Genomic DNA, 134619 nt, shown 5'->3' with positions numbered 1-134619 from the left:
GAGTTCCTAAGTATCTATGAGTCGTTCTCCAAAAGGCATGAAGTAGAGTATTATCTTCCTGCTGACATTTTGAACAAATTGATGTGCCAGCTCAACCTGCCCTAGAAGCCTGAAGCTGTGAAAAATATGCTCAATGTATATTGACATTCTTGAAGCTCAGCATTGAACACCTGCTTCGGAATGGCTTTAAGTTTAGAAAAGTCTACCCCCTCCAGCTGATATCCAAGATCTTGACTCCAAGCCTCCTTAAGAGAGCCATAATCCCATGGTGGGGTGACAGCTAGCAGTGCTTTGTGTAACCAAGAGACTGTCACCCGTACGTACCAGGGCATCTCCTTTCAAAATGTCTGTTAATCTTCCCCCAACCCAGCCTGTAGCACTTGCCTACCTAGTCCTGCATAATAGTGACATACAGTGGGGGAAATAAGTATTTGATCCCTTGCTGATTTTGTAAGTTTGCCCACTGACAAAGACATGAGCAGCCCATAATTGAAGGGTAGGTTATTGGTAACAGTGAGAGATAGCACATCACAAATTAAATCCGGAAAATCACATTGTGGAAAGTATATGAATTTATTTGCATTCTGCAGAGGGAAATAAGTATTTAATCCCTCTGGCAAACAAGACCTAATACTTGGTGGCAAAACCCTTGTTGGCAAGCACAGCGGTCAGACGTCTTCTGTAGTTGATGATGAGGTTTGCACACATGTCAGGAGGAATTTTGGTCCACTCCTCTTTGCAGATCATCTCTAAATCATTAAGAGTTCTGGGCTGTCGCTTGGCAACTCGCAGCTTCAGCTCCCTCCATAAGTTTTCAATGGGATTAAGGTCTGGTGACTGGCTAGGCCACTCCATGACCCTAATGTGCTTCTTCCTGAGCCACTCCTTTGTTGCCTTGGCTGTATGTTTTGGGTCATTGTCGTGCTGGAAGACCCAGCCACGACCCATTTTTAAGGCCCTGGCGGAGGGAAGGAGGTTGTCACTCAGAATTGTACGGTACATGGCCCCATCCATTCTCCCATTGATGCGGTGAAGTAGTCCTGTGCCCTTAGCAGAGAAACACCCCCAAAACATAACATTTCCACCTCCATGCTTGACAGTGGGGACGGTGTTCTTTGGGTCATAGGCAGCATTTCTCTTCCTCCAAACACGGCGAGTTGAGTTCATGCCAAAGAGCTCAATTTTTGTCTCATCTGACCACAGCACCTTCTCCCAATCACTCTCGGCATCATCCAGGTGTTCACTGGCAAACTTCAGACGGGCCGTCACATGTGCCTTCCGGAGCAGGGGGACCTTGCGGGCACTGCAGGATTGCAATCCGTTATGTTGTAATGTGTTACCAATGGTTTTCGTGGTGACAGTGGTCCCAGCTGCCTTGAGATCATTGACAAGTTCCCCCCTTGTAGTTGTAGGCTGATTTCTAACCTTCCTCATGATCAAGGATACCCCACGAGGTGAGATTTTGCGTGGAGCCCCTGATCTTTGTCGATTGACAGTCATTTTGTACTTCTTCCATTTTCTTACTATGGCACCAACAGTTGTCTCCTTCTCGCCCAGCGTCTTACTGATGGTTTTGTAGCCCATTCCAGCCTTGTGCAGGTGTATGATCTTGTCCCTGACATCCTTAGACAGCTCCTTGCTCTTGGCCATTTTGTAGAGGTTAGAGTCTGACTGATTCACTGAGTCTGTGGACAGGTGTCTTTCATACAGGTGACCATTGCCGACAGCTGTCTGTCATGCAGGTAACGAGTTGATTTGGAGCATCTACCTGGTCTGTAGGGGCCAGATCTCTTACTGGTTGGTGGGGGATCAAATACTTATTTCCCTCTGCAGAATGCAAATAAATTCATATACTTTCCACAATGTGATTTTCCGGATTTAATTTGTGATGTGCTATCTCTCACTGTTACCAATAACCTACCCTTCAATTATGGGCTGCTCATGTCTTTGTCAGTGGGCAAACTTACAAAATCAGCAAGGGATCAAATACTTATTTCCCCCACTGTAATTGCATGTACACAAAATAGTCTCTCTGGCCTAATGACATCCAGTGTTGCATCTTTTCAAAAGAGTACAGCTGCCTCTCTTCATTAAGTAGATGTTCAATTAAAACAATGCCCAAAGCTTGCCATCTACTAAATATTCCAATGTTCTAATCCTGGTACAAAATCAGCATTCCCCTGCAGCAGCAACAAATCACTAATGATTGGGTTTTGATGCCAATAATGCATCAGCTCTTTCCATATAGCTCTCAGGGGTTGCAATAGTACACTAGTTCGACAAGCAATAGGTAAGTTCCCAAACTGAGCCTGCAAGAGAAAATTCAGATGCAATGACGCAAACAAATCTTGCTCCCATTTGGTTGGTGTAAATTGATCAGAGCCTACTACCCAATCCCTAAGTTGTCTCAACAAGCATGCATGATTATACCATTTAAGGGAAGGCAGCCCAAACCTCCCCAGGACCAATAACCATACAATAACCCACATCTTGAATTCCTTCTTCCCCCCCCCCCCCCCCCCCGGTAAAATCATCTGCATAGCCTATCCAAGAGTTGCAAATCTTTTCTTAAAAGACAAAGTGGTAGTGTCTGCAAAACATAGAGCCAACGAGGGAACACCACCATTTTAAAGAGATTAATTCTGCCCATCAGAGATAACAGAAAGTAACTCCACTTTTCCAGTTGAAGTTTAGTATCTTTTAAAAGCTTGTCAACATTCAACCAGTATAAATAGCATACATTAATGGATAACAGCAACCCCAGATACCTGAAAGAATTTCCCACGCATTTCAGTGTGAATGGTCCCCTCTAACTCAGTCTCTGCTCCTCTGCCCCCACCATAGCTTCTGATTTTTCCAGGTTCAATTTAAACGCTGAGAAATCTCCATATTCATTCATACTTTCCAATAGCGCTGGAACCAGTGAAGGTGGGTATGCTAACCAGCTTATTTTCGAAAGAGAAAAACAGAGTGCGACCTAAATCGGGAGATAGACGTTTGTCTCGCAAAGGCGCCCAAATCGGTATAATCGAAAGCCGATTTTGGGCGTTTCCAACTGCACTCCGTCGCGGAAACGAATAAAGTTGACAGGGGCGTGTCGGAGGCGTGGTGGAGGTGGAACTGGGGCGTGGTTATCAGCCGAGGAGAGATGGGCGTCTTTAGCTGATAATCGAAAAAAAAAGCGTTTTGACCACGATTTTGGGTCACATTTTTGGACCCTTTTTTTTCACGAACAAGTCCCAAAAAAGTGCTCCAACTGCCCAGATGACCACTGGAGGGAATCGGGGATGACCTCCCCGGACTCCCCCAGTGGTCACTAACCCCCTCCCACCAAAAAAACCCACTTTAAAAACTTTTTTTCCAGCCTGTGTGCCAGCCTCAAATGCCGTACCCACCTCCATGACAGCAGAATGTGTTCGATCCTGTCACAGCCTTTCCCTGGGTCAGATGTGGCTCTCGGGTGCAGTACAGGGTCACATCAGCATTGCATTGTGGTGGGTGTAGGGTATTGGGCTCCGTGATTTCATTAGCTTCTGTTACAGTCTCACGATGTTGGTAGTTGGTAGGCTCTTCTCCCATGGTGCTTTTCCCCCTGCCTACTGGGTCAGAGTGTGCCCTGTTGTATTTCCTGTTGTAGTCCATGCAGTAGTGGCCATTTTTGTAAGCCAGTTTTAGTTCCCTTTCCTGTGTTAGCCACGTTAGACAACTTAGTTCTTACCTTGAATGTGGCTGAAAGAGGGCATTGTACAGCATTCTGCCAGCTCTGACCTACTGCTCATCTCAGTACCAGGGAGACTCGTTGCCAGTGGGGCACAACCTCTGATCTGCAGTTAACTGTGAGTAAAGGCGGTTATTCCAATAAAGGACGTTTTCGGAGAGATTAGTCTTCAGGTGTCAACTGGTGTGCCAATGTTATATAGCAGCAACTAGTCCTAGAGGCCTGCGTGTATGCAGGTCCCTGGAGCACTTTTAGTGGGTACCGCAGTGCACTTCAGCCAGGTGGCCCCAGGCCCATCCCCCCCACACCTGTAACACTTGTGCTGGTAAATGGGAGGCCTCCAAAACCCACTGTACCCACATGTAGGTGCCCCCTTCACCCCTAAGAGCTAAGGTAGTGTTGTACATTTGTGGGTAGTGGGTTTTGGGGGAGGGGAGGTTGGGTGTTCAGCACCCTTGGTAAGGGAGCTATGCATGTGGGAGCTTTTTCTGAAGTCCACCGCACTGACCTAGGGTGCCCAGTTGGTGTCCTGGCATATCAGGGGGACCATTGTACTACGAATCCTGGCCCCTCCCACGACCAAATGGCTCGGATTAGGATGTTTTTGAGCTGGGCGTTTTTAGTTTCCATTATCGCTAAAAAAAACAAACGCCCAGCTCAAAAACGTCCATTTTTTCGAAAATACGGTTTGGCCCGCCCCTTCATGGACCCGTTCTCGGAGATAAACGCCCATGGAGATAGGCGTTTCCGTTCGATTATGCCCCTCCACGTGAACCAATAAGACATCAGCAAACGCCGCTATTTTGAAAGTATCCCTCTCTGACATAAATCCTTGTATTTCGGGATTGCTTTGAATATCCCAGATTAACAGGTACAAAGTTACAGCAAATAACAGGGGTGAGAGTGGGCATCCCTGTCATGTACCACCTGGTATGGGGAAAGGAGGGGAGAGCAGACCTTTTGACCAGAAGCAAGCCTGGGGGTAAGCATATAGGGCACATATGGCATCATGAAAAAGTCAATTCAAAAGGATGTGAATCACATCCAAAAATCAAAATAATGACCCACTCAAATTTCAGAAATATGTATAAACAACAGGACTGCATTAAAGGAAGGAAAAAGCCTCAAAGAGCTCCAGATCTACAGTGCTAAAGACACATGTGTTTGAAATGAAGTCTATGAAGTTGGTCTGGCCTTCGTTCCAATTACCTGGAGGTCTGTAAAACGAGACACAATACAAATGATCGCGTAGGGTTTTGTTGTGGATTCTGATTGAGGCAATTTCAAGTTGAGGTATTATGGACTCGGCAGTGGTTTCGGTGGTAAAGTGGGACCGATAGATTAATGCTATGCCTCCGCCTCTCTTTTCTTTTCTGGTCCATTGTGTGATTTTGTATCCTGGAGGGCACAGGCCTAGGATTATAGGGTCCTTTTGGTCATGGATCCAAGTTTCAGTGAGGAAGAGTAGGTCGAGGTTTTCTGACATGATCCAGTCTGTTTAGTAGTGCTGTTTTATTTACAGCAGATCTGGTGTTGATGTAGCCCACTTGGATTGTTTGGAATGGGTCTTCTGTATTTGGTGTTAAGTGGACTTTTGTTAGTTGTCGTTTCTTTGTTGAGGTGAGTTTGTTTGGGCCCTTCTTTCCCTTCTGTTGTGGTTGTTTGCATTTAAGTGCTCTTTATTTGTTTAGGTTGTTATCAGTTTGGTGAGGTGTGGTGTATTTGATCAATCTATGATGATTGTGTAGTATGGGTATGATGTTGTTTTCTGCAAGTGGGGTGGTTAATGTTAAGTGGATCAGTATTAAGGAGTAGATTATTAGGAGTAGTTTGAGAGTATTCATTATGGTATACTGGTAAAACAGGCCCATTTCTGACACAAATGAAACGGGCGCTAGCAAGGTTTTCCTCGGAGTGTGTATGTTTGAGAGACTATGTGTGAGATTGACTGTGTGTGAGAGAGAAAGAGTGAATGTGCGAGTGTGACAGAGAGAGAGTGAGACTGCTGGGAGCAAGTGTGTCTCCTCTGTCCCCCCCTCCAGGCTCCCAGTGATTCTCCTCTCTCCCCTGCTCCCTCTCCAGCCACCCAGCAATTCTACTTTTTCCCTTGCCCCCCTCCAGCCACCCACCGATGCTCTTCTCTCCCCTGCCCCCTCTCCAGCCACCCAGCGAGTCTCCTCTGTTCCTTGCCCCCCCCTCCAGCCACCCAGCGATTCTCCTCTCTCCCCTGCCCCCCTTCCAGCTACCCAGCGATTCTCTTTTTTCCCTTGCCCCCCCTCCAGCCACCCAGCGAATCTCCTCTCTCCCCTGCCTCCCCTCCAGCCACCCAGCGATTGTCCTATCTCCCCTGCCCCCCCCCCTCCAGCCACTCCTCCATGTTTTTTTTAATGTTTAAACAATTTTTATTGAACATACAACAAAATAATACAACCATTAACTTGTGTCAGTTGTTCAATTTTTTTCTATTTACATAATCACCCTCTTCCTCTTTTGCGAAGCCATAGCCTTACAATCGACATACAATACTGGACAAGACCAATATCCAGCACGAGAACAACAACTCGGCTAGGACAACGATTCGTCGAAGACATAGACAAGGAAGTCTAGCCTCCAGATCGTCCTCAGATAATATTATGAGTCCTAACATTGGGACAATACTTGGGATCCTTCCAATAACGATATTAATATTGGTAAACCTTAGAGTCCCATACTAAGTTCTTGTCCCGATGGATTCCATCTCCCCAATAGCTCCATTGTGCTTTCCTTAACATCTCTTCCTTCCCCCCCATCCCCCCCCCTGTTTCTCCGCTCATGTCTGATTACAAGTCAACCAATACCCAGCCACTACAGTGCATTAAGGACCAAGCTTCTCCCCCTGTGGGACAGAGAGTCTATATATGTGCCCCAAAGTTTTAAAAAAGCAAGTTTCCGTTTGGGCCCACGTTTAGCTTCTTTTGCTTCCCATATCATCAACTGATGAACTAAGTTTCGCCAGTGCCAAAATTCTGGCCCCATATCAGACATCCAATATTGCAAGATACATTTTTTTGCCAGCAAGGTAAGTTTACGAAATAGGAGTGTCCTGTGAGGTGTCCCTGCCCCAACTGACACTAGCAAATTCAACAACAACTGCTTGGGTGTGCCCATTATCCTGTACCCTAATAATGTTGACAAGTAGTTAGTTATTTTCCCCCAGAACACTTTAATTTTCCTACAGCCCCAGAAACCATGATAGAAGGTATTTTCCGCATTTCCACAGCGCCTACACAACGACGTCTGTGCTCCTCCAAACTTCGCTAATTGTACTTGAGACATATAGGCTCGATGTATGAAACAAAAGGCACATTCCCTATATTGTGCACCACTAATCACTTTTGGTATTCCTTTCAACTGCTTATTAATATCCCATGTCATTAGACTGATTCCCAAATCTTTTTCACAGTGCTCTTTTAATTGCGTTAGATTCTTGGGGTCTGTATTCTCCCACAGTGCCCTATGTGGCCCAGAAATAGATGGGTTTGAAACTGAAATTTTTTCAAAAAAGTGTTTCACCTTAACTCCCAAGTTCTGCGCAAGTCTCTCCTTATTCAGTGATTGAATAAAATGTTGCAATTGGCAAAATACAAATATGTCTCCCCACTGTGTATTATCAGTACCTAGAAATTGTTCCCGGGTTTTAATCTCTCCATTTTCGTTCAAGACATCTCCTAAGGAGGCCAATCCCTGTTTCCCCCAGCATCGAAATACCGGGTTTGTTATACCTGCTTCAAACAACGGGTTCCCCCCAATACTTAAGAGCTCGGTTATGCCATTGCCTAACCTCAATCTATTCTCCAAGAACCTCCACGCCCTCCTCAATGGGTGCAACAAGAAATTTTGCCTGTATCTATCGGGTATCTGAGATCTCTCTAATTGTAGCAAGGTTTGCGGCCTAAAAGGTTCAAAGAGTGCCTCTTCTATTTCAAGTGGTGTACAGTAGCTTGTACCAAAAATCCAGTCTCTAATATGCCGTACCAAACAAGGCAGATTATACAGCTGCAAATCCGGCAGTCCTAACCCTCCCTGTTCCCAACCACCTAGCAACAACTGATATTTCATCTTTGCCTTTTTATTTGCCTAGCAGAATTTCACCACCAACTTATAAAAGGCGTTAAGATCTTTACGCAGTAAACATATTGGAATAGTCTGTAGCACATAGAGCCACCAAGGAAGTATAACCATACGAATTAAACATATGCACCCTATTAAGGGCAGCTGCAGAATGTTCCAACTGTCTAATTGTTGTCTAGTCTGGGCTAACAGTAACTTAATATTAGCAGAATAAAGATCCGCCGTCTTGGGGGTTAACTGACTTCCTAAATATCGAAATGTACCCGTCGCCCATGTCTCTCTGCCCCGCCCTCGCATGACTGACAACACCCTCAACATTCTGAAACACAAAGGACCATCACAACACCGTTCCCAGGCAACACTAGGCAACGTAAGACGGACCAATCAGAGGAAACTGCGTGACAATAAGGGAGGAGCATTCCCCAGCAGAATGGCTCATTATCTGTGCAGCACGGAGAGCACAGAACCACCGCTGGAACGAGAGAAGAATATTCCTGCTGTGGGTATGTGCAAAAATAGACCGGGGGGGGGGGGGGGAATTTTTAAATGCCTAATGCCAGTACTGAAGAGCGCCAGAGGGCCCATAGCAAAGACTATATTTGGGATCGCTTGACATGGAGTCAGAGGAGCCGGAAAACAACGTGCCCGTCACCATCTGGGACGTGGGAGAACAGGACAAGCTGCGGCCCAGCTGGAAGGATTACCCGCGAACCAGCCAGCAGCAAACAGCGACCAAGGAAGGGGGAGGAGTACTACTCCTTCCCTGCCTAGGAATCGCTGGAGACTGGCTGCCAAACTAACGAAACAACCACACACCGACGCACCACCTCCATCATTCAAAAGGCATCCACTCTTTCTTCAACAGAAATGCAAACTAATAATACAAAACAAAGAATACCCGTTTTTTCACGCAGCTACAGGTAACTCCCCACCCCCTTCCTCTTCCCCTTTTGCCAAAGCGGCCGTGCCCAACCATCCCCAGCCTCAGGCAAGCCGTCTCCCACCTCGGGGATTCCCCGAGCACCCGGAAAAAGACGGCGCAGCTTCCCGCAGCGCATGTTCCAGCATTCCCCTGCAGCCGGCCTGAAATGGACCGAACATACCGGATCACCACCCGATGGCCCGAGACCGTGCTCCTCTCCCTTCCACCAACTTAAAACAACCATCTCCGTCCTCAGGCAAGCCGTCTCCCACCTCCAGGATGCCCAGAACCCCAGTCCAACGGAAAAAGACGGCGCTGCTTCCCACAGCACATTTCTCTTCCAGTGTTCCCCTACAGCAGCCCTGAAACGGCCAAAAAATACCGACAGACCAAGAACGTGCTCCTCTACCTTCCGCCCATCTAAAACAACACTGCTGCCTCAGCACAACACAAAAAAAAAAAAAAAAACGGAAAAAACAATCCACCACTCAGCAAAGGCTGACCCCCCTACAACCACATTTACATTTCACCAACAGAAAAACTCCCCTCCACAAACCTCATTGACAGACAAAATCTCACACACACAATACAACAGACACACACTCTCAAAGCCACACACCAATCCATCCCACTTTGCCAGCATAGCACAGCACATCCCCCAACCCCCCCAAGCAAAAAAACAAAAAAGACACACATCAACAACCTGCAAACACACCCCACACTCACACACTCACACACAAAAAAACCCCACATGCTAGCGCCCGTTTCATTGATTTCGGAAACGGGCCTTTTTTACTAGTATGTGTATAATCTCTCTCCTGTGGGTGAAGGACCCTCCAAACATCCAATAGATCCAAAAGAAAGCAAAGGTTTGGAAGGCCTTTCGACATCCAACGAGGTGGCATGGTAGTAGCACTTGATTTATCTATCTGTGGGTCCCACACCATATTAAAATCCCCCCCCTAGGATCAGCGGGACAGAGTCCTCTTTTGACAGATGGCCTAGTAGTTGCTGGTAGAAATTATTATCTAGTTGGTTCGGTGCATAAATACTGCCTAATAAAATTTGTCTCCTAGCCAACTCTACCTTGCAAAAAATGTATTAACCCTCTGAATCTTTAATAATATTACTAATCTTCCTAGCCACTCCCTTCCGGAACAAAATAACCACTCCACCCTTCCTCCCCTTTGCCGGCGACTCAATACAATCCCCCACCCACCATTTTTGAAGCTTAGCATGCTCTATCATATTCAAATGTGTCTCTGTAAGAGAGCCACATCCGCCCAAATTGTCTGCAGATATCATAAAATTTTAGATCTCTTCACCGGAGAGCCTATTCCTCCCACATTCCATGTTATTATTTTAGTCATGGCTGTCAAAATTCTGATTCCCACTCCATTGTACTATTATTTTATCCGTAGGGAAGTGCCACCCCAGCCCATGGCCTCCCCATTGTCCCCTATAGCACTGTATTAATTTCCCAGCATCAGCATGAGCGGAAAAATCCCCTCTTCCTCCCTCCTCTGCACCCCCCTACCCCCGTTTTACCCGTTCTTGCGAACCGAGTCACACTTTAACGCCCCCTCCATCATTCCCCTATATTCAATATTTATATAGCCATAACCCCTTAAGATTATCCTACAGTCTACCCATCCTATCTCCCCCTGGGGTCACTGCCACAACATCTTACATTCCCACATTCAACTGTCAAATATAATAAACACATACTTATATAAGTCAACTTTATAACAACATTTAAATGTAATGCTCAAGGCTCTCCTGCAGCATGCACCACAATCAGTTAACATGATATATTATATCTGTGAACCAGGGTCTGCTTACCCCTGCAGATTGAAGTACACACCACCAGCAGAGCTCCCCTAAGTAGCATAATAGATACTCTCAACCCACCAACTTTTATTCACTTATGGTCCCTATCCCACATTTGCCACAATGGGGTTCAGCAGAGCCACTTTAGCCCTTAACCCATATATCAAAGTCCAGATCCCTCGATATCTTCATGTGATAATCTACAGGGAGGTCTCTCTTTTCTGATGATGATGCCTGGGCAATCGGAGCACTCTGCCCATGTTGAAATATCCCTGGTAACACCTTTTATATTCTGTCGCCCAATGTATGAAGATCACAGGGATCAGCCATATTTCAATACAAAGCTGCCCTATTGAGTTAAGTTTGATCAGGCAGCTCCAAAAAGACTACTATCCACGCCCAATTCCCCGTGTCTTAATGGTTATCAGGCTGCCTGTGCCACTCCTCCACTTTAATCAGCATATATTAAATTCCCCCATGTGCTACTGAAAAGCACCGAGCACATCCTATATAATAAAACACACCTCCAACGTTCTCCTGGGGGGAGCGTGGTATTGCGGTGAGGGCGGCAGGGGCGGGGCCTCGTGCTGCTGTCGTGCAGTTGGTCAGTGCTGCGGGTGACGTACCCGGAACTACGTGTCGTCAATTGAGGAGATAGAGCCTTAAAGAGCACACAAATGCTTCAAGGCTTCACTTTCTCGGCTTCAGAACGTTGGAGGTGCGTTTTATTATATAGGATATTTCCTGTGGTTACTATTAAGACCGTGTTGCCCCAATCTGCTCTCCTCACAAGCCTGCCTTCTCCGGTTGATCAAATGCACTGCAAAAGGCTCCTTCTCAGGCACGCCCGTCCTGCTGAAGGTGTCTTCAGTTCACTAGCAATTATTCAGTTTTTACTTTGGTTTTTACTGTCAGGCCTCTCAAGCCTTGTCAGTTGTAAAGTCTCAATATCTTGAAATATAATAGGCACTTTACTCACGGTCTGGTGATCGGATGCGTTGCCCAGGGCACAGAGAGTCCGCAACCCTGGGAGCTGTGTCTATGTTGGAGGTAGACACCAGAGGGGGGGGCAGCAGCCTCAGGCTGCCGCTACTGCTTTGCTCTGAGCCCCTTGGAGCCTGTCTCCGGGGCCTCCGCCGCATTGCCCCTTCTCCTCTTGTTGCTGCTGCTGTGGTCTGGTCTTAGTGCTGTCGACTGAGCCCTCGGCGGCCTTGGCGGTTCCCTCCGAGAGCGTCCTCACACCTCAATAACTCCCATGCTCCTGGGGCAGCTCCACCGGACAATGCTCCCCTTTCCTGCTGCCATCTGAGGAACCGGCAGGTGGGCAAAGAGGCAGAGCCGGGCGCATGACCACTTTCACACAGCCCTGCAGTCCCCCGTGGGAGAGGCTTGATGGTCTCTTCCTGCTCTGGGTAGGCGGGTGGGTGAGGCAGAGTCAGGCGCGCGGTCACTGTGCTGCGAGCCTCATGCAGTCCCCTGTGGGGAGAGGTTTGGATGACTCTCCCTGCTGTGAGGGCGACAGCGGTGCCATTCGCCGGACCCACACGGGCTCCCCGAGCGCCGTCTGCTGCCTCGTGCGGTCCCCCGTGGGGGGCAATTCAGACTGGTGCCCGATTAACTCAGCACAAGTTAGGGCAGCTGTTTTGCTTAACTTTATGCAACTGCTTAGATGGTAAGTGCAGGCTTGGAATTACTGCAGGCAGTGGAGAGGGGAAGAGGAGATTATCTGAGAGGTTCAGGAATTGTAAGACAAAGAGGCATCACTGACCATAACCATACCTTGGAATGTAGCCAGGGGAAATGCTTCATAATTTGGTTTTTAAAGTCCAGTATCTAATATTTAACAGGCACTTCTGTTTATCAAAGACATGCAGCAGATGGATGTGTTTCACTCCTGTGAAATTATTTGGAAGTTTTAATGCTGAGGAAGCTTCAGCAAGATAACAGAGCTTTAAAGGTAGTATAAGTTATAGATATGAACATTAACTCAAAAGTTGTAGTGGTGGTTTTAGTTAGCAGTTTCTGATCCTGGTGTCCTTTGTTCCAATTGATGTGGATATCAGGAGGTTTTTCAGTTGTAAATCCAGCTTATTTCACAAGCAAAGAGAGTCAAAGATCAAAGGCTTCCAGCAATAGAGAAACAAATGGCTGTACTTAGCACTTCTATGTGAATTTCTTTGGAAATTTAATGCAGGGGCTGATGGTTGACTTTAGTTTTAAGAAATCTAACAGATTCAGAGTTTTAGAAATATTTACTTATTTGCAGCATTTGTATCCCACATTTTCCCACACACAATCAATCACTCCAACCTACGTGATCACCTAAACCTAATCTTATTTTACAGACCCCCGGGCAATTGGCAAGATGCACAAACGCACTTTCTGGATTTCATATCGAATACTTGTGTTTCCATCCAGAACCTTCTCTTAGCAGGAGACATCAACCTTCAACTTGAAGATACTAATTCAAACAATGTACGCGAATGCAAAGACTTCCTCCAACTATGGAAGCTTCAATGGCCAAACATACAACCCACCAATAACAAAGGATATACACTAGACATCATCACCCACAAATTCTCATCAGAACCAAATCTCACATTAATAGACACAAACTGGACAGCCAGGCCATGGTCCGATCACTACAGTGCAAACCTTTCCCTCTACTGGAGAACAAAAAAGACACAACAAAAACAAAAACAACAAACCTATACCACGAGAAGTAAAATAGACCCACTAATATTCTGGCAACAATTCTACACTGAAGAATGGACAACACCTACAGACTCACCCCAATTTCTCCAAGAATGGGATAACAGATGCAGAACAATACTAGACTATATAGCGCCACTACAAACCAGAACCTCACATAGGAAAAACTCAATACCATGGTTCAATGAAGAATTGAAAGAACTAAAAACACAGGGCAGAAGATTAGAAAGAGCATGGAGCAAGAAAAAAGATGAACACACACTCAAAGACTGGAAACAACTACAAAGAAAATACAAATACACCATCAGACAAACTAAAAGAACATATTACAAAACCAAAATAGAATCAAACTACAAGGGTACACACAAACTCTTTTCACTCGTAAACAATCTCCTAAATACTACTACGGTCACCTCCAACAACACAGATACCCCATAAGCAACCAACTTTGCAAATTACTTCAATGAAAAAATCATAAAGCTCCGACTCATGATACCCACCAATATAACGGATTTCACAAATATCCTTGAATGCTTAGACCCAAAACCCGGGGAATGCCCAGCAGATCGATCATGGACCAACTTTGACACGCTCTCATCAAATGAAATCTCACATTGGCTCAGAAAATACGCCAAATCGCAATGCAAATTAGACATTTGCCCTACTAGTCTAATAAGATCCGCACCCAGACAATTCAAAACAGACCTCACAAACCATGTAAATCACAGGCTTCAAAGTGGGCTCTTTCCCATGGATAAAGGAAACATCCTACTTACTCCACTGCCGAAAGATGCCAAGAAAAGCACAATGGACCTAACCAACTATTGCCCAATAGCATCTATTCCACTTATAACCAAACTCATGGAGGGCATAGTGACGAAACAACTTACTGAATACTTAAATAAACACTCAATTCTGCACGAGTCTCAATCAAGATTTCGGTCAAATCACAGCACCGAAACTGTTCTAGTGTCCGCAATGAACTCATTCAAACAAGCAATTGCAACTGGTAACAACAAACTCCTCCTACAATTCGACATGTCCAGTGCCTTTGACATGGTTGATCATGGAATACTATTACATATACTAGAATACTTCGGAGTAGGAGGCACAGTTCTCAAATGGTTCAAAGGATTCCTGACCACAAGATCATACCAAGTCACAACGAACGCGGACAGATCACTCCCATGGATACCTGAATGTGGAGTCCCCCAAGGATCCCCCTTTCATCAACCTTATTCAACCTAATGATGACACCGTTAGCCAATCAAAACCTCAACCCCTACATATACGCAGATGACGTCACAATTTACATCCCGTTCAAACATGACCTAAATGAAATCACCAACGACATCAACCACATAATGCACACCTGGGCAGATGCATTCCAATTAAAACTTAAGGCAGAAAAGACTCAATGTCTTGTACTCACCTCACAACATAACACAAAAAACATCTCCACCATAATCACACCATACTGTTCTCTTCCTGTCTCACAAAACTTGAAAATTCTTGGAGTTACCATTGACCGAAACCTCACTCTTGATACCCACGTGAAGAACACGACGAAAAAGATGTTTTACTCCATGTGGAAACTCAAAGGAGTAAAACCTTTCTTCCCGAGATACATCTTCCGTACCCTGGTACAGTCAATGGTAATAAGTCATCTGGACTACTGCAACGCACTGTACGCTGGCTGCAAAGAACAGACTATCAAAAAACTCCAAACAGCCCAGAATACTGCCACCAGACTCATATTTGGAAAAACAAAATATGAAAGTGCAAAACCCCTAACCTGCTTATAATCGAACGAGAAAAACGCCCAAGTTCCGACCTAAATCGGGAGATGGACGTTTATCTCACAAAAATGAATAACGCGGTATAATCGAAAGCCAAACTTGGATGTTTTCAACTGCACTCCATCGCGGAAGCGTACAAAGTTGATGGGGGCGTGTCAGAGGCGTGGTGAAGGCGGGACTGGGGCATGGTTATCACCCAAACAGAGATGGGCGCCTTTCACCGATAATGGAAAAAAAGTATGCGTTTGTAGCTAGAATTTAGGGCACTTTTCCTGGACCCTGTTTTTTCACGAATAAGGCCCCAAAAATTGCCCTAAATGACCAGATTACCACCAGAGGGAATCGGGGATGACCTCCCCTGACTCCCCCAGTGGTCACTAACCCCCTCCCACCACAAAAAATGTTTCACAACTTTTTATTTTCACCCTCACATGTCATACCCACCTCCCTGGCAGCAGTATGCAGGTCCCTAGAGCAGTTGTTAGGGGGTGCAGTGGACTTCAGGCAGGTGGACCCAGGCCCATCCCCCCCTACCTGTTACAATTGTGCTGCTTAATGCTTAGTCGTCCAATCCCCCCAAACCCACTGTACCCATATGTAGGTGCCCCCCTTCAACCCTTAGGGCTATAGTAATGGTGTAGACTTGTGGGCAGTGGGTTTTGAGGGGGATTTGGGGGGCTCAACACACAAGGGAAGGGTGCTATGCACCTGGTAGCTCTTTTACCTTTTTTTTTGTTTTTGTAAAAGCGCCCCCTAGGGTGCCCGGTTGGTGTCCTGGCATGTGAGGGGGACCAGTGCACTACGAATCCTGGCCCCTCCCACGAACAAATGCCTTGGATTTATTCGTTTTTGAGCTGGGCGCTTTCATTTTCCATTATCGCTGAAAAACAAAAACGCCCAGCTCACAAATTGTCGAATAAAACATGGACGTCTATTTTTTTTGAAAATACGGTTCGGTCCGCCCCTTCACGGACCCGTTCTCGGAGATAAACGCCCATGGAGATAGACGTTTTCGTTCGATTATGCCCCTCCACGAGAAAAACTACACTGGATCCCACATAAAGAACGCATCGCGTTCAAGATCTGCACGATTGTACACAAAATCATTCACGCAGAGGCCCCAAGCTACATGCTAAACCTTGTGGACCTACCCCCCAGAAACGCCACAAGATCATCCTGCAAATTTCTCAACCTGCACTTCCCCAGCTGTAAAGGACTAAAATACAAGTTGATGCATGCCACTACCTTCTCTTACATGAGCACGCAGTTATGGAATACATTACCTACAGACCTGAAAACAATCGACGAAACAACTATCTTTCGCAAATCTCTGAAGACATACTTCTTCAATAAGGCCTACAATGAGAACCTACAACCTCATTAATCCACCTCACTAATCCACCTCAGCCAAACCTCTCCGTTATGAAAGCCCACCTGCTATACCTACCCTAATTACTCCCTTCTTTCTTTCTTCCTTTACTTAATCTCTGCACATTACTAAATGTATCTGATATCCTGGAATGACAATGTTAATAAAACTATGTAAGCCACATTGAGCCTGCAAACAGGTGGGAAAATGTGGGATACAAATGCAATAAATAAATAAATACATAAATAAATGTGGCTTACAAGTCAATAAGAAATAGGGTCAGGTAAGGGAGGGGGTACATGTGTAAAATAAGGTGCAAAATAATAAGGAATATAATGGTCCTTTGAGGCAATATAATGTAGAGTCTATTGAGTAGCATCAGTAGGGTAGGCCTTACAAAACAGATAGGTCTTTAAAGAGCGCCTAAAGTCTTTGATGATCATGCAGCGTTTTCACACAGTTTGGTAATGCATTCCACATCTGTGTTCATAAGTAGGAGAAATTAGACGCATAGGTGGTTTTGTATTTAAGACCAATGCAACTGGGATAATGAAGATTCATATAAGTACAAGATGATCTGTTTCTGTTCCTCACCGGAAGATCAAGTAAATCAATCATATAATCCTGGGCTTCATCATAAATTATTTTGTGGACCAGAGTACAAAGCTTGAAGTTAATACAGTCCATAATTGGGAGCCAGTGTAGTATCCGACGAAGAGATGTAACACTATCATATCTCGTTTTATTGAATATAGTAACATAGTAGATGACGGCAGAAAAAGACCTACACGGTCCATCCAGTCTGCCCAAGATAAACTCATATGTGTATACATTACCTTGATTTGTACCTGTCTTTTTCAGGGCACAGACCGTATAAGTCTGCCCAGCAGTATTCCCCGCATCCTAACCACCAGTCCCGTCTCCCATCACCGGCTCTGGCACAGACCGTATAAGTCTGCCCTCCACTATCCACACCTCCCAACCACCAACCCCTCTTCCCCCCACCTGCTCCGCCACCCAATTTTAGCTAAGGTTCTGAGGATCCATTCCTTCTGCACAGGATTCCTTTATGCATATCCCACGCATGTTTGAATTCCGTTACCGTTTTCATCTCCACCACCTCCCGCGGGAGGGCATTCCAAGCATCCACCACCCTCTCCGTGAAAAAATACTTCCTGACATCTTTCCTGAGTCTGCCCCCCTTCAATCTCATTTCATGTCCTCTCGTTCTACTGCCTTCCCATCTCTGGAAAAGATTCGTTTGCGGATTAATACCTTTCAAATATTTAAACGTCTGTATCATATCACCCCTGTTCCTCCTTTCCTCCAGGGTGTACATGTTCAGGTCAGCAAGTCTCTCTTCATACGTCTTGGAACGCAAATCCCATACCATTCTCGTAGCTTTTCTTTGCACCGCTTCCATTTTTTTAACATCCTTCGCAAGGTACGGCCTCCAAAACTGAACACAATACTCCAGGTGGGGCCTCACCAACGTCTTATACAGGGGCATTAAAACCTCCTTTTTTCTGCTTGTCACACCTCTCTCTATACAGCCTAGCAATCTTCTAGCTACGGCCACCGCCTTGTCGCACTGTTTCGTCGCCTTCAGGTCCTCAGATACTATCACCCCAAGATCCCTCTCCTCGTCCGTGCCTATCAGACTCTCCCCGCCTAACACATACGTCTCCCTTGGATTTCTACTCCCTAAGTGCATCACTTTGCATTTCTTCGCATTGAATTTTAATTGCCAAACGTTAGACCATTCTTCCAGCTTCTTCAGATCTTTTTTCATGTTTTCCACTCCCTCCGGGGTGTCCACTCTGTTGCAAATCTTGGTGTCATCCGCAAAAAGGCAAATTTTACCTTGTAACCCTTCGGTAATGTCACTCACAAATATATTGAACAGAATCGGCCCCAGCACTGATCCCTGAGGCACTCCACTACTCACCTTTCCCTCCTCCGAGCGAACTCCATTCACCACCACCCTCTGGCGTCTGCCTGTCAACCAGTTCCTAATCCAGTTTACCACTTCGGGTCCTATCTTCAGCCCATCTAGTTTATTCAAGAGCCTCCTGTGGGGAACCGTGTCAAAAGCCTTGCTGAAATCTAAGTAGATTACGTCCATAGCACGTCCTTGATTTAATTCTCCTGTCACCCAGTCAATCTGGCAGCAGTGTTCTGGGCTGTCTGAAGTTTTTTCAGAAGATGAACTTTACAACCCGCATATAATCCATTGCAATAGTCTAAATGGCTTAATGCCAATGATTGCGTCAAGTTGCGGAATATATCCCTTGGAAAATAGGGTCTTATATGTGGTTAAAATAAAACTTTAACTCACAGATTGTAGGTATGAACTTTATAGTTTCTGGTTCTGATATCCTTGGATGGTCCAATTGAAGCAGGTTGCTGTAGGCTTTTTCTTTGTTGTCCAGGAGGAGGGTTAGATGTAAATATAGATCCAGTACCGGTCACAGGGCATGAGGAGAGTTATTTGCAATATGAAGGGAAGATAAAATCCTTCTGTAGCACCAGTGGCGTAGCTAGGGTAGTTGACACCCGGGGCCAGTCATTTTTTAACACCCCCCCCCCCCGAAATCCAGTACTAGGCATACCGAGAATACAAAACACTCAGGACCTTGTTGAGAATTGGGGGGTCCCGAGCCCCCCAAGAAGGCTAGAGTGATCTCAATCTGACTCCATCTCTAAATAACACTAGTACTGGGGTAATCCAGGAGTTATGAGGTTTTAAAAGGAATTGCCACTGAGAGAGACGTTAGGTCTCAAATACCCGCATTAGTCCGCCTCTCAGCACTGGCAAGGAATAGATACCAGCCTTATGACAAACTGGATTTAGGCTACAGGTTATATAATGCAGCGAATGATAGCCTGATGTAGCAAAAGCATTTATACTTACAGCCTTTCATCATTAAGTGAAGCCCACAAATCATCATTTGGAATGAAGAGTTTATTTGCAAATCAGACTTTAATCAGATACATTCATCAGACAAATTCTGGATTCAGCTGACCGGAGCTCTGCGTCCTAGATGCGTTGGGGAGAACCTCCAACGATCTATCTGATGCCCTTCCTTATATAGTATCTGGTCCTAATACAAGTCTATGGGAATTGCGCAATTTCCTTTTTTGTCAACAATTTGTTCTTATGAAGTTCCGTTTTAGCTATTGCAAGTTATTGCGCAATTTCCCTTTTTGTCAACATCTCCCTAGATACGGACATCCAAACATCCAAACATGGACATCTCCCTAGATACGGACATCCAAACATCAAAACATGGACATCTCTGTCTTATATCATCTTGTGATCTGGGTGCCAACTTATTAAAAACATTCTCCATCTTACAAACCAAACTTTCCATTTTCGTCCATAATTTCTACATCGTATGTGTTACATTCAATTTGAAAGTTGTACCAGATTTCATTAAGACTCTTGCAGGCTCTCTGCTATAAGGCCATCAGCTGGTTTCAGGCCTAGTCAGTGCTCTTCAGCTGTTTAAAGCTATGTAGCTTGGCCCACCACTATTCCAGTGGATAGGTCTCAAGCTAGAACACATATTAACTTGCAGGAAAAGCAAGTCCTTGCTCAGCCAGTCATAGATTTTTAAACCTAGCTGGTATTTTTACAGCCTGAGTCCTAAAATCTGGCCTTCCACCCTTTCGGTGGGCATCCAGTGAGGGCCTCTTGCTGTAGTATAATTATACATTCCCCACTTGTCACCCCCTCTGGAGAGGGGTGACACAAAGCTCGTCAAGCTTGTCATCATCCATTCCAGAAGGTGGCAAGCTATCAAACGAGAGGGCGAGTTTTGGTCTTAAAAATTGCTAGAAGGTATGGTGCAAGACAGGAAACTTCATTCTCAGGTTATATATTATTTGGGCATATGGAATTCCCTTTATATTACCCCACCCCTTGGGCTTAATCCTGATGTCATCTCTCTTGAGGTTTACTCAAACCTGTAGTGAGAGAGGTTTTATGAATGGGACAAATCCATGAGTTCATCTACAAAATCCCATGAAATATAGGTATGCGGGTAATAGCAATTTCAGGTGGATCATACTAATAAACACTTTCAGGTCTTTCTATGGCTTCTATTGTATCTGCTTCATAGTGCATGGGGAGATAATCTAATGTATCTATCTCAGTGGTCTTGGGAAGGAACAGTGGTTTCGATTGAGCATTGTTATGGGCTCAACAAATATATGGTTAGTACTCTGATTGCAGGCTGTTTTAGGTTGTAGGTAGTCAGAATCCTTAAACAGGTCGGAATTCCTGGACCTTACTATTACTCATCATTGGCATCCAATCATGAGCACTAAAAAGTGGATAGGAAGTATGAGGTTGCCTTATACAGCAAAAAGGGTCAATCCTAGGAAAATGTATATTAACAAAGGTCATGCATGGATCTTGACATATGCATAATGATCTGGAAGTATGGGAAGCATTTTATATATCCGTTACCCCACTTGGAGCTTAGTCAAACCTACAGAAAGACATGCAGCTTAAGTAAGCCTACACCAAAGTTAAACAAATGCATAACTGGTTGATTCTAACAGGGTTTACACCTACATTATGATATCTTAGCCAGTATTAGGGTTTGATGTTACCCCTGTGTCTGAGCAATATCAACTTCAATTTAAGTTACATAAACAGAAATAACGGGGAAACTCTTAGAAAAACAATTAGAACAACAAAGGAAATAATAGGAAAATAAAAATTAAACCTTTTCATTATATAGACAGGATTACTGCTAAACTGAAAATAGAACAAAATATGAATCTATAATGTCCATAAACAGCAACAGTAATTCTCAAATTAAGTATCAGTTCTGAATTCTCTTTCATCGATCATGGTTGAGGCGGTGGAAGCGTTGAAGAATCTGGACGGAGATCTGGGTTTTCAGGCTGGCCTGCTGAAGGAAGTGGCTGGTCTTGAGATGGTTAGGCTGGTAACCTCAGGTCCTGTGGCTGAGTAAACCCGTATATCTTTCACATGGACCCAAAACTTGTGATCCAGTAGTTTGCAAGGTGTAAAGATTACTGCCACAATCTTGGGGGATCTAACATCATTTGGGCCTGGATAGATCTTGAAGACGTACTTGTGGTGTACAAACTTGGATCTTTCCATGTCTTTATTCTAGGCATGCACAATCATAATTAGTCCATCAAGAGTCAGAGTTTGGCAAAGGAATAAGCAAAATGACTGTATGCCTGTATGATACATTGCTATATGTTGGTGGGCATAATCAGCGTAAACTGAATAAGCAAAAATAATATATAGATGTCAAGAGACATGAAAGACAATGTAAACATGGAGAAAACAGTGCTAATTAAGTGCAAAAGCAAAAGCGAAACCATAAGGGTTCAATAATGAAAAGCCAATTTACATAAATAGCAATAGTATATATGAAATTATATCTCCTGATTGGTAGGGGTCAACTGTAGTATAATTATACAACCTATAGAGCAATTCTACCATACCATAAGCAGTAATTTGTACGAGTCACACAAGGAAAAGAAAAGCATCTTAAACACTACAGTGAGCACTAGAACATCAATTCACCTATTGTAAAACGAAAACAGACAGATTAGTACAGATCGTCGATCCTGCACAGTCAATGCCAACCGAAAGCCATGTCTTTTTCACAAATAGATACACCCTAATCCACTATAGAATAAGTAATCATAAACTTTCTATTTAGACAAAAATTAAACTGAACACCCGATGCCAGACTCTGCATACAATGCAACACCACAGAAACAGAAAATGTCCTCTAGTACTGTGCAAAATATAAAGACAGCAGATGTAAATTTGAAAAAACTAACAAATACCAATCACCACGTTACAAATTAACAAATAGAAATAAAACAAATAATATAATTTTATTGGACTAATACATTTAGCTTTCAGAGGCCAAAACCTCCTTCCTCAGGTCAATTCAGTATAGTACTGTTACAGTGTCCTATCCTGACCTGAGGAAGGGGGTTTTGTTCTCCGAAAGTAAAATGTATTAAAATTAGTCCAATAAAAAGATTACCTTATTTACATGTTCTATTATAAACATTTATTAACACAGCTACAATACTACTTTATCCTAAAGCAAAAAAAAATAAAAATATATATTTACAGTTCGTTGTCTCTGGTTTCTGCTTTCCTCATCTTTTCACTGTCTTCCTTCTATCCAGCATCTGTCTTCGCTCTCTCTCTGCCATCCAGTGTCTGCCCTCTCTCTCTGCCCCTTCCATCCACTGTCTGCCCTCTCTCCCTTCCATCCACTTCTGCCCCTTCCATGCACCATCTGCCCCTGTCTGCCATCTCTCTCTCCCCCTTCCATCAACATCTGCCCTCTATCTCTGCCCCTTCCATCCACCATTTGCCCCAGACTGCCCTCTTTCTCTCTCCCCTTCCACCCACCATCTGCCCTTTCTCTCTGCCCCTTCAATCCTTCTGCCCTCCCTCTCCCATCCGTCCAGGCCTCCCTCTCCCATCCGTCCAGGGTCTGCCCTCCCTCACGTGCCCCCCTTCCATCCAGGATCTGTCCCCTCTCTCTCTGCCCCCTCTTTTCAGCCCCCAGTTCCAGTCCCCTTCATCCACCACATGCCTTGCATCCCCCCCTTTCAGCCCCAGACCCATTCTCCCACCTGCCTCAGGCATGGACCCATTTTCCCTCCTGCCCCCTTGTCAGACCCCAGTTACAGCTTCAGACCCCTTCTCCCATCTGAGCACTCCCCTCCCCCCTCTGAGCACCCCCCCTCCTCAATCCCCTTCTCCCCTCTCTGAGCACCCATCTGAGCTCCCCCACCTTCCCTAATCCCCTTTAAGCACCCCTCTGAGGTCCCCCACCCCTCCCCAATCCTTCTCCCCTCCTTGATGCTCTCCCACCCTCCCTAATCCCCTTTAAGCACCCCTCTGAGCTCCCCCACCCTTCCCCAATCCCCTTCTCCCCTCTGAGCTCCCCACCCTCCCTAATCTCCTTTAAGCGCCCCTCTGAGCGCCCCCACCCCTCCCCAATCCCCTTCTCCCCTCCTTGATGCTCCCACCCTCCCTAATCCCCTTTAAGCACCCCTCTGAGCGCCTCCACCCCTCCCCAATCCCCTTCTCCCCTCTGAGTCCCCCCCCCCGACCCCAACCCCGACAGCTGAGATCGTTCTCCTGCTGCTCCTACCCTGTCCTGCCTTTAAAAAGTTTTTCCAAGCACCGGAGAGTGGCAGGCAGCACGCCTCGTGTCTGCCTTGCTAGTAAAGAAGATCTCGCTGACATCGTCGCCCTTCCCACATTGAGTCCCGCCCCCCTCTGAGGCAACTTCCTATTACCGCGAGGGCGGGCGGGAGTCAGAGTGGGAAGGGCGACGACGTCAGCGAGATCTTCTTTACTAGCAGGGCAGACGCGAGGCGCGCTGCCTGCCACTCTCCGGTGCTTGGAAAAAATTTTTTAAAGGCGGAGCAGCGGGAGCGGAGCACCCCTGCACCCGATGACACCCGGGGCGGACCGCCCCCACCGCTCCGCCCTTGCTACACCACAGTGTAGCACCAAATGTTTATTCTCTTATTTCCACTATCCATGATGTATTGTAAGCCACATTGAGCCTGCAAAAAGGTGGGAAAATGTGGGATACAAATGCAATAAATAAATAAATAAAATAAAAGTTCTTTTCTCCAGCCAAAATAAAAGAAAGAAGTTCAAAATAAAATTGAGGACTGGTGCCTCAATACAAACTGCACAGAAGTCACTAAAAATTTGGGTTGTAAATAAGCAAAAAGTGTATTATTTGCAGAGCCTCATGTGAACCCAGCCACCCAGTCAGGCAGCTTCCCTATTATAATGAAAGCAAAGTTACAAGTTTTTTCTTTCATTGTTGCCAAATGAAAAATTTCCCAGAGATTTGCATCTGCTTTCTTTGTGGGTTAGTTTTCATCCTTATACAACATGCACAGTTTTATGTAATGAACACTATGGGCATTGCTGCTTGTTACATTCAATCTCTGCCCCAGGAACCCTGTCTCCATCTGCAGCAGTGTTTCCCAAGTCGGTCCTGGAGTACCTCCTTGCCAGTCAGGTTTTTAGGATATCCACATTGATATTGCCCCAAAGGACCATTATATTCCTTATTATTTTGTACCTTATTTTACACATGTACCCCCTCCCTTACCTGATCCTATTTCTTATTGACTTGTAAGCCACATCGAGCCTGCTTGTGTGTAGGAAAATGTGGGATACAAATGCTGCAAATAAATAAATAAATATTTCTAAAACTCTGAATCTGTTAGACAGGAGTGGCCTAGTGGTTAGAGTGGTGGACTTTGGTTCTGGGGAACTGGGTTCAATCCCCACTGCAGCCACAGGCAGCTCCTTGCGACTCTGGGCAAGTCACTTAACCCTCTATTGCCCCAGGTACAAATAAGTACCTGCAAATCTTAAGCCTGCTCCTAGCTTAAGAAAAGCAAAATAGCTATATTAAACTAGAAATATGTGTGGTTTGCACCTTTTCATGGCCTCTATGATATACACAGGGTGCTCCAGGGGTGGAGTCTGGGCAGATCCAGGAGATTCCCAGTTAGTTGAGCTGGCTGGCCACTGATATTTAGTGACACTTAAAGGGAAAGGGGATGGGACTTGATATACTTCCTTTCTGTGGTTACAATCAAAGCAGTTTACATATTATATTCAGGTACTTATCTTGTACCTGGGGCAATGGAAGGTTAAGTGACTTGCCCAGAGTAACAAGGAGCTGCAGTGAGAATTGAACCCAGTTCACCAAGATCAAAGCCCGCTGCACTAACCACTAGGCTACTCCTCCACTCTGAGCAGTGCTGCTGAATATCCAATCTGACTACCCAGGCACATTCTAAGCAGTGCTGGGGTAGTCCAGGGCATCGCTACAGGTAGGCTCGGTTGGACAGGAGCCCACTTACTTTGCGCTCAAGTCCACCCAACAGTGGCACACATCATCTGTGTAGCAGGTGGGGATCCTCATGCCCTTCCAGCTGAAGACATTCTCTGAGGAACCCCCAAGCTTCTGGAACACTGTCAGTCAGCAGCTGTGCACACCAGCAACCCCACCCCTTCACACATGCTTAATTTGTATACAGGCACAAGAACTGAGCAGATATATGTGTGGTGAGGAGGGGTGTTAATGCTGGTGGTTGAGATTGCAGCCGCCAACTGCCACAGTGTTCAGAAGGCTTGGGGGATCTGCGGAAAATATCTTCAGCTTTCAGGGCATGGGGATCCCTGCCAGCCAAGGGTTTAATTTTTAACAATTGGTGAGTCAGCAGGCGGGGAAAGGGGGGCAGGAGCAAAGAGAAAATGTGCAGGCCCACCCACTCCACACAGAAATTGTCTTCTGGCTACCCCACCGGTACAAGAAAGAGCTGGGAGTTATGTAGGCACCGGCGATATTCAGCACCACTGCCCACATACCTAACCTGGCAAGTGCAATTGCTGAAAAGGCAGTTCTAAATTTTACCCTTAGGTACAGTATGCAGATACAGCACTGAATATCAGCCATACACAAATAACTTCTCAGTGCCGCCACAGGCCCAAATATTCAATGTCAGTGCCTGGACATGGCCAGCATTGAATATCTGGGTCTATTTTAGCTGGCTATCATCAAAATCTAGATATTAGTGATACAGAGGAAGAGACATGGAGAAAAAATATGATAAGGAAAGATCAATGCCAGAGACAGATATAGAGAAGCAATGGAAGAAAGGAGAGAGAAGAAATAGAAAGAAAATCCCTGAAATGATCCTAGTAGACCAACATGAAGAAGCAGAAAACAGAGACTGGGCCCAACCTAAGTAGAGTAATATAATGTCCAGACAACAAATGCAGTAAACAAAAATTATTTCCAGTTTCTTGGGGGAATTTTAATCACTTTTATTTTGTAGTTTACAATATACAGAAGGAAACACATTTTTGTTCTCTTTTTCCAGATTTCATTTCTCAATCAGGATTTTTGAGGTTTCTATTTCAGCTTTTTATCTGCACAAGTCTGTTTCTAACTTATGATTCCCAATGAGAATCTATCTGTGTTGTGCCGGCCGGTGTGACCAAGGTAAAGGTTTTTGTTAGCACTTAGTTCCTGTGTAGAGATCTCTAGCAGTCTAGTTTGTTCTATAGCCACATAGTAGGAGTACTGGTGTTCTAGGGCCCAATTTAATATTTACAGTGTTGCTGTCATATTTAGGTTTGCTGCAGTTTGAGTCCTGAGCCTTAGTGCTGATTTGCTGTATGGGATTTGAGTGTCTTTTTTGCAGGGTTTTATGTTACTTCACAAAGTTTCTGGTGGTGGTACATGAGTGTGGTGTTGTTCTTGAGATGACACCGTAGTTGCTTTATTTATATATTTTTGTATGGCCAATTGTAATGAGAAACACCCTAGCTCCACTGTTGAGAAATATGGAATTTGTATTATAAAACTGGAGATTCTGTCCTGTTCTTTATAGAATCCATTTCACTCTCATGTAGAAGGTGTTGAATGATGCTCTTACCTTTAAATCCTTACTGCTGAGTGGAGGAGTGGTTAGTGTGGTGAACTTTGGTCCTGGGGAACTAGGTTCAATTCCCACTGGAGGCACAGGCAGCTCCTTGTGACTCTGGGCAAGTTACTTAACCCTCCATTACCCCAGGTACAAATAAGTACCTGTATATGATATATAAGCTGCATTGAACCTGCTATGAGTGGGAAAGCACAGGATAAAAAATGTAACAAAAAAATACAGCAGAGGTATGGTTCTGAGACCTTTTCCCTTCTCATTAGATGTGCCTATGCTGTGCAAAATTGGTATGTTTCACTTTGGTGGAACAAATGATTGAATTTTATCTGTATACTTTTTCTAGGGACAGTATCAATTAGTAGATGTTGTAGTTTTCTTTCTTTCTCTTTGTTGTTTTTAGCATGTGTAAGCCATACATGCCTGTTTCATTCCTACAGCATGAGCTCTACAGAATAGGAATTAACAAGCAGCATGTAGGGCATGGATAGCTAGACCCTGCTTTGTGTAGCACACACATCTCCCCCTCTTCCTCCCCTTCTCCAGTGAAAGCTTCTGATGCTCCCCTAGGTTTTCTTTTGCCTATAGGAGACTTCCATACTGTGTGTTCTATAGAAGCTGCTGAACCTCACATTTTTGAAAATGTGCATATGCCTTGGGCTTATAAGATTGGAAAACACAGCCCTATCCACAGAAGGCCCTTGGGACTTTTATAATATGCGTAAATGTCACTTTGGCTTACCTCCTTTAACAGTAGGTTTTCACCCTCCCCCAAAATACTTAGAGCTAGTAACATCACTGCTGTGGGTAGGATCCACCCAATGGGAAGGCTATGGGGACAGAGCACTGGAATACAAGCATAGTCACAGGAAAGGAGGTAGTGAGCTGGGGGAAGTTCTTGTGCAACAGAAGTGAAATTTATGCAAGTTATATTAGGGGGCAAAGAGAAATGATGCTCCACAAAAATATTCCCCAATAAACATCAATGTGAGAAGCAGTTCCAACAGCTGCAGCATACATACACTGATTCACTGTAACATCTAATATAACTAGGAGAAAAGGCCCGTTTCTGAAACAAATGAAACGGGTGCTAGGAAGGTGTTTCCTCAGAGTGTGTATGTGTGAAAGAGTGTGTGTGAGAGTGAGTGTATGAGAGAGAGAGTGAATATGCGAGTGTGTGTGTGTGAGACAGAGAGAGAGTGAGACTGGGTGCATGTGTGTCTGTGATAATGAGTGTGTGTGTGTGGGGTTGCCCCCTCCCCTCACTCCCTCCCAGTTCCAGTGTGGTCCATGCGTCCGAGTTCCAGGGTTGTCGTCACTCCCACTTCCCCCCCTCTTCCATGGTCATCCCTACCTCCCAGTTCCCGGTTTGGTCCCTCCCTACCTCCCAGTTCCAGGTCCCCCACTCCCTCTCTCCCGGTTCCAGCTCCCTCCCTCTGAGTTTGATGATCCCCCCTCCCTCCCTGTTTCTGTGTCCCTCCCTCTATCGCAGTTGGAGTGTCCTCTCTCCCTCCCAGTTCCAGAGTGCTCCCTGACTGCTCTTCCTTTTCTCCTACATTGCCCTCCCATGCAGCATCTGTCCCCACCAACCCTATGTCCACCATCCCTCCCTTTCTCTTCCCATCCCTGCCCCAGCCCCCTGAGTTCTCCAGTCGCCCCTGCCCCTGCCATCGCCGGTCAACGCCCCCCCCCCCCCCCCCGCGTCTTACCTTCGTTTGAAAGTGGTGCACACAGCAGGCCAGGCCATCCATGCGCCTCCCTCTGAGCTCTCCATTCACCCCTGCCCCCGAGATCGGCGGTCACCGTTTCCCCCCGTTGTACCTGTGTTTCAAAGTGCTGCACGCAGCAGCTCGCTTCCTTTCGGGTCTTCTTCCCTCCTTGTGTCCCGCCCTCGTGACGTAACTTCCGCAAGGGCGGGACACAGGGAGGGAAGACCCGAAGAGAAACGACGTGCTGGACTGCTGCGTGGTATTTGAGAGTCTGTGTTCGTTCAATGGAGGGGGCGTGGGCCGTTGCTACAAAGGGGGGAGGGGCAGATGAAGCGGCAAAGTTGTGGGCGGAATGGTGACCTGGGTGGTGTAGCAAGCGAGCGACCTGGGGGGGGTAGCGGCCAGAGGCCTCGGGGGAGGTTTTCAGAAGGAGAGGGTGTTGTCCAGAGTGTCGCACCACGGGGGGGGGGGGTCCGTGGGGGGCAGTAACGTGAAGGGAGGGGTGGTGTTGAAATCAGAGGGAGGGGAGTGTTGAAGTCGGTGGGAGTGGCGGGAGGGGCGTTGAAGTGGGAGGGATGAACGGTGTGACGTATGTGTGTGGGTGCTGCTTCGGGTGTTTGGAGCGTTCCCTTCTCTGTCCTTGTTCCGCCCTCGACGTCATCACGTTTGACGCAAGGGCGGGGCAGAGAGACATAGTGAGTGGGATGGCTTCACCATGAATTGTCGAACCCTTTAGGGAGTGACGTCAGGTGGCTTCAGAACGTTGAGGGTGCGTTTTATTATAGTGCATAATTTGCTCCTCCAACGTTCCAATGTGTCTCACTGGGATCGTAACCATCTTCTGACGTCACTTGGAACGTTGGAGGAGCAACTGTGCAGAAGCAGGCTTTTCAAGTCAATTAATAAGAACCAAACTCATCTTACTCTTTCTTTGATCTGTGTGGTGGTGGTGGCTCTGAAAAGAGCCTTTGGGTTTATAAGAGAATCAAGCAAGACACACAGCTTCATGGTCCCCCCTCCCTCCCAGTTCCACGGTCGTCGTCCCTCCCTCCCTTACTTCAAGTTCCAGGCACCCTCCCTCCGATTTTTAAAACTCATCTTCACTTACCACGTCGGGGTTACGGCGGCCAGCAACAGCGGAACACAGCGTGCAGCCTCGGCCCTTCTCTCTCTGTCAGCTCTGAACTGAGAGAGAAGGGCCGAGGCTGCACACTGTGTACCGCTGCTGGTGCCCGCCGTAACCCCGACGTGGTAAGTGAAGATGAGTTTTAAAAATCAGAGGGAGGGAGCCTGGAACTGGGAGGGCGGGAGGAAGGGATGACGACCCTGGAACTGGGAGGGAGGGAGGAGGGACCCTGGAAATGGGAGGGAGGGGGGACCCCCTGGAAATGGGAGGGAGGGAGGATACTGGAACTCGGAGTGGGAGCCCTGAAACTGGGAGGGAGGGGGGCCTGGAACTCGGAGGGGGGAGGTGTGATGATGGAGGGGGCAGGGGAGAGATGCTGCACATGGATGGATGGAGGGGGCAGGGCACAGAGGACGTTGCCTGCATATGGATGAATGCAGGGGAGAGAGCATAATTGGTGCACACGGGACACACACTACACTCACACAGACAGACACACACATTCAGTCTCTCAATCACACACTCTCTCTCTCTGACACACACTCTTTGTCTCTCACATACTCTCTCTCTCTCTCTGACACACACTCTTTCCTAACAGTTCCTTTTAAAACATAATTGCCATTATAGGACAACCTTGCTAACACCCGTTTCATTTCGTTCAGAAACGGGCCTGTTTTACTAGTAGTAATTAAGGAATTGTACCTTCCAAACTGTCCTTTCCCTCCTCCAGGGCCAGCCCAAAGGTATCTGATGCCCTAGGTGAACCTTCAGCTGTGTCCACCTCTCCCAGAGATGGCTCAAAGCTGTCCCACCTCACTCTCCACTGTAGTTTAGCATCTCCCCTCCCTTCCTGTAGTCCACTACCTCCCCTTCCTCTCCCCACCACCCTTTCTCCTCTCAAGCTTCTCCCAGGTGGCCAGCATCCCATAATCCACTTTGCTACCCTACATCTCTCACCCTCTTTCTGGGCCAATGCCTATACAGCCCTATTCCTCCCAATCTGGCATGAGGATAAAAGATGGCCTAATGCTGGCTGTGCAGATCCCATAAGTAGAGGCCCCTGCTCAAGCTGCCCCCTCGACAGGAAATGTGCCTCAGAGGGAACTGGACATGGCAGCAGCTGAGCATGGATCTTTGCTTAAAGGGCCTGCAAAGCGCTTTGTTGTTTCAGCTTCAAGCTGGTCTGGGGATTCTCACATACCAGAGCCACACCATGCCCCTAAATGCTGCCACCCTAGACAGACACATTGCGGCATATTTTCAAAGCACTTTGGGAGGCTAAGTTCCATAGGTTTCTATGGAACTTTGGGAGGCTAAGTGCTTTGAAAATATGCCTCAGATTCTGTCTAGTGGTAGGACATGCCCTACTCTTTTCTCCCAATATAAACAAACAGAACACAGATTCTCACACACCAGATAAACAAAACAGAGATACACACACTACACATGTGTAATAGACAAAACAGACCACCACATAAGCAATGCCAATAAAACTACAGGCATGCACACACACACATACAGAGATACGAATTCTATGAGCCATACTCTCTGCACGCTTTCCCGGCCAACTTAGATTTTCTGAAAACTTTTTTATGTGGGTCTGGTCCCACAGAATGATTTGAAACACCTCACTTCGACAGATTTCCGAGGATGCAATGCTAATTTACTGCAAGTTCGATCCAAATATACCTACCCTCTTTGCCCTGAAAGGCTGAAGAAGCCAACACTCTATAGAAAGCACCTACTCGGACTTATCATCCATAAACAGTCTGCAACCACTTTAGATCTTCACAAAAACAAATCCAGCTACTCTAGACATATTCATCGCACTAAAAAGAAATCTCTCTCAGCGCGTGGACAAGTCGCGCGAGAGGTGAGTGGAGTCGCTATAGTTATCGCGTTATTGCTAAGCCTAACGGTCGTGGGTAGCATGATGCATGCTGTGCCAGCTGACTCGAACAGAGTAGGCTATTTCACTGCTCCTCTGCTGCTGTCGGCCTGGCCCACCGACCGTACTTTGCATATTGGTCAGAAGCTGTGTGTGTGTGTTTGCAGCATATGTAGTGTACTGCTCATGGTAGCCGCCATCTTGTGTTACGAAAAAAGAAAGCGCCAACTACAAACAGCCCAAAAAAAAAAAGCAACCAGGAAAAAGCTATCACCCAGGGGTCCTCGCGTCAACGCCTGGCTGGGTTTTAGGTGTCTGATAAAATGCCCGCTGACAATCTTTTTCTTTTTGCAAGATGGCGTCGATGAGAGAGAGTGACACCGGCCTGTGGCTACACAATAAGCTGGGCTCCACGGACGAGTTGTGGGCGCCACCGAGCATCGCGTCGCTGCTCACGCCCAGCGTGATCGATAACATCCGCCTCTGCTTCCATGGTTTGTCGTCGGCAGTGAAGTTGAAGCTGCTGCTGGGCATCCTGCACCTCCCCCGGCGCGCCGTCGACGAGGTGAGAGAAGCAGGGGCGGAGAGTTTTAAGTGAGCCGCCGGGGACCTACACGCAGACACTGCCAACCTGCCTCCCTCTGCGCTTTTTGTATACACGTGTTCATGTGTTCCCAAACTTCCCATTGTACGTCTATTATATTGGCGCGCCCTGTGTATATATACACACACGTGTTCATATCCACTCGTGCTGGCTGTTCTTTGCACAAACTGTGCCTCTCGCAACTCCCGAGGGTTGTGCGGGGAGCGACTGGCTGATTTCTGCCAGCTCCAGGGCCCTTACTCAGTTCAGATTAAATGTTTCCAAATTTCCCGGCCGTGTAGGCAAAGCTTGTGCGAAAGAACCGTCGTGCCGCAGCTTGGATGGCAGATCTTTTCAGTTACTGTGCGCAGGGATGGGAGCCCAAGTAGTATCTCTTACTGTTGGAAATTATTTTGTTTAGTATGCTGTCATAAATGTTAATAATGATTTAAATGTGATACAATATACTTAGAGACGTCTCTCTTTCTGGATTGAGTTGATCCTTCACTACTGACAAATTTTGAAGGGATTCTTCCGATGGTTGGGGGGAGGGGGCGAAGTGTTTTTGTATACAATGCATCATTTCAAATATAATATATAGGGAGCAGAAATAAAGTACCACCTTTTATCAAATTAAATCAATTGCTTTGAAACGTTTTAATGTGCTGTTCTGCCATATCTCTTTGGAAAAGGGACTGTCTTCTAAAGTGAGATGAGAAGGGACTGGCTACTGTTGTGAATATGAGAGGTCTTCTCGTCTAAGACATTTCACTTGCAAGTGATTCTGGTGAATGTGAGGTCTTGTCTAAGGCATGGTACTTGCAAGGGCAACATTTACTCATGTTTGTTCAAAGATTATACCTTAATCCAGTAGTTCAAGATATTAACCAGACTCTTTTTTTCTAGCCAATATGCTTTTATAACATAGGTAAAGCTTTATTTTATTTGCAAGTTAGGTTTAAAGCACACTTTTTGGTATGTAATTTTGGGGCTAGTTGTACTCTAGTTTGTACAGCTGACCTTAAATCCTTACTCTGAGCCCTGTCAGAATAGAGGCTTCCTTTTACTGTTCACCATCCAAAAGTATTGAAAACTTTGGAGTCACAATGGCAATACTACCACATTCTGAAGTAACACAACCCTAGAAAAAGTCTCTCAACATGTAGATAGCAAACATGTACACAAAATCTGTGCTGTATGAAGTGTCACATGTACCTAGTAACACTAGACAAATGGTAACACCCAAAACTCAAACAGCTACAACCCAACCCAAAGGCACCAGTGCAACATTGCTGCTCACAAACCCAGTATACCTCCTACCGGGAGATGCAGATTGGAAAATAGGACAAAATTAATTGCTACAGATCTGTACATAAACTGTATGATTCCAGTTACCAGAACCTGTTAACATATTCAGAACACAAAGATCCTCATTAAATACAGAAATAATACCCACAGACTAGAAATATATGACCGTATCTGGGGAAAACATGACTGTCAGATCCAAAACATTTGAGTGCCCAATTTTCATGTCATGGGCCTGAATCAAAATTGAGTTTAAAGTTCCACGATTTATTTAATCTACGGTTTTCTAACCTGTGTAATAAAAATAAACTCCAGGAAAACTGTATGGAAAGTAACACACACAAAAGAAACACAAATTCATTTCTTCCAGAGTATGGAAAAAAGCAAAAGATATCAGCAATTCATATTTTTCAAAGCTGAGTTCAAAATAGACTTCTTACAAAAGAGTAAGCAGGAAATACTCTGTATAATACAGGAGAAAAAAATAGCAATTCCTGTAGCAAAATGTATTCTTTCACCAGGACTGAAATGTAATTTGAGTAGGCACAATACAGACTAGCATCACAGCTTGGACATTGTCTTTGTCTTGTCTGTACCCTGTAAACATTTTTTATACTGTACTAATTTTGAAAACATTTTTCCACTTTTGTTTTAATCAAGGCCCAGTGCACTGATAAATTTCCTTTCTTTCCTTCTTTCTTCCATTTTTTTCCATTCTTGCCCCTCCCCCATTTGGTCTCATTCCTTTTTTCTCCGCCCCTTTTCTTTTTATTTTTTTTTATTTCTCTTCTTGCTTTATCTCCCTATTTACCCTCTTATCTCTATATTTTTGGTGTATTATTGTTATTCCCTTCAATTGAACATCTTATCAGTGTATTGTTTTATTACTTTGATGGATTGGTATTTTTTTTATCATCCAATTAAACATGATGACTGGTGTAGAAGAAGTCTCATTGTGTCTATCAGCTGAGCCTTTTTGATATTCTTTTAATACCTTATATATCTAGCTATGTGGTTTTTGTGTTGAACAATTTTTTTAGTAATATTTTTTGCATTCACTATGGTTTTTATTTGTTACCAACTGTCACAATCTATGTTGTGTTTTTGATTGTATCATATAATTCAGATGCATTGTGAGGTCTGATGAATTGTTGAGGGGTGGATTTTATAAGGTTATTAGGACATATGTCAAGTTTGCAGTGGGACTTGGCAAATCTTTTAATCGTTTCTTACATAAAAGGATAATTGTAATTAAATAGCAATAGACAGACATAAATTTAAACCTCTTGGACACTATATAAAGTTGTAACAATAAGACTAATTCAGAATCGGTGTGTGTAAAATAGTGAGCCCCAAAGCACAATTGACGAAATAGAATAACAAGAAAACTACCCTGTAGAATGGACCTACAAAACTGACTTTGGACCCTTTTTATACAGATCAGGATACACAAAAGGTTTTGAGGTTTATCTTTGTTCATGAGAACGTTTCACGCTGTGATCACCAGATACTTCAGGTGACCCACAAAAATGCTTGTCTGTCTTAACAGGGTTATAAGACCACTTCTAAATATTTAAGGCTCATCCATCCATTGTCACATAGTGTACAGCAGTGTTTATCAACGTCAAGTACCTCCTAAGTTAAACGAATTTCACTTGACTATCCCTGAGTTCCAGTCAGCAGAGAGTTTGAAATACACATTTTATTATTAGCAAACTTGGCAACAAATACAGATCATTTTCACTTCCGTTCAGAACAAGACAGGTAGTGTGTTAGAAATGGAGTAAAAATGAACAAGAGACTTACAGTATTTCCCAGGTCTTCATTTTCAAGTGTTTTCAGCATTCTGTGAAAGTAATGTTCAGAATTTGACTTCAGATTTGTCAAATGCTCATGTATTTAGTAGGGATTTCTGAACCCCTAAACAAAACATCTTTAACACTCTCACCCAAAGAAATACTGTTTTCTTCACAAAATTGTTAGGAAACGAGACAAATTTTCCAGGCCTGGTTTTCCAAAACTTGAGCTTTTTTCTTTCTTTCTTTTTTTTTAATTGCATTTATAACCACGTTTAATCCAAGTTCCTCATTTGTAGAGCAAAGTCAGAAAAGTAAATCAATAGAATACAATTACTATCCAAAATTATTAGGAAATATAGGACCAAAGTCCACAAAGTTAAAGAGATCCAAGTTCAAAAAACGAATAACACTAGGAAAAAGTACAGCAAGCACAAAGTTCCAAATAGAAGAAAGTACAGCATTAGAACTACTTTCTTCTATTTAGAACTATTCTACTGCTGTTACAGGAGATGAGGTCCTCTCCCCCCCCCCTCAATACCTCCCCTAGTGGAAATAAAGAAGCCCTTTTACTAAAGAGTTGCCATGTGGCAACCCAGAACTACCGCTGGCCCAACACGTGAGCTGGCAATAGTTTCACCCCCAGCGCACACCATTTCTGGAGATAGTGGAAATATTTTAAAACAGTTCCACAGGGTGTTACCTGGTGGTAATTGCTGCCTGGTTACCACCAGGTTAGCACAGGAACCCTTGCTGCCACCTCAGTGCTCCCCTCGAAATAGCCAGGCAGCAGGTGCGAACTTGCCACACGGCCATTTCATTTTTTTGGCCTGTTTACTCGCGTTAAAAGGGGCCCTGGCGCACAGTAAAAATGGCCATTGCCGCTAGTGCAGGACTCCTTTTACCACAGCTTAGTAAAAGGGCTCCAAAGGTAGATCTATACTTGATCACACTTACAAGAGAACTTAAAAATAAAACCTCCCAGTTGTGGTACAGCAGAAATTATATCTAATAGTTAATAAACGTCTCTTCCTGGTACGTAGAAAATAGTAACCATTAACATTAAGGGCCCAGTTTACTAAGACGCGTTAGCGTTTTTAATGTGCCTACAATTTAGTGTGTGTGCTAACCGTGTAGGCACCTATAGGGATATTGTAGGCACGTACAAGGTTAATGCACGTTAGACGCTAAAGGGGCCCTAAATCAATAATGTGGCTGGTTGAGCTATCTCCGAGTCGGAGGTTTCCAGTAAAATGAAAACATCTAGCGGGTTTAGCAACTGGACCATTTCCAATAAAGGACCTCCATTAACTCTCCATTGAAAAGGCATATAATCTTAACAATAGGAAGAATAGAGTCAATATTTAAATACTTTTCAAAAATAATTTAATTATAAAGTTCAATTATACAATCACAAGAATAAAATCTCATTTAACACTGAACAGAAAATATTTCATGCAATGTAATCTAAAAGGAAACAAATCAAATCTTCCTTAAACCACTACAGTGGGGAGGAGAACCCAAAGCCAGGAGAAAGCAAAAAGAAGAATAAAGGATACAAAATATCCAATATAAAAGAAATATAAGGCTTATCAGATTTTTCCCCCTCAAAACTACAATAAAGTCCAAAAGCTGATGCTCCGATGATCTTCATATCTAGAAGACCCTTTAATTGTTCTGGAGCAAAGAAGACCTATTTAGTTCCTCCTAATTTAATAATGCATTTACACAGATAAGCCAGTAAAAAAAAGTGGTGCCTAGATCTCTAGTCTCTTTCCTCAAAGCCAGAAATTGTTTCCTCCTCTCTTGAGTAGATTTAGTCACAGGGTAGATCCAGATATGCTTGCCATGAAATAGTTGCGTTGCATGTCTAAAATATAATCTCAAAATTGCATTTAAATCTTTCTAAAAAACAGAGAAACAAACCATTTAGAAGTGCGGGAGAATTGTGCCTGAGCATGCGCTCAGCACAATCCTCCCGCACTTGTTTGATAGGTCTGGGCTGTCAAACACAGGGGCTGGAGGTCCATGGGACCACCAGGCCTCGACTACCCTTGCCCTGAGCAAGGAAAAACAGGGGCTGGAGGTCCGGTGGACCTCCGCTCCCCCTGACGATCTCGCCCCCCCCAAACCCCCAGAAAATGTAAAGTGGCCGCCGCCGCCGGCCAAACCCTCTCCCACCCAGCGAGCGACCGGGGGGGGGGGGGCTGGAGATCTACCCCAACTCCCCCCCCCCCCCCCCAGCGTTGTCGTAACAGTCCCTGGTGGTCCAGCATGTCGGAGTAGTCACAACCCCCCCTCCCGGCCCCCCCCCCACCTTTAGTTGGAGGAGGGACGCAGCCTGCCTCCCTCCTCTTCCAGTGGATGACATTGCAAAATGGCAGCGCCCAGCCCTGCCCATTGCATCCTGGGATACGCTGGGCGGGGCTACAAACCAAGTAAGGGAATCGCTCCCTTACATGGTCTATAGCCCCGCCCATTGCATCCCAGGATGCAATGGGCGGGGCTAGGTGCCGCCATTTTGCTGTGTCGTCCACTGGAAGAGGAGGGAGGCAGGCTGCGTCTTTCCTCCAACTAAAGGTAGGGGGGGCCAGGACGGGGGTTGTGACTACTACGAAATGCTGGACCACCAGGGATTGTTATGACAACGCTTGGGGGGGGGGAATTGGGGTGGATCTCCAGCCCCCCCCCCCCCCCCCCCCCCCCCGTCGCTCGCTGGGTGGGAGAGGGTTTGGCCGGTGGCGGCGGCCACTTTACATTTTCTGGGGGTTTGGGGGGGCTGGAGACCCACCGGATCTCCAGCCCTCCCTGGACAAGGGGGGGGGGGGTGGGATCGTCGGGGGGACCGGAGGTCCACCAGACCTCCAGCCCCCTGTTCGCATTTGCTTTGGGGGCGAATGGGGGCCTGCCAGCATGCAACTGCATGCTGGACAGGGCTCACCATTCCTCCCCAATGATCGGCGCAAACCCTAACGCCAGCTTGGAGCTGGTGTAGATTTTGCCGCAGCCAGCGACCCAATCTTTGGCGTGCTGGCTGCTGATCATTGGGGATGAATGTGTTAAGCGCTGATTAGCATGCATTTGCAAGCTAATTGCACTAGTAGCCCTGTTTAGCATGCATTTGCATGCTACTTGCGCTAAGAGCCCTCGAGTGCGTTGTTTCAGGCGCTTGAGGGCTCTGATCATGGGTCGGCAGCATACTCCGGCGCTAGTATGGCGTTAACAGCCTCTAGCACCGGAGTTTGCTGTTGATCTGGGCCTGAATGTATAGGAGGAAAATTCACCACTTTAAATTACAGCTTCTGACTGCATTCTCCAAAGTTTCAACTTTAGCTGTTAGAATCCTCAGATTTCCCTATCTAGTATTCAACTGAGCAATATCTTCAGTGTTTTTATTAACTTTAGGCTCAACAATGTGAAATACTCAGCCCAAATGAGCTTTTTCTTGAAGGCTTTCACCTTATTTGAAATGTGGAAATGTTTGTTCAAAATCCCTGCAGTTGTAGGTTCAGGTCAGGAAAATTTTAACAATAGGGCCACTATTTCAGCTATTGCTGCTCCATCTGTGCACACAGACCCACACCATTCCCAGGACAATACATTTTCTAAAATTGTGCTTTTATTTAAAGATGTCTTCACCTGTTGTGTCCAGTTCCTTATAGCCAAGTATTTCTTCTGGTATCCCTTTACTCGCTTTCATCATCAGTGTAGCAGACAAATATTATTACATGGGAAGAATTTGAGATATCTGTAGATTCATCCATCTGTAAAGAAATAGTAGAATTGGAAAAGGTGCAGCGAAGGGCGACTAAAATGATAGCAGGGATAGGATGACTTCCCTATGAAGAAAGACTAAGGAGGCTAGGGCTTTTCAGCTTGGAGAAGAGATGGCTGAGGGGAGACATGATAGAGGTATATAAAATAATGAGTGGAGTGGAACAGGTGGATGTGAAGTGTCTGTTCACGCTTTCCAAAAATACTAGGACTAGGGGGCATGCGATGAAACTACAGTGTAGTAAATTTAAAACAAATTGGAGAAAATTTTTCTTCACCCAACACGTAGTTAAACTCTGGAATTTGTTGCCGGAAAACGTGGTGAAGGCAGTTAGCTTGGCAGAGTTTTAAAAGGGGTTAGACGGTTTCCTAAAGAACAAGTCCATAAACCACTACTAGATGGACTTGGGAAAAATCCACAATTCCAGGAATAACATGTATAGAATGTTTGTACGTTTGGGAAGCTGCCAGGTGCCCTTGACCTGGATTGGCCGCTGTCGTGGACAGGATGCTGGGCTCGATGGACCCTTGGTCTTTTCCCAGTGTGGCATTACTTTGTTTTTGCCACTATCCCCAGAATTCTGTGTAGGTTTCCCAAAATTGAGCATGGATTCCAGATCCATGCATAAACTAGTGGTCAATTAAGTGCTAACAATTACAGGAGTCAACAACACTTAATTGGCAGTAATTAGAAGTTACAAGTGGATCTGCCCTATGCCCCATTCTGTAACTTGTGTGCTGAAATTTCATAGCAGACAAATCCAAAGGAGGCATAGCCATGGGAAAGTCTGAGGCATTTTTGGAAATTAGATGTGATGTGTTAGAACAGTGTTTCCCAACTTCTTCAAGCCAAGCTCCCCCCTAAGTCAAACAAATTTCAACTGAATACCTCTGATCAACAGAGATTTTGAATTGGACATTTTATTAAACAACTAGTAAGAAATGCCCGTTTCGGGAAAAAATGAAACGGGTGCTAGCGAGGTAACCCCCCCCTCTGTCCGTTACTTCCGAGTTCCACACCCCCCATCTTCCTCCCTCCGTCCCTCCCTCACTCACTTCAGTTGCGAGTTTGCGATGAATGTTCGCAGCGCTCTCCCCACTACTGTAAGTGAATGTCAGACAAGCGCGTTGTGCCTTCGCCGCCCCGCCCTCGACATCATCGCGTTTTGACGCGAGGGCGGAGCTACAGTGACTGCAGGCCAAACCGGATATCTCGGGCGCCTCATCCGGCTTGAGGCTTCATTGGAACGTTGGAGGTGCCTTTTATATATATAGATATTTCACTCATATAAACTGCCTGGCTCCTTGACAGGTAGTATATTGTTCTTACAAACGGAGTAAAATTGATTAACGTGTCCTTACAGAATGAGTCTATTTATAAAAACAGGAGAAAAAGTTCCGCACAAAGGTGGAGAACTTGCCCATACTGACAAATCAGATTCTTTGTTACATTTTCCCAAAGAATAAAAGATGAAGCTTCATTGGCCACTATGGGCAGCTTTTCGCCTTTTGTGAGGAACTGTTGATTTGTTTGTTTTTTTGTTAGGGTTTTTTTTTTTAAATAGACCTCAGTGAACCAAGGCACTTTCTATGCAAGTACCAAATGAAAACTAAAAATAATAAATAGGGCCCTGCTTACTAAGGGCGCACTAGCATTTTTAGCGCACGCTAATGATTAGCATGTGCTAAACGCAAAGTTGCCTATAGGAGCATATGAGTGAGTCTAGCATTTAGTGTACACTAATTTTAGCACACACTAAAAACACTAGCGCATCTTAGTAAACAAGGCCCATAGTAATGATACACAAGTGCAGACTGTCTTCAGAACATAGAAGGAATGCAACCACAGTCACTTAAACTCAAAGTGCGGCGGGGATAGGGCTGGCCAGACTTATACGGTCTGCCATGAAGAGGACCGTACAAATAAAAAAGTAGCACGTATGAATTTATCTTCTTGGGCAGACTGGATGGACCGTGCAGGTCTTTTTCTGCCGTCATCTACTATGTTTACTATGTTTAACACCAGCTTTGGCAGATGTACATTCCAAAAGCTGATATATTCTAATCACAACATAGAAAAAGTAATTTTATTTTCTATCGTTATTGACCAGTCACTTTTCTAATCATGTCAGTCCCAGTGTCTGGTTTATGTATTCCTCTGTCAATCCCCTCTTTCTGTTTCTGTAAAGCTGGGAGGATTCCTTCCCCCACCCCTCCCTACGACATAGCATGAAAGACTCGGTGGCCCCAACATATCGCCCCCAGAGCAACAATAGGAGCTCAACAGCTCCGCCATATCTCCTCTTACCTCCAGAGAAAACAGCAAGAGAAGCTCGCCGGCTCCATCATAACGCCTCTCAGTGGGAGCTTATAGGTTCGGGCTGCCAAGTCCCTTTTGCTGTTTCTTTGAAGCTGGAAGGCTTCCACCCCTAGAAAGGCAGAATGAAGGGCTCAGCAGACCCAAATATCACCTTCCAACCCCAGAGAAATAGCAAGAGGGACTTGGCAGCCCCAACATATCACCTCTCAACCTCAGAGCAATAACAAGAAGCTCTTGTCAGCTTAAATTATAATTATATAATTAATCTATGCTAAAAACCCACCTTTTTGATGCTGCTTTTAACTCCTAACCCTTATTCACTTGTTCAGAACCCTTATTTTATCATCCTTACTTTAATATTCCCTTATCTCTTGTTTGTCCTGTTTGTCTGTCCTAATTAGATTGTAAGCTCTGTCGAGCAGGGACTGTCTCTTCATGATCAAGTGTACAGCGCTGCGTAAGTCTAGTAGCAGTATAGAAATAAGTAGTAGTAGTAGCTTCATCATGTTACCTCTCAGTGAGTGGGTGCTTATAGATTAGGGCCACCATGCCTCTCTTGCTGTTTCTTTGTGGGTGGGAAGATTCTCCCCCCCCCCCCCCCCCAACACACAGGAAGGAGGTCTCAGCAGCCCCAGCATGTCAATTCTCACCTTCAAAGAAACAACAAGACCAGCTTGGCAGTGCAATTCAGATCTCTGAAATTTGCCGTCTCCCCCCCCCCCCCACACACACTTCTTTCTCTCTGCTACAGCATGACTTCTCTGTTGTGTTCTCTGGTTTCCCAAATTTCCTTCACATCCTTATTTTTGTTGTATTGCCCCTTCCCTTCTTGGTACCCCACCCTTTCCTCTCCCCACCACATCACACTTCTCTTGCTGTATCCACTGATCCTAACCCTACAGTAAAGGTGGTTGTTTGTTTTTTTCCCCTCCTCCCCCTTACTTAGTTCTTAGGTGCAAGTTCTGGGCTCCTGCAATTCTATTGAGTCTAGTCAGGGGTTCAGAAGGGGCCAGGAGAAGGGGCTGCTTTCCGGTAGTGATGAGTCAGCATGGGCAGTGATAAACAAGGCTGCAGCCGTGATAAAATGACCCAACTCTCACGGTGCTGGGGCTCAGAGGAGGCAAGAGAAAGGTACAGCTTTCCTGCAGTAGAGGGTCAGAATTAATTACTGTTCAGGAAACATGTTATAGAATACCTGCATTTGTGCACCCAATTTCCATCAGTTGGGTGTGAACATTTACACCAGCCTTTGGCAGGCAAAAGTGTTTGTGACCAAAATTAGGTGCCAAATCTCTGCTAAGCTAGTATTAGCATAAAAATAGCCATACTGGGTTACACCAGTGGTCCATCTAGCCTAGTATCCTGCTTCCAGCAATGGCCAATCTAGGTCACAAGTACCTGGCAGAAACCCAAATAGCTTCAACATTTCATGCTACCATTTCCAGGGCAAGCAGTGGCTTCTCCCTTCTATAAGAGACGCTCCATGCAGAGTACAGAATACTAGCTTAGCATAGATCATCCCAGTGCCTAATTTTGAGCACCATTTATTGAATCTAACCCTATGTTGATAATTTAAGGATGTTTGGAGATCCTGTTTAAATCTTGTGGCATAAGACTTCATAACAGTACTTGGCTTGGTCATATTTTCAGGTTTTTTTTTTCTTAAAGAACTCTTCTGGGTTGGCCCTTCAGGATGTTTAGTAATGAGGTGCCTTTTCAACAGAGAAGGCTTCATTGAGTGGGTAGTGTTTACCACATATGTGTAGAGGTAATGGAAGGAGTGCTCTGGTTTGATGTGAATCCATAAATACGTTTGATCATGATGTCAATGGTAGTGACACCGTTGTGTGCTTACTGTTGTTCTTTTCTGAAAGTGGCTCATCTGAACCTTCAAGGTGCACATGGCTCTGGCAACCTTTTCTGGCATTGGAGGACGTTTTTAATAGAAAATGATATATTGTTACTCCCTTATTAAAAAAAAGCAATGCTAATTTAACTTTTCACAAAATACTTTGATACATCGATAAACTTTGGTTTGTCATATACCTCTGGAGTGGCTGCTGCACATGTGTGCCGGACCTGCATAGAGAACAACTTCACATTAATAGCTTTGTACCATTCATTCCCTTCCTCTGCCTTATGCTTACCTGTCCTCCTCTTTTGGCTGAAGCTACAACTGTCACTATTGTAGGCAGTAAATCAGTAAATGTTGATATTAACTTCTGCCAAGCAGTGAGGTCCCAGCTTCAGCCAATGGTGTACATGTTTGTGCATCAGGATATTTGGACAGCACTATGTACCCCCTGCTGACGTCTCGGGGTATGTGTACCACATGTAAACCAATGGTCTACAGCAGTATTCATTGCAAGGCCTGGGGGCAGCTCTTAGTGAGTTTGACTTATACAGCATACAAACTCCCAAGCTATTCTTGCAAGCTTGAGAACAGCAAAAATATTTAGACACCACCTGGATCAAGCTTACTAAGAGCCACATGAGGCTGGATGAAAACAAATCAGTGGCCCAGAGATAGTGTGTGTGTGGCAAGACCCTGGAAAAGGTTAAGGGCATTAACAAACCGGGGGGGGGGGGAGCAGTTTAGAGGGATTGGAGACAGGATGACTGGGAGGAGAGGCTGGTGGGAGTTGAGACTGACTGGGATAGTATTGGGGCAGAGGGTCTAATGGAGAAGTATGGATCAAGTGAGACAATACAGAGTGAAGGAGAAAGAGAGTCTGGAGAATCAAACTTCATTTTATTTACATATTGCTCTGTGCCTCAGCAGCTGGACTAGCTATAGCAATGAAGGACCCCCCCCCCCCCCTTCCCTTATCACCAAGAACTCTGGGCACCGTCCAGCACCGGACCTGGCTCTCATGTTGAAGTCTTTTTGCCAACGTGGCCCCACTTCAAAAATAGTGACTACCTAGGAGGGATTGTGCTGCTAAGAATAGCTTGAGCAACGTAGGAAATCGTCACCCCAGACCAACAGTTAAACATATGCAGGTTTGTGCATTAGCCATTGGGAAAAACTGAATGGGAATGGTCTTTCTTTAGATTGCTTTCACCTGGTCTATATCCCTTGAGAGTTGAGGTCTCATAGACCAGCCTGTACAGAGGTATTCGTGCCTCATTTTCACTGACTCTGCATCTAAACATCAGTCTGCCTGTGAGTACTGCTTTGTTGCCCCATTTGGCTACGTTGAGATTATCAGATTTAATCATGCTGATGATGTCTTTGCCCTGGTCGTACATCATTATTTGGCCCCCATTAAGTGTTACTTCCTTTTTGGATTTTTGTGTGAAAATTAGCTAAAGATATCCTGTCGTAGGCATATACTGATTCTTCGGTTCTGGTCATTGAGCCAGGCAGAATAGAATACTTTTCTTTCAAAACTAGCTTAAAATATCTTTTACTCTGACATTTGCTTTCTAAGTTTAAAGCTGAAAACAGGAGAATGTAAAAATCTACTTACGATATCTGTTTGCAATCCTTGTATGATTATGTTGTGTTTTTCTTCTTTTCTTTTCTCTATTCTATAGATGAAGGGCGCACTGACTGAAATCATCCAGCTTGCAACATTGGATTCGGATCCCTGGGTTTTAATGGTGGCTGATATTTTGAAATCGTTTCCAGATACAGGGTCTCTTAACCTTGACCTTGAAGAACAAAATCCAAATGTTCAAGATATTTTAGGAGAGCTAAGAGAAAAAGGTGTGTTTTTCTTTTTTTCACTTTGTGTCCCACTAAAAATGGATCCTCAGGAGCTTAACCGAGATTGGATAGCAGAGCCGGTAGTGGGAGGCGGGATAGTGCTGGGCAGACTTATATGGTCTGTGCCGGGGCTGGTGGTTGGGAGGCGGGGATAGTGCTGGGCAGACTTATACTGTCTGTGCTAGAGCCGGTGGTGGGAGGCGGGGATAGTGCTGGGCAGACTTACATGGTCTGTGCCAGAGCCGGTGGTTGGGAGGCGGGGATAGTGCTGGGCAGACTTATATGGTCTGTGCCAGAGCCGGTGGTTGGGAGGCGGGGATAGTGCTGGGCAGACTTATACGGTCTGTGCCAGAGCTGGTGGTTGAGAGGCGGGGATAGTGCTGGGCAGACTTATACGGTCTGTGCCCTGAAGAGCACAGGTACAAATCAAAGTAGGGTATACACAAAAAGTAGCACACATGAGTTGTCTTGTTGGGCAGACTGGATGGACCGTGCAGGTCTTTTTTCTGCCATCATCTACTATGTTGCTATGTGGCTGTTGTCCTTTCTAACAAGTTCATAAGCTCGGTGGCCCCTGCCCCTGGAGCAGAACAAGAAGTGAGGGTACTGTTTGACTTGCTAAGTGCAGCCTGTGAGAGGCAGGATTTTGCCACACTAGGGCATCGCAGAAAAAGGGAAGAGATTTTTAAGTCTATCTCATACCTCTGACAATTGATTGACTTACTTAAATTGTAGGCTTCTTGGTCTAACCTGGAACCCTCTTCCCCATCCTTTCAGAGTCAGAGCGACTGGCTTGAGGAACCGCCCTCCCCTTCACTAACTGGGTTAATGGTGAAGGGGAGGGCGGTTCCTCAAGTCAGTCGCTCTGACTCTGATACCCTAGTGCTTTGCTTTTGGTTTTAGTTTTAACTCTTGGGTATGAGGTGGAATATTAACTCGCATGTTGAGTTAGTTCATGTGAGTTCGTGGTGCTGCTCTAGCGTGATCCTGAACCTGTGGTTCCCAGGTGTGGTGGTCCAGAATCTCTGCACCAGTGAACTCCAGATCTGGGACCACTAGCACATTTTAACACTAGCCCTAGAAATGTGAGTTATAGTACTAATCAAGGCTGTGGAATCGGTACACCAAAACTCCAACTCTTCTATTGTTCTACTGTACAACTCTGACTCCTGTATATAGTAAATTGATTTATAAATATATTTATAAATGATATAGAGATGGGAGTAACTAGTGATGTAATTCTGGAATTCGTTGCCAGAGAATGTTGTAAAGGCAGTTAGCTTAGCGGAGTTTAAAAAAGATTTGGATGGCTTCCTAAAGAAAAAGTCTATAGACCATTATTAAATGGACTTGGGAAAAATCCACTATTTCTGGGATAAGCAGTATAGAATGTTTTGTACTTTTTTGGGACCTTGCCAGGTATTTGTGACCTGGATTGGCCACTGTTGGAAACAGGATGCTGGGCTTGATGGACCTTTGGTCTTTCCCAGTATGGCAATATTTATATACTTATGTAATTCAATTTGCTGATGACATAAAGTTATTCAAAGTTGTTAAATCACAAGAAACACAAAGGAGGGGCATAGGCTGAGACGCTCCTCCCTTGATAAAAGATAGTTCACCTTGGAAATTATTTCTCAAATAGGGAGGAGTCCTAAGGGATTTCATGGTTAAACTGGTGTCCTGGAACCTGGGGGGGGGGGGGGCATAGCTTCACCAGTTAAGCGCAATAAGATCTTACAAGTTTTGAACAGACAAAAAGCTCAATTAGCAATGCTTTAGGAAACACACTTGAATGCGTTAGAGCTTAAAAAACTATGCCACTGGTGGGTTGGAGACTTCATGGATAGCCCCACACCAAATAGGAAAGTGGGAGTTATCCTATTTCGCAAAGACCTACAAGTCGAGAAGAAACGTAAGATTATAGATCCCATGGGTCGCTATATAATTCAGCAAATTAATTTAAATAATAATCCATTGTTGGTTAATATCTATGCGCCCAATCAATATGATAAACATTTTTTTCAGACTATAATTAAACATCTGCATTCTTTTCATCAGATCTCAGTTGTCATGGGAGGAGACTTCAACTCGGTTTTTGACCCTTTGGTGGACAGTACTGGACCCTCACAGGTGAGGCCTGTGAATTACTCTAAGGGAGTGCCGTGGTTATGCTCCTCTTTGGATTTGTTGGACTCTTGACGGGGAAAAGAGATTATATCCATCTCTCTAGAGCGCATGGTACGCAATTGCTTACAGATTACTTATTGGTGTCGAAGAGTAGCTCGGCAGCTTTATTTCAGGCGGAGATAGGCCCGACTCAAGTGTCGGACCATGCAAAGGTTTGGATTTCATTAGACTAGAATGGGGAGTTGAGACCTTTTCGCTGGAAATTCCCTAGAGCCTTGTATTACGATTCTCAATTCCTGTCTTATATGCAGTCCCAGTGGCAAGACTACGCAGACTTTAATAAGGAAAGTTTTCAATCCGACCCAGTGGTTTTTTGGGAGGCGGCTAAAGCGGTTCTGTGGGGCTCCATCATATCTTACTATGCACACAAAAAGAAGGCAAGAGAGGCAGAGCTGTTACGTTTGGAGGCGCGGGTATGGAGAGATAGCTATACAGCTCTGCGCCAACCACAGTTAATAGGACCCACTTGCTTGCTTCTCAGGCAACATTAAATCAGCTGATCCACTGGAGAACGCAGAAGTCTACGTGTACTATCGCTGTCAGTTATATAAACATGCCAATAAGCAGGGAAAGCTGCTTGCACGGTTGGTAAAACAAGTAAGGGGAATGTGTTGTGTGACCCAGATAAGGGACAGGAAGGGTGTGTATCATCATACAACTGAAGGTATTAATAAGGTGTTCAAAATTTTTACGCCAATTATATTCATCACCTGCAGATGAGGTCTTTGAAGTTGGGTCATGTCTCATGGAACAAGAGCTTCCTAAGCCCACGGGAGCTCAACAAGACCTTCTCAACGCAGATATTACCGAAGATTAGGTCAGATGGTGTATTCGAGACAGCCCGCTATATAAATCACCTGGAATAGATGGATTCTCCTCAGAGTTTTACAAAATTCTAGTCTCGGAAGTGGCTTCTTGTTTGGCAGTGGTCTTTAATGTTTTTGTTAAGAGAAACGAACTTTGATTTTTTACAAAATCCCAGATAATTGTGTTGTTAAAGCCAGGGAGAGATCCCAGTAAGGCAGAATCGTATCGGCCAGTATCCCTGCTACTTTTTGAAACTAAATTGTTTGCAAAAATTGCAGCCCCCCAGGTGGGTTTCGTGAGGGAACGATCAGTGGCACGAAATTTAAGAAAGATCTTGTCATTGTTGGAGCACCTACATAATATCCCCACTCCTTCATTGCTTATCAGCTTTGATGCGGAAAAGGCATTTGATCGAGTCTATTGGAACTTGCAAAGAGGTGGGATACAAATGCAATAAATAAATAAATATGGCATAGATGGGTTTTTTATGTCTGCTATAAAAGCTCTTTATCAGGACACAGTAGCGGAGATGTGGGTGAATAGGATGTCATCGGAAACGTTCGAGATTGCGAGAGGTACAAGACCCCACTTGTCCCCCCCACTTTTCCCCTTGTCCCCACTTCTTTTGTTAGATCCTCTAATTTGGGATATCATGGGGGCGGAAGATGTGAAAAGTGTTTTGATAGGCACAGAACACTTCAAGATATCCGCTTTTGCGGATGACCTGTTGGTGATTCTGCGGGAGCCCCAAACGTCTTTGCCAGCCATTCTAGAGCTCTTTGCCGAATTTGGGGATTTTTCAGGTTTCCGTCTTAATTTAGATAAATCAGAAGTCCAAACTATTCATGTATCAGAGGTGTTATGGAAGCAACTGAATTGTCCATTTAAAAGAGCTAGGACATCTTTCACCTACTTAGGGATACAGCTATCGGGGAATCCTGAGCAACTGTACCAGCTAAACGTTGCCAGACTGTTTTCTTTTACTAAGGAGCTTTTTGAGAGGTGGGAGGGCCTCCTGCTATCTTGTTGGGTCGCATATCCCTGTTTAATATGATCATTTTCCCTAAGTGGTTATATTGCTTACAGATATTACTACTACTACTGCTTATCACTTCTATAGCGCTACAAGGCATACACAGCGCTGTACACCATACACAAAAAGACAGTCCCTGCTCAAAGAGCTTGCAATCTAAATAAGACAGGTAAACAGAACAACTAAGAGGTAAGGGATTAAAGAGGTGGGGTACAGGGCAAGTGATTAGAGGTTAAGATACCGTTGTATCTTGCTAAAAACATTATTTGGTGATATGGTCATTGACTACTCTTGATCAGCCTGATCTGCTTATTTCATTTCAACTCGTATTCTGAGCTTGTTGGATGTTTACTTTGTTGTACCATCAATAAAAATTGTTGAAACAAACACAAAAAAAATCACAAGGAACACAGAAACATGTAGGCAGATAAAGACCATATGGCCTATCCAGTCTGCCCATCCATGCCATCTGCTCTCCCTATCACTTTTTAGAGATCCTGTGAGGCATATTTTCAAAGAACTTAGCCTTCCAAAGTTCCATAGAAATCTATGGAACTTTGGAAGGCTAAGTGCTTTGAAAATATGCCTCTATGAGGCATATTTTCAAAGCACTTTGGGAGGCTAAGTTCCATAGGTTTCTATGGAACTTTGGGAGGCTAAGTGCTTTGAAAATGAGCCTCCTTGTGTCCCAAGCTCTCTTGAATTCAGATACTGTTTTCGTCTCCACCACTTCCACAGTGAGGCCGTTCCACCCTTTCCGCAAAGAATTATTTTCTCAGGTTATTTCTGAGTCTATCCCCTTTCACCTTTATCCTGTGCCCCCTCATTCCAGAGCTTGTTTTTAGTTGAAAGAGACTCACCTCCTGTGCATTTAATCCGCATAGGTATTTAAATGTCTCTATCGTATCTCCCTTCTCTTGCCTTTCTTCCAAAGTATACATATTGAGACCTTTGCCTGTCTCCATACTCTGTACCGCCCTCTGAACCGACTCCATCCTGTTTGTCTTTTTGAAGGTGTGGTCTCGAGAACTGTGCACAATATTCTAAATGAGGTCTCACCAGAGTATTATACAGGGGCATCATCACCCCCTTTTTGCTACTGGCCATTCCTCTCCCAGTGCACCCAAGCATCTTCCAGCATTTGTTGTTGCCTTTTCTACCTGTTTGGCCACCTTAAGATCATCACATTCGATCACACTCAGATCCTGCTTCTCTTTCATGCACAAAAGTTCTTCACTCCTTTTTTAGCATCAAATCTACACTGCCAAATTCCAGACCATTCCTCTAACTTTGCAAGTCCTTCCTCATGTTATCCACACCATCAGAGGATTGTGAAAAATTGCAAGAGGACCTTACGAGACTGGGCATCCAAATGGCAGATGATGTTTAATGTGAGCAAGTGCAAAGTGATGCAAGGTTTGACATTATGAGTCGCTCACCCAGGAAAAGGATCTAGCTGTCATCGTTGATAGTATGTTGAAAACTTTGCTCAGCGTCAGCTAAGAAAGCAAAGAGAATGTTAGGAATTAGGAATGGAAAACAAAAATAAGAATGTTATAATTCCTTTGTATCGCTCCATGGTGCGACCGCACCTCAAATACTGTGTGCAATTCTGGTCATCGCATCTCAAAAAAGATATAGCGGAATTAGAAAAGGTACAGAGATGGGGGGGGGGGGGGGCAGATGATAAAGGGAATGGGATGACTATCCTGTGAGAAAAGGCTGAAGTGACTAGGGCTCTTCATCCTTGTAGAAGCTGAGGGGAAATATGATGGAGGTCTATAAAAGTCCACAAACAAAGACAAAACCCAACACTTCTACAAAAATACAGGAGGAGAACAACAAGGGATGGAAGCCTTTGTATCGTTCCATGGTTCGACCGCACCTCGAATATTATGTTCAATTCTGGTCACCGCATCTCAAAAAAAGATATAGTGGAATTAGAAAAGGTACAGAGAAGGGCGACGAAAATGATAAAGGGGATAGGATGACTTCCCTATGAGGAAAGGTTGAGAAGGTTAGGGCTCTTCAGCTTGGAGAAAAGACGGCTGAGGAGAGATATGATTGTGGTCTATAAAATTGAGTGGAGTGGAACGGGTAGACGTGAATCGTTTTACTCTTTCCAAAAATACTAGGACTAGGGGGCATGCGATGAAGCTACAAAGTAGTAAATGTAATACGAATTGGAGAAAAATTTTCTTCACTCAGCGTATAATTAAACTCCGGAATTCGTTGCCATAGAATGTGGTAAAGGCGGTTAGCTTAGCAGGGTTTTAAAAAAGGTCTAGACGGCTTCCTAAAGGAAAAGTCCATAGACCATTATTAAATTGATTTGGGGAAAATCCACTGCTTATTTCTGGGATAAGCAGCATAAAGTTTTTTTTAGTACTTTTTGGGGATCTTGCCAGGTATTTGTGACCTGGATTGGCCACTGTTGGAAACAGATTGCTGGGCTCGATGGACCTTTGGTCTGTCCCAGTATGGCAATACTTATGTAAGTGACAAAACTACAGGATGATCCAAAGTGGCAAACAAATTTTTATTCACAATTGCATACGTGCAAAGTCCAAAACAGAAGTGAACCCAGATGCACAGTCCCAAACAAAGAGACCCAACACTGCCGGGTTTCAGCTTTCAAGCCTTCCTCAGGAGTCCTTTTGAATGGACTGTGAACCAAAAAACAAAACACAAGATGCTAACAATTCTGCAGTTTAAGGTGCAGTACCATCCAAGTGCTAGGGTGACATCTGTAGTGAGAGTGTGAGAAAACTGCACAATTGTGATCATCTTGTGTTTTTATTTTTTGGTTCACAGCCCATACAGCAGGACTCCTGAGAAAGGCTTGAAAGCCGAAACATGGCCTGTGTTGGATCTATATTTGTTTGGGACTGTGCATCTGGATTCATTTCCGCTTTGAACTTAACACACATGCAATTGTGAATAAAAAGCTTGTTTGCCTCCTTGGATCATCCTGTAGTTTGGTCACTTCCACCCCTTGATCTCCAGAGGTCTATAAAATACTGAGTGGAGTGGAATGAGTAAGCGTGAATTGCTAGTTTACTCTTTCCAAAAATACTAGGACTAGGGGACATGCACTGAAACTACTAAGTAGTAAATTTAAAACAAACTGGAGAAAATATTTCTTCATTTAACATATAATTAAACTCTGGGATTCATTGTCAGAGAATGTGGTAAAAGCAGTTACGGTTTTTAAAAAGGTTTGGATAGTTTCCAGAAAGAAAAGTCCATTTGCCGCCATTAAGATGGACATGGGAAAATCCACTACTTATTTCTAGGATAAGCAGCATAAAATCTATCTCTCTTTTGGGATCTTGCCAGGTACTTGTGACCTAGATTGACCACTGTTGGAACTGTTATGTTCTTATGCTGATTAATTACAGACATAGGATATTTCTTTATGTACAAAATTAGGACTAATAGACCACAAAAATATATTAATTTGAAGTTTGAACAAAGAACCTGAACAAAAAAATAAGTATAAAATAAATTTACCATATATTATAATGTTGTAAATTTTTTTTTTTTTTTAAATTTTGAAGCTGGAGTCTGTACATTTTTACTGACTTAAACTCCACCCAAAGTTGCTTCTGACTCCGACTCTAACTCCACAGCCTTGGTACTAACTTTACTTCACCCCTAACCAGTTATTCAAGTGTTAAGGCACTGAATGCTTACTTCTTGTGTAGGAGAGTAATAATGTAGCTTATCCTTTCTTTTAAATGAGATTTACGTGGAGATATTCTAATTTAGTGCACTCTTTTGTTCACAACTTCACTACAATTTAATAAGACTTTATAATATACTTTCTGTGAACAAATTATAAAGTCTTATTAAATTGTAGTGAAGTTTAACCTGCAGAAAAGGTATGCTAAAAGCACAAGTAAAAAGGTGTGCTGCGCTTAGTGTGCCGCCCTACATCAGCCTGCATAAGTCTTCCCTAAAATATTCACAGAACCTTATTTACATGACAGTTTTACATGTGTTTTCTGAAATAATGCATGGAAGGAGATAGTGATATACAAAAAAAAGTAGTAATAAAGAATCAGCCTCAGTTTTCTATTTAGATTCCTGGGCAGTAACTGCTGACTTATTGTGGTTTTTATTGTGTTTTCTGATAGCTTAATTAGCTTTCCAAATTTACAGTTCATGTGCACTAGGTTCCTCCCTGTCAAAGAGGGTTTGCAGTCTTAATAGGTGGGTTATTAAAGCATGCAATCTGCAAGAAATAGTGCACTTAATACATGTTAGTGTGTGGTTAACATGGTAGCATCTTTTTTAGTAAATCTAGCCCCAAATTGGTACTTGAAGCAAAGAAAGGCAAAGTGACTTGCACATGGTCACAAGGAATGTCAGAGTGGGATTTGATTTTTTTTGGTTTCCCTGGTTCTCAGTCTGCTTCTGTAATCACTATCAGGCTGATTTTCAAAAGAGAAGGACGCCCATCTTTCGACACAAATCGGAAGATGGACATCCTTCTCACAGGGTCGCCCAAATCGGTATAATTGAAAGCCGATTTTGGGCGTCCCCAACTGCTTTCCGTCGCAGGGACAACCAAAGTTTACAGGGACGTGTCGGAGGCGTAGCGAAGGCGGGTCTTGGGCATGCCTAACACATGGACGTCCTCGACCCATAATGGGAAAAAAAAGGGTGTCCCTGATGAGCACTTGGATGACTTTACCTGGTCCTGTTTTTCTTACGACCAAGGCACAAAAAGGTGCCCGAACTGACCAGATGACCACCGGAGAGAATCGGGAATTACCTCCTCTTACTCCTCCAGTGGTCACTAACCCCCTCCCACCCTCAAAAAATATCTTTTAAAATATTTTGTGCCAGCCTCAAATGTCATACTCAGGCCCATCACAGCAGTATGCAGGTCCCTGGAGCAGTTTTAGTGGGTGCAATGCACTTTAGGTAGGCGGACCCAGGCCCATCCCACCCCCCCACCCCACCTGTTACACTTGTGGTGGTAAATGTGAGCCCTCCAAAACCCACCAGAAACCCACTGTACCCACATGTAGGTGCCCCCCTTCACCCGTAAGGGCTATGGTAGAGGTGTACAGTAGTGGGGTTTGGGGGGCTCAGCACACAAGGTAAGGGAGCTATGTACCTGGGAGCAATTTCTGAAGTCCACTGCAGTGCCCCCTAGGGTGCCCAGTTGGTGTCCTGGCACATCAGGGGGATCAGTGCACTACAAATGCTGGCGCCTCCCACGACCAAAGGGCTTGGATTTGGTCGTTTCCGAGATGGGTGTCCTTGGTTTCCGTTATCGCCAAAAATCAGAAACGACCAAGTCTAGGGATGACCTAAATTTCAAGATTTGGGCGTCCCTGACCATACTATTGAAACAAAAGATGGATGTCCATCTTGTTTCGATAATACAGGTTTCTCCGCCCCTCCACCAGGACGTTTTGCGAGGACGTCCTCAGCAAAACTTGGGCGTCCCTTTCAATTATGCCCCTCCATGTCACTCTTTATATGAGCAGATGATAACCTGGAAGGAAACTGATCATAGATGCCTTTTGAGAATCTGATGAAAGCTATAAACCCCTCTCTAAAAAAGAAATAAATAAAGCAAGCATAGAAACACACACTGAGGCTTGCTAACAGGTGCAGACTTGCACAGATCCTGCTGTAGCCTTGTTCCTTTCTCCAGCTTCCTGTTACCAAGATGACCCTTGTGGGGGAGAGGGGACGGAACTGCAGGGCTTGATAGCATGGGACCTTTTAACCATCACCAGGCTTGATTTTTCCCTTCTGTTGTAGCTGCTGCTTGCATACCAATTTTGCCTTCCACAGGATCAGACCAAACAAACCCCCATCCTGTTTCTGATGATTGCCATTCTGGGTCACAAGTGCATGGCAAGATCTCAAGGAACAAGCTTTCACAACATTATCTAGCAAAAGATTCCAGTTTGAGTATTGAGTGGAAAGAATATATTTATATTTTCTCTGATTTGTTTTTAAAAGTTCTGCCTATTCGATTAATAAAGTGTCTCCTAGTGCTATTTGAAAGGATAAGCATAAACAATTGCTTCCTATTTATCCACCTGGCCTATTCATTTTATAAACCTTTATTACGTGTCCTTTCAGTCATCTCTTCACCCTGAAGAGCTCTAACTTGTTCAGCTTTTCTCTTATAAGGAAGCCATTTCAGCCCCATTTTTCATTTTGGTTGCTGTTCTCTGAATCCCCTCTAGTTCCAGTTTATCCTTTTTGAGGCAAGGTGACCAGAACAGTGTACAATACTGAAAGCATGGTCATGTACAGTGGCATTATATCCTGTCTTATTTTCTGTTGTTGCCCTAATAATTCTAGCTTTTTTGACTGCACACACACAGCCAAGGATTTCAATGTGTTATCCTTAATGACCCCCAAGATTCAATTTCCTTAGCGTCCCTCCGGACCGGCCCAGAATGTGACTGATGGGTTGTGCATGCCTTCCTGCAGATGGCCGGTCTAGAGGGACTAAAGGAAAGCGAATTAGCAGGTAAGGCCTAATTTCTCCTTTTAGTTGTTGATGCCTAATTGAGGACCCAGCATCATATACCTATAACTTAGAATTTTGTATATGCATTTGTTTACATTTAAATTTCATCTGCCATTTAAACATCCCATCCCCTAGTGTCTGTCCTCCTGCAGTCCTTCACAATTGGTTTGTGTTTTAATAATTCTTTTGTCATCGACAAATTTGATCACTCAGCTCCCTTTTTTAAATCAATTAATATATATATATCATAAAAATACATAATACAAGGAACAACTTACAAAAATCCACATATCATCAAACCTAGAAGCCCAATACCAAAATATCCAAGTGGGCTACATTAATGCTAGGTCCGTAGTTAACAAAATATCAGACTGGATAAGCTCAGAAAACTTTGATCTTATCTTCATCAACGAAACATGGATCCTCGATCAAAAGGACACCATAATCCTTGAACTATGCCCTCCAGGTTACAAAATCACTCACTGGACCAGAACGGAAAAGAAAGGAGGAGGCATAGCGATAATCTACCAAACCCAATTCACCACCGAAACCATCGCCGAATCCATAACACCCCAACTAGAAATTGCATCATTCAGAATCCATAACAAATCCCTGATCGATCATCTGAACTGCGTCCTGTTTTACAGGTAACTAGAATGAAAGTCAGCCTATTTTCACGGACTTCATCTCAAACACTTGGGTAAACAACTCCAATACTTTACTACTAGGTGACATAAACCTTCACCTAGAGGTCCCCAACTCCACCAATGCATGTGAATGTAAAGACTTCCTACAGACCTGGGATCTTAAAAGGCCTCACATGCAAGACATCAAGGGACACCACTAGACCTCCTAGCACACAAACTGTCCACAGATCATAACCTATTAATAACAGACATCAAATGGACAGAAACACCTTGGACTAACCACTACAAATTGAACCTATCCCTAAACTGCCGGAAGAAGGGACTAAACCATACACCGGCCAAATTCAAGCAAGAAATAGCCACAGATAAAAATATACTTCTCCTCCAATTCGACATGGTGAATCACAATATACTGCTAAGACTCTTGGCCACTACGGGATTGATGGAAATGTACTTAACTGGATAAAGGGTTTTCTAACCACCAGAACTTACCAAGTAAAATCAAACTCAAATATATCACCACCGTGGAAAGCTACCTGTGGAGTACCTCAAGGATCCCCAAAAACAACAAGGCAAACGATCTGCAAAATCCAATATGGGACAGAAAGCCAGCAGATCAATGTCACAACAAAAGGATTTTATTGAAGATACCGTGTATGAATAAATCGCCCGACACAGGCCGTGTTTCGCCCACCTAGGGCTGCGTCAGGGGCTACAATGAATAAATATATAATTATCATAGATCATAATAAATAAAATATAACACACGAGCATAATATATCAAATATATAAATTGACAAAAAACAATTAATAAAATATGGAATATTACTAGGTATACATAGAGAGTATACTAGAGTAATTACATGAATAAACATATCACTACTCACTGTCCAATATAAATAATATATATATACATGTACATAAAAGAGCATATATAGGAAAATATATATATAAAAGTGTATATAATGCAACAATTGTATGACAGTGCATATAAATATATATATATATATATAAAAGCATAATAAAATCTGACATCACATAACAGCAAAGCAAGGGCACTGGTATAGGTTACGAACTTCAATACAAATATATATAAAAAATGTATAAATGAGATAATAAAAGGCACATACCTAATTCTTTCCCGTACCTCAAGGATCACCATTATCACCAATACTCTTCAACATGATGATGATCCCACTGGCAAAGTCCCTATCCAACCAAGGCCTTAACCCGTTCATCTATGCAGACGACGTCATAATCTACATTCCCTTCAGTCATGACTTGACAGAAATAACCAATGAAATCACTGATGGCCTGAACATCATGGACTCCTGGGCAAACTCATTCCAACTGAAACTGAACACTGAAAAAACGCACTGCCTCATCCTGTCATCTCAACATAACAAGTACAAACACACAACCATAAACATCCCAGAACACACCCTCCCTACCTCAGACAGCCTGAAAATACTCGGCGTCATAATCGACCGCAACCTTACATGGTCTGTAGCCCCGCCCAATGCATCCCAGGATGCAGTGGGCGGTGCTGGGCGCCGCCATTTTGGGCGTCGACTGACTGGAAGAGGAGGCAGGCTGCGTCCCTCCAACACAAGGTAGGGGAGCCGGGACGGGGCCAGGGAGGTGTCACAACACCACGGACCACCAGGGAATTTAAATGGAAGAACGATTTCTGGGGGTTTCGGGGGCTGGAGACCCACCGGACCTCTAGCCCCCACCCCACCCCCTGTCGATGGAAGAACGATTTCTGGGGGTTTCGGGGGCTGGAGACCCACCGATCCTCCAGCCCCCCCCCCCCCCCCCGTCGCTGGGTGGGAGGGTGGGAGAGGGTTTGGCCGGCGGTGGCGGCCACGACGTTTTCTGGAGGTTTGGGGGGGGGGGGCCTCGTTCGGGCCTCGGGCCAGGCTGTTTGACAGGTTTGGGCTTTTGACAGCCCAGACCTGTCAAACCTGTGTGGGAGGATTGTGCTGAGCGCATGCTCGGGCGCAATTCTCCCACACTTCAACATGATAATCAAAGATAATAGCGCTGCTTAGATTTGCATGCATTATCTTTGATCATCGATGCAGAAAAGCCCTGCGCTGTCCCGGCGCTATTTTTAGGGCGCTGTTTGGAACAGCGCAGGGCTTTTGATCATCTGGGCCTGAGCTTGTAGGAGGAGGCCCTTCCAAACTGTAACTTGATTGTCTGTCACCTTTAGCTGGGAGTCAGAGTGTGGGCAGTCAGGTTTTTTTTAATTTTTTGCTGCTTCTGCCTTAGAAAGTACTTTTTGCTCTGAGGTTTGTCAGTATAACACTCGATTCACGTCACTGATCTCAAGACTTGGCTCCCCCCACCCCCCATCTAAAAGTATCCATTCTAGCTGGAACTTTTCAGGAAGAATAGAATGAAAAACTAATAGTGACTCATTTAAGTTAAGTTCTTGAGAAGCAGTATAAGTTCAGGTCATCAGACTGCATTAAAATCACCTTAATAAACATGGGGCATCTAGCAGAGGAATGAACTGAGTGCATATACTGTAAAGATTTTTGTAAAATAGTAAGGAAGCATTGATAGTGTTTATAACATTCTCCGATGACAAGCAGGCTGCTTGTTCTCACATGTGGGTCGTCAGCCGCCGCGGTCCAGGAATCGGCAAACAAATTTTGCAAGCAAAATAAAAATAAGTCTTTCGGGAAAGTTCCGTCGCGCGGGCAGTGCGAATGTGCCTTTTTAGTTCTTTTTTTCTCCACGGTTAGGTGCGGCAGTGTTTTCGCTGCGCTCCGTCAGGCCCAGGAAGAAGACTTCTCTTCGCGACTGATTTTCGCTTTTATTTTCTTTTTTTCTTAAAGATAAAAAGAGTAGTTTTCCCGTAGTTTTTTTTTAATCTTTTCATCCACTTTTAAAGTTTCATTTCTTTTTCGACACGGCCAGCCTTTGGGCCGCGCAGTCAGGTTTTTCCCTTTTTTGTGCTTTTTCTTTTTTAGCACAACCGTTTTGTTTGATTTAGCCGAAGCCATTTTTTCTTCCATGTCATTGAAGACACCCAGCAGCTTCAAACGTTGTACTTGGTGCAACCGGACCATCTCAAGTACAGATACCCACGCTTGGTGTATCCAGTGGCTTGGGCCCGACCATAGCCCAGCCGCTTGTAGTCTGTGTCTTCGTATGAATAAACGGACCCAAGCGTCTTGAGAGGCCCAACAAGAGAAGCTTTTTGGGGCTCATTCCGATCCTTCGACTTCAACATTGGTACTGAGGTCGTCGGCGTCGAGGAGAGAGGTAATGGCTGCTGAGAGACCAACTCAAGCTGGGAGCAGTGAGGCATTGAGTGGGTCTCCACCTGTCTCGAGGCCTCCTGTTATGCAGGCCCCCCGGGATCGACCTTCGTCGGACCCGGCCCCGAGGAGACGTGAGGATTCCACGTCCTCATCGGTACCGAGGAGTCTTGATGACGGGCGTCAAGCGAAGGCTAAGAAGCATCGTCATCGTTCTCCTTTGACGCACGGTACCAGGAGCTCCAGGGCGTCGAGAGTCGGCACCTGAGAAGCGTCTGCGCCGAGAGGACCACTCCCCCTCGGTATAGGAGGTGCCGACGCATCGGTCTCTTGCAGCCCGGTACCGTCTCATGAGCATCCATGGATTCTGACACTGCCTGTTCCACCGGCCCCGCAGCCTTCTCCGTTGGCAACACTCGACGAGCATATCCGGGCATTGTTTCCAGAACTTCTGGAAGGCTTACTGCGACAATCAGCTTCGGTGTCAGGGGTGCTTGCGCCTTCTGTGCCATCTGCTGTAGTGGTGTCTGGCCCTTCTCCTGCGGTGAGGCCTCCGACTGCGGTGCCGCCTGCATCATTGGCTGCCACCTAGATCGACTCCCCTTCGACGTTGGTGGAGGGAGCTTTGCCGCAGTCGGATCGGGCGTCGACTTCTCGACATCGCCACAGAGGACATTGTTCCTCGGCATCGAGGCAGGTCCAGTGTCAGAGTACCTTGACACAGGTTGTGTCCAACACTGATCAGGAGCACTCGTGAGAATCGGAGGAAGAGCCCAGGTACTTCTCTTTTGATGAGTCTTTTTGGATTCCCTCTGACCCTTCTCCTCTGCTGGAAAGAAGACTATCTCCACCTGAGAGTCTGTCTTTTTCCTCCTTTGTCTGGGAAATGGCTACAGCTATTCCTTTCCCTGTGGATGTTGAGGATGAGCCCTCTATGTCAGGAAGCCGTCCAGATGTGGCTTTGGGCACGCCGTTTCGGCATGTTTCTCCAAACCTTTTACCTGGCAGGCGTAAACAACAGTCTGGCTGACAAACTGAGCAGGGTTATGCAACCTCACGAGTGGTCGCTGAACATGGACATAGTCCGCAAGATCTTCTGAGTGTGGGGCACCCCCTTGTTGGATCTTTTTGCCACTCGGATCAATCACAAGGTTCCTCAGTTCTGTTCCAGGCTTCAGGCCCACGACAGACTAGCGTCAGATGCCTTTCTCCTGCATTGGGGAACAGGCCTTCTGTATTCGTATCCTCCCATACCTCTAATAGGGAAGACTTTGCTGAAACTCAAACAAGACTGCGGAACCATGATTCTGATAGCTCCCTTCTGGCTGTGTCAGATTTGGTTCCCTCTTCTTCTGGAGTTGTCCTCCAAGGAACCGTGGAGATTGAAATGTTTTCCAACTCTCATCACTCAGAACGAGGGGTTGCTTCTACATCCCAACCTCCAGTCCCTGGCTCTCACGGCCTGGATGTTGAGAGCTTAGAATTCGTCTGCTTGGGTCTTTCAGAGGGTGTCTCTTGAGTCTTGCTTCCAGAAAAGATTCCACGAAGAGGTGTTACTCTTTCAAATGGAGGAGGTTTGCCGTCTGGTGTGACATCCTCTTTCTTGTCCTACACAGACTGTGCTTGAATAACTTCTACATTTATCAGAGTCTGGTCTCAGGACCAACTCCATAAGAGTTCACCTTAGTGCGATTAGTGCTTATCGCCGTGTAGAAGGTAAGCCTATCTCTGGACAGCCTTTAGTTGTTCACTTCATGAGAGGTTTGCTTTTGTCAAAGCCCCTGGTCAAACCTCCACCAGTGTCATGGGATCTCAACGTTGCTCTCATCCAGCTGATGAGAGCTCCTTTTGAGCCACTGAATTCCTTCCATCTGAAGTACTTGACCAGGAAGGTCATTTTCTTGGTGGCTGTTACTTTAGCTCATAGGGTCAATGAGCTTCAGGCCTTGGTGGTGCATACACCATATATCAAGGTCCATTATAATAGAGTAGTCCTCCACATGCACCCTAAGTTCCTGCCTAAGGTGGTGTCGGAGTTCCATCTGAAGCAGTCAATTGTCCTGCCAACATTCTTTCCCCGTCCTCATACCCACCCTGGCGAAAGCAGTTTACATACCTTGGACTGCAAGAGAGCATTGGCCTTTTACGTGGAGCGGACACAGCCCTTCAGACAGTTCGCCCTGTTGTTTGTTTATTTCGATCCCAACAGGAGGGGAGTCGCAGATTGCATTTCCTTCACTTATGCCCAAGCTGGGCTGACTCTAGAGGACCATGTCACGGCTCATAATGTTAGAGCCATGGCTGCGGCAGTGGCCCACTTTGGCCCACTTAAAGTCAGCCTCCGTGGTCATCATTCCACACATTCACATCTCACTACTGCCTTCAGCAGGATACCTGACGCAACAGTCGGTTTGGGCAGGCAGTGCTGCAGAATCTGTTTGGGGTTTAGAATCCAACTCCAAACCCCTAGACCCATTTTTGTTCTGTTCCAGGCGGCACTCTTAGTTGGTTGTTTATGGTTTCAGGTCAATCTCTGTTATGTCCTCGCCGTTGTGAGGCCCAATTGACCAATGTTCATTGTTTTGAGTGAGCTTGGTTGCTAGGGATACCCCACATGTGAGAACAAGCAACCTGCTTGTCCTCGGAGAAAGCAAAGATACTTACCTGTAGCAGGTATTCTGCGAGGACAGCAGGCTGATTGTTCAAAAACCCGCCCTCCTCCCCTTTGGAGTTGTTGTTATTGTTGTTTCTTGTTTATATGTTTTTTGATTAAACTAAAGAGGCATGCTCACATGGCGGGCGAGAAGTTGTTCGCACATGCGCGGTTTGCGCTGCCCGCGCGACTGAACTTTCCCGAAAGACTTTGATTTTTATTTTGCTTGTAAAATTTGTTTGCCGATTCCTGGGCCACCGCGGATGACGACCCACATGTGAGAACAATCAGCCTGCTGTCCTCGGAGAATACCTGCTTACAGGTATGTATGTACCTTCACTATATGGGTGTTTGTGTGAAAATTGTTCTCGTACTACAGATACAGAATTTTAGCAGTTCCCGTCTTTATTGAGCGTCAAGTAGGAATTAGTAGTGTGCAGATAGACCAGCAAAGAACATAAGTGTGTGTTATAATTTCAGGAGTTTTTTCTTACCACTTGTTGCAGTGCAGTTCTAGAAATTTTTGTTCCAACTCTGAAAATGCCTTCATGCTGTACTACTGCTATGGTTAAATCTTTTTGCCTGGACTATTTTTAGGCTACAGATTCAAGTACAAAGGGAAGAAGTATGTCTGATTGGTTGTTATCTTGTGGAGTGTAAATGTGCCTCTGTAAGGAGTGGCTGCTCACACAACAGCTGCTTCCTGCATAATGAAGAGTTCCTGATTCCACTGCGCCAAATAGTTAAAATTCCAAATTAAGTGCAGTATTATCCAAGTCCATGCATGTGTGCTCATGGCCCAGAACCCGGTCTGCCTCCAGTCATGCAAACAGATCCTATTAGGAAAAAGAGGTGGATTGTTAGATGTTTGAGTTTGAAAATGTTTTTATTAAAATAGCCTGAAGTGGCCATATTTGGCCCTCTCCAAGGACTGCGTCGGGATTTCATTTTCATTTCATTTATTTCTATAAAAAATGTTAAAACAATAAACATGAAGGACACGCAAAATAGCTCAAAGGGCCTTTAAAACCAAAAGGGAACACAGTTCTTTCATTAAAAAATCCTTTAATAGTGAACTTTGATTGAAGAAAGACACGACACGGGCCGTGTTTCCGTGCTACCGCACCTGCATCAGTAGTCACACCAATGACAAAGGAGGCTTCAACAGACTAATTTCAAAAGGCTGATGCTTTCCAAAATTTTGTGTGATATGGTCCTCCGAATGAGATGCAGTGCAAAGCTCACACACAGCAACAGCGTAAGTCTCAATGAAAGAACTGTGTTTCCTTTTGTTTTTAAAGGCCCTTTGTGCTGTTTTTTTGCTCAGATTTTCAGTGCCAGACCATGTCCGAGCATGGCATTGAATATCTGGGTTTGTATGGCCAGCTGTCTTTTATCTGGTTAAGTGTGATCATCGACACTTAACTGCCTAAGGGCCCCTTTTACTAAGCTGCACTGAAAAATGGCTTTACTGTGAGCTGTGGCTACTTTTCAGCCTGGCAGAAAAAAGGCTGCATTTGTATATTTTTATTTATTTATTTATTTGTTGCATTTGTATCCCACATTTTCCCACCTATTTGCGGGCTCAGTGTGGCTTACAATAAGACTTGAATAATAGAAATACATTTGTTACGACTAGGTTATGGATTACATTGAACAGAGTTGTGCGAGACATTCGAATATCATTGGTAGTATAACAATGGGACAACAACATAGAAACATTAGAAGGAGACAATGGGAAAAAAGGGCATATGTACCTGTAATGGCCACACGTTAATTAGCTTGTGGTCATTACAGCAGGAGCCCTGTTTAGTAGACAGTAAGGGCTCCCACGCTAATTGGGTAGCATGCAGCAATGTACCCGCACTGTCTGATTAGTGCAGGGCACAACTACTCTCTGTCCATAGCCAAGCTTCCCACACCAAAAACTGGAGTAGTGCATTCTGCTTGGCACAATACCGCAGGATGTCTCAGTGCATCCCATGGTAGTACTTTTTGGCACACAGGCACGTGCTAGTGCCTACCATGGCTTAGTAAAAGGGCTCCTAAGTGAAACTAGATAAAGATAGGACTGAGGGCTAGATGCACTAAACTTAACGAGCCAGCAACGTGGTTTTTAAACTGGTTCTAGCCAGTTTAACACACAATTAGTAAACCAGGACATGCACAAAAGGGCATTGTCCTGTCACGGTAGCTGCTAACGAAAACGGAATGCAGATGAGCAAATTAGTATTATAATGTGTATAATTCTTATTATAATGAGATGCACTACCGTTTTCCGATCCCCTTACTGTGGAAAACCTAACGGGAGGTCTGCACCTCTCGTTGGGGCTGCTGTGAGGGAATCAGAAGTAGGGTGAGAGAAGGCAATTAACAGGGAAGCGAATGGAGCGAGGACAGGAGGATGAAGAGAGACAGCCCACTAGAGCACTTTTCCTTTCCCTCGGGTGGTCCTGCAGCTGGCTAGAGCTTTGCGCATCGCCGGCAGGGAGAGAACGGGGAAAGCCATGACAGAGGAGTGCGCGGGACTCTGCTCTCTACTCTGATAACAGTGAAGCAATCCGCTCGGCACTTACATTTGATTTGCCTGTTTCCTTCTTGACATCTCTCTCTGTGATCAGCTCACTTTCTCTCAGCGAGTGGGATTCCCAGGAAGTTGCAGCTGGAGACGAGGACCGGATCTCATGACCACGCTCCAGCCCCGGGGGTGTGTTGGAGTGTGGACGGGGAGGGCAGGGGTATCATGAGGGATGGTGATAGCTGGTCTGGATCCAAGGCGAAGACTTTATTCTTTGCTTTCCGTCTCTCCCGGTGCTGGCAGGCAGCTAAGCCCTTGTGCAGCGGGATCGGACGTGCTGCTAACACCCCTTGTTGTTTTTTTGAGTGAAGGACGTCCATAAAGGACATCCTTGGCATGCGCAGAACAGCCAGCATAACACTTGGCTGCTCTGCGCATGCTCAGCTGGCGTACTGGCTTGGAAGGAAATCGCATGCAAATGAGCTATCAGCGAGCATCTCATTTACATGCGATTTCCTTGATGCATGCCCGTTTCTTACCGATTCACTAAGGAATCGGTAAGGGAAGGGCTTTAACGTTTTTGTTAGTGTATGTACCACTGAGTTAGTGGTTAAGTCTGACAACTCCCACAAAATAGCCCTGTACATGTAATTTAACCAGCCAGGAGCTCTCCTGACAGATTAAATCGCTTTGAATATCAACCCCTTAATGCCTAACTCATTTAGCTAGAATAGATAGAGTAATGTACAAATTGCAAAAATTAGATATTTCTTAATGTATTTTTTTTATGTCTTTTCTCCTTCCCAAAAAACAGTAAGTGAGTGTGAAACATCCACTATGTTACCATTGGAATGCCAGTACTTAAATAAAAATGCTCTGACAACGCTCGCTGGACCACTTACTCCTCCAGTGAAGCATTTTCAGCTGAAAAGGAAACCTAAAAGTGCCACTCTTCGAGCAGAGCTGCTGCAGAAATGTAAGTGCTTGCTTGTTCAGTAGATTCAAATAGGGATAGAGCCACAGAGCATGGTTGAGTGATGCTTCAGGTAGAGGCCAACCAAATTTCAGTTTTGACACTGGCCTGAAATCTGGGTTCAGGTTTCAGCTGAAAATGTAAGTATGTTTTTGGCTAAAACAAACTCTGCCCCCCTCCCCGGGCCTACCTTAAAAAGCAAGCCCTGGTGATCTAATGGCCTCTTTAGGAGTGGGAACAAACTCCATGCGTTCCGTTGAAACAACTGCTGAGGCTTTCCACGGCAGCTTTACAAGACTGCCGCGTGAGGTCCTGGCAGCCATTTTACAATTGGAACCAGCATGGGCAGGAACGAGTCTTCTGCCCATGATGGTTCTAATAGCAAAATGGCTGCTGGAACTTCCTTTGGCAGCCATTTCGACGGAGCAGTGGCATGGGGATGGAACTAGTGGGGTTCATTCCTGCCCCCAGAGAGTCCACTAGACTACTAGGGCTTGCTTCTTAAGGTAGGCCCAGGGAGGGCCTACGGGTATTCTGGCAGGATTAGTGGGGGGCTGGAGAATAAGTGGGGCCACTTCCGAGGGAGGGGGGATTGGGAGAGTCTTTTTTGGTTCAGGGAGGGGGATAGTTTCGGTTTGTACTGAAACTGAGCAGCCAATTTCGTTCACAGATACGGTTTGTCGGGTTCTAGCTTCAGGAGAAATACCTCTTGGATAAGTGTTGCACTGTCTTTTCTTTTGGGATTAACCATTTATGAGCTCAGGGCACCCAGATAACTGCCCAGCAAGTTCTTAAGGGTGCACTTTGTCAGCATAGCAATCCATCATATATAAAACTTCAGTAACTTCACTGTGAGGAGCATACATACAGTGGGATTGTCCGTACAGATCCCTTCTTTGGGAGTGAAAAAGCTTTGCATATACTCTATAAAATGTTTTATTCTTGACTGTTCTGGAAAACATTTCACTTTTTTAACTTGTTTGACCTTCTTTTCTACATAGAAAAACAGTGGATGCTGCAGAAAAAGCATCTAGGAAAAGCTTTTTTTTTTCCCCAGGAAATTGGGGAGGAATGTAAGTGACAGGCTGTGTGGTCCCATAAATGAATTGTCACCATCTGGGTTTATATTGGGGAAGAGGGGAAATATCCATATTTCTGTGAGGATGGGGAAAATATTTTTTAAGGTTTAAGGACAAATTTAAAAAAAATTTCCACTGTCTGTGCATGGGTAATTAAGCAATAGTAATTTGGGGGGGGGGGGGGAGTTCAACATAGGGTATCGTTAAGATGTGTTATTTTACTGTTAACCCCAGTTGTTAGAAGCAAGATTTCATGGGACCTGTGCTTAGTTAGTTGTAAATAACATGCCTTAACAGTAGTTCATGTTAATAGCTATGCCTGTTACTGTTATAACAGAGCAAGCTGTCATAATTGATGATCAAAAACAGAAAAACAAACCAGTGGCAGGTTAAGTAGACATTTTTAATGTATTTTTTAAAATGCTCAAATGATGTATTTAACTTCTCCAAAAAGAGAAGGTGACACATGCATTTTATTTTTTTGATGATACCAAAATCAGTAATAATGTAGACACCTCTGATGGTGCGGATAACATGAGGAAAGCCATAGAGAAGCTTGAAGAATGGTCTGGAATTTGGCAGCTAAGATTTAATGTTAAAAAATGCAGGGTCATGCATTTGGGCTGCAAAAAACATGGAGGGAACAGTACATTTTAGGAGGTGAAGAACGTTTGTGCACGAAAAAGGAGCGGAACTTGGGTGTGATCGCATGTGATGATCTTAAGTTGGCCAAACAGGTAGAAAAGGTGATGGTGAAAGCTAGAAGATACTTGGATACATAGGGAGAGGAATGGCCAGTAGGAAAAGGAAGTGAGATCTCATATAGAATATTGTGTACTATTCTGGAGACTACACCTTCAAAACGATATAAACAGGATGGAGTTGGTCCAGAGGGCGGCTACTAAAATGGTCAGTTGTCTTTGTCATATAGCATTTGGGAACAGACTTAAAGATGCAACAATACTTTACCAGTGTTGTTGAGTTGATACACTTGGAGCTCAAAAAAACCTCCCCAATTTTTAAATTGTGAAGCTCTCAATTTCCATGTGTTGCTTATCAAATGAATAGATCAGTCATGAGTGGTGATTCAAACAATGCCATAAAAAGTAAGCACTTATCTTCCATGCCCAATGGGCCACCGTTTCACTCCAGTAAAGCTCCCTCAGGGGTTCAGTGTTGATATTGTTTTTCTTTTTGGGAACTCTGATACTGCCAGTTGCTGTCTACTCCAGTCTGGTGGCTGGAGGGGCTTGCAGGCCATGAAAGCCCTGGGAGCTAAGCCAGTACCAGCAGCCCATAGCTTTGGACCCCATGAAAACACTCTAGGACTGCTGACTCCATCCTGGAATTTTAATGGTGTGGTGGATTTGACACAGCACTGAACCCCTGAGGAAGCTTTACTGGAGTGAAACGGTGGCCTCATTGGGCATGAAAGATAAACTAGTATTTAAGTATTTTGAGCTTTTTTTTTTTAGTTTATCAATTCAACAACACTGGTGAAGTATTGTTGCATTTGTATCATTTATTTTGTTGCCAGTGTGTGTCTGCACATTTGAGCTAGCTTTTAACAGACAAAGATCTCAATGAGTATACTTTGGAAGAAAGACAGGAGAGAGGAGATGTGCATTTTTCTCACATAGTTATTTAAAAGTCTCTATCATAAGAGGCAAGTCTTTTTCAGTTGAAAGGAAGCTCTGGAATGGAGGAATCATTGGATGAAGTGAAAGGGGGTAGACTCAGAAGTAACCTGAGGAAATGCTTCTTCACGGAAAGGATGGTGAATTTTGGAATGGCCTCCTGGTGGAGGTGGTGGAAATGAAAACTATCAGAATTCAATAAAGCTTTGGACAAGTACATAGGATCTCTAAGGGAGAAGGGATAGTAGATGGCATGGATAGGTCTGCCTTAATTTTTTTAATATGTATGTTTTCCTTTTATCTTTCTGTTTTTGCTATTTGTGTAATGCTGTCTCTCTAGGATTCATGTTTTGTAATTAAAAAAAACTAATTTCTTCTAGCTACAGAAACTGCCCAGCAGTTGAAGAAGACTGCAGGAGTGCCTTTCCATGCCAAAGGAAGGGGGCTGGTCAAAAAAATTGACACTACAAGTAGGAGCTCTTTTTGTATTCACATTTGCATTGCCTTTGTTGAACAGACAGCTGTATTTGGGGGGGGGGGGGGATTATGGTGGTGTAAGCTAAAGTTTGACATGTTATACACATGTCTGGCACTGCGTAGAGTACAGACACTGGGGGTAGTAATAGAATCATCAAGGTCATCAGGAGGAAGCCCCCTGACAGCAAGAGCCTTGTCTTCCTACCACCCAAATGTGATATTAAACAGAACATTGTGTAACTCAAACTCATAGACACTACGTTAAAAGCCTCCCCTCTCCCTAGCCCCAAAACAATAATAAAAGCTCTTTTTGGTTGCACTTTGGCAACAGAACAGGCTATGGGTTTTGTTTTTGAATGGTCGGTCTGTAAGTTTAATAGTAAAATGTCCTGGTACAGAATTGCAGTACACTTAAAATAATAAAGTGGGTTTGCTGCTGTTCAGATTTCCAATTACCATATTTTCACACCTAGAATACACAGATTATGGGGTCCTTTTACTAAACCGTGCTAAAACGTCCATGCTACTTTTAGTGCTTGGGTTTCCCACGCGCTGAAGCCACTTTTAGCTTGGCGGTAAAATGGCCAATTTTGTATATTTCCCATTCTCCGAGGACAAGCAGACCATTGTAGACTCACAGATGGGTGTTGTCATCCGATGTAGCCTGGTGCAGATGCTGACTATGTGTCTACCAGGAAAAGATGACTGCCTGGCGGACAGACAGGATTCTGCAATCACACGAGTGGTCTCTCAATTTGGGTGTAGCCTGCAAGTTCTTCAAGAATAGAATGGGGCACCCCCTCTGTTGATCTTTTTGCCACTTAACTCAACAACAAATTTCCTCAGTTCTGCTTCAGGCTCCGATCACATGGCAGGCTAGAGTCAGATGGCTTTCTCCTGCATTGGGGGGAAGGCCTGCTGTATACATATCTTCCAATTCCTCTCATAGAGAAGACTTTCCTGAAACTCCAGCAAGATGGTGGAACTATGATTCTAATTGCATCCTTTTGGCCGCAGCAGATCTGGTTCCAACTACTTCTGGAGTTATTCTCCGAAGATCCGTGGAGATTGGAGTGTTTTCAGATTCTCATCACACAGAACAAAGGGTCTGTTCTGCATCCAAATCTCCAATCCCTGACCCTCACAGATTGGATGTTGAGGGCATAAAATTCAAGACCTTGGGTCTGTTGGAGGGGGTCACCCACATTTTGCTGGTTTCCAGAAAAGATTCCACTAAGAGGTGTTACTCTTCTAAATGTAGGAGGTTTGCTGTCTGGTGTGAGGGTGAGGCCTTAGATCCCCTCACCTGACCTACACAAAAACTGCTTAAATACCTTCTACACCTTTCTGAGTGTGTTTGGAAAACCAACTCTTTAAGAACATAAGTAGTTATACTGGGTCAGACCAATGGTCCATCTAGCCCAGTATCCTGTTTTCCAAACAATGGCCATTTTGATCAGTTAGTCTTTCTTCCAGCATTTTTCCCAAAATCACATGCCCATCCTGGTGAGAGTGTGCTGCATACCTTGCTTAGCGCTTAGACAGTCCACCCAGCTTTTGTTTGTTTTTGACCCAAACAGGATGGGGGTTGCCATCGACAAAAGCACAATTTCCAGTTGGCTAACAATTATATTTCCTTTACTTATGCCCAGGCTGGGCTGACTCTAGCGAGTCAGGTCAAGGCTCATGTCAGAGCCATGGCTACATCTGTAGCCCACTTGAGGTCAGCCTCTGTAGAGGAGATTGCAAAGGTGCGATATGGTTGTCTGTCCACATGTTCACATCACTTACTGCCTTGAACAAAATACCCAATGTGACAGCCAGTTTAGTCATCCAGTTTAGTCAAACAGTTCTGCAGAATTTGTTTGGTGTTTAGAATCCAACTCCACTCTCCTAAGCCCAGTTCTGTTCCAGGCTGAACTTCCACAGCTAGTATTTAGATAGTTTCAGGTTGATTGAATTCCAGGTCTTGACGTTTCAAGCCACTGTTGTCCTAGCATTGTTGAGCCTGGTAGCTAGGGATTCCCATCTGTGAAAATAAAAGGCCTGCTTGTCCTCTGAGAAAGCAAAGTTACTCACCTGTAGTAGGTGTTCTCCTGGGACAGCAGGTCAAGTATTCTCACATACTCTCCCTCTCCCTTTGGAGTTGTAGTCTTTAGCTGTGACTGAGGGGCCTACACTCGTGCGTCAGGCAGGATGGTACCCGGTCATGCACGGTGGGACACTACTAGTAAGTTGTACACATAGCATCCGCATCAGGCTCCATTAGATGACATCACCCATCTGTGAGAGTACTTGGCCTGCTGCCCTTGGAGAACACCTGCTACAGGTGAGTAACTTTGCTTTAATGGTCACTTTCTAATTTCCAAATTAGCACTTGGTCATTACTCAGGAGCCCTTACTGGCACTTATTTAGTAGGCAGTAAGGGCTCCCATACTAATTGAGCAGTGTGTAGTAATGTACCCACGCTACCCGATTAGTGCAGGGCACATCTCTTGCACCATAAAATTATTTTTTAGCATGGGAACAGCGCACTGATGGGCACAATACTGCGGGATGCCTCAGCGTGTCCCGTGGCAGCGTTTTTTTAGTGCACCCTCTGCATGCTATATGTGTGGCGCATGCTTATACCAGTGTATTTTTAGTAAGATGCTCTAATCGCAAAACTAATGCGTTTGTTTTTAAAGCTTTTAATTTTTAGTTTTTTTGTAGGTTTCATGCAAGAACCTAAAAAGAAAAAAAACCTTAAAAACAAACACATTAGGTTTGCAATTAGCGCATCTTAGAAATTTAAACTGGTATAGTTCATGTTTATATCCATGGGTGCATTGTACCAGTTTATTTTTACATAGACTTGTAATTTGTGTGTGTTATATGTGTAAAAATACAGTATCTGGAGTGGAGGAGTAGCCTAATGGTTAGTGCACTGGTCTGAGAACCTGGGGAACTGGGTTCAATTCCCACTTATGCTCCTTTTGACCCTGTGCAAGTCTTAACCCTCTATTCCCCCAGGTACAAAATCTTAAATAGGGAGTCCTTACCCATATATAACATCATAAGGCTACTCCCAGTTGTACCTTACATGTTGAAAACAAAATGTTATGAATACAGTTCTGTATAGTGATTGCAATACCACACTCTAGTCTTATGTTACATTTTCTTTTCTAATGGTACCATGTATATGCTTTTTATATAACAGGGTTAATTTACAGTGAAACAAATGTGTTTAACCAGAGGTATCCAGCCTGCTGCCCATGGGCTAGATGCAACCTATTTAATAGTTTTTAGCAAAGAGAAAATGTGTATAATAAGTAGACCACATGACTGTGAAGCATTACGGAGCTGTATGGTGGATATGAAGTCACAATTTTATATTTTGATGGTGTAAATCATGCTATAGCAAGCCAAAATATTCATACGGCCCACACACATCAAGTTTTGATTGTGACCCACTGTTTAAAAAAAAAAAGCTTGGACAATCCTGTGTTAATCATTTCTAGTGACTGTTTTGAAGGTATTAATGTTAATATTCTCTTTCAAATTGTATCCATTGTAATTTTCTTTTTCTTTTGTTCATGTAGCGCCTCTGAAAGGTATACCAAAGCAAGCTCCATTCCGGAGTCCCACAACCCCTAGTGTATTTAGTCCTGCAGCAAACAGAACCCCAATTCCACCCTCCAGGGCACCGTTACGCAAGGAAAGGGGAGTGAAGGTAGGTGGAATGAGAATAGGACAGTGGTACTCGGTTTATGGCGTTTTCTTGTGGTTTTCTTGCTAATAAAGAATGAACCTTGGCAACTTCTAGGAAATGACAATAAACACTAAATGGGTTGAAAGCTTTGGATCTATGTGCTTATTTCTAAATATTTTCACAGTCCTGGTTTTGTATTGCCCACCATGACTGAATCTTTTTATATTATAATTTTATCATAACAAAAATAAGTTCCCCCTCCATCTCTGGCTATACTACAGGACAATTTAAATCTAGGAGCCAAGCCAGATTCTTAGGAGCCAGTTGGATAAACTTGGAACCTACACAGCAGCATAGAGATTTTTTAAATAAGGGTCACCTGGAAATGGGTGGAAAGGATAATGTTCTGTTGCTCCTTATCACTAAGACTAGTACCACAAAATCGTCCCCAGTTAGGCACCTGCTTACTCTTTCCCAATGCTTCCCTTTTACCTAATTTTCTCTATCTTTACCACTCTCCATTTCATTCTTAGCCCTTTTCTAAGGCCCACCTACATTTTCAAAAACAGTGTGTAGCAGCACATCAGCCTCTACCGAACAGGCAGCATGCACATGGTCAAAATAAAAGCATGGGAAACACTGAAAGCCCCTCCAGGGTTTGGAAGTACTCGAGGAGGCTCGGGAGGAGGTACCATGCAATGTGGTATCATATTAATTATGTATTCAGATTTTTTATATACCTACTACTTGTCTCTGCTAAGACATTCAACACCTTCTTACTATAAAACTATGATATACATAGTCCCACCAGTCGTCCTCAACCCACTTCTGAAACAGATTTTTTCCCTATAACGGGAAATAAAAATCCTCTCCTTTAGGGATGGGCCAGGTTATCAATTTTCTGTAAGCATAGCCCATTCATGTGGTACTCAAAACAGGGCAGTTATTCAAGCCATATATGCTTCATATTATTCACATACTCAGGGAAAGGAGAAGAAGCATGTGCAATTACATACATTCAGAAGGAGGTTCCTGCATGTTTAAGAACCCATTTGCTGGTCTAGACTTGAGCATTAGGCAGTGTGAATTATTTTATGTTATAGCACGTCTTATAGCCCACCATATAGCTTATCAGTTCAAGGCAGGTTACAAAGCTAAGAAAACAAGATCCAGTTTTCTGGGAATTACAGTATCAAGTGCAAATAATTAAAGCAGAGATCCAAAACGTACAGCAATTAAGGCATGGTTTGCGGAAAGAAAAATGTTTTCAAATTCTTTCTAAGCAATGTGTAATGTAAACAGTATCAGAAGACTAAAGGAAGTGAATTTCAAAAAGAATCATCTGGTAAGAAAGTGGTGCAGAGAAATGCCTAATCAATTTTAAGGCAGTAATGCTTGGAAATTTTAAGAGGAATTGATTTTGTGTCTGAGATCTATGAATGAAAATTACTAGGCCCATCATATACAAAGGAGCTGCTCCTGACAAGATCTTAAAACATTGCTGTACTTACTTTAATACATTCTTTAATTGGCAACCAATGTAGTTTCAAATAGTATTTTTTCACTGAATCATAACATGTTAGACCATGAATTAATCTAACTGCCATATTTTGTATAACTTGTAGTCGATCTAATAGTCTCATAGAACAACCAGCTAGAGCCAAATTACAATAATCAAATCTAGCCAGCACTAATGCCTGACACTAAAAGTGTCAGGTCTTAATAGCTCTAAGTTTTTTTTTTAAAGTATTATTTGTTTTTTTCAAAAATCAATGAGACTTATGGTTGTATTAAGCAAATTATCCAGTTCAACTCCTAAGATTTTAGACTGAAGGTAAGTGGCTGCTTAGTGAAGATCTCAGTAACTTGGTGAAAGAACTGGAGGAAACTAAGCCACAGTGATTACCGGAGGATAAGCTTGAAAGCCTCTGGTCGTCCGTCTTCAGGGGGGCTGTCTATCTCGATTTTGAGACAGCAGAGAATACTGGCCTGGTTGTCAGCAATATGGTCAGAAGTTCCACTTTCAGGCATGCCAATCTTTCTTTTGTGTGGACAGAAAGCCCTCTTCTCACTCAGCTAGAACGCCCAATACTTCCAGAGCTTCACAATGATGTAAGGCTGGTCCACTCTTCTCTTCCTGTGGTTCGAGGACGTCTTCGAGTTTCAGGAGTGGATCAGAATTGTGTTAGACCAGTGGGTTCTGAATATTCTTACAGAAGGTTACAAGTTGGAATTCTCCCATCCCGGTCGCTCCTCTTTTCTTGCAGTCTCCTTGTCGAAAAGGAACAAAGGTGATTGAGGTTCAGGCCACCTTAGATTTCTTACTGGCACTTTGAACCATTGTTCCTGTTCCCCAGGTGAATCAGGGACAAGGAAGATACTCTGCCTATATCATTGACCCAAAGGAGGAAGGCACCTGTTCTTCCGCTCTTAGATCTCAAAGGTCTAAACTGCTGCCTTCGAGTGTCCTGCTTTCTCATGGAGACACTAAGAGCAGTCATAGCCTCAGTTCAACTGGGAGAATTTCTCACCACCCTCCATATCAAGGAGGTGTACTTGCATATACCCATATGGCCACCGCATCAGAAGTTTCTATGTTTTGTGGTGCTAGGCTGTCTCTTCCAGTTCAGGGCTTTGCCCTTGACACTACTCCAAGAACATTACCATGGTTATTGTAGTGGTGGCAGCGGCTTTACTTCAGCGCCATACCATCAGAGTTCACCCATATCTCGATGACTGACTGGCTCATTTGTAAGTTGTCCATCTTCTGCAGTCATTGGGTTGGGTGATCAAGTTTCGAGGAGCAGCAGTCGTTGGGTTTGGTGATCATTTTTGAGGAGCAGACTAACTCCTTTGCACACTGGAATATCTTGGTGTTCTATTCAACAAGCAAGGGAGAGGATCTTCCTTACAGTGCGCAGAACGTCAAGCTGGTTCAACAGGCAGTAAAGGCAGGCCTAAGGTCTGGGACTATGTCCAGGTTCTGGGGTCAGTGACGGTGGCAATAGGAATGGTGTCATGGGCAAGGGTTAATATGTGGCCCTTATAGGAATCTCTTTTTTTGCCGCTGATCTCCACAGTCACAGAAAGACTGCTGGACGGGGGATTCTGTCTGTCTTACACAGGTACTACGGCCTACTGAAGCAAGGTCTGGTGCTCATGGAGAATTCATGCTCCTTTGGTCTTACAGCTTGGCATTGAAAGGGCTTGGTTGAGATGAATAGGTTATTCTGATTCTGTCATCGCTACCTTGCTTCAGGCTCAAAAACACTCTACATCCATGGCATATGCAAAGGTGTGAAAGATGTTCAAGGGCTGGTGTTCTGAGGGCAGACATTCTCCCTTCTCTGCTCAGATCGCACACATCCTAGTGTTTCTCCAGGCAGGCCTTCAGGAAGGATTTTCATTGAGTTCTCTAAAAGTTTGGGTTGCAACTTTTGGCCTGTTTCAGGGGCTGACTACAGAAGATGTCTCTTACAGCTCATCCAGATATATCATTCGATTCTTGTGAGCCACTTGTAGCCTCCCTTTCATATATGATGTCCAGAGTGGAACCTTAAATTAGTCCTTTGGGCTCTTCAGGCTCCTTCTTTTGAGCCACTCCAGAAGGTCTTCTTGAATGATCTTACCCTAAAGACAGAATTCTCGGTGGCAGTTGCATTGGCATGTAGGGTTTCGGAGCTTCAGGCTGTCTTGTCAGGATCCCTTTCTTCACTTTTCAGATGCAGGGGTCTTCTTGTGCATGTTTCTTTTCTTTCTTTCAAAAGGGGGTATTAGCATTTCATCTCAACCAATCTTGGAGCTTCCGTCCTTTCACAGAGAGGATGAAGAGTCTCAGTATTCTTCCTCGAATCTACTCGATGTACGTAGTGTCCTCCATTAGATATCTGGGAACTCGCAACTGAGTTTCGCAAATCGGACAGACAGACTGTGCTTCTCAGTAAACAGAGGCTTGACCTCATGGCTTCCAAGCCCCAGTTGCTAGATGATTGAAGGAGACTATCTTGCGGAGAAGAAGGCTTCTCAGGTCTTGTGGATATAAGGCACCATCCTGGGCGGAGACTACCTTACTGTTTCTGGATAATTTGCAAGGCGGCGACATGGTTGACACTGCATACCTTTTTCAAGCACTGTAGAGTGGGCATTGCGGCACATTCAGAAGACAGTTTTTGGGCTTTGGTCCTTAGAGTGCCAGCACCAGGATCCACCCGTTGTAGGGATTGGTTTTGAACATCCCACAGGTTCTGGAATAGTGGGAAGGTATATAATGGAAAAAGAAATTAGGTCTTACCTAATCATGTTTTCTTTCCATTAGTCCTTCCCACTATTCTAGAAACCCGCCTGAGGTTTCTGACATGTTTAGTCGGTGCGAAGTAATGGGTCAAATAACTGTCATCTTGCATGGTGCTTCCTCTATATCTTGCTCTCTACAAGTAGAGATGAGAGGTCCACCAAATTTGCTCATCTGGTTAGTATTAGGTTAGCGAGTTGTTTAAGGTGGTTGTGTTCTGAGTTTCTCCTTACTGCTTGCCTAAGTAAATACTGTGGAGGTGGACTGGATGCCAAGAAAGATGTCTCAGCTCAGTTTTCAGTTCTTTATCTCCATCTGCTGGTTAATAGACACAATCATCCTGCAGGTTCTGGAATAGTGGGAAGGACTAATGGAAAGATCAGGTAAGACCTAATTTCTCCTTTTTCTTATAAATGAGCTGAAAGATCACAAGTTTATTAAGTCTGGTATATCAAAATTTTGTTTCTATAGCCATAAAAGACAGCTTTCATTTTAACTAGGATGTGTTGGATTAGGAATATTATGAAAGAGGACAACTGTGAGGGCTTTTCTAATGCTAACTCTTTTTATGTTCTTGTACTAGCTGCTTGATATTAAAGAGTTGGATATGTTTGGGGCCGGTCGGGAGGCGAAGAGGAGGAGAAAGACTGTAGGTCAGTGCACATATCTTTTTAAGTGTGTTGTCATATTGGATCACTGCTAAACTATTTTTTTTTTTTGGGGGGGGGGGGGGGGGGGGGGGGTCCTGCCACCTTTTAATAACAGGAAGTATAAGATGCATCTGAAAAGATCAGCAAGACCAGCTTGTTAAAATGTCATTGACTCAGTTTTCCCCAGGGCAAGATGATTCTGGAAGCAAAGTATAGTATTGTCTTAACCAACAGGCTAAAAGATTGCGATTTTGGATTTTGTTGACTAGCAAGGTATAATACCCAATGTTCTCAACTGCAGTTCAAGGAAATGTTTACCTCTTTGCTGCCCCAGCGGATAGGTGTGCAAATGCTTATGAACATGTTAATTTGCTGAAACAATACTTGACCTAGCATGGAATCTATTGTACCTTTGCTGCTTTCAAGAACTGTGGTACAGATATCTCAGAATGTGTAAGTGATCCAGCAAAAAATGCATTAGCGTTTGAGATGTCTTTTATACCTACTGATTCTGATGAGAAGGAGAGTAACTTTAACAAAGTTAATTTTCAGTTTGTACATCTTCATTTCAGTACACTATTGCTGTTGCCACATGTCTGGCAAGAAGTATTTTTTTATTTATGAATTTTTTTTTTATATTATCCTGCTGTGCTTTTGAGTTGATTGTCAGATCACACTTAAACTATTATTTCTTTAGTTATTTTCTGCCTTCAACTAAAGTGTCTGATGTCTGTTATTCTCTACAACTATCTCTATGCAGCTTCTCTTTTTTTTTTTTTTTTTATTTCATGTGTTACAGGGCACTTGCCTGCTGAATAAACATCCTGACATTTCTGAGAATTCATTTTAGCTTTAGTTTGGGGCACATCGTTCATTGAGAAAACCCTGAACTTCAACACGTTACAAAGTGTGAAAAATAATTTTAAAAAATCAGTAAATCATTAAATATATGAATATACATAAATTTAGTAAATATGTTACCAAAATTACTAAAGCTTAAAGCATTGAGATGTAATTCAACTGCATATAGAACACATAGCAATCAAAAAAGCTCACCTCCAAATATATAATATGTCCTTCTCCAAGATCATTCTCTCACAGAGAGCATATTCCCTATAATTCCTAAAATATCATAAGGTAGTGTAGTCCTTTAATCCCCATTATAACCTTATCCACATTACAAATGTTGGACATACCTTTAAAGGCTCTGTTTCACTGTCTTAAATTTCTTTGCAGATAAAAATTTGACTGCGTATGTATACTATCCCTAGCCACCTTTTGTAGTTATAATAAACTAGTAAAAAAGGCCCGTTTCTGGAACGAATGAAACGGGCGCTAGCAAGGTTTTCCTGGGAGTGTGTATCTTTGAGAGAGAGAGCCAGAGTAAATGTGCGGGTGTGTGACAGAGTGAGACTGTGTGTGTGAGAATGAGAGTGTGTGACAGGGCCCCCTCCCCTGTTCCTAATGGCCCTCACCCCGTTCCCTCCCCTCCTTTTCCTCCTCCTTCCCACACTTTGGCTTCCTTAAGGCTTTCAAAAGTCTATGTACCCATGCAACCCCGTGGCCGTAACGCCCAGTATCCGGATACCCCACCACTTTCCTCCTCACCCCTCCCCCAAGATGTAATACTTTCACGTCCTTCATTTTTTAAAAAAAGTGTCCTGTCCTACCCTGTGTACAAGTGCCCGGCATTCAGATTGTGTTCCTCTCGTAAATTTTCATTTCTTTCATTCATTCAGAACTCCCCCCCCCCCCCCCCCCCCCCCCGAACACTTTTGGTTCCTTCAGTCTTTTAAAACTCTCCTATGTACCCTGTGTGCTAATGGCCAGCATTGAGATTGTTTTCCTGTCCCAAATTTGCATGTCTTTCAGTCATTCACAACTCCCCTCCCCCCCCCCCCCCCCCCACTTCTCCAGTTTAACACATTCGTTTCCTTCAGTCTTTTAAAACTCTCCTATCTACCCTGTGTCCTAATGGCCAGCATTCAGATTGTTTTCCTTTCCCAAATGTTCATGTCTTTCAGTCGTTCAGAACTCCCCCCCCCCCCCCCCCCCATTTAACACTTTCGGTTCCTTCAGTCTTTTAAAACTCTCCTATCTACCCTGTGTCCTAATGGCCAGCACTCAGATTGTTTTGTTTTGCCAAATTGTCTGTCACTGATGTCACTGAGGTCAGTGCGTGCCTGCCTAGCAGACCACTTCCGGCAGGCACGGTCCCAAGCACATCCTGTTGGAGGTGAGAATTATTATATAGGATGGACAAGTCCCTACTGTTGGAAGTATGCATGGAATAAGGAGATTTTATTTCTGTGATGGACTTGCCCACTGATCCTTCTGTTCTTTTGGGGCTTTGCCTGATTTTGGAGAAAAAGCACCCTGCCTGCTAAAGCAGTGGTGGGAAAGGTATGGGAGGTGTATCAGGTGGAAAAGTCGAGTTACAAAAGAGCTTCTGGGTAGTCTAAAACGCGGTCATCCTGCGAATAGCCTCCTCATCCTAGTGGACTCCATTCTTTCACACAGACCCCTAAAAGCAACCAAGGTTGGAGAGGTGGGAAGTTCAAAACACTTCACATATGCCCTTAAAAGGAATGCTTCAAAATATTGTAATAGACCCAAGATCATCAATGCTGGGCATAATTACTTTTGTACAATATTGTTTTGTTTGACCTCATGAAGGTTGTATTGCTGTGAACCCAATAAAAAGATTTAAACATATAAAAATGTTGCACGTAACCACAGGCTGTATCCCAGTTGCTCCTAATTTGCTCCCCAAGGGTTTCTTCATTTGAGGCTTTCTTGTACCTGCAGAAGGCCTCCTTTTATGAGCAGCCTGCTATAACATCAGTGGAAGGGGTAGAATCAGCCCCTGGCATCAGCCCAGACCCCCATCCGAAAACACGAGGTCATCTATCAGTAAGGAGGGCAGAATATGTGGCTTTGTTTACAAATGTATTTATTTTTTTAACTAAGAGTGAGTAGTTCTTCTGTGAGCATAATCAGCACATCCATTTAACCTGTGTTTTGAGGTAAAGTAGACTGTAGAGACCAGTCTCTTTCCAGGTCATTGTTTAATGACTAGAGTAAGCTTACTCTGCAACTTTTTCTTCTATTTCCCTTCAATAGATACAGAAGTTGTGGAAAAGCAAGTCAAAGAAGAAACAGTAGTAGAAAATGCTACTCCAGATTATGCTGCTGGTCTTGTTTCTACACAGGTGAGGATTTTATAACGTCACATGGGCTGTAGATTTAATCTTTTGGGATGCCATGGCCTCAGCTTCACATTCAGTCCTGTACAATATCCCTAGTAAATTCATTCTTAATATATTTGCTAGGATAATGCCCTAGTAAATTCATTCTTAATATATTTGCTAGGATAATGCCCTAGTAAATTCATTCTTAATATATTTGCTAGGATAATGCTTGAATACTGAGGAGTGTTTTGCATGGCAAATCAGAGGGCTTAGGGTCCACTTCATTATAGACTCATCATGGATTGTATGTTCTGCAGATCAGATGTTCTGTTTTGTTCATTTGCAGAAACTTGGTTCCTTGAATAATGAGACAGCGTTACCCTCTACTAGCTACTTACCAGCAGCCCCAAGTGTGGTGCCATCATCCTCTTACATTCCAAGCTCTGAGGCACAACAAGGTAAATAAGGTCCAAAGCAATATCACTGGTTTTAAGTAAGGGGAGACATACTTGTAACTTAGCCTTGGCAACATCACCAGCTACTTCAGAATTACATGAATTTGTATGAATACTAGCAGTGCCTTTTGTGGCATTTATTACAGTAAAAGCAGCTGACCAGTCACATCTGATTGGCTACAGTTAGTGTTTCATTACTACATTCTTTATATAGCAAAATTGCTTACTTATTATGGAGGTTCTCTATGGACAGCAGAGGAATGGAGCCACAGAGTTGGTGACATCATCCTGCATTGCCCAACCTGGACCTGCAACTCTCCTCAGAAGCTCAGGGAAGCCCCATGGACTCCTCTGGTCTGGGAAAATTGGCTGGGAATGAAGCCACAGGCAGGTTGATTCCAGAGCAGAGGGTCAGTGTAGTTGACAACCCAGTAATGAGCAGTTGGTGGAGGTAAATGAATGTGTGAGCTCCTCCTCTCTTCTCTTTTTAATAAAACTTAGGTGAACAGAAAAGGTTGAGGTACTTTTTTTTTTTTTTTGTTAAACTTAAATTTAGGCAGACGGGTTCTGTAGTACTTGTTGTCTAAACATGCTCTGTTCAGGAAATATAATCCAAGCTGTAATGCTTAATAAAAGTATGAACAGATATGACCCAAGTGGCAGTTTTACAAATGTCCAATAATTTCAGATCCCAAGGAGATGGTGGGGGTTTGATGGGTTTTGCATTGTACCCTCAAATCTTGAGATTAAAGGATTAATAGAAACGGATTCCTATCTATGCGTTTGTGATACACTGTGATAGCTGAAAAGTGGTTTAGCCCAAAAGCAGTGAACAAGAATTGTGTCCTGGTAGTTGCTAATGTGCCTGATAACAGAAGTCAATGCAATCAGAAATCCATCTGGATAAAGTTGGTTTCATTACAGCATGGTTTGGTGCAGTGGGATTGTAAGAGACGAACAACTGGAAGTCCCTCCTAACGGTTAGGTTGCTCTCAAATAGTAAAGAGAAGCTTGTCTGCAGTCCAGTATAGGAAGTGCAGTTTCCACTGGATTTGAATGTGGTTTCAGAACGGAGATTGGTAAAAGACATGGTTTGATTTGTAGGTGGAATTTGGAGACTGCTGTCACATGAAATTGGGAAGTGCATGATGAGTGACTTTTTGGTCAGGGAAAAAACTGAATATAGCAGTGTTCTTCATTGCAAGGTTTGAGGACTATTTGCAGACACCCCCATCAACCTTAAGTGTTGCCCCCTGACTCCCTCCCTTCCTGAATTCTTGTTACTGGCACTATTATCAGTTTTGTTTTCTGCCTCCACTAATCATCTCTCTTTAAGTCAGCTGTGTGTTGCCCAAACTCCTTCACTATTATAAGAACAAGAATACTACTGGAAATGGGTACTGAGCAGCTCAGACTTTCTGAGTCATGTAGTGCCCGAAGAAAACAGAGTGACTGTTCCAAAGGTGGCATGGCCAACAAGCCTGTAGAGTAAATATAAGAGGCTTTAGAAAACTGGAGGAGAGCCATCGTGGAGTGGAAGTGAAAACAGGATGGTGAAGGCTGACTGGTGGAGTTTGGAATTGGAACTAGAACTATGTGGAATAGAGCTGGAGGAGTATTTGGGGGAGAGACGCTGGGCAGCAGTGATAGAGAATCTGCCTCAGAACAAGCGTGTTATTAAGAGACCCCCCCACACACACACATGTTTGTTTTTGCCAATATGACCTCCATTAGAAAGATAATGAAGATCCCTGAAGTATATTGATAACACGTGAGGGCTTCTGCCTTGCAGAAGTGATGGCCACCAGAAACAGTACCTTCCAGTAGATAAGATGAAGTGAAACATCAGCTATGGGTTTTGAAAGGAGTCTGAGTAAGCTGAGCAAGCACTAAATTTCAGGTCCCAAAGAGATGGTGGGGGTTCTGATGGGTTTTGCAAATCTTGAGATTAAAGGATTAATAGAAACTGATTCCTATTTACGGGTTTGTGATACACTGTGATAGCTGAAAAGTGGTTGTTGAGCCAGTGTTACCAGCCATGGTAACCGTAGTTGTCATACTCCCGTTCTAGCCTTGACATGTTCCTTGCCTTGCAGGATTATCTGTAAGACTGTTGTCAGAAGAAGTAGCATGGGCAGAAAGGCACAGACTTGTCCTTGGCTCTTTAGGATGTTGAAATCATCATGAGATAGCAGTGTTTGGCTGGTCTCCTGAAGCAAAAAAAAGAGAACATTTGGCTTTAGCTCCAAATCAACAGATGGATCAAAGGTTCTCCCAGTGTTAGAAAGTCCTGTACTGTGTTGTCTAAAGACCATTTATGTGGGTCTGACTGATAGCTAAGTTTGCTGGGCAGTGGATGTTCTGGGCAAGTGTGCCACTTGTAGCTTGGTCCCAAAAAAGTTGGCAAGTTTCCATATCTTGACTATCTTCTGACAGAGAGAGACCCCCAAACATTCTATTTGTTGATATAGAACATTGCTACCTGGTTTTCAATATGTGATGCTCACTTTGCCATGTAACCACTGCTGGAAAGTCCTGAGACCATGAAAAATGACTTTGGGTATTAGTAAATTGATATGGAGGACCTATTGTGAGGTCTCCAGTAGCCTTGAATACAGAAGTGGAGATGTGCTCCCCATCCTGTTGAAGAGGCATCAGTTGTTAGGGGCCCACTGTAAAAGACATGCATTCTGTAAGGGATTTTTTTTGTATGCTCCCCTGCTGTAAGGCTTTTTTCATTGCAGAGTTTACTTTTATTTTCATAATTGCTGATGTATGTGGGGCAAAGGGGCCCCTGCATGAGGCACTCTATACAGCACTGCATGCTCCTATATAACAAAGGGCATATGGGATTGTAATCCTTGGCACCTTCCAGCACTACCAACCTGGTATTAAAATACAGACTTTAGCTAACTTCCATCTTTCACTGCTGGCCTATTGCTAAGGCCTATGTGTATACAGTTAGTAAAAACATCAAGAACTGCAGGCCAGCCAAGAACCATTGGAAGTTTCCTTGGTGACTGAGCCGAACATGATTGGAGAAATAGAATGCAACATGTTTATTGGGACAAAACACTCCACGGTCAGAATGGCAACACACATGTGGTGTAATGTTTCGATTCTCTAAATCAGTATTAGAAAGTCCCAGAGCTATTGTTCAGACTCTGTGGCAGATTTGCACCTCAGGATAGTACCTTATTCCCTGAAAAATTGACCTCATGGTTAAAGTGTCCTGCAGCGTGGTGCCAGTGAGACAGCATTGCAGCCCCTGAAGTCACAACAATCTGAAACAAACAAGGGTATTTCAAGGAACATGGGTCCGTGCCGAGCTAGGAGTTACATCGCCACATCAGCTGGAGCTGGCCTTTTCTCTATAAAAAGGAATGTAAACTAGGAAAAAGGTGGCTTCGCATTTCCATCAGATCTGAAGTGCTGCCCCTACTCCACCGAGGAACACTTTGTCTGACTGCCAAGACTCCTGTCACCTGCTGTTCATCCAGGCTGTATCCATTCAGGTTGTATAAGTGCTTTCATTGCTATTGGGGTTTGGCACGGGCTGACCTAGAAGCCTCTCTTAGGGTTATGTGTCTTCGTTTTCCTCAGCCTGAATAAAGATTAGACCATCTGTGTCATTGTTATCTCTTTCATTGTTCTAACTGCTATTGTAAATAAATAAGCAATCTGTTTTTATAATACCTTTTGTTGTGGAGTTGGGCGTTATGAATTCGAGCCTATAGATAAAAAGGAACACAATTGCTTCCCCAACACTACATTGTCCAATGGCAGAAAGTGGCAGAGCGTCACGTTGTTCTGTAATCTATACTAAGTGTCACATTCCCAATAACACCCCAAAAAGAGTGTTATCTTTTTACGCCCCACATGTAACTGGTCCCATTGTAATTTTAAATGCCACATGTACAATGTGGCTAGGGTAAGACATGAACTGAAGTAGCCAAGTGGCTGAGGACTGGAGCCAGTTGCACTTGAGATAATTGAAGGGACAAATTGACTAAGGTAATTCATTGATCATCTGGCTGGTATACATGGCCTTGCTAAGTCATTAGATGCACGCCTATGAACTAAAGATCTTTTGAAGGAGTCAAGGAGGACTTCCCTAGTTTTAGTAGAAAACCCCCAACTTAGTAGGAGAACAGTGGTAACTTGACAGGATTTGAATCTTGCAGAGGTTTTGCTGCGATTTCATAAAGATGAGACAAGATGAAAAATTCTGGTATGCAAAACAAAATGCACCATGGCTGGGGCCAGGCATTTTTAAAATACTGTGGAAGTCAAGGAGAGATACCAAAGGGCAGGACATTGTACTGACACTGCTTATGTTAGGTTATAAATCACAAGAACTCCTAGTGAGAGAGATGAATAGGGATATGTGCATGAGCATCTTTTTAAGTTCAAGGAATTCATCCAGTTACCTTGCTGAAGAAGAGGCAAGATTGTGGCAAGAGTTCATTTTGATATTTTTTTTCAAGTAGAGATTGTCACTTGAGGTTCAGTATCGGGTCACAGGCTTCCTGATTTTTTTTTTTTTTTTTTTTTGGGGGGGGGGGGCAGGAACTAATTATCTTGAATAAAATACTCAGCCTCCCTTCTACTGAGGTACTAGTTCAATTGCTTAGAATTTTAAAAGAGAAAGGATTTCTATGTCCATAGGGGAGCTGATGTGGGAGATTCTCAATTTTGTGGGCTGAGGAGAAGGGGTAATTCTGCAAAATTGAGAAATTGAGTCTTTTTTGGAGTAACATGTTTTCAGTACCCTTGAGTGTTGTTATGCTCTGCCAGGAGGCCACAAAAATTGGAGATCTCCCCCGTCTCTCCTCTCTCCCCACCACCACAAGTGGGCTGTCCACAATCAGGCATTGGTTTTGGGGTGGGGGTGGACAGAGTAGGTAGCAGCCTGTTTCCTTTCACACAACTTTGATTTCTGCACATATGACTGCAGGCTGACACTACTACTGTAGACAATGATGGAACTGGTAATGTCTATAAGTATACAGTAGAGGACTTGAGATACTGAAGGAGGTTCTATGGGAGGAGGTGTTGCCCTGCTAGGGAAGATAGCTCACATACCATTGAACTGTGGTTTTTGATAAGAGACACTATTCTTTCCTTTGTCCCCAAGAGGTTATATCCAAGGTATGGTGCATCAGCAAGCCAGTTCTTAAGATATTCCCATAGACAGGAGCTAATTTGTGCTCCTAACTCTAGTGGCTGTATGGGAAGCTGTGCTATACGTATCATGAGTGGAACGTATAGGTGGTACTGATGCTCTTGGAATTCTTATATTGAGTGCAAAAGCGTTTAATGGTCAATGGCCAATGATTTTAGTACAGTGAAAGCTGGTGGTAGGAATGAATGTTATCATAGCATCCGCAACTGATATAGAGTGAAGTTTAGCAGGGAACTACCATAGACCTTTCTTTGAATAGTGTCCAATGCCTTGGATTGTTTTCATGGAAGGGCATTATTAAAGGATTTTGGAGTCTTGATCTTTTTAAGAGCTGCTTCCACCACAGCTGATTGAGGCAGTTGAGCAAGCACATGACCTGGAGCCATCTGTACTTTGTATTTAAAGTCCTTCCTTTTGTGTTTTTTTGCTTTTGATATGTCTACTGTAGAATGAAACATTTGCCACATTTGTAGTGGAAGATCTTTTGAAGACCTAGTGAACTGGAACTGCAAAGGATTGTCTGGGATTAAGTGCCTGTATAATGGAGTTTAAGTCCCACAGATTATGCAGAATATCTGGAGAGGTTATAGGCAGAGCACTAGGTAACTTATGTAAAAACTGTGGATATGAGGGTTCTTCGTATTGCCCTCTGTTTCTAGGATATTGAGTATCTCTCCTTCCTCAAAGACGAGGGACAATTCTGCAGGCTGTAAAGTATTCCTAGGACTTATCTGGTCTTCTAATTTTTGAGCTAGGGCAGGAGAATATGGCCTAAGGGACTCCATCAGGTTTGCAAAAGTGGAAGTGAACACTTATTGCAAGGTGAATAGAGGATAATGCCCAGGAGATAACAGCACTTGATTTGCCTGGCGTGGTGATAGCAATCAATTAGGCTGAGATGTCGGCCGGTCGTTGTAGCGGTGGAGGTGTAGGGGAAGAAGTGTTCCAAAGGAGTGCTGCTGTTTTGTTGGAAAAAAAACTTCTGCAGAAGAGAAATAAGGGGTATTTTTTTTTCTTTACTGAGGACTGGCATAGAAGTTTCTAACAGCACATTTAGTAGGGGGCTGTGCAACTTCCTCTGCAGTCTGATACTGTTTTGGGTGCTGACTGGTGGAGCAGGATCTGCCTGAGGGTTTTTTTTGTGTGTGTGGTTTTTTTTTCTTAAATGTGCTCCCTAACAGAAGCTTTTTTTGTGTGTGCCTGGCCCTTTAAGAGGGAGCCACCAGCTGACTAGACTTCTCCTGCAGGGATGGAAGGAGTGGATACATGGCTTCTGTTGTCACCCAGGTTCCCAGTACTGCAGTCTGCATTTCCTGTTTCTAGTGAAAAGAACTGTCTTTTTCATGGGCCTGATAGTATTCACTCACTCACACTGATACCCTCTCTGGGTCCCTGAGGAGGAACAGCACTGGAACCCCCTATATATGCTCAGAGGGATCCACGGGAACTTCTCTGGTTTTGAGGAGAGCTGCCATCGGGATGATGTCACCTAGCCTATGGCTCTATCCCTGGGCCTAGTTTGTCCCCAGAGAGACCTTTTAGTTCTAAAACAAAATAGGTAGGTAGGTAGTAATGCATTTCAGTCCTGTTCCTGTGCATTCTGGAAATAAAACCACCAACAAAAACAAAACTAGGATACAGTTCAGCTCTGAATCTTTTCTTAAATAAATTGAATGAGTCAGGTGAATTTTAAGGTACGTAGTTTGGCTGGTAATTGTTAAAGCTAGCTTGATATTGAATGATTCTTTTTTTGTTTGGCGTACTTGCATAGACACCATCCACAGAGCTACTGAATCTAAATCTACATAATATAAGCGTGCTTTTTAATTTTTTTTTAGCATTAGTATTGTTCTTCGAGGACAAGCAGGCTGCTTGTTCTCACATGGGTCGTCATCCGCGGTGGCCCAGGAATCGGTAAACAAATTATGCAAGCAAAATAAAATACAAAGTCTTTTGGGAAAGTTCCATCGCACGGGTAGCACGAACTGCGCATGCGTGAACGACTGCCCGCCGTGCGAGCGTGATTCTTTAGTTCTTTTTTTCTCCTCGGTTAGGAGCGGCAGTGTTTTCGCTGCGCTCCATCAGGCCCGGGAAGAAAACTTCTCTTCGTGACTGATTTTTGCTTTTCATTTTTTCTTTAAAAAAAAAAAAAAAAAAAAAGTTGTTTTCCCGTAGTTCTTTAATATTTTTGTCCACTTTTAAAGTTTCCTTTCTTTTTTGACGTGGCCGGCCTTTAGGCCACGCAGTCGTTTTTTTTACCCTTTTTTGTGCTTTTTCTTTTTTGGCACAATCGCGTCGTTTGATTTCACCAAAGCCGTTTTTTTCTTCCATGTCATCGAAGACACCCAGCGGCTTCAAGCATTGTACTCGTTGCAACCGGACCATCTCAGGTACAGATACCCACGCTTGGCGTATCTAGTGACTTGGGCCTGACCAGAGCCCAGCCGCTTGTAGTCTGTCTTCGTATGAAGAAACGGACCCAAGCGTCTCGAGAGGCCCAATGAGAGAAGCTTTTTGGAGCTCAGTCCGGTCCTTCGACATTGGTACCGAGGTCGGCGGCGTCGACATCGACAGGAGCATCGACGTCGAGGAGAGAGGTAATGGCTGCTGAGAGACCAACTCGCGCTGGGAGCAGTGAGGCGTCGAGTGGGTCTCCACCTGTCTCGAGGCCTCCTGTTATGCAGGCCCCACCCCGTGACCGACCTTCGTCGGGCCCGGCCCTGAGGAGACGTGATGATTCCACGTCCTCATTGGTACCGAGGAGTCTCAATGACAAGCGTCGAGCGAAGGCTAAGAAGCATCGTCATCGTTCTCCTTCAATGCACGGTACCGGGAGCTCCGGGGCATCGAGAGAGTCTGCACCTGAGAAGCGTTGGCACCGAGAGGACCACTCCCCCTCTGTACAGGAGGTGCCGATGCGTCGGTCTCTTGGCAGCCCGGTACCTTCTCCCAAGCCTCCACAGATTCTGACACCGCCTGTTCCACCAGCCCCACAGCCTTCTCCAATGGCGGCTCTCGACGAGCATATCCGGGCCTTGTTTCCAGAACTTCTGGAAGGCTTAGGGCGACAATCAGCTTCGGTGTCGGGGGTGCTTGTGCCTTCTGTGCCATCTGCTGTAGCAGTGTCTGGCCCTTCTCCTGTGGTGAGGTCTCTGACTGCGGTGCCGCCTGCGGCGTCGGCTGCTACCCAGGTCAACTCCCCTTTGTCGTCAGTGGAGGGAGCTTCACCGCAGTCGGATCAGGCATCGACTTCTCGACATCGCCACAGAGGATATCGTTCCTCGGTGTCAAGGCAGGTCCAATGTCAGAGTACCTTAACACAGGTTGTGTCTGACACTGAGAAGGAGCGCTCGTGGGAATCAGAGGAAGATCCCTAGGTACGTCTCTTCTGATGAGTACTTTGGGATTCACTCTGACCCTTCTCCGCTGGACAGAAGACTATCTCCACCCGAGAGTCTGTCTTTTTACTCCTTTGTCCGGGAAATGGCTACGGCTATTCCCTTCCCTGTGGAGGTTGAGGATGAGCCCAGGACTGACATGCTTGAGGTCCTGGATTATTCTTCTCCACCTAAAGAGGCTGTGACAATCCCTCTGCCTAAGGTACTGAAGAAAGTCCTTATGCGAAACTGGTCCGCCCTTCTGTCTGGCCCTGTGGTTCCCAAGAAAGCTGAGTCCCAGAACCTGGATTGATGAGGTCCCAATTACCCCACAGTTCCATGGTGGTGGATTCCGCTCTCGAGAGCTAGGAGTACTAGAGACTATATGCTTCGGCGCCCCCAGGCAGAGAAGCTAGGTCTCTTGACTCTTTTAGGAGAAAGATGTATCAGGCCGCTACGCTCGCTGCCAAGATCCAGTCATATCAGCTCTTCATGAGCGTACCCTTGCGGGACTTGATAAGTCAACTGTCCAGTTTGGTTGAGACACTCCTTACGGAGCTGGCCGAGCCTTTTCGTCAGGTGGTCAGGCAGCAGAAGGTGTGTCGCAAGTTCCTGGCCAGGGGTACTTTTCACACTTTTGACATGACATCCAGGATCACTGCTCAAGGTATAGTGATGTGCAGACTCTCATGGCTGTGTGTCTGACCTGGATCATTCTGTCCAGCAGCGGATGGCAGATGTTCCTTGCCGGGGGGACAATCTTTTTTGAGAGAAAGTAGAGGATCTTGTTAATCAGATTAAGAAGCATAATGATGCTATGGATTCTCTCTCCCACCGCTTTCTGCTACTGCCTCCTCATCTAGAAGGTTTTTTGGAGGGAAGGGAACTGTTCCCTATTCCTACTTTAGGCGTAGGTACACTCCTGCTTCTTGGCAACCTGCCCAGGCTCAGCCCTAGCGCGCTCATTCTCGTCAACAGCGTGTGTCTAAGGCCTATTCTGCTCCCCAGCAAAAGCAAGGGACGGGCTTTTGACTGGCTCCAGATCAGCATAGCCGCTGTAAAATTGTCCGTACCGGACGACTTGCCGGGGGGGGGGGGGGGGGGGGGGGGGGGGGGGGGGGGGGGTTGATGTTTTTTCACCAAAGGTGGCCTCTTATAACCTCCGACCGGTGGGTTCTTCAAATACTCCGGTTAGGATACACACTGAATCTGGAATCCAAACCTCCAAATTGCCCACCAAGAGCTCATTCTTACAGCTCCAAGCACAGGCAGGTAGTTGCAGAGGAACTCTCCGCCCTTCTAAAGGCTAGTGCGGTCAAACCCGTTCCACCAGGGGAAGAAGGGCTGGGATTATATTCCAGGTACTTTCTTGTGTAAAAGAAAATGGGGGGGGGGGGGGTTGGGGAATGCGTCCCATCCTAGACCTAAGAGGCCTGAACAAATACCTGGTTCGAGAAAAGTTCAGGATGGTTTCCCTAGGCACCCTTCTTCCCATGATTCAAGAGCACGATTGGCTATGCTGTCTGGACTTAAAGGATGCTTACATACACATCTCGATACTTCCAGCTCACAGGAGGTATCTTCGATTTTGGCTGCGAACACAGCACTTTCAATTGTCCTGCCAGCATTCTTTCCCCGTCCTCATACCCGCCCTGGCGAAAGCAGTTTACATACCTTGGACTGGAAGAGAGCATTGGCCTTTTACGTGGAGCGGACACAGCCCTTCAGACAGTCTGCCCAGTTGTTTGTTTCTTTCGATCCCAACAGGAGGGGAGTCATCATCTGAAAACGCACAATCTCCAGTTGGCTAGCGGATTGCATTTCCTTCACTTATGCCCAAGCTGGGCTGACTCTAGAGGGCCATGTCAAGGCTCATAATGCCATGGCTGCGTCAGTGGCCCACTTAAAGTCGGCCTCCATTGAAGAGATTTGCAAGACTGCAATGTGGTCATCAGTCCACACATTCACATCTCACTACTGCCTTCAGCAGGATACCCAATGCGACAGTCGGTTTGGGCAGGAATCTGCAGAATCTGTTTGGGGTTTAGAATCCAACTCCACCCCCCTAGACCCATTTTTGTTCTGTTCCAGGCTGCACTCTCAGTTAGTTGATTTTGGTTTCAGGTCAGTCTTTGTTCTGTGCTCGCCATTGTGAGGCCCAACTGACCAATGTTCATTGTATTGAGTGAGCTTGGTTGCTAGGGATACGCCACATGTGAGAACAAGCAGCCTGCTTGTCCTCGGAGAAAGCAAAGATACTTACCTGTAGCAGGTATTCTCTGAGGACAGCAGGCTGATTGTTCTCACAAACCCGCCCTCCTCCCCTTTGGAGTTGTTGTTGTTGTTTCTTGTTTATATGCTTTTTGATTAAACTAAAGAGGCACGCTCACGCGGCAGGTGGGAAGTCGTTCGCGCATGCGCGGTTCACGCTGCCTGCGCGACGGAACTTTCCTGAAAGACTTTTTTTTTATTTTGCTTGCAAAATTTGTTTACCAATTCCTGGGCCACCGCGGACGATGACCCACATGTGAGAACAATCAGCCTGCTGTCCTTGGAGAATACCTGCTACAGGTAAGTATCTTCGCTCTCACTATCATAACTGCTATATTTTAGAAAGAGTGTCAGTCTAGAACTGAATTACATGAGATCTTTCAGAGCTTGCAGTAACTATTTGTGTCATTAAATTTAAGCAAAGCTGGTACTTTTTATGGTAGATTGCCTAGGGTGCTCATGTAGGATATTGAGCCCCAGGAGTATTGAAATATTTGAAAAGTCCTAATGAGGGATAGGGGGAAAACTTTTTTTTAAATAGAAAGTGAATGTGATACAAGTGCTCATTTCAGCCTTAATTCTTAAGGTAGTGTTTGTGCACTTCTATGTATGTATAAACACTGATTTTATTGCCTCCTGTCTTAAAAAAAAAATGATTAATGCTAGAAAATCTTTCAAGTGTTACATATGTTTCTACTCCAAATGAATTAAGGTCACACATCTTGCTAGGATTAGTAGCCATTTGGTTTGCTGTAGTACAATGCAGACTTCTCACAATACTGTTGTTCATGTCAGCTTATTCATTGATGTTTGGTTTTCAGATTGGATGGGATTTTTTTTATTCTGCTTTTTAACCATCTGCTTTCCAATTTGATTTTTGAGTCAAATACCTTATGAAATATTTAATTTGATACAATTAAACATATTCTGTTCCCATTATGTTGTCCCTCAAATAGAGTTTCTGCCAAGTTACATGGAACAGATGAAACATGTAAAGTCTGACATTTTTACTTCGAAAATTTGAGAGAAATTTTCTTAAAAGGGCATTCACACATCTGTTTAACATATATCGATATATAATGCATATTTGCTGTATGCTTTGTTGAATTTTTATGCATGTGTAAACTTAGTGTATGGGTTATGATCCTTACTACCATTACCTGTGCAGCTGGATCGATGCGAGAAGCCTTGCAAGCTAACAGGCAACCAGAAGAGCCCACAACGCCAACCACTACTCTTCCGACCCAGTTCAAACAAAGGACACCAATGTACAATAGTAGTTCCAATCCGGCTCCCCCTGCCGCAGCAGCCACAGCACCTACATCACCCTTAACACCTACCACCCCGACTGCCATTGCCCCTGCAGCACAAGCACCACAGATAACCCCACAAACGCAAACTCAACAGCAACCAAAGAAAAGTCTCTCGCTCACAGTAAGTGAAAGTAAACACTTTCCTAGTCATTTTTGCACAAGACTTGGGAGTTTGTAATGTAAGGCTTAGGCAGTAGTGGTCTGGTGATAATAGAAACTGAATTTGTTTACTAAATACAGTTGGTGAATTAACTCCAGGGAAACTTGGGCAGGTATATAGAATGGACTAAGACTCATTAGCTTATACTGTAAATGCTCACATATAGGTATAAATTATATTCTGATTTTGAACTTTAAGTAGCAAGAAAATGCAAGGACTTGCATATAGGTCGCTATCCTCCCTGGGTCCAATGTCATCTTCTCCATCCCTTCCCCATGCAGCTGCTGTCACCCTGCTTTTTTCTGCATCACTCCATTAGTGCTCTACACCAGTTCAGGGCCTTCCAATAGAGGCTGACGTTCGAGCATGACCATATCTCGTGAAGCATTTCCCATTGGGGGAAGGGTGAGATACAGCAGCAGTGTGGGCCTCTATTGGAAGACCTCATGCTGGTGCAGGGCACTTTTTTAGTGGTGTGGGAAGAGAGAGGGTGACAGTGATCCCACAGGGAAGGGAAGGGGGAGACTATTCTGGCCACAGGACTGGGGGAAGGAGTGGGAGATGAGAAGCGAACTCCAGAGGGGAAAGGGAGAAGGAAGGGGAGATTCTGGACCTGGGGTGGGTGGGTGGGAAGGAAGGGAGGGGGAAATGTTGTTTGAATATAGGTCACCTCTGTGATTTCTAATTTTCAAATAATTTCTACATTTTTCAACCTATATACATGTATCTGTGGTAATTTTCTTTCGCTTATATAGGAAGAACTGGGACCTTCTGACTCACAGCTTTGGGAACACATAACAAAATCATTGCTCGTTTAAGTAGCAATATATTGGAGATCCTTGCATGTAGAAAGAATAATTACTAGTGAGGAGAAAGCTATGACTTCATAAACCTGGAAAACATCAATAGAACACTAAATGTCACATTTCAGTTTTATCTTATATCAAAAATGGACAGTTGCAAGGGTCAAAGGCAAGCAAGGAAGCTCTGAAGAGATGGTGCATACTGTGGAGTAGTGCAGAAGCTTAAGAATTGTTCATATTTGTAAGAAAAAGGAGATTCAGTACGGTGGTGACAATGGTTTTTTCAGTTAACTCCAAAGTGATCTACAAACAAAAATACAAAGTAAGCCATTTTCCCATACAGGTCAGGATCAAGCAAAATCTTTAACCTTTGAGCCCAGACCCCATTCATAAATACAATAAAAGCTGTGAACCCCAACATAAACTATATTAGCCGGCACCATATGCATTTGAAAAAAAGTCACAATTTAATACCCTTAAAAAAAGGCAGACAAACCAAATTCTTGTTGTGAATCTCTGAGCAGTACCTTCTGAAGCTGGGAAGCTGCCTCCAGAAAAGACTGGTTGTGGGAAGAATAGTAAAAGTTCTTGAGGTGACCACAGATGTACTTATGAATCAAAACTACCCCTAAATATTCTAAGCTGGATAGCTCTGAAACAAGAAAGTATAACTTAAACTGACATTTTCCCACAGGGAGCCAATGAAGGCAAATCATTACATCACTATATAAAAGTGTAAGCTAGAAGTCCACTCAAAGGCTATCGAAAAAGTTGTTTTGAACAACTTTCAGCCTACTTAATTATCTTTTTGTAAACCATGTAAATATTTAAACCAAATGCTCCACCATCCCAGCTTCCTAGTCCCATCTTTAACATAATTTCTATCACCTCTTCAGTTGCATTCCCTTTTCAATTATCAGTTCTGAAGTATTCCATACTGCTATTCATTTTCTCAAAATTTTATCAGTTTCATCCATTACTGAATTAACTATATAACATTCTCAGTCAGATTGTCCATTCCCAACCCATTGGCCAAAAATAATAGGATTAAGTGTTGTAAAAGCATCATGTGCTGGACCAGTGATCTAACTGTAGCTTTGTAAAACTGGAGACTCCTCAAGTCTTCCACATTGTCCTTGGTAGAATACAGATGATTAAAAAATGTTCTGTATTCTAAGGAAGTAAGGTAACCTCTTTTTAACTGAAAACTGAAGGGTTTTTTTTTTGGGAGGGGGGGGTATTTCTCTAAATCTATCAAAGTTCTACCCATATAGATGAAGTAATTGGTTTTCTCGAGGACAAGCAGGTCTTCATATTCTCATAGCCGGGTGACGTCATCCGACGGAGCCTGACGCGGATTCCGACTAGCAAGTAATGAAGAAGCTTCTAGCAACATCCCACTGCACATGCACTTGTGCCTTCCTGCCTGATGCACAAGCATGGGTACCTCAGTCTTCGTTTTTCTGCTGAGCAGGGAGGATGCATTTTGCGTTCTACTACAGTGTGCATAGTACTTTTATGCGCATGCCTTCTCATGTGGCTTTTGCTCTTTCTTTTTTTTTTCTTCATTTTAATATATTTTTCCTCTCTTTTATTTTCAAGTGTTTGTGGCACATTTGTTTCCTTTTTTTCACGAGTGGCTGGGCTGGTTAGGCCGTAACCCTGACTTCAGTTTGAATTCTTCTCCTTTTTGTTAGCTTGAGATTGAGAAGTTTAATTTAGCTGAGATTCTTTTTTCAATGTCTCAGAAGACCCCCAGTGGTTTCAAAAGGTGCGCCTAATGTAGTCGGGTGATTTCTGTCATGGGTCCGCACTCTTGGTGCATCAGGTGTCTTGGACCTGACCTTGCGCATAACTCCTGTTCTCTCTGTTTAAAAATGCAGTTGAGAACTCAGCAGGCAGGAGCACCTCGAAGGCCGATATAGCGACATCAGCACTGGAAGCATTGACCTTCATGGCTGCTAAGACTTCTGCATCCACTGGGAGTGCACCGACATTGAGGAGGTCTCCACCTATCGACATAGTTGCAGATAGCAAGCCCTGGGACCTCTTAGCATTGGATTTGACACCAAGGCAGCATGTGGGTTCAATGATGTCCTCATTGGCACTGAGGAACCAGTTTGTTATGCATCGGGGAAAGCCCAAGAAGCATAAGCACCAATCCTCGATGCATGGTGCAGGAGTGCTGGTACATCAGAATCACCAATACCCGAGAAACACCCTTCACGAGCGTCTACTTGCGAAACTTGGTGCGACAGTTGGCGGATGTGCTCCCTCCGGAGCAGGCCGAGCCTTTTCGCCAGTTGGTCAAGCAGCAGAAAGTGTGTTGAAAGTTCTTGGCCAGGGGCACTTACAACACTTTTAATGTGGCATCCAGGATCTCTGCTCAAAGTGTAGCAAGGTACAGACTCTCATGGCTGAATGTTACTGACTTGGAACACTCTGTTCAGCCATGGTTGGCGGATGCTGCTTGCTGGGGGTGGATAACCTTTTTGTAGAGAAGGTTGAGGAGGTCGCTGACCGAATCAAGAAACCTACTGATACAATGTCTTCTTTCTCCCGCCGGATACCTTCTGCATCCACCATCTCAGCTAGGAGGGGTTTTGGCAAGTCAAGGAGCGCTCCGTACTACTATTCTAGGAGTAAGTACACTTCTTCGGCTCACCAGCCTACTCAGGCTCAGCCCCAGCATGCTCATTCACATAACAGCGTGTGCCTAAGGCTCCTGCTGCTGCTCCCCAGTCAAAGCAAGGGGTGAGTTTTTGACTGCTCCAGCAGAGCATAGCCGCAGTAAAAGTGTCCATCTCGAGGGGAGGGGGGGACCTAATATTTTTCACCAAAGGTGGCTTCTTATAACCTCCAGCTGGTGGGTTCTTCAAATAGTTTGTCTCGGATAAACCCTCAATTGGCATCTTAAACCTCCAAATTGCCCACTGATAGCTCATTCATTGAGCTCAGGCAAGTACTTGCAAAGAACTCTCTGCCCTTCTAAAGGCCTATGTAGTCAAACCCGTTCCGTCAAGGGAAGGACAGGGATTCTATTCCAGGTACTTCCTTGTGCAGAAGACGGGGGTGGGGGGATGCGTCCCATCCTAGACCTAAGGGCCTTGAACAAATTTCTAGTCCGAGAAAGATTCCAGATGGTTTCTCTAGGCACTCTTCTCCCAGTGATTCAGAAAAACGATTGGCTATGGCAGTGTTTCCCAAACCTGGTCCTGGAGGCACCCCAGCCACTCAGGTTTCAGGGTATCCACAATGAATATTCATGAGAGAAATATGTACGCAATGGAGGCAGTGCATGCAAATCTCTCTCATGAATGTTCATTGTGGATAGCCTGAAAACCTGACTGGGTGGGTTGCCTCCAGGACCAGATTTGGGAACCACTGGGCTATGCTCTATAAGGATGCATATACTCGTATCCCAATACTTCCAGCCCACCGGAAGTATCTTCAGTTTTGGCTGGAAGTACATCTCTACCAGTACTGCGTGTTGCCTTTTGGCCTCGAGTCAGCTCCCAGGGTCTTCATCAAATGTCTAGTGGTAGTTGCAGCATCGCTATGCAGACTGGGAGTCCATGTCTTCCCATATCTTGACAATTGGCTGGTGAAGAGCACCTCAGAGGACTGTGCTCGGGAGTCCATACGGATGACTATTTGGGTGCTCGAGCTACTAGGGTTTGTTTTAGACAACCCCAAATCCCATCTTCATCCTGTCTATCGACTGGAGTTCATAGGAGCCCTTCTCAACACAGAGGTTTCGAGCCTACCTCCCAGAGACAAGAGTGGACAATTTTGTCTCGCTGGTATCCAAGGTTCGTGCCTCTCAACAGGTCACAGCTTGGCAGATGTTAAGATTAATGGGCCTCATGGGTTCCACAGTGTATGTTACACCCATGACGCGTCTTCACATGAGATCAGCTCAATGGACCCTGGCTTCTCAGTGGTATCAAGCCATGGGAAGTCAACAAGATGTCATCCAAGTGTCCCCAGAGCTTGTACGCTCTTCTTCAGTGGTGGACAATTCGATCCAATTTGACTCTGGGACTTCCATTCCAAATTCCTCAGCCACAAAAAGTGCTGATGACGGGTGCATCTCTCCTGGGATGGGGAGCTCATGTAGATGGGCTTCACGCTCAAGGTGCTTGGTCCGTCAAGAAAACAAATCTTCAGATCAACCTCCTGGAGCTTCAGGCAATCTGGAATACTTCGCACAGATCCTGGCTTTGAATATCCAGGAATAATGCCATCAGTGGTGAGCAAAAACACTCACTGCCAACGGCTGAATATTGAACCCTGTGTTTTAATGTTTCAGCTTCCCTTTCAGCATGACTTTGAAACAATGCATAATGTACAATGGAATAGTTTGTGAGGTTTTTTTTGTTTTGTTTTTTAGGGTGACTATAGGTAGGTTGCTTTTTTATTTATTTATTTTTAACCTTCCATATTTGATACCTGTTTTCAAGATGTCTTGTCTGGGTGGTTTTGTGAACACTCATTGGCCTATAAGCTGGAAGGGTGCTGCCTCCAAGGTATACCTTTTGGTAGCAGTTGTTACACTGGCTGTCTTCCTCACTCCCTAGAATAGAGCATATAATTTTATTTTTGTTACATTTGTACCCCGCGCTTTCCCACTCATGGCAGGCTCAATGCGGCTTACATGGGGCAATAGAGGGTTAAGTGACTTGCCCAGAGTCACAAGGAGCTGTCTGTGCCTGAAGTGGGAATCGAACTCAGTTCCTCAGTTCCCCAGGACCAAATTCCACCACCCTAACCACTAGGCCACTCCTCTGCACTGTGCCCAGAGACAGCCATCTCCTCTGGATATGCAATTCAGAGGGTCCACAACACTAGTAGGTTATATTTGTATGGTATAAATTGGTGAGGGAGAGAACCTAGCATTGCTGAAATACAGATGATGATAAGGTGTAGAGCTGGCTTATTTTCTGTCCACTTTCATGACTGTGGCCTGTGTCAAAACAGTGGGTTTTTAAGCCTGTAAAACTGCCTTATTTCTTGAAGAGTATTACTCTAGTTTGGCCAGCAGGTGTTGCGTGTTTAGATTTAAAGCTGTTACAGAGAAATGGCTGTTCCCTCTTTATTTAACACAGATAAGAGGTAATCTGCAGTGATGTGATCAGCTATTTTTAAAACTTGTTGCTCTGGACGTCACGTGATGCTAGCCAGAGGGTAGGACGCCGCAGGGCAGAGCTCCGAGGCCCCTAAGATAAAATCTACCCTTGGACAGCACGAGAGGCGATTTGGAAACCCACGAACAGAACAAATAAGTTGGGCACGTTGAAAAGTCCTAAAGGAACTAATTTGGTGCACCTGTGATGACCTCCAAAACACAGAGAAAAGACGGAGCACGAGGGCGAGCTGGGGACGGTAAGATGGTGGACCCTGGCCCCTCGGGAGAAACTGTAAGCTCCGTTTGGGCGGCTGAAATTGCAGCTGAGGTCTCGCAGCTGCTGGAGACCTCTGTGGACTTAAAACTGCAAAAGATTGCTGAAAAGTTGGATGCGGTAGATGGTAAAATAGAGGGGCTGAGCACAGATATGGCAGGATATCAGCAAAGACTGTCTGATATAGAAGATCGTTGCACGCAGCAGGCCAGCCAGCATGAGGAATGGCGGAAAAAGTTTGAGCAAGTAGAGCAGAAGCTAGAAGATCTTGAGAACCGGGTGAGAAGGAATAACCTCCAGTTGGTTGGATTTCCTGAGTCCCTACGAGAGGTTGATTTAAGGGAGTTCCTGGAATCCTGGCTGCCCAAAGCACTGAATTTGCAGGCTCTGGAAAAGACCTTAAAAATAGAGAGAGCACATCGTTTGGGCCAGCTAAGGCAAGCAGCAGGACGTCCCAGGGTAGTAATATGTAAAATCCTTAATTACTCCCATAAACAAGAGATTCTGAGAGCCTGGAGGCAGACCGGGAAAGTTGCATATGAACAGCACATCATTTTATGCTTTCAAGATTTCTCTGCGGCTGTGGCATTACAACGGAAGCAATATGGAGAAGCGTGCTCAGAGCTGTTTAAGAAGAAAGTTAGATTTGCCTTACTGTATCCAGCCCGGCTGCGAGTGCAGCAGGATGGCAAGCTTCGATTTTTCAGCTCACCGACCGAAGCCCTAAAATTTGCCAAACAGTTAGATGGCGGCGTGGAAGTCGCAGCAAAAGAACAGGAGCGCTGATCGTGGTGAGAGCCAGCAGAAAGAAAGCTACCTAGAAGGAACTGAGAGGGAAGCTCAGAGTCTGCAAGGAATCATTCTACGGACACTAAAAGAGAGTGCATATGTCTTTCTCCCTGTTTTAAAGTGAGAGATATGGGGGTTACTGATTGATTGTGAGGGGGGGGGACTTGTTTTGTTAATGTTAGGAATATAAGTGCAAACGTGTGAGGATAAAATTATAGAAGTATAGGAACGGTCGTTTTAAAAGCATGGTTAACTGTGATACTTGGGGGATGAGGTTTGCTAATGTTTCAAGATTATAGTTGTGCTGTAAAGGAGGGGGCGGGGCGGAAACGTGACAAGTTCTCTAGACAGGACGCAGATCTGTTTCTTGGGGGGGGGGGTAAGGGGAGGGTTTGGGCAAGGAGAGGAAAGGGGAGGGAGATGACATGGGGGGGAGGAAGAGGGGTTTTGTTTGTTGTTGTGGTTTTTATTGGTTTCTGCTCTTCTCTCTTTCCTTAGGGATCGTTGTCCAGCAGCAGTGGTGGAGATGGGGGAGGGCACCCAAGGGCTGGGGGGGGTGTTCCCAAGGCTGTAAAAGTAGAGGCTGGCTATACAATAAGATAAGAGAGGGGACTAGGTCATTTTAAGTTTGTTTCCTGGAATGTGGGGGGAGTTTCGTCGCCCATAAAGCGGAAAAAACTTTTACAAGCTTTGAACCGCCATGCAGCAGATATAGTATTTTTGCAGGAGACGCATCTGTCAGCCGCAGAGCATGCCAAATTCCAACAAGGATGGGTGGGAGGAGCGATAGGCTCCCCGGCTTGCAATAAAAAGGCAGGGGTATTAATACTTTTCCGTAAGGGGCTGCATCTTCCCATCAAAGGGGTAAAGAGGAGTGCAGAAGACAGATATGTATTAGTGGAGGTGGAATTGGGGGTTTTTACATATGTACTGTGCAATGTCTATGCACCGAATACTTTTGACAAAAAATTTTATAGGGAGATTTTGGCATTGTTGGCTCCATACCAAGGGGGTAATATAATTTTAGGTGGGGATTTTAACATAGTTTATAACCCATTGGTAGACAAAAGTAGCGGGAGAGGACAAAGTCAGGCTTATTATGAAAGAGGCCTGCCTTTCTTGTGCTCTACACTAAACTTGGTAGATGTGTGGAGAATTTTACACCCAACATGCAGAGATTATACTCATCTATCAAGAGCGCACTCAACCATGTCCCGTATTGATTATATTTTTCTCTCAGTTACTTTATTTTCAAAGGTGGTTGAGGCGGAGATAGGCCCATGTGAGATTTCAGATCATTCTCTACTTTGGGTGATCTTGGAACAAACAGGGGGAGAAAGTAAGGGAGGAGGATGGAAATTTCCGCTGGAGCTTTACAGGGATACGAAGTTTCAGGCATTTCTGAGAGAGAAATGGAGAGAATTTGCGGTCCACAACAGGATGCATGTGGAACAGGCCAGTTTGTACTGGGAGACAGCAAAGGCTGTCCTCAGAGGTGAGATCATTGCTTATAGGGCGTGGATTAAGAAAAGACGAGATCAAGAGATTTTAAGATTGGAACGAGAGGTGAGGAATCAGCGTATAAAGTTCGGGGTAAATCCGACGGAAGAGCAGAAGTTAGCGTACTTGGCATCTCAGAGAGAATTAAATGAACTGCTGCATGAACGAGTTCAAAAATCGCAACAATATTATAAGCATCAGTTGTACATGTACGGAAACAAGGCAGGGAGCTTGCTAGGGCGCTTAGCTAGAGGGAAGAAAGGGCCGAGCAGAATTTTACAGGTAAAGGACCAGGCAGGTAACATGTTTAAATCTCCGCAGGATATAGTGGCAGGGTTTCAGAGGTATTACAAGGAGTTGTATGGGGAACAGAGGGACCTGATAACGGATAGCATGATGTTTTTAGAGAATGTAGAGACCCCGTTGATTTCCTCGGCCCAGGCAAAACTCCTCAACACACCTATAGTGGAGGGTGAGTTGATGCTGGCGTTACAGCAGAGTGATATACACAAAGCACCGGGCCCAGATGGATATGGTGTGGCTTTTTATAAAATGTTACAGGAGCTGGTGACTCCCCCCCTTTTGAAGTTGTTTAACTCCCTGGCCAATTCAGAGCCCGCATTGGACACCTTCAATATAGCTAAAGTGATAGTGTTACTGAAACCGGGGAAAAACCCAGAGGAGATGGGGGCCTATCGGCCAATCTCCTTGCTAAATAGTGACATTAAATTATATGCAAAAATTTTGGCTAATAGGCTGGCGAGGGTGCTTCCAGACTTGATAGCATCACCGCAAGTAGGTTTTGTGAGAGGACGGGCAGTGGTCAGTAATTTGAGGGCGATTATAGCCTCCTTGGAGAAAGTGGGGGAGCGGAAAGTGCCTTCTCTGCTGATCAGTTTTAACGCAGAGAAGGCATTTGACAGAGTTGCATGGCGCTTCATGTTTGCGGTCTTACAGAAGGTGGGAATTGAGGGATTTTTCAGGGATGCAGTGGAAGCCCTTTATTTGAACCCGCAGGCTTACATCTGGGTTAATGGAGAGAGATCTGAGGTATTCTCGATAAGGCGGGGCACAAGACAGGGGTGCCCTTTATCCCCGCTACTGTTCATTCTTACATTGGATCCCTTGATACGAGCAATAGAGTCCCACCCTGAGGTGATGGGAGTGAGCTGGGGCAAGCCTACGTTCAAGGTTTCTGCATTTGCAGACGATATTCTAGTTCATCTAACGCATCCTAAGAAGTCCCTGGTGGCGCTGTTAGAATTATTTCATGAGTACGGGGATTACGCGGGCTTTAAAATCAATGTAACCAAATCCCTAGCTCTAACGGCTTCAGATGAAGTAAGACGTGAATGGGGGGAGTATTTTCCGCTGAGATGGGCTCAAAAACATATCACGTATTTGGGGGTACAGATAGCTATGCAGACTTCAGATTTTTATCATCTAAATCTCACTCGCTTGCTGGATAACATGAGAGTTAGGTTGCGAAAATGGGCGGAGCTGCCGCTCACGCTCCATGGGCAGATACAACTGTTTCGTATGGTGGAATTCCCCAGATGGCTTTACACGTTTCAGGTGTTGCCACTGCGACTCCAGGGGGGGGGGACGTGAGGCGATTCTATAAACACCTGCGAGTTTTCCTCTGGGGGGGGAGGAAGCCTAAGCTCCCCATGGACTTAATGTTAGGATCTTGGAGGGAGGGGGGTATAGGGGTACCGGATATTAAGCGCTATAACCAAGCATGTATTATGCGGCACTTAGGAGACTGGTTGTTGGACAGGCAAGACTATACGCCCAGGCAGTTAGAAAGGGAATATTTTCATCCATATCATTTATATTTTTTATTACAGGGTCCGAGGCAAGCGTTACCAGGGACATTTAAGAATAGTCTGTTGTTGGGACCCCTGAGGGGGGCCTGGAAGGATCTAACTAGAACTTGGGGATTATCAGCGGTGAATACGGACCTCATGCCACTGCAGGGTAACCCATTATTTTCCCCCGGCTCAGAAAACCCAGTATTTCGTAGTTGGGCCTCATTGGGCATTACACGATTGGAACATGTTCTGGGTACAAGAGGAGGGTTACTGAGTTTGGGTGCATTGGGGGTAGGGATCGATATCAGACATGAATTTGCGTATCGGCAATTGGAGCATTATGTGCGGACCCTCAACATCGAACAGCTGAATAGTGGGCATGGGAGAAAGCTCAGAGAGTTCTTCAACACAGTCCCGGGGGACAGGCTTTCAATTTCGGGAATATATACCGGATTTTGTGGGAGAAAGGATTAGTAAAGGACGTGAGTGCAATTGAGGCACGCTGGGCACACGATTTGCAGAGACCCCAATTCCACCTAGACTATAAAATGTTGGTGGCTCGTGTCCCGGCCATATCGATCAATGCAGCTCTCAGAGAATGCCATTATAGAATTTTGTATAGAGCATATATGTCCAAGGCCCAAGTATTCAAGATGGGGGGGGGGGGGGGTGCCAGACCCCCTATGCTCTAAGTGCCAACAGACAGAGGGGACATTCTTTCATTACCTCTGGGGCTGTCTCCTAGTGCAGAACTATTGGAGGCAGATCTTTAAATATCTGGAGGGACTATTGCAAGCTAGGATTCCCATGTCCCCTTCAGGGATATTATTAGACAAATTTGAATTATTTGGCTATCAACGAAGGGGTGCCCGGCTTTTTATACGTAAAGCCTGTATCCTAGGTAAAAAGTTGATCTTGAATAGGTGGCTTAGCGTTGATCCTCCAGATTTTTGGTATTGGAGAAATCAACTCCATGATCTTTTGCTGCATGAGCGTCGGGCGATGGGACCCTCCCCAAAGGCAAGAGAGAGATTTATGAGAATCTGGCGGGGGTATATACAATATACAATCGGCTAGGGCACGAAGTTTAGTATTAAATGGTATGTAAGGAAGGAAAGAAGGAGAAGAGCAGGTAGTGTTTTTTTTTTTTCTCTTGGGGGGGGGGCGGAAGGTGGGATCGGTAAGGGAGTAGGGGGCAGGGAGAGAAGTCTGGTATGTTCGGGTAGGGTGTGGTAGAGGGTAGTAGGAGCTGTTTAATTTTTGTGTGGGGCGGGCATGTTTTGATGGGATAGTTAAGTGGAATGTTCGCATTATAAAGATACTGATTCTGTGCAGTTCACAGCAGTTCATGCAATAGGGTATTGTCTACTTCTCGGAGGTGGCCAAAGTCCAGGTTTTGATGACAATGATCTACAGAAAGGAGAGGGGGAAAGTCTCCTCAAATGTATAGGTCTCAGAACACTGGTTTATTTCTGTCTAGTGGCATGTATTGCTTATGCTTAATGAGGTGTAGAGTTCATGAAAGTTTCTTTGCATTCGCAGTAGTTATTGGGGGAGGGGGGGGAGAGCGGGGATTATGATAAGGCAAGCACAAAATGTATGAGCAGCGTATTCGGGAGATATCAATGTTATAGTGGATAGTCATGTGGCAAAACAGTGCTGGCTATGGGGATCTGGTTGTAAAGGGGGGGGGGGGGGGAAATGATAAAATCATTGATGATAAAAGATATGGATGCGTATACCCAAATGTGTTGTATTTTTCCAAGGTTACGTTATTGGTTTTGTTAATAATGTTGAATCATCAATAAAAATTGTTTAAACCTTAAAACTTGTTGCTCTGGGCTGTGATTGGCCAAGGAGCTCAAATTAATCTAGGAAAATACTGGATTTTTCTCCAGTCCCAGCTTCGAAGTAGAGAGAGAAAGACCTCTCTATTGAGACCCTGTGAGCAGTTATATTTTGTAACCTGTACTTCCCAGGCACTATTCAGGTAATGAACAAATGTTTAGATAGTTTTATAATTGATCCATATTCAGTTACCTGTTATGTGCTGTTTTTGTTCCATCTGTTTTTATGATTCACTGTTCAGTGTTTTTCATGACAGTAAACATTTTTAGTTGATTGCCTCTGCTTGTCAGGACTGACTAAGAATCCTGGTGGTTTGTGTGTTGGGTCTTTGAGTGCTTTCTAGAAACTAGAAACTGGGACCACTGGGAGTGTGGCTTCAGTAACCAAGAAATCACTGGGGAGCACCTTGAGAGCGGGAGACTTGCCCAGAGGTGGTTGGAACCCAGCTGGTGGGAGGAGGGTGCTAATGTAGAGCACAAGTGGCAGGTGCAGGTGGACTTGAGCTGTGCTGGGATGGACCCTCTAAGTGGCCACGGGGTAGCCCCAGGCAGATGGCTAGGCGTTTGACACTTTTTTTTAAAGCAGAGATTCCAAAAATCTTTTCTCCCACTAATATCTTTGTTTTCTGGGCTGCTTGCAGAGAGAGCAAATGTATGCTGCACAAGAAATGTTCAAGACTGCAAACAAAGTTACCAGACCAGAGAAGGCTCTTATACTCGGTTTCATGGCAGGATCCAGAGGTATGAATAAAACACTAAGATTGCATTTTTCATCAGGTGTAACTGAACAGTTGCAAGATTCTAAGGGGGTCTTTTACTAAAGGTTAGCTCAAGTTATCTACATCAGGTCCCATTTTATTCCTATGGGCCCTACTGCAGATAACTTGAGCTAATATTTAGTAAGAGACCCTCTAAAATAGCTCAGTCCAGTTTGTCTAATTTAGAAGGGTGTCATATATATTTTTTTTCTTAGATCTCTTTTATAGGTAAAAGTAGAGAATCACCTGATACACTGAGGCATGTATTGACCTGTCATAATCCTTGAAGCAAAATCTTTTGGCATTTTGGTCGAAGTACAGATGGAGAGTATGAAAGCTGTTAAAATGTTTCTTTCCTTTTTTATAAGAAAAAGGAATCCCACCTGAATGGATTCATCTAACAGATATTAAGGGGGTTTAGGGGGGGTTTGGGTTGTTGAGGGGTTAGTGGGGGGAGAGGGGGGGAAGGGTGGGGGAATAGGAGGGATAAAAGGGTTATAAGTATAATGTTAAAATAAAAATTAAATTGTTGCATTGCCATTTGCTGGAGCCAGTGGCTCGTTGTTATGTTTGAGATGTTATTTCAATAAAAATTCAAAGTTAAAAAAAGAAAAAGGAATCCCTATAATGAGTACCACCATTTGTACCTTATATATAAAATTATAGCCAGCATAGAGGGTTATTCTGTGAAAAACGATAAGATGTTGGTATAGATCATAAAATAATTTGACTCTAGGCCCTAAAAGTACTTTGTTTTTTTTTATTTGTTGCATTTGTATCCCACATTTTCCCACCTATTTGCAGGCTCAATGTGGCTTACATAGTACTGTAAAGGCATTTACCAATTCTGGTATAAACAGTTACACAGTGATGTTATGGTAGAATAAGGTTCATGTGGAACAAACATATTAGGGAATCGTATAGAGGAAGAGTTAAGTTATATCCATTACGTTCTTTGGTTTCGTAGTGTTTCAGGGTTCAGGTATTTAAGTAGGGTTGGTAGGGTATGTCTTTTTGAACAAGTAGGTTTTTAGTGATTTCTGGAAGTTTAGGTGGTTATAGGTTGTTTTCACGGCTTTTCATAGTGCGTTCCATAGTTGTGTGCTTCTGTAGGAAAAGCTGGATGCATAAGTTGATTTGTATTTGAGTCCTTTGCAGCTTGGGTAGTGGAGGTTTAGATATGTTCATGTTGATCCAGTTGTATTTCTGATTGGTAGGTAGATGAGGTCTGTCATGTATCCTGGGGCCTCGCCGTAGATAATCTTATGAACCAGGGTGCAGATTTTGAAAGCAGTATGTTCTTTGATTGAGAGCCAGTGCAATTTTTCACGGAGGGTCTTGTCGCTTCCGAATCGCGTTTTTCCAAATATAAGCCTGGCTGCTGTGTTTTGAGCGTTCTGAAGTTTCTTTATGAGTGCATACCGCATAAATTCCATTGCAGTAGTCTAGGTGGCATAGTACCATTGATTGTATCAGGTTCCGGAAAGTTTCCCTCGGGAAGAATGGTTTCACACGTTTGAGTTTCCACATTGATTCAACATTTTCTTTGTTGTAGTTTTCACTTGGCTTTCTAGTGTGTTTTTGAACAGCATCCATGCCTGATGTAAATTTTTGACCCTCGCAGCCGCTCCTCCAAGTTTTTTTTCATCGTTCTCATTTTATCATAGTCTCCTTTTTAAAAGTTAAATGCTAATGTATTTGATTTCCTATGTATACTTACTTCAAAGCTAATATCAAATCCGACCATATTATGAACACTGTTATCAAGCGGCCCCAGCACCATTACCTCCTGCACCAGATCATCCACTCCACTAAGGACTAGGTCTAGAGTTTTTCCTTCTCTCGTCGGCTCCTGTACCAGCTGCTCCATAAAGCTGTCCTTGATTTCATCAAGGAATTTTACCTCCCTAGCGTGCCCCGATGTTACATTTACCCAGTCATTATCGGGGCAATTGAAATCACCCATTATTATTGTGTTGCCCAGTTTGTTTGCGTCCCTAATTTCCTTTAACATTTCTGCATCCGTCTGTTCATCCTGGCCAGGTGGATGGTAGTACACTCCTATCACTATCCATTTTGGGCCTGAGATCTTACCGCCATCCATTGACTTAGTAAGGTCCGATTACCGCCACAAGGTAGTCTGACACATGTAAAAAAAGGAATTACTGCCTAGGGCACGCGGTAGTCGGGTGGTAGTTCCAAATTGACACACGGATGCACGTAGCCACCTATGTGCCTTAGTTAAAGGGCCCCAGAGAGAGGTAATTGGAGTACCAGAATGAGACTTGGAATTTTATTCATTAGGATTTATTTACTGCCTTTTTGAAGGAGTTCACTCAAGGCGGTGTATGGAATGTATGGAGAGAGGCAATTGGAGCGCTAGAATGTGTTTTGGAACACTCATCAGTTGAATAGCGAATACCATCCAAAAATCATGGGAGGCTGTTGGAGTTGGGAGGAAACAGAGGGCAGCAAGCAAGTAAATAATAGTATTGACTCCGGGTATGGATGGGGATGGAAATGATCTTAATGAGTATGGGTGGGTATAGGTTAGATTCCATTGGGGATGGGTAAAATTTCTATCCCTGTGCAACTCTCTAGTATACATATATAAGTACATAAGTAATGCCACACTGGGAAAAGACCAAGGGTCCATCGAGCCCAGCATCCTGTCCACGACAGCAGCCAATCCAGGCCAAGGGCACCTGGCGAGCTTTCCAAACGCACAAACATTGTATACATGTTATTCCTGGAATTGTGGATTTTTCCCAAGTCCATTTAGTAGTGGTTTATGGACTTGTTCTTTAGAAAACTGTCTAACCCCTTTTTAAACTCTGCTAAGCTAACCGCCTTCACCACGTTCTCCGGCAACAAATTCCAGAGTTTAATTATGCGTTGGGTGAAGAAACATTTTCTCTGATTTGTTTTAAATTTACTACACTGTAGTTTCATCGCATGCCCCCTAGTCCTAGTATTTTTGGAAAGCGTGAACAGATGCTTCACATCCACCTGTTCCACTCCACTCATTATTTTATATACCTCTATCATGTCTCCCCTCAGCCGTCTCTTCTCCAAGCTGAAAAGCCCTAGCTTCCTTAGTCTTTCTTTATAGCGGGGATGGGACAACTTCCCTATCATTTTAGTCGCCCTTCTCTGCACCTTTTCCAATTCTACTATATCTTTCTTGAGATGTGGCGACCAGAATTGAACACAATACTCAAGGTGCGGTCGCACCATGGAGCGATACAACAGCATTATAACATCCTCACACCTGTTTTCGATACCTTTCCTAATAATACCCAACATTCTATTCGCTTTCCTAGCCGCAGCAGCACACTGAGCAGAAGGTTTCAGTGTATTATCGACGACGACACCCAGATCCCTTTCTTGGTCCGTAACTCCTAACGTGGAACCTTGCATGACGTAGCTATAATTCGGGTTCTTTTTTCCCCACATGCATCACCTTGCACTTGCTTACATTAAACGTCATCTGCCATTTAGCCGCCCAGTCTCGTAATTTTCATAATCCTGTTGGGAGTTAACGACTTTGAATAACTTTGTGTCATCAGCAAATTGAATTACCTCGCTAGTTACTCCCATCTCTAAATCATTTATGAATATATTAAAAAGCAGCGGTCCTAGCACAGACCCCTGAGGAACCCCACTAACTACCCTTCTCCATTGTGAATACTGCCCATTTAACCCCACTCTCTATTTCCTATCCTTCAACCAGTTCTTAATCCACAATAGGACATTTCCTCCTATCCCATGACCCTCCAATTTCCTCTGTAGCCTTTTATGAGGTACCTTGTCAAACGCCTTTTGAAAATCCAGATACACAATATCAACCGGCTCCCCTTTGTCCACATGTTTGTTTACTCCTTCAAAGAATTGAAGTAAATTGGTCAGGCAAGATTTCCCCACACAAAAGCCGTGCTGACTTGGTCTCAGTAATCCATGTCCTTGGATGTGCTCTGTAATTTTGTTTTTGATAATAGCCTCTACCATTTTCCCCGGCACCGACGTCAGACTCACCGGTCTATAATTTCCCGGATCTCCCCTGGAACCTTTTTTAAAAATGGGCGTTACATTGGCCACCCTCCAATCTTCCGGTACCACGCTCGATTTTAAGGATAAATTGCATATCACTAACAGTAGCTCTGCAAGCTCATTTTTCAGTTCTATCAGTACTCTAGGATGAATACCATCCGGTCCAGGAGATTTGCTACTCTTCAGTTTGCTGAACTGCCCCATTACGTCCTCCAGGGTTACTGTGAAGTCAGTAAGTTTCTCCGACTCGTCCGTTTGAAATACCATTTCTGACACCGGTATCCCACCCAAATCTTCCTCGGTGAAGACTGAAGCAAAGAATTCATTCAATCTCTCCGCTACGTCTTTATCTGCCTTGATCGCCCCTTTTACCCCTCTGTCATCCAGCGGCCCAACCAATTTTTTTTGCCGGCTTCCTGCTTTTAATATACCGAAAAAAAGTTTGCTACGTTTTTTTGCCTCTAATGCTATCTTTTTTTCGTAATCCCTCTTTATCTGCGCCTTGCATTTGCTTTGACACTCCTTATGCTGCTGCTTCTTATTTTCAGACGGTTCCTTCTTCCATTTTCTGAAGGCGTTTCTTTTAGCCCTAATAGCTTCCTTCACCTCACTTTTCAACCAAGCCGGCTGTCTTTTGGACTTCCGTCTTTCTTTTCTAATTCGCGGAATATGTTTGGCCTGGGCCTCCAGGATGGTATTTTTGAACAGTGTCCATGCCTGTTGTACAGTTTTTACCTTCTTAGTTGCCCCCCTACGTTTTTTTTTTAACCGTTCTTCTCATTTTATCATAGTCTTCTTTTTTTAAAGTTAAACACTAACGTATTTGACTTCCTGTGTATAGTTACTTCAAGGTTGATATCAAAACTGATCATATTATGATCACTGTTATCAAGCGGCCCCAGTACCATAACGTCCCTCACCAGATCATGTGCTCCACTAAGGACCAAGTCTAGAATTTTTCCTTCTTTCGTCGGCTCCTGCACCAGCTGCTCCATAAAGCTGTCCTTGATTTCATCAAGGAATTGTACCTCTCTAGCGTGTCCCGATGTTACATTTACCCAGTCTATATTTGGATAATTGAAGTCACCCATTATTATCACATTGCCCATTTTGTTTGCGTCTCTGATTTCTTTTATCATTTCTGCGTCTACCTGCTCATCCTGGCGAGGTGGACAGTAGTACACTCCTATTACCGTCCTTTTCCCTTTTATGCATGGAATTTCAACCCACAATGATTCAAAGGTGTGATTTGTGTCCTGCTGAATTTGTAATCTATCTGAGTCAAGGCTCTCGTTAATATACAATGCTACCCCTCCACCAGTCCATTCCACCCTATCGCTACGATATACTTTGTACCCCAGTATGACAGTGTCCCACTGGTTATCCTCCTTCCACCAGGTCTCAGTAATGCCTATTATATCCATTTTTTCATTTAGTGCAATATATTCCAACTCTCCCATCTTATTTCTTAGACTCCTAGCATTTGCATATAAACATTTCCGAGTATGTTTGTTGTTCCTATTTGCATGATGCTTAGTACTTGACACTAATGATTTGCCATCTTTTGTCTGATCTTTGGTTGTATTTAAGGGCACCTGGCCTACCAGGGTCTGTTGTGCAACTTCACTATCCAGAAACCCTATCTTCCCTGTTTGTGAGGTATCCTTGCAAGATACCTTATCCCGAACCATGCGCTTTTGAGCGACTGTCGGTCTTCCCCCCATTTCTAGTTTAAAAGCTGCTCTATCTCCTTTTTAAATGCCGATGCCAGCAGCCTGGTCCCACCTGCACCATCGTCTCATCCACGCATTGAGACTCCGGAGCTCTGCTTGTCTCTTTGGCCTTGCATGTGGAACAGGTAGCATTTCAGAAAATGCTACCCTAGAGGATCTGGATTTGAGCTTTCTACCTAAGAGCCTAAATTTGGCTTCCAGAACCTCTCTCCCACATTTTCCTACGTCATTGGTACCCACATGTACCAAGTCAGCCGACTCCTCCCCAGCACTATCTAAAATCCTATCTAGGTGACGCGTGAGGTCCGCCACCTTCACACCAGGCAGGCAAGTCACCAGGCGATCCTCACGTCCACCAGCCACCCAGCTATCTATATGCCTAATGATCAAATCACCAACTACAACGGCTGTCCTAATGTTTCCCTCCCGGGCAGCACTTGGAGACATATCCTCGGTGCGAGAGGATAGTACATCCGCTGGTGGGCAGGTCCTGGCTACAGGAGTACTTCCTACTTCACCAGGGTGATGGTTTCCTTCTAGGAGACCTCCCTCCTCCAAGGTAGCACAAGGGCTACCAGACTGGAGGTGGGATTTCTCTACAACATCCCTGCAGGTCTCCTCTATGTACCTTTCTGTCTTTCTCAGCTACACCAAGTCTGCTACTCTAGCGTCAAGAGAATGGACACGTTCTCTAAGAGCTAGGAGCTCTTTGCATCGGGCACACACATATGACATATCACCAACTGGGAGATAATCATACATGTGACACTCAGCACAAAAGACTGGATAGCACCCCTCTCGCTGCTGGACTGCTAACTCCATCTTAGTGTTTTTGAGTTTTTCAATAATTTCAAACTTGCTACAGTATTAAGGATAATAGCCTAATACAAAAGTGTATTTTAGTTTATATAGTATATTGTATGATTTATTTAGTGTTTCCTTCTTAGATGGTAATGAAATGTATTTAAAACTCTGTAAGAGCACTCCTTGCTTGTTACCCTAATTACAATAACTGACTATAATTGAAGAGTTGTCCTAGGAGTGGGAAGACTAAACTAGATCCTGCAGTGCTTGTTAGATTCTATCTGTTAATGCAGCTTTTAAAACTAAGTGGAAAAGACTATGGCGATTAGTTGTTAAAATTTGCTTTTTATATTTTTATTTTGCCTAACACTAACCTACAGTTCCTCCTTTAAACCCCAATCTTTAAGTTCCCAAAGCACAAAGCAAAGTAGCATTCACTTACCAGAGAAATGTCCTCTTCTCTCAGAACTTCTCATTTTAAATATAGTTTGCGCCTGCATTTGTAACATATGGAAGTTCTCTATAAAAGGGAAGTAAAATCTGACAAATATCTGAATGCCACATAATAATCTGTCTTGTTTTGCAAAGTCTGTAACCATTTTAACAATTTATTGGAACCAGCATATACATATTACAATAGGTCAAACTGTGAGAGAATAAAAGCTCGAGTAATTATTTGGAAATGAAGCAGAAAATATTTTGTATATCATTGACATAATTACAGAAGTTTCCAAAATACTTTTTGTTAACAAATTGATGAGAGTGTCAAAAGACAGAAATAATTAAGGAGTTATTCTCAAAACTTTGACAGTAACAAAATGGAGATAAAATAGAGGGACTATGGTGACAGAAAAAAAATGTATTGCTTATATAAAATATTTTTTTTTGTTAGGTCCACATAAGAAATTTGTTTATGGGGATACTGTTTCATCACCATTATAAATGTTAAATGTAGTAACAAAACCTTAGTATTGAAAAGAAATAATATTGTTGCTGTCACTTCTAGTTTTTGTTTGTTTTATTTGGGGTTTTTTTAACTGTTAAAAGTAGGTGTTTTTCTTACTAAAATATTTATTATTCTTGGCTGATGTTGCACCTGTTTCTCTACAAACACTTTTCTATTTATTAAGAATGCAGTGCTAATTAATAAACTACAGTTTGATTCTTCTCAATTGTGTGCTGCTAAGGGTTTTTTTTTTTTTTTTTCTTAATCATGTCACAACTAGCATGGCCAAGAACTGCATAGGTGGCCTAATCTGCTCTTTGTCTCAAACATTTGCTCTTATTTTCCAGAGCTTGCTGCGACTTGATGTTATTTTTCTGGGCTAGTTCATATTTATTTGACTTGTCAGATTTCTTATGCTATCAAGCAGTTCGCCCACCTAACCTCCTTTGTGTCAGTAGCTTTACACTGATCAGATGTAAGGGGGTTACCTGACTTGTGCGTTTCTTGATTAGTGCTGCACTAAAAATCCGAGTATAAGATCAGCTTGGATTTGGGCTCAGCATTAAACCATCTTGCCTTTAATTGAAGGTGGTAGGGACATAGGTGTCAGTGACCCAGAAGCCTTCTCTTTTGTAATGTGTCCAGTTGACTTATTTTTAATCGTAAATATTTCTTCTCTCTACAGAGAATCCTTGTCCAGAGCAAGGTGATATTATTCAGATTAAACTGAGTGAACATACAGAAGTTTTACCAAAAGCAGATGGCACTGGTAGCACCACAATGTTGGTAGATACAGTCTTTGAAATGAACTATTCTACTGGCAAGTGGACCAGACTCAAGAAATACAAACCTATAACCAATGTTTCCTAAGGGACAAAAGGATGATGTTTGGACCAAATCAAGCATTGGATTGATCATCCAGTTTTAAGAAAATCAAATCACTGTACAAAATGATATCCCAAACACACACAGTTGCATTGCTTTCTGCTGTTTACTGAGATCAAGGAAGGTGGCATCAAATGCAGGGAGTTAGATTTTATGTATGAAAACCCAAGGTACAAGATGTGCACTTTGCAGGTTATCATAGCAATATACAGTTGTCAAAGTGGGAGCAGGACCAATCCTAATAAACCTGGGAGAGTTAACAGTTTAATGGTACTATCCTGTAGTATAAGAATCTTGCTATTAAATCTTTTCATTGTTCCTATTGTCTGGACAGAGGGCACAACTTCCTTCTACTACAGCAGATGCAGTGCTATCAATCTGTCACAGTGAATGAGGATAATTTGTTGCACTCGTACTAATGTAGCTGTTTGCAGTGGTTAAGAAAAATTCAGAGTTAAAACATAAAGGATTCACCAAAATGGTAATAGAGTTCAAGGGTAACTTTTTGCTTTGTTTGTATTACTTCAGAAATGCTGCAGACAGTACAGTGGGTAGAGCTTGCTTTCAGAGCTAGCTTATGTTGTATTAATGCATCATATCTGAATAATCAACTTCCCTGTATCAGCGTTAAATATGTGGATGATTTAAAGGCAAAGGAATAAGATTAGCAAGAGACCCTGAACCTTTAAACAGTAGTGAGTAACAGTGTGTTCCATTTTAATTGTGTCTTTATGGTGACACCTGGCTTCTGCTATGAACAGTATACAGTCAGAGCAGAGAACACAGATAATCTCCATATACAAATAATACCAGCTTGTAGTGTCAGGCTAGGGGGAAAGTCTTATTTTCAAAAATATGATGTCCTGTCAGTAAAATGTAGGAGTGTGCATGCACAAAACTGTTAGTTGTGGGATTTTTTTCATTTTTTAAAAATTGTGTTTAAGGGCAATTTTTAAAAAATAGTGCATATTATTGACGACAGGAAAAAAAACCAATTTGGGTTTTTTTCCTGTTTTGGATTAAAAATGTTCTCCGAGGACAAGCAGGCTGCTTGTTCTCACATGTGGGTCGATGTCTGCGTCAGCCTGGGAACCGGCATTTTGCAAGCAAAATATAAAAAAATCTTGCCAGAGTCTTTTGGCACTTGTGCAGCGTGCACCGCGGATCAATTTCCCGCCCGTCGCATGAGCGTTCCCGCTCAGTTATTTTTTCTCCGTGTTGAGGAGCGGTTGAGTTTTTTCCCCACTCCTCTCAGGCCCGGGAAAGAGTTCTTTTTGATTTTAAGGCTTTTGCTTTACTTCTTTTCTTTTTTATACAATTTGCAGTTTAAAAAAACCTTCCCCCCATAGTTTTCTTTATTTTTTTGTGCCCTTTTAAAGTTTCCTTTCTTTTTCGACGCAGCCGGCTTAGGCTGCGTGGTCGGGTTGTTCCCTTCTTTTCGTGCGTTTTTGTCTTTTAACAGGCACAATCGTGTCTTTTGATTTTGCCAAAGCCGTTTTTCCTTCCATGTCATCGAAGACACCCAGCGGCTTCAAACGTTGTACTCGGTGCAATCGGACCATCTCGGATACCGATACCCACGTCTGGTTTATCCAGTGCCTTGGGCCCGACAATAGCTCAGCCGCTTTTAGTCTGTGTCTTCGCATGAAGAAACGGACTCAAGTTTCTCGAGAGGCCCAACGAGAGAAGCTTTTTGGGGCTCGGTCTGGTCCTTCGACATCGAGGGATGCATCGACGTTGGGAGCGAAGGTAATGGCTGTGGAACGACCAACTCGTGCTGGGAGCAGTGAGGCATCGAGTGGGTCTCCACGTGTCTCGAGGCCTCCTTTATGCAGGCCCCCCGGAAACGACCTTCGTCGGACCCGGCCCTGAGGAGACGTCTTCCTCATTGGTACCGAGGAGTTTTGATGACAGGCGTCGAGCGAAGACAAAGAAGTACCGTCATCGTTCTCCTTCGACACGTGGTGCCAGGAGCTCCGGGGTGTCAAGGGATTCAGCACCCGAGAAGCGTCGGCGCCGAGAGGATCGCTCTCCCTCTATTCAGGAGGTGCCAGTGCATCGGTCTAGCTGCCCGGTATCTGCACCCAAGCCTCAGCAGATTCTGCTACCGGCTCCTATACCGACACCGCAGCCTTGTCCGACGGCGGCTCTCGACGAGCATATCAGGGCCCTGCTTCCAGAGCTTCTGGAAGGGTTACTGCGCCAATCTGCTTCGGTGTCGGGGGGCTCCTTTTCAGCCATTGAATTCCTGCCATCTGAAGTACTTGACCTGGAAGGTCGTTTTCTTGGTGGCTGTTACTTCAGCTCGTAGAGCCAGTGAGCTTCAGGCCTTGGTAGTGCATGCACCTTATATCAAGTTCCATCACAACAGAGTAGTCTTCTGCACGCACCCAAAGTTCCTGCCAAAGGTGGTGGTGTCTGAGTTCCATCTGAACCAGTCAGTTGTCTTGCCAACATTCTTTTCCCATCCTCATACCCGCCCTGGCAAAAGCAGTTTACATACCTTGGATTGCAAGAGAGCATTGGCCTTTTAAGTGGAGCGGACAAAGCCCTTTAGACAGTCCGCCTAGTTGTTTGTTTTGATCCCAACAGGAGGGGAGTCGCCATCGGAAAACGCACAATCTCCAGTTGGCTAGCAGATTGCATATCCTTCACTTGCGTCCAAGCTGGGCTGACTCTAGAGGGCCATGTCACGGCTCACAGTGTTAGAGCCATGGCCACGTCAGTGGCTCACTTAAAGTCAGCCTCCATTGAGAAGATTTGCAAGGTTGCAACGTGGTCATCAGGCCACACATTCACATCTCACTATTGCCTCCAGCAGGATACCTGACGTGACAGTCGGTTTGGGCAGTCGGTGCTGCAGAATCTGTTTGGGGTTTAGAATCCAACTCCACCCCCCCAGACCCATTTTTGTTCTGTTCCAGGCTGCACTCTCAGTTAGTTGTTTATGGTTTCAGGTCAATCTCTGTTATGTCCTCGCTGTTGCGAGACCCAGTTGACCAATGTTCATTGTTCTGAGTGAGCCTGGTTGCTAGGGATACCGCACATGTGAGAACAAGCAGCCTGCTTGTCCTCTGAGAAAGCAAAGATTCATACCTGTAGCAGGTATTCTCCGAGAACAGCAGGCTGATTGTTCTTACAAACCCGCCCACCTCCCCTTTGGAGTTGTTGTTTGCTTTTTGATTAAACTGAGCGGGAACGCTAACCCGACGGGCGGGAAATCGATCCGCACAGTGCACGCCAGAAGACTCTGGCAAGATTTTTTAATATTCTGCTTGCAAAATGCCGGTTCCCGGGCTGACGCGAACGTCGATCCACGTGAGAACCATCAGCCTGCTGTCCTTGGAGAATACCTGCTACAGGTATGTATCTTCGCTGTATGCACATCCCTAGTAAAATGTAGCACAACTCTTAGCATAGAAAACTAGCATTTAGCTTACTCTGGGGCCCTTTTACTAAGCTGTAGTAAAAAGTTACCTGCGTTAGTTGTGGCACGTGAAATTGACACACACTGGGCGGCTTTTTACCGGTGCAAGAAAAAGGCTTTTTTAAAATGGGGCAGTAAATAGCATATTTACTGCCGGAGCCCTTACCGCCATCTATTTAGTAGGCAGTAAGGGCTCATGCAGTAATCGGGCAGTGTGCAACAATATGGCTGAGTTGCCAATTACTGCCGGGAATGCCCCCACGGTAGAAAATAAGAAATTATTTTCTAACACGGGAAACTGCGCGCACCAACTTCGGAAGTACTGCCAGGCTCTTCTACCCTGGCGGGAGAGCCGATTTGGTGTACGATAGCCCTACCGTGGCTTAGTAAACTGGCCCCTTGGTAGCAGATATGCTTTTAAAGTTATGTTAGTTTTTAAAAGAGAACTGCAGAATCCAATCCCACTCTGCTATAAGGGAAGTCTTGTGTTTTTGTGTTGGTCTTTCATCTTTCCAGTTCTTAGCTGTTTTTGCAATTGAGTTTGATAATATCTTTAAAACTAAAGTAAAAATGATTTCTCAGCCACATGGGGCTTTGTGTGTGTGTATTGATCGAAACCCATTTTTGGTCCAAAATAATCTATCCTGCATTAAAGTACATACATGCACTTGGCCAAAGCAGCTTGATATTCAATCTGTTTTTCTGTTCTCCAAAGGGGGATGAGTATTGAGAGACTGAGGAAATATTTTTCATTTATTAAAAGAAAAGTCAGTGTTTCCTTGACAATTAAGTTGAGATGCTTTTTCTGGCAAACAGGTCACGTGTGTTATGTGAACTTTCAGCAGGTTTATTCTCCATTATTTCATTGTTCCCTTCCTCAATTTAGTGTCAGTGTGCAAAGTGTTTTTCAGACTGGTAACAAGATGAAGACATCCCTTACACTTGATTTCTCTTGAACAGTTCTTCTTAAATGTTGTACATATAGAAACTGAACAGATCCTTTTCAGTGGGGAAAGGAAAAAGAAAAGGAACTCCTAACCATGTGCAAGATATAGGATTGGAGGAGTAGCAACTTTTACAAAACAAAATGGTTCTCTTGCCTAAAACTCTGCATAGTCTTGAATCATGCTGTGTTCTGTTATCTTGGGTGGTGTTTCCACACCCGTGTGTGTGTATGTTGGAAAGAATTATATGAACCATGCTTCTTATGCTTTTCCTACTTGTTTTACAGAATTGAGAATAAGTGTAGCCAGTTGTTTTAGAAACATTGCAAAGGTAGAGGGACAGAATAGAAAGCTGCATACACTCAAGTGTTATATACTGAAATTTTTTTATTGTCAGTATTTTCTCAAGTTAAGATGAATAGCTTGGAAAAGATTAAATGGAACTCTTGGATGCTAGATTCCTTATATGCTGGAAAAACCTGTTCTTCTGAGTCTGTATCTATACTGTATCGCAGATTGTTTTGTGTCTTTTGAATATTGCTAGCATTGGGCACTGTTAAATCCCAGAGAGATGGTGGTTGAAGCTGGAGATAATGGGAGAATTGTCAGTTTTTTGGCAAGAGTACAAAACCCCATTTAAGTGACAAGACATTTTGTATGCTTTTTTTCTCCGAGAACAAGCAGGCTCAATATTCTTACATATGGGTCGTCGTCCAAAACTTTTAGAAACAAAAAGAAGTCTCCAGAACGCGCCGTCGTGCGGGCCGAGCGTACTGAGTATGTGCGAACGGCTTCCCACAACACGAGTGTACCCTAACTAGTTTTTTCTTCTCCGCGTTTCTGAACAGTCAAGTTTTCCCCGCTGTCCAGGTTTTTCGCTCAGGAGACGGACTTTTAGCGTTTATTGCTATTTTTTCTTATTTCTTTCTTATTTCTTTCTTAGTTTTTACTTTCAGTAAAATAATATATATTTTTTTTAAATTGTTTTTCCTTCATTTTTCTTAGTTTTTCTCATCTTTTAAAGTTTCCTTTAGTTTTCGTCGTGGCCGACCTTTAGGCTGCTCGGCCGGGTCTTTTTCCCTCTTTTGTGCCCTTTTTTATTGGCACCATCGAGCCTTTTAATTTCACGGCTGCTATTTTCCCGCCCATGTCATCGAAGATTCCCAGCGGCTTCAAGCATTGTACTCGCTGCAACCAGACCATCTCGAGCACCGACCCCCACGCGTGGTGTCTTCAGTGTCTTGGGCCCGACCATCTCCCAGCTGCCTGTAAACTGTGCAAATTGATGAAGAAGCGGACCCAAGTGGCTTGAGAGGCTCAGAGTGAGAAACTTTTCTGAGCGGTCCGGTCCTTTGACACCGACACCGAAGGCATAGGCATCAATGTCTACATCGAGGCACGCATCGACACCGAGAGCGCAGGTAATGGCTGCCGAGAGACTGCATCGAGCTGGGAGCAGCGAGGCATCGAGTGGGTCTCCACCCATCGTGAGGCCTATTGCTATGCAGGCCCCCCGGGACCGACCTTTGTTGGACCCGGCCCCGAGGAGGCGTGAGGATTCCACGTCGTCCTCATTGGTTCCGAGGAGTCTCGATGACGGGCATCGAGCGAAGGATAAGAGGCACCGTCATCGATCTCCTTCCATGCACGGTACTGGGAGCTCCGGGGAGCCGAGGGAGTCGGCACCCGAGAAGCGTCGGCGCCGGGAGGACCGCTCACACTCCATACAAGAGGTGCCGATGCATCTGTCATCTGGCAGCCTTGTACAGGCTCTCGAGCCCCCTCAGATTCTGGCACCGACTCCTGCACCGGCCCCACAGCCTCTTCCGATGGAAGCTCTCGACGAACGCATCCGGGCCCTTCTTCCAGAGCTCCTGGAAGGGTTGCTGTGTCAATCTGCCTCTGTGTCGGGGGTGCTTGCACCTTCCATACCGACTGCAGAGGCGCCATCTGGGTCATCGCCTGTGAGGAGGTCCCTGTCCTCTGTGCTGCTTGCGGTACCGGTGTCGGCTGCCAACTGGGTCGATTCCCCGTCAATGTCGTGGAGGAAGCTTCGCCGGAGTCTAGGCAGGGGTAGACTTCTCGACACCCCCCACGAGGTCGTCGATCCTTGACATGGAGACAGGCTCGGGTTTGGGCTGCTCTTACAGAGCTTTTGTCCAACACCGATGAGCGCTTGTGGGAAGAGGAGCAGGACCCCAGATACTTTTCGGAGGAAGAGTCATGTGGGGTCCCCTCTGATCCTACTCTGCCCATTGAGAGTAGAATGTCTCCTCCTGAGAGTCTTTCTTTTTCATCTTTTGTTAGGGAAATGTCTAAGGACATTCCATTCCCTATGGAGGTTGTGGATGAGCCCAGGGTTGAGATGCTCGAGGTCTTGGATTATCCTTCTCCGCCCACATAGGTTGCTCCGCCCCCCCCTTGCATAATACACTCGGGGACGTGCTTATGCGAAATTGGTCTTGCCCTCTTTCTAACCCAGTTATCCCCAAGAAATCCGAGTCCCAGTACAGAGTCCGTGGAGAGCTTGTAATGATGAATGCCCAACTTCCTCACGATTCCATGGTGGTGGACTCTGCTCTCAGAAGTGCCAAGAGTACTAGAGACTATGCCTCGGCACCCCCAGGCAGAGAGTCTAGGACCTTGGATTCTTTTGGGAGGAAAATGTATCAGGCCTCAATACTCGCTGCCAAGATCCAGACGTACCAGCTCTACATGAGCATTCACTTACGGAACTCGGTGAGGCGACTGTCCAGTTTAGTTGAAGCTCTTCCTTCGGAGCTTGCTGAACCTTTTCACCAGGTAGTCAGGCAGCAGAAGGCGTGTCACAAATTCCTGGCCAGGTGGTCTTAAGACACTTTTGATGTGGCATCCCGAGTAGCTGCTCAAGGTATAGTGATGCACAGACTCTCATGGATGCGTGTTTCTGACCTGGATCAGAAGATCCAGCAGCGAATGGCGGATGTTCCTTGCCAGGGGGATAATCTTTTTGGAGAAAAAGTAGAGGACATGGTCAATCAGATAAAAAAGCATCATGACGCCATGGATTCTCCCACCAGACGTCTTCTGCTACAGCCTCCTCTTCTAGGAGGTTTTTTGGAGGGAAGAGGGAGTGCTCCCTATTCCTATAACAGGCTTAGGTACACTCCTGCTTCCCGGCAGCCGGTTCAGGCTCAGCCCCAGCATGCGCGTTCCCGTCAACGCCGTGTGCCTAAGGTTCCTAGGGCTCCCTAGCAAAAGCAAGGGACGGGCTTTTGACTGGCTCCACTGCAGCATAGCCTCAAAAAAAGTGTCCATGCCGGACGGCTTGCCCTTCGGGGGGAGGTTGATATTTTTTCACCAAAGGTGGCCTCTTATAACCTCCGACAGGTGGGTTGTTCAAATAGTCTGGCTAGGATACACTCTCAATCTGGTTTCCAAGCCTCCAAATTGCCCACCGGGAGCTCAGTCCTTCAGCTCCCAGCACAAGCAGGTACTTGCAGAGGAACTCTCCGCCCTGCTAAAGGCCAATGCGGTCAAACCCGTTCCACCAGGGGAAGAAGGGCTGGGATTCTATTCCAGGTACTTCCTTGTGCAAAAGAAAACGGAGGATGCGTCTCATCCTAGACCTAAGGGCCTTGAACAAATTCCTGGTCCGAGAAAAGTTCAGGATGGTTTCCCTGGGCACCCTTCTTCCCATGATTCAGGAGAACGATTGGCTATGCTCTCTGGACTTAAAGGATGCCTATACTCGCATCTCGATACTCCCAGCTCACAGGAAGTATCTTCGATTCCGACTGGGAACTCAGCACTTTCAGTACTGTGTACTGCCCTTTGGCCTCGCATCTGCGCCCAGGGTCTTCACAAAGTGTCTGTCAGTTATTGCAGCATCGCTACGCAGACTGGGAGTGCATGTGTTTCCTTATCTCGACGATTGGCTGGTGAAGAGCACCTCGGAGGCAGGGGCTCTACAGTCCATGCGGATGACTATTTGACTGTTGGAGCTACTGGGATTTGTAATCAATTATCCCAAGTCCCACCTTGTCCCTGTACAGAAATTGGAGTTCATTGGAGCTCTGTTGGACACACGGATGTCTCGAGCTTATCTTCCCCAGGCAAGGGCGGACAATCTCCTAGCCATCGTGTCCATGGCTCGAGCGTCTCAACAGATCTCAGCTCGGCAGATGTTGAGACTCTTAGGACACATGGCCTCCACAGTTCATGTAACTCCCATGGCACATCTACATATGAAATAAGCTCAATGGACCCTAGCATCTCAGTGGTGTCAGGCCACAGGGGATCTAGAGGATGTAATCCATCTCGCCACCGAGTTTTGCAGCTCCATTCAGTGGTGGACCATTTGATCCAATTTGACCTTGGGACATCCATTCCAAATTCCTCAGCCACAAAATGTGCTGATGACGGATGCATCCCTCCTGGGGTGGGGAGCTCATGTAGATGGGCTTCACACTCAAGGAGCTTGGTCTTTTCAGGAAAAAGATCTTCAGATCAACCTCCTGGAATTACGAGCGATCTGGAACGCTCTCAAGGCTTTCATAGATCGGCTGTCCAATCAAATCATTTCAATTCAGACAGACAACCAGGTTGCAATGTATTACACCAACAAGCAGGGGGGCACCGGATCTCGCCCTCTGTATCAGGAAGCCGTCAAGATGTGGCTTTGGGCGCACCATCACGGTATGTTTCTCCAAGCCACGTATCTGGCAGGCATAAACAGTCTGGCCAACAGGTTGAGCAGAATCATGCAATCTCACGAGTGGTCACTGAACTTGGAAGTTGTCCACAAGATCTTCCAAGTGTGGGGCACCCCCTCGGTGGATCTTTTTGCTACTCAGACCAATCACAAAGTCCCTCAATTCTGTTCCAGACTTCAGGCCCACGACAGACTAACGTCAGATGCTTTTCTCCTTCATTGGGGGACAGGCCTTCTGTATGCATATCCTCCCATACCTCTAGTAGGGAAGACTTTGCTGAAACTCAAGCAAGACCGTGGAACCATGATTCTGATTGCATCTTTTTGGCCCCATCAAATCTGGTTCCCTCTTCTGGAGTTGTCCTCCGAAGAACCGTGGATATTGGAGTGTTTTCCGATCCTCATCACACAGAACGAGGGGTCGCTTCTGCACCCCAGCCTCCAGTCTCTGGCTCTCACGGCTTGGATGTTGAGAGTGTAGATTCATGAGAGGTTTGCTTTTGTCAAAGCCCCCAGTCAAACCTCCACCAGTGTCATGGGATCTGAACGTCGTTCTCACCCAGCTGATGAAAGCTCCTTTTGAGCCACTGAATTCCTGCCATCTGAAGTACTTGACCTAGAAGATCATTTTCTTGGTGGCCGTTACTTCAGCTCGTAGAGTCAGTGAGCTCCAAGCCCTGGTAGTGCATGCACCTTATATCAAGTTTCATTATAACAGAGTAGTCCTCCGCACTCACCCTAAGTTCTTGTCGAAGGTGATGTCGGAGTTCCATCTGAGCCAGTCAATTGTCTTGCCAACATTTTTCCCCCGCCTTCATACCTGCCCTGGTGAAGACAAGTTGCACACCTTGGACTGTAAGAGAGCATTGGCCTTTTATGTGGAGCGGACTAAGCCCTATCGACAGTCCGCCCAGTTGTTTGTTTCCTTTGATCCCAACAGGAGGGGAGTCGCCATCGGAAAACACACCATCTCTAATTGGCTAGCGGATTGCATATCCTTCACTTACGCCCAAGCTGGGCTGACTCTAGAGGGCCATGTCACAGCTCATAATGTCAGAGCCATGACTGCGTCAGTGGCTCATTTAAAGTCAGCTTCTGTTGAAGAGATTTGCAAGGCTGCAATGTGGTCATCTGTCCACACATTCACATCTCACTACTGCCTTCAGCAGGATACCCGACGCGACAGTCTGTTTGGGCAGTTGGTGCTGCAGAATCTGTTCGGGGTTTAGAATCCAACTCCACCCTTCTAGGCCCATTTATGTTCTGTTCCAGGCTGCACTCTCACTTGAGTTCCTTTTCAGGTCAATCTCTGTTATGTCCTCGCCATTGTGATGCCCAGTTGACCAATGTTTATTATTTTTAGTGAGCCTGGGGGCTAGGGATACCCCATATGTAAGAATACTGAGCCTGCTTGTCCTCGGAGAAAATGAAAATACATACCTGTAGCAGGTATTCTCCGAGGACAGCAGGCTCGGTATTCTTACAACCTTCCCTCCTCCCCATTGGAGTTGTTACAGTTCTCTCCTTTGCTTTTCACTAACTAGTTAGGGCACACTCGCGTCGCGGGCGGGAAGCAGTTCGCAAATGCTCAGTGCGTTTGGCCCGTTTGACGGCGCGTTCTGGAGACTTTTTTGTTTTTCAAAGTTCCGGACTCCTGGGCCGTTGCGGACGACGACCCATACGTAAGAATACTGAGCCTGCTTGTCCTTGGAGAATACCTGCTACGGGTATGTATCTTCATTTTAATGTAAAACTGCAGACCACTTTTATTGTAGCTTGAGTATTTGTCATAAGATTTGACTGGAAAAAAATAAAATTGTAAATTTAGTCAGAGCCCTCTTGGAATCTGGTGCCCTCAACGAAATGTCACTTTGTAAAATACATCTGTAGCATATCTCATGTTTTCTAGTCATTGTTTTTGTACATCTGTAAAAAGTCAAGGTCATCTGTCTTCTGATATGTATTTTGGTGTAAGACAAGATGTATAATAATAATAAAAGATTAGATTTTCTAAAGAAACTGTACAAGATTGTTTTGCTCATCTTAATTGCTCATGGAAGCCAACACAATATATAGTACAGAAAGGGATCATGTATCATGACAGCATTGAAATATTCAGAATCCAACAATACAGTTTGATCATCACATTCTTTGAGGCTTCCAAGGCCAGTGTTAGGGGTTTCTAGTGCCCCTTCTAACTTATAAATCAGTGCACATCCCCCCCCCCCCCCACCCCAAATTAAAAAATCCAGCCTCTTTTCTCTTCCATCCCCCTCTCTGTTAATTGTTGCTCCTTTCCTTTCCCCTCCATTTCACACGCCGACTTGTCCAGCATCACTCCCTCTCTCTAGATGTAGATATACATCCCTCCCTTAAACATACCTCCTTCCCTTATGCTACCTCTGCCATGCCTTCAGTCCTGTGGCTGCAATGAACAAAGCACCAGTGATATGCACCAGAAGCCTTCAAGCCCATGGGCTCACCAAGGCCCTGCTAGTTCTGGCTCTTCTGACTCACATGGAATGCATCAGAAAGAGTGGGACCAGTAGGGCCTTCATGAGCATACACAATGCCACATCAAGTCTCCTGGCATTTACAGTTGGTGCTTTCATTGCTTAAGTGGACCCAGGGGTATGGCAGCAGAAGTGAAGGTGGGCCTTGTGATTTGATGATCCTTCCACCAATGCTACGTGGCACAAAAGGTAAGAGTGGTCATGGCAGCTTTTCGTGCCCCCTGCCATTTAGGATGCTTACCAGGTTGCTCTGGCCCTGATTTATATATCAGTTACATTTTAGTATTCGAAGAGAACTGGCTCCTTCACCACATCAGCTAAAGAGTAACTTTTTTCTCCAAGGACAAGCAGGTTCAATATTCTTACGTGTGGGTCGTTGTCTGTGACAGCCCAGGAGACGGAAGACGACAAAACTTCAAGAGCTAAAGAACCTTCTCGAACGTTCCGCCGCACGGGCCAACCTACCACGCATGCGTGGGTGGCTTCCCGCCCGCAATGCGAACGTGCAGTGATTAGTGTCTCTCTCTTTTTTTTTTTTTTTTTTTCCCCCACGATCCTGGACAGTCGGGTTTGTTCCTCACTGCAGTTTCAGCTCAGGAGATGGTTTTGTGGGCTTTTATCGCTAACTTTCATCTTATTTTCTTTTATAGTTAACTCTAGTTTTAAAAAAAATAAACTTTTTTGGTTTTTCCTTCATTATTTCTTAATTTTGCTCATCCTTTAAAATTTTCTTTCTTTTTTGTCGCAGCCGGCCTTTAGGCCGCTCGGCCGGGTCTTTTTCCTTCTTTTTGTGCCCTTTTGTATTGGCACCATCAAGCCTTTTAATTTTGAGGCTGCTATATTCCCGCCCATGTCATCGAAGACTCCCAGTGGCTTCAAGCGTTGTACTCACTGCAGCCGGACCATCTCGAGCACCGACCCCCACGCGTGGTGTCTTGGGCCCGACCATCTCCCAGCTGCCTGTAAGCTCTGTAAATTGATGAAGAAGCAGACCCAAGTGGCTCGAGAGGCTTCGCGTGGAAAACTTTTTTCTGAGCAGTCCGGTCCTTCGACATCGGCACCGAGGGCATTGGCATCGACGTCGGAAGCAGCGACACCGGGAGCACAGGTAAAGGCTGCCGAGAGACTGCATCGAGCTGGGAACAGTGAGGCATCAAGTGGGTCTCCACCCATCGCGACGCCTCCTGCTATGCAGGCCCCTCGTGACAGACCTTTGTGGGACCTGGCCCCGAGGAGGCGTGTGGATTCCACGTCCTCCTCTTTGATACCGAGTCTTGATCACGGGCGTCGAGCGAAGGTGAAGAAGCATAGTCATCGATCTCCTTCCAGGCACAGTACCGAGAGCTCCGGGGTGCCGAAGGAGTTGGCACCCGAGAAGCATCGGCGCCGGGAGGACCGCTCACCTTCCATTCAGGAGGTGCCGATGCATCTGTCATCTGGCAGCCTGGTACCGGCTCTCGAGCCCCCTCAGATTCTGACACCGACTCCTGCACTGGCCCCACAGCCTTTTCCGATGGCAGCTCTCAATGAGCGCATCCGGGCCCTTCTTCCAGAGCTTCTGGAAGGGTTGTTTCGTCAGTTGGCCTCGGTGTCGGGGGTGCTTGCGCCTCCCGTACCGACTATAGAGACGGCATCTGGGCCATCACCTGTGAGGAGGTCCCCGCCCTCGGTGCCGCTTGCGCTACCGACCCGGGTCGACACCCCCTCACCGGAGTCCAGGCAGGGGTCGACCTCTCGACATCCCCCACAAGGTCGTCGATCCTCGAAGTCAAGGCAGGCTCGGGGTCGGGCTGCTCTTAGGGAGTTTCTGTCCGATATCAAGGAGGAATGCTCATGGGGAGAAGAGGAAGACCCCAGGTACTTTTCAGATGAAGAGTCCTGTGGGCTTCCCTCTGATCCTACTCCACCGATTTAAGTAAGGATGTAATGGTATCAGTTTATTACTGAAATATGTAGCATATTTGCTGGATTATATATACACCAATATACAGTGGTGGAAATAAGTATTTGATCCCTTGCTGATTTTGTAAGTTTGCCCACTGACAAAGACATGAGCAGCCCATAATTGAAGGGTAGGTTATTGGTAACAGTGAGAGATAGCACATCACAAATTAAATCCGGAAAATCACATTGTGGAAAGTATATGAATTTATTTGCATTCTGCAGAGGGAAATAAGTATTTAATCCCTCTGGCAAACAAGACCTAATACTTGGTGGCAAAACCCTTGTTGGCAAGCACAGCGGTCAGACGTCTTCTGTAGTTGATGATGAGGTTTGCACACATGTCAGGAGGAATTTTGGTCCACTCCTCTTTGCAGATCATCTCTAAATCATTAAGAGTTCTGGGCTGTCGCTTGGCAACTCGCAGCTTCAGCTCCCTCCATAAGTTTTCAATGGGATTAAGGTCTGGTGACTGGCTAGGCCACTCCATGACCCTAATGTGCTTCTTCCTGAGCCACTCCTTTGTTGCCTTGGCTGTATGTTTTGGGTCATTGTCGTGCTGGAAGACCCAGCCACGACCCATTTTTAAGGCCCTGGCGGAGGGAAGGAGGTTGTCACTCAGAATTGTACGGTACATGGCCCCATCCATTCTCCCATTGATGCGGTGAAGTAGTCCTGTGCCCTTAGCAGAGAAACACCCCCAAAACATAACATTTCCACCTCCATGCTTGACAGTGGGGACGGTGTTCTTTGGGTCATAGGCAGCATTTCTCTTCCTCCAAACACGGCGAGTTGAGTTCATGCCAAAGAGCTCAATTTTTGTCTCATCTGACCACAGCACCTTCTCCCAATCACTCTCGGCATCATCCAGGTGTTCACTGGCAAACTTCAGACGGGCCGTCACATGTGCCTTCCGGAGCAGGGGGACCTTGCGGGCACTGCAGGATTGCAATCCGTTATGTCGTAATGTGTTACCAATGGTTTTCGTGGTGACAGTGGTCCCAGCTGCCTTGAGATCATTGACAAGTTCCCCCCTTGTAGTTGTAGGCTGATTTCTAACCTTCCTCATGATCAAGGATACCCCACGAGGTGAGATTTTGCGTGGAGCCCCAGGTCTTTGTCGATTGACAGTCATTTTGTACTTCTTCCATTTTCTTACTATGGCACCAACAGTTGTCTCCTTCTCGCCCAGCGTCTTACTGATGGTTTTGTAGCCCATTCCAGCCTTGTGCAGGTGTATGATCTTGTCCCTGACATCCTTAGACAGCTCCTTGCTCTTGGCCATTTTGTAGAGGTTAGAGTCTGACTGATTCACTGAGTCTATGGACAGGTGTCTTTCATACAGGTGACCATTGCCGACAGCTGTCTGTCATGCAGGTAACGAGTTGATTTGGAGCATCTACCTGGTCTGTAGGGGCCAGATCTCTTACTGGTTGGTGGGGGATCAAATACTTATTTCCCTCTGCAGAATGCAAATAAATTCATATACTTTCCACAATGTGATTTTCCGGATTTAATTTGTGATGTGCTATCTCTCACTGTTACCAATAACCTACCCTTCAATTATGGGCTGCTCATGTCTTTGTCAGTGGGCAAACTTACAAAATCAGCAAGGGATCAAATACTTATTTCCACCACTGTATTTGTGTATCTTTTGAAGATATATGTTTGTGCAGCTTTTGGAGAATAGTTTCATTTCAAGCCTCTCTCTCTCCATTCCTTTTTAACTACACACACTTAACAAACACAAAAGAGCTTCCTCTGCCCTCCCACCTAACAAAAGATGGACTAAGGTGGGCACCTGAATAAAACAAAGGACTCAGAGGAAGCATAAACAGGACATTTGCTTGTCAAAGGTATACCTGCCCCTCCCATCAGCTTCCAGACATGTGCAGAAAGGAAGGACTTGTAATGTGTATCTACTACTACTACTACTACTATTTAGCATTTCTATAGCGCTACAAGGCATACGCAGCGCTGTACAAACATAGAAGAAAGACAGTCCCTGCTCAAAGAGCTTACAATCTAATAGCTGGCAACTCAGCACTTTCAGTACTGTGTACTGCCCTTTGGCCTAGCATCTGCGGCCAGAGTCTTCACAAAATGTCTGGCAGTTGTCGTAGCATCGCTACGCAGACTGGGAGTGCATGTGTTCCCTTATCTTGACGATTGGCTGGTGAAGAACACTTTGGAGGCAGGGGCTCTACAGTCCATGTAGATTACTATTCAACTGCTGGAGCTACTGGGGTTTGTAATAAATTATCCCAAGTCCCATCTTGTTCCAGTGCAGAAATTGGAGTTCATTGGAGCTCTGTTGGATACATAAACGTCTCGAGCTTATCTTCCCCAGGCAAGGGCAATCTTCTGGCCCTAGTGTCCTTGGCTCGAGCGTCTCAACAGATCACAGCTTGGCAGATGTTGAGACTCTTAGGGCAAATGGCCTCCACGGTTCATGTGACTCCCATGGCTCGCCTACATAGATCAGCTCAATGGACCCTAGCTTCCCAGTGGTGCCCAATTGACCGATGTTCTTTGTTTTGAGTGAACCTGGGGGCTAGGGATACCCCACATGTAAGAATATTGAGCCTGCTTGTCCTCGGAGAAAATGAAGATACATACCTGTAGCAGGTATTCTCCGAGGACAGCAGGCTCAATATTCTTACAACCCTCCCTCCTCCCCGTTGGAGTTGTTTCATTTATATTGTTTTGCTTTTTATTAAACTAATCACTGCACGTTCGCGTCGCGGGCGGGAAGCCACCCACACATGTGTGGTGGGTCGGCCCGTGCTGCGGAACGTTCGGGAAGGTTCTTTAGCTCTTGACGTTTTTTCTTCTTCCGTATCCTGGGCCGTTGCAGACTACGACCCACATGTAAGAATATTGAGCCTGCTTGTCCTCGGAGAATACCTGCTACAGGTATGTATCTTCATTCTATCCCTCAAAGAAAAAGATAATTGAACACAAGGCAGTTTCCTATTGGCTACCATATCTATGAATTTTGAGAGAGACACATATGGCTAGCATCAGGCCAAAAATCCCTTTAACCAGCTCAACTCTACATGTATAGTGGAAGGAGGGTAAAGTGGCAGTTTTCATCCACTGTCCAGACACACCACCTTGATGCTTGGCTATAAGAGGTAGTAATCTTTTAGATAAATAAAATTGCAGGATGAGGTGGGACTAGGTTAATTAAAGTGAAGAGGTGGGGGGAGAGAAAACTTGTTCTTAGTTATCTGATAAAATGCTTCCTCTTGTTGGGGGCCCCTTTTACTAAATGGGGCTGCTAAAGTACTATTTTTTTCAAACAAAACTTTTAGGGCCCTGTTTACTAAGGTACGTTAGCTTTTTTTAACATGCCTACAATTAGTACACGCTCTGTGTAGGCACCTATAGGGATATTGTAGGCACATACACGGTTAATGCGTGTTAACACTAACGCGCCTATAACGCAGCTTAGTAAACATGGCCCTTAGTGAGAGAAACATTTTTGAAAAACAGAGAAAATTGTCATAATGAAGAACATTTACTTTTCTGAAAGAGCTCCTCAATCAAGTTTACCAATATCTTTCCCTGTTGGTTAAACAATTAAGTATTCCAGAAAGATTTTCTTGATCCCATAATAGTTCTAATCTTATGCTTATCAATTAATGTTCAGTATCGCATCAATTAAAATCTTTGGATCTGGATCAAGGGACATACATCTGAAAACTTCACAGAAATCCCTGTTTAATGGGTTGCTGACCTCTAAATATCAGAACCAAGTGTCACTATTAGTGAAGCCTCTGGAACCAATCAAAATGTAACATCACTGTCCATTATATAATTGCTCATCACTACACACCAGTAGAATATACAGAAGTTACAGCATGTTATCATAACAAAGTCAAAATAGGTTGTTAACTTCTGTATTAAGTCCCTCTAGGTAACTTGTTTGTAGTCTATAAATCCACAATTTTTTTCACAGAAATGGAGATGTGTAAAGTAACCACCCAATTCACACAGCCTCCAAAGCTTGAGAAAAGTTGCCACAATGTTCCACTATAGGACTTGTAAATTTTTGGTGTTTAAATTAATGCACTGTTCTAGCAGCCTTACGTGCGTTTTCCTAAGAGTACACCTAACGTGAATCTTAGAGCATGGACAAGTCAACATAGTCAATAACTCTTGTTGACTCGCAGGTAGTTGTACCATGAACCTTAAACACTACCCCCCCCCCCCCCCCCCCGGTTTGTATATAGGTCATCCAAAGTTAGATGCTGGAATTTGCAAGCAGATACAAGATTCATGTGCAACTTGATTGATCAATAATTATGCTAGTATTCTATAAAGGTTGGGCACCCTTTATAGAGTGAGCTTCACATGGATCTTCCTGGTGTTTCACTTTCAGCACCATATACAGAATCTGGCCCTCTGTCCATAACTGCCTGTAGACGCAAAGGCAGCTATTACTACTTTTTGAGAGATGGTGTTAAAAGATCTTGCTACATTGGAACAATCTAAATGCTGCCCTTTTTTTTTTCTCCTTATTTAACTCTGGGAATAACATTGGAGCATTGTGAGAATTGTCTTCCTTCTCGTTGGTAGTTAACCCAGCAGATAAAGGGAGTGAGGTAGTTATCCAACATGTCCATCAGTCTCTTCAAGAGGTAGAACATCAATTGTCTAATGCCAATTATTTTCTGCCGTTGACAACAAGATCCCACTCCAACCACACCAGCAATTTCTTTTAAGAATGATCAGGCTAAATTTTTTACTTTAAAAGAACAGATATATGTTTCCAATACATATAAATCTGTGGATGATTCCCCCCAGGGTGCCCACTTGTTTCAGGCATAGGGTCAGTGTTGGAACATTTAACTTTGTTGTTTTTGTTTTGAAACCTCATGTGTCATGTATGAAATTATATGTTCAGGATATGTCATTTTTTAATGAGAGAATTAATTAAGGTTTTCACCACTAACCTCACCCATGTTGCTGATTACTCTTGCTGTGAACTCAATTTATTCCAATATCGCTCAAAGTCCTGCATTGCAGATCATCAAAGATAGTTTGAACCATCATCCCATGCCCAAATGTTACTGTATACTTACTTTGATAAGTTACATTTTGGGCCTTGATTAGAAATTATATTTGCTCAATAGCAAATTTTATTCACAAATACATTTGCCAATTTATGCCTGAACCATCAGGGAAAAAATGAATGAGAATAGTAAGAGACAAACCACTGCTGTCTGAAAATAATATTGCGTCCTGCGTCAGATTTCTTAGAGTATCTAAACATCCTACAAGACTTGAAGAATAATGGTCTCTAGAAAGATTAATCAAAAATTTGAACTTTTCTGTCACAATAATAAATGTTGTGTAGTGAAAATTAAACTCTGCCTTCCAAGAACACCAGCTTTTGATTGTCAAGCATGATGATGGAGGTATCATGCTGTGGGGCTGCATCAAGACTTAGCTTGATATCCCTGATGGACTCAATATATCTGAAAATTATAGAAAAGAACATCGTGCCATCTGTCTGTGAGGTTGAGCGGAAAGCGAATCAAGCAACAAGAAAATGGCCTAAGCCAGAGGTTCTTAATTTTTTTTTTATTCCTGCACTCCTTTAATTGAGACATGAAACCCTCACAGCCCCTTCCTAAACTACATGTCCACTAATGGCTACTGATAGCTACACATGTTGCTGATTGCTGTTAACAGTGCTAACGTTGCTAAAATTACACAGTTATATTACCAAAGTCACACTTAAAGCTACAATGCTTTATAAATTGTACATAATGTTGTTGAATAAAATGACCATTTACAAACAAGTTTCAAAATCCTTCACAACCTGTTTGACCTGTGGGCCATATTGACCAAAACACAACTCATGTTGAGTCTTGGATGTATTTGAATAAAGCTTTTACTCCAGTGACCATCATCTTGTTTCTGTTCTTGTGTCACCTTCACTGTGTGGTGTGTCTTCGTGACTGCAAGGTTCTTCTGATGCTGTGGTTCTTCTGTTGTATTGTTGGCTGCAGCGAGTGTTGAATAAAATGACCATTTACAAATAATACATACTAGATTTCAAGACCTTTCACACCCTGTTTGGCCTGTGGGCCCCACTTGTTAAGAACCCTGGGCCTAAACATTCAAGTGAATCTTCTTCAGACTGAGTGAAAGAGCTTTCCTGCTTTGCATTGGCCAAGTCAAAGTACCAGCCT

General features: G+C 44.5%; 1 protein-coding gene across 1 annotated transcript; it reads left to right on the top strand.

Moving 5' to 3' along the window:
- The first annotated feature begins 32025 nt into the window (after positions 1 to 32025).
- On the top strand, positions 32026 to 115890 carry NELFA (negative elongation factor complex member A). The gene is made up of 11 exons (XM_030191108.1): positions 32026 to 32257; positions 45011 to 45182; positions 65628 to 65789; positions 68883 to 68972; positions 72562 to 72692; positions 77546 to 77615; positions 80736 to 80824; positions 81150 to 81261; positions 93260 to 93525; positions 106361 to 106460; positions 114696 to 115890. The coding sequence occupies exons 1-11, from the start codon at positions 32048 to 32050 to the stop codon at positions 114878 to 114880; spliced, it is 1587 nt and encodes a 528-aa protein (XP_030046968.1). The 5' UTR covers positions 32026 to 32047; the 3' UTR covers positions 114881 to 115890.
- The last annotated feature ends 18729 nt before the right edge of the window (positions 115891 to 134619 follow it).

This window comes from Microcaecilia unicolor, chromosome 2 (genome assembly GCF_901765095.1).
Source record: "Microcaecilia unicolor chromosome 2, aMicUni1.1, whole genome shotgun sequence".
Classification (NCBI taxonomy): domain Eukaryota; kingdom Metazoa; phylum Chordata; class Amphibia; order Gymnophiona; family Siphonopidae; genus Microcaecilia; species Microcaecilia unicolor.
Note: the sequence above shows the minus strand (reverse complement) of the source record. Positions and strands in the feature narration are given on the sequence as shown.

Bases quoted from the DNA above. Each gene is read 5' to 3' on its own strand.
- NELFA (XM_030191108.1), top strand. From the start codon at position 32,048: ATGGCGTCGATGAGAGAGAGTGACACCGGCCTGTGGCTACACAATAAG. The intron at 68,973-72,561 runs GTAGGAGCTCTT...TTGTTCATGTAG, and splicing joins CAAAAAAATTGACACTACAA to CGCCTCTGAAAGGTATACCA. The intron at 81,262-93,259 runs GTAAATAAGGTC...TTACCTGTGCAG, and splicing joins AAGCTCTGAGGCACAACAAG to CTGGATCGATGCGAGAAGCC.